This window comes from Zonotrichia leucophrys, chromosome 8 (assembly GCF_028769735.1).
Source record: "Zonotrichia leucophrys gambelii isolate GWCS_2022_RI chromosome 8, RI_Zleu_2.0, whole genome shotgun sequence".
NCBI lineage: Eukaryota > Metazoa > Chordata > Aves > Passeriformes > Passerellidae > Zonotrichia > Zonotrichia leucophrys.
Genome location: NC_088178.1, coordinates 14540707 through 14665983, shown reverse-complemented (window position 1 = coordinate 14665983; position 125277 = coordinate 14540707). Strand labels below are relative to the sequence as shown.

The 125277-nt window shown below is 40.6% G+C and overlaps 1 protein-coding gene across 2 annotated transcripts; it reads right to left on the bottom strand.

The window, feature by feature from the left end:
* Positions 1–8748: 8748 nt before the first annotated feature.
* On the bottom strand, positions 8749–122688 carry TGFBR3 (transforming growth factor beta receptor 3). Of its 2 annotated transcripts, XM_064719943.1 has the most exons (19): positions 122504–122688; positions 122225–122290; positions 119976–120077; positions 104001–104174; positions 73508–73692; positions 56743–56880; positions 45606–45789; positions 40196–40364; positions 37740–37887; positions 33019–33208; positions 31507–31823; positions 30706–30855; positions 28814–28945; positions 28397–28564; positions 25491–25790; positions 24905–25025; positions 20866–20901; positions 18770–18877; positions 8749–12623 (listed from the first exon to the last, which is right to left on the bottom strand). In XM_064719943.1, the coding sequence occupies exons 4-19, from the start codon at positions 104056–104058 to the stop codon at positions 12505–12507; spliced, it is 2523 nt and encodes an 840-aa protein (XP_064576013.1). In that variant the 5' UTR covers positions 104059–104174; positions 119976–120077; positions 122225–122290; positions 122504–122688; the 3' UTR covers positions 8749–12504. The 2 variants fall into 2 exon arrangements, with proteins under 2 accessions (XP_064576013.1, XP_064576012.1); XM_064719942.1 differs by lacking the exons at positions 119976–120077; positions 122225–122290; positions 122504–122688 and adding an exon at positions 117352–117542.
* Positions 122689–125277: the final 2589 nt, after the last annotated feature.

Sequence of the window (125277 nt, the reverse complement as noted above, 5' to 3'; positions counted from 1 at the left end):
CTTCACCACATGAACCCCTTCATGATGCTTCCCATTCCTGGGAGTGTTTAGTTCATGGCCTGGCATTTAACACTTGTGCAGATTCACCCCACAAATTCTGTGTGCTGTGACAAAGGCACTGTGCTGTAAATACACCAGATGAGAGCTGGGAGCAGGAAAGAGAAAGAACAGCCTCTTATATCCTATGTACTCTCCTTTAATGTAGCTTATGTGTTTACAAGTGAAAGGTTGCATTGGCAGATAGGATGGGGGAAGAAAACTACCAAGAGGAACAAGCAATAGTTTCTTCAAAAGTTTAGGGAAATTTTTTTGATGTAATGCTTTAAAAATACAGTGAAGGACTACCTTTTTTCTTTTTCTTCCTTTTTTTTTTTCACATGGCAGAATGTGCCTTTCAGCAAGAAAATTTCGAAAACACTTAGAGCAAAGAGTTTTAACCTTTCACCTTTTATTTCAGATTGCTGAAGTAGTGAAAGTAGAACAGAGACATCTCCCAGAACATCAGCTCTCAGACATGCATCATGCCCTGACATGGTTGTTGGCAGAGCTGGGTTCTCCACTGAGCTGTGCCCTCAGAGTGGTTTACACCACTCCACAGAAAGTACAAGTTACCTTTCTTGAATGGCATTTTGGCCAGGGAATGTCATTCTTCAGAACCAATGTCTAAATGAAACAGATAAGAGCTGCCCCCAAAGGGCTTAAAGTAGATTGTATAAATCTCAAGGAATACACCCCAAATCCCCTGGATTTAGACCTATCAGGATCTGCTCTGAGTTTTCTGTGTCTGGGTACCAGTACCTGACCCACTCAGGTGATAATCAGGAGTTGTGTCACAGAAACCAGCACTAATTCTCTGCTATAAAATGTGCATCAAACCTCCAGATGTCTCAGACAAGGTGGCCTAAATAGATATTTTGCTATGTCTAATTTACAGTGTGTGAGTGCTTTATTACAAAGGTAATTCCACTGTACTGCAATACCTGGAGTATGCAGAAAAACAGGAAATAGCTTGCTAAGACCTATTTGTCACTATCAGGGTTTAAAAAGAAAGGAAATTAGCACAAGCTGCTTCTATTGCAAAATGAACTCAAGCTGTGAGAAGAGGAAGATGCATACACAGAGAACAGCAGTAGAGAGCCCAATTTTCATTGGATCTGCAGGAGAGAGTTTTAGGGGGAAATTCCCATTATGCCTTCCACAGTTTATACGGAAAACTCCCTATGCCTTAATGGGCAAACAGGCCTGCAGTGTTAGGTACCAGTGATACTCCAGCAGCAGTCAGGTTTCAGCTCTCTGGCATTTGCCTGTTTGCACTGGCCCAACAGGAACATCAAAGGAAAACCACTGCCAGGGAGAAATGCTTTTCCTAATTAGTATCACCCGTGAAGAGCTCTTATTACTTATGGAGAGTAACACCTGACAGTTTTGCAAGATTTATATGATAGCTTTGATCAGCCAATCTTCCTCAAGAAAAAAGAAATGGGTAATCCTTCCATGAGAGTGTTTTGCACTATCCCAAAGACATGAAGTTATCAAATTATTTTAGAGGAATAAAACAAAGGTTTGAAATTTCCTCAGCTGGCTGCCTATTTGAATTCACAGCCAGAGGCATAGAGAGTCATGTGATGTAATTCAGTAAATCAGTTTAAAATAGGCCTAATTTTAGCACTAAATTCTTCAGGAAAATAAAGCAAAGTTTCAGGGGAAAATGCAAGCTTTCCCATCAAGTACTTGGTCAAGTCTCAGTTTGAATCACACATTAGAAGCTTTTAGTCAGGGGTCATGTAATGTGCATTTCAATGGCAGTCAGTCCTAGGGAAGGTGAGGAGTTCAGAGAACATCCCTGAAGTTTCTTAGTCCTTGGCAATGAATCACAGAGTATGTTGAAAGCACAGCCCATGACACACGAAGAGTGGTTTCCTTAAATTTGATGACTGATAAAAGAACAACTCTAATTCCTCAAAATATTTTAGCACTGTGCCACAGCTTCATGTGTCTGTGTTTGCAAAACTGAATGGTCATTTCTTTCCACAAACTTTAAATCTTTGCCAAAGTGTTCAATACAATGAGACTACTTATCCCATACAGTTATTTCCCCCCTCCTTATCTATTACTTGTCTAAGGGCACTCTGTGATTTTGCTATTTTAGGTGATATTCGAAGGCATTTGATGAGTCTTGAATGCAAGTTGCAGTCTATGTCATTTTTTGCAGACTGTTATGTGGAGACATTTCTTTACTACTCAGGAATTCAAATGCTACATGCTACTTTGTCTCAGTGACATCACCTAACCTACAAACTCACTCCCTGAAGACAAAGGCAAAAATGTTTAGAGATGTGCTTGCTTTGTCCAGAAAGCATACTTGGGAGTGTGAATGGACAGCACTCAATGCAGGAATGGCAATGAGCTCAAAGAAAAAAGAGGAAGAAACCTTCCTGAAAACTTGGATGAACAGTTTCCAAGCCTCCCTGACGAGCAGGCTTCATCACATGCAGTGCCAGCCAGCCCAGTCCCGGCCATTTCAGAGCAGCTGCCAGCTGAATCCATGTGGGAGCAGGCAGTGGGAATGGGGTGTGCAGGGGTGGGCTGGGTACAGCTGATGCATGTGTGACTAATGCTGGTGTTTTCCTTGGAGACCTGAGCAAGTGCTGCTGAGGAAGGGACACAGAGCAGCAGGGCCCATGCATGGCAGCCTGGCAGCCACTGACCTTCTCAAGTGCCAAAGTGACAGCACCTGGGAAACACAGCCCAGTGCTCCACACATTGCTCTCCCTCTATATGAGTCACATTGCCACAGAAAGACAATGTCAAATATAACAAGGGGCACTTTTCTGGGCAAGCCACAGCCCCAGTGTGAGTGAGGAGACCTCAAGTGCCACCCTGTGTGTGCTGTGATCAGGTGTGCAGAACACCTGCTTCAACTTCTCTTGGGGTTTTTATAGCAAAACCCACCCACGGCATGGAGGCTAGGATAGCTCTAATGCCTTGCTGCCTTGCACACCCTGCTCAAAAGACCTCTTTTTGTAAAATATGAGCATGGCATTTTGCAGTGGATGGTCTGAAATGTGATCCTGCTTGACTTAAATGCAAATAGGAGGACCAGCACTGCAATTGTCAGAACTGCAGTTGGAAATAAGAGATTTTAATGCTGATTAGAGTGGAGGAAAAGGACTTTACAGCTGTGGAGCAGAATTCAGATGTTTGGAGAAAATGGGTAGTGTGCTGAACTAACATTGCAATACGTATGACATGAAACACTAGGGAATAGGTCCTGTTTTTAATAAAAGTCTAAAGAAGGAGGGAAGAGCTGAAGTTCAAGGAATCATCTTTGGATCTGAAGTACACAGGCAGCTGTCAAAACTGTCTGCTTGCCAGATTATATTTCTGTTATTAGGTACTAAGGAACAGCTTACACACTTGAGAGATGCTTTGCTGGTGTAAATAGACAGAATTTGATGGAAGGTGATGAACCAGGTTTATACCGGGCAAGAATTTGGCCCTTAGTTTGCTTTAAAAATGAAATATGGACTCTGAATAACACAAACTATTTTTTCTTCAAATGTGGCATTGAACCTAGATCCTGGCAAATGCCTCCAGTTTTACACACATTGTTTTCTTTCCATGCTGTGAAAAATCTTAAAAGTTTGTAAGCAGGGGGCAAGACTGGAGTTACCCCTCCTAGAGAGAGAAGCTCCATGCTTGTATGGCAGTGACCCTGATCTCCTCCAGTCTCCTTCCATGTAACTGTTTCCTTTATGGATTTTGTCAAAATAAACCTGTACTGACATATTCCTACACTGGCAGCACCAGCACAGAAAAGGTCTGGGAATGATAAGTTCATTCAGATGGAAGCACAGGGGTTTTTAGGAGCTGCTTCCCAGCATGAGCAATGCCCTCTGGAGAAGATGCCCTTGCAGATTCACCCTGGCCCACTGCAGGGGCTCAGTCAGGAGAGGGATTTTTCTCACATCCCCATGGGCTGCTCCTCCAGCCACCATACAGGAGGCACAGGCTGATGGCTCCCCGAACTGCCTGAAGCAAGCCAACAAAATTCAGGCCTGTAAGATTTTGTAACACAGCACAACTGAGTCAAAACTTCCAGATGTAAATTGCTTGTTCACAAGAGCACTGGCTTGCATACTCTACATGCTTTTTGTACTACTCATGGCCACGTGCATTCTCCAATACATGTTGGAACTTTCCCTTCTTGGGTTCACCCAGTGCTAGATGGAATGATGTTTGTATACACATGTGCATTTATATTGAAAACATAACCGTGTGAGTACTTTGGTTTGGATATTATATAGTTTTGGTTTTGCTCAATAAAAGCACAAGAAATCTATACAATGTAGCTCTGGTCTATGTAACCATACTATTTGTTGTTAATCAAATAAATACTGCAATTAAGATTTCTTACAACAGCTAGATGAGAGAATAGCAAATTTGGTCTTGGCTCACAGTTGTTTAACCAAATATTGATTAAAAGGAATGCACTCTAAAAGTATGAGGTCTAAGTTTCAACATCTTATAAATTTTTGTCATGTAATGGAAGAGCAATGTAATAAATGAAAGTCCACCAGAACAAACAACAGAAAAATCACCTGGAATCAGCTTGGCATAACCCTACTCCTACCATTAAACCAGAAAACAAAACTAACCATTCACAATGCCTTGCCAAAGCTAGATTTGTGAAGTTCCCAATATAACTGTGGCCTCCTTGGTAGGTGATCCTCTGCTTCAGGTGATGGGCACAACCCAAGCAGAAGAAATAATTCTGTCCTCAGAGCAGATCATCCTGTGCTTTCCATAGCCCACAGGGACAGCAGCTGGCCCAGGCAAGGCATCTTGGTTTATGACAGACCCTTGTTGTCTAGCATGTAGTAAAATATGACTCACTTCAGGGACCCACACTTGAGAGAAGTCACAGAAAAGTTCACTAAGCACTGCCAGTAAAAACATGGGCGTACTCGCTGTGTCTTTGTAATGGCACAAAGCATGTCAGTGGGGTACGTGCTTTCCAGTGTAATCATCCCTCAGCCCTCTCTGGAGAAATACAGCACAGTCATGCTGCAACACTCATAATCACAGCATTCATCCTACTTGCTCTGTCAACCAACTTGACAATAACTTCATCACAGATTTCTTCCTTTTTCCGGTCTTAATTATCAACATTGCCTCCCCCCACATGATCAGACTGAGAGCACAACCAGCTTAGTAGATGTAAATCAAATTAACAGCCTCACCTTCTTCACGTAGTATTTGTCATCCCGCACCTGCTATTGCCTCTCAGCTGACCATCCTCCCCACCTGCCGCACCCTCATCACCTCGCACCCGTGTGTCTGCTCGCTCCCTGCCGCCCTGCTCGTCAGAGCTGCCTCTCAAGCACCTTCTGCGCTTCTAAGAGGGGTTTGAGACATTTCGTCAGAGGACTGGGATCCAAACCCCACCTTTGGGTTTCTTTCCACGGAAATAAGAGTGAGGGCGGCCTGTCCGTGCCCAGAGCCCCAGCCTGGGCCGGTGCCCCCTGCGGCAGGGATCCCTCACGGCTCCCACACGGTGTGTCACTAAGACGCAAGGTAACAATCGGGATAAAAACGTGAGCCACTCCCCAAAGCCCACAGGCATCTTTCAGCTGCAGTGATATTTAACTTGGTCCAAAAAGGGTCCCAATAGCTCTGCCGCTCCCCACAGCTCCCCTGGGCACACACGGGCGCTCACGGCTGCCCTCCTGTAAAGCCCACACCCCAGCAGGCACTGGCTCCTGCCCCTTGAGCAGCCCTTGCCCACCGCGGCCGTGCTGCCCTCAGCTGCCTCCCTCCCCGGCATCCCCTGCAAACCCGGGTGGGACCGTGCCGATCCCCTTGGGCTCTGCCACTTGGAGCTGCCTGAGGGGCCGCAGGGCGCAGCCAGACCCACGGCGGCGGCCGCTGCTCCATCCCGCTGCTCCTGTGTGACCTGCACAGGGCAAACACAGGAGCTGGTTCTTGCTCAGGATGAGGATTTTTATTTTGAACTCCTAGATCAGTTTTTAGCAGCAGAGGAGCTCCCAGAGACAGGACTGGTGCTGTACCTCTTCTCCTGCTTGCAAGAACACTCGCTCTGTGACCCTCACGAGTGCAGATCGTGACTTCCAGCTGAAGCCTTTCGTATTTCATGGCACTTCTCCCCAGTGCAAAAGCCAGACCGATCCCCTTAGCTTACACGCACACCTGGTTTGTCTGAAGCAGCCTGTTAACAAGGACAGTATCACAGGGACAGCCATATTCAGAGTTAACAGCACGAGTAAAGCCTGCCCGCAATAACCCTGCCCAGCTGGCGGGTGCCCAGCACCGTGAGCTGGAGTTCCAGTGACAGGCACTATCCCAGCCCCCATGGCCTTGGCACGCTGGGGGCATGGCAGCCCTGGAAGTCTGCCAGACCCAGCTCCTTTCGGGCTCAAGTGTGGCATGTGTCTCCAACCTCCCATTTCCAGACACTTCTTAACTGCTTCCTTCATGTTATTTTATTTCAGTGATTTAAATTTTCTGTGACATGTTTTGGCACTCGAAGAATTTTGTGAAAACCTAAATATTCCTGCTGCATATGCTCTGTGTGTATACTCTTAAATCTTCCTGTTTATTTTATTTTTCAATACTAATAGCCAATGTTACTAATCACCTTTAGAATCATGGACTAATAAAAATATTGCGTAGTGCAAAGGCTACATCCCAAGCTCTTACAGCCCCATGGGATATGCCTACTTGTATAAAGGACAGACTAAGAATTTTTTAATCCTTTCACCCTATTTGCAAAGCAAATCTGGACTTTAAATGCTTAGAGAATTGGGAAAACCATAGCCACGTTCATGCATTACACTGTGACTTTGCAGGCACACCATAAAAAAATTTACTGACAAAATAGAGCGCTCGGTGAGCCACTTACCACACTGTTAAATACCATCAGCTTTCTCTGCTTAATACTCAAGATTTTGCCCTTTAAAATACTGATTTACTTTTTTGTCTCTACAGTATGTTCTTTACTAGAGCCAGCAGTTTATAAGCAGCAGTAACAGAGGAAAAGAGCCTCCACCCAAATATTTTTAACCAATTCCTCAAAATATATGTGCCAAAACTGGATGGAAAAAATCTGTTATTTAAACAAGAGTGCAAGAGTAACACTTTTGTGCTGCTTATCCTTTTCATCTGTCCACAAACCAGCTCCTTTTTAGACTTTCCTAAACACAGTAAAGCTGCAGCTCAGTGCAGCAGGGTGAGCAGCAGAGCCGGCCAGGAGGCACCACGGGGCACTTCACCTTCTGGGCAGGCTGCAGTGGCACCCTGGGGGCTTCCAGAACACCACAGAGAAATCTGCAATTTGAGCTCTAAACTTCCTTGGGGAGGTGAAGGATGTAATCTGATCTTTCTTTTGCAAAGTGTAAATGCACAGAGGTTGGCAAGGCTAGGTTCAGGGCCTGAGATTTGGGAACACTCTACAAAAACACTTGCTGCAATCAGGCTTCCAGCCTCATAAATATCTGCTTTACAATTACAAAGTGACAGCTGTGAAAATCTATCAAAATATTGTCTCCTTTTCCTTTTATATTGTCTTGGAAGGAATGCTGTGATAAATTTAATTCTGTTTAAATTTGAAGAGCTCTGGACTGTGTTTTTCCCAAAACTGGCACCAGGTATTTTTTGACCGTCCAAAACATTTGCTTCACTCACAATGCTTGAGGGAACAAATATGCACAACATTGATACCTACTCTGAAGTATGGCAATACTCTTACCTCTTATTGGCTAAAAATACTAGTGCAAATATATCAGAATTCATTGGCTAATAAATGCATTTTAAAATTAATTCCACATATGAGACACTGATCATGCTTTCACACCATGTTTCAGTCAAAGTATAAATTTTACAGGAGAAAGGGAACAACAGCTACAGCAACTTTCAGGTGAGTTCACCCTATGGAGCTCATTTCCACAGGAAAACAGAAGTGTCTTGATGCAGTAACTGAAATATGGTTGTTATGAAGCAATAAATCCATTGCACCTCTGTGAATTATGTCATAGGCAACACATAAGCTTAGAACTGCTTCTAATTAATAGCCTTTTCTGTACTGAAGGAATCTTGGTTTTTAAAGTGATCACTTAACATTTTAGACTCCCTTACTAAGGAACTCCCTTTTGTGAGTCAATAACTACAATGTCTGAATAACCCAGAGAAAAACCACTAAGGCTGTTCCCCTCAAGTGCCCATAAAGAATATTCTGCACAAGAAATACAGGAAAAAAATTAGAAAGCAGGACTGTAAACACCCAAATTCTTGTCCTGCTGATACACAGCAAAACTACCTGCTCCTGCACAGGAAGATCATTCAGTGATGAAAACAATCTTGCTCACATGTCTCCAGTGTAGCTGCAGTCACAGGTACGACCCAGCAGCACTCTGCTGCTGCACAGCCATGGCGTCACTGTGCTCAAGCCAGGCTTTCTGCAGAATTCAAATGAGGCTGTGTCTTGACATGCAACAACTAAATGCCCACGGGATCAGAACTCTGGACTTGAACTTTGAGCAAAAACCAGCAGCATTTAACTAAACATATCTACTGTTTTCTGCAAGAAGCCATGACACTGAGTACTCAAACAAAGCCAATGGATTAAAAGAACTCCGAAGTGGATACACAAAATCAAATCCTGCACACAATTCCCACTGAAATTTATGGGACACGAGGACAGACATAAATGAATCATGACATCAATTATTAATAAATTGATATATACTTTATTATGCACAAGAGACTAAGATGACATGACACTGTGGTTATCAAAACTGTACAATTACGCATTTCCACAAGGCTCTGAAATACTGAATGCAATATGAAATACAAACTGGGTGTTCAGACTGGCCACAGGTTTTAGGGAGTAAATTTCTCCCATTCTTTGATTTGGCATTTGCATCTAAAAGAAATATACTTATTTATTCAAAGGTGAGAATATTGTGTTTGGAACTGTCAGGACAGGGCAGCGAAGATCTGGTAACGCTGTGAACATCCTGATGAATGACAAACAACAACAGGGTACAACAGGCACCTCACACGAAGGGCTGCCAGCACAACCAACAGTACAGTCTTCTTGTGAAGCATGAGGTAGATATACATAACAGACAGAACATACAGGAGAGGAATGGTTAGGAAAGAGCAGGGGGAAGGTTACAATCATCAGCATCTACAGACATTTTGCAAAATCCATTTTCATGTGGCAAATGCTACAAAAATAGCCCAACACAGAAAGATCTGATCTCTTGAATCACAAATGTAGAAATGTCCAAAACCAAATAAACTAAAAGGTTAGAGTTAGTGATTAGACAACACATGATAGAACAAGCAGTCTACTTGGGAGTTTAAGTATCCTAATAGCTTTAACACGCACAAGGTGTCCATTTGAAGCCCGGTCCTCCCAATCTTACATAAGAAGTTCCTTCGCAGTTGATTCCATCATGCTGAAATTAACACTGACTCCATCCATGCAAACCCCTGCTGGGACAGCAGAGTCTCCCTGGCCTCCAGGCCCCACAGGGCTCTGCCATGTTAGCCCAGCGTGGTGAAACCCTCAGGGCAGAGGTGGCAATCAGCACCTCACACTACACAAAGAGACGGGCAGTGCTGACTAATGGCTGCTGTAAAACCAGAGCTGTGCCAGGCTCTGAGCTGAGGGCAGCTTAGCAGCTGCTGCAAAGTACTGCACACTTCTGTTATAAAGTTATTCACTAGGAATGTTTGGGTTTGGTTCTCTCTCTTTATTGAAGCAGAAATGACTCTTCCATCTGCTAAGCAATCATGTGCCATTTTGGTAAACTCCAACAGACAATTAACTCAGTTCTATTAAAACCGCTGAATTAAATAGCTGAGTATACCACATTCAGTTAATTCAAACTGAATTTCACACACAAGTCAACAAATCAAATCTTTGACCTTTATATATTTTTGGTTTATCCAATGGTATATATAAATCTGTAAATTATTCTAAAATTAGATTAAAGTTTTGATAAAAAGACTGATAATGCAGCATGTTTCTCTCAAAAATATACAATTATCTATTTTACACAGAATTTTTCAACCTGTCCATCCCAACAACCAAATCTAATACTTCCTATGAGAAACTACTTAATAAAATATCTGGGGAAGGAAAGGGTTAAAATGGGGAAAGGAATTTACAAAATATGTAAATTTCACAGTAATTGAAATTAAACATTTCATATAGAGTAACTTACATTTATCTAAACATTTAAATATATCTTTATACAGAAATTTAATGTAGTAAAATATAGCTATGATTGAAGTTAAAGACTCTAGTCTTCTTTGAAGACATCTTTAAAGACTTTACACATAGAATATGCTTTAACAATACATTCTGCTGAAGGTTAGGCAAAGCGCTTTCTTTTCAACCACACAGGCAGCACATTCATCCTCCCCACGGCTCGGAGCAGAGCCACCCTGCACACCCTTCTGCAGGGGTAACCACACTTTCATGGCACCCTGTCCCCATCACCAGGCCTGCAGCATCAAATATCTTTGCATGTGTGATACCGAGACCAGCCCTGGTTCAGAGTCCAGCACGTGCTTCCAATAGTGAGGACAAGGTGGGCAGTTACCCACTTGCAGAGGGGTTTGCAGGATTGGTAACAGATTTGATTTAAAGTGAGTAACACTCTGCCTGATCCTGGCACTTAAATCTTTGCATATGTTGCACTTGGACTATCCTGGCATCAGCAAGGCACAAGTGTAGAATCAGTAAGAAATCTGCAGCTCAGACTTCAGAGCAGACTATCACTCGAGTGTAATGAAGTCCCTTCCTCTCTTGCAGAGCACAGGTAACCTTCACTACAACTAATGAAAGTTATTCATCTCATTCTTAGAGGAAACCCATGCCCTCTCTTCCTCAAAGAAGGATCAGTAGAACACATTACAAAGTGGCAAGAAACAGTCAAACAATTACATGTTAAAAGTGTCTTTTTCTGCTTTTCATTTTGCATCAATTTGAAGGTGAAGATAAGGCAATGACACTAAAAATAGTGACAATTAGTACCCTTCTTCCATTTCCATATTCTGATACTACTTTGGGACTATCCAATCATAGCATTCATACAACAGTTTGACACAACTGCACAACTATTTTCAGAGAATAGCAAACAACAGGCATTATTGTACATTCCTTGTGCCCTCAAATCCATGTCTTATTTCAAAGAGAATTTAGGCTAGCTAAAAGATTAGAACCAAATCAACTTTTTTAGCTCCTCTATCTACTGTTATAAACTGAAAAGACAGTTTTTATTTTTTTAATATATATCTATTTATGGATTATATGTTTATGTATAGAAGGAATGCTGTGCTAATTTCCAATTGGTAAAGTGGTTAGGCTGTGTATACCTTGATATAGATCTATTTGCATAAAGACATTGCCATTAAAGGTACACACCCATCTATGTTAGTGCATAAGACCATTCTTTGTTTTAATGTTTGTGTGTGCCTGTTTTTGGTATAGCAGATCAAAAAATCTCTTATACAAGAGCTTTGGCCCATAAAACGAGAGGGAATGTTAGAGTGTGCTCTTTTCCAATTACTAAATCAATGACTATAATAACAAAAATACCTGGAACAAACCTGAAGCTGCAAACACAACAGGAAAGCAAATGAGATGCTGTAGCTGTAAGCTGAAAAAACAAAGATTATTCAAAAGAGGCTAAATGTAGCTGAATAATAAAATGTTATTTACCAAGGAGATCTGACATTGATGCTTTCTTGCTCAGAAAAAGAGAAATCCTTTGACCTAAGTTCACCTTTGTTCTTATCTTATGTAGTGATAGGACAAGGAGTAATGGCTTTAAACTGAAATAGGGAGGTTTAGATTAAATGTTAGGAAAAAACTCTTTACTGTGAGGGTGGTGAGGACCTGAACAGGTTGCCCAGAGAAGTTGTGGATATCCCATCTCTAGAAGTATTCAAAGGCACATTGGATGGGGCTTGAGCAACCTGGTCTAGTGGAAAGTGTCCCTGCCCAGGGAGAGGGTTGGAACTAGATGATCTTTAAGGTCCCTTCCAACCCAAACCATTCTGTGATTCTATGACTGAATTCCCTTAATGAATACCTTGTGTCAATGATAAGGTTCAGGGAAAGGAAAAAATCATATAGACAAAGCAGCATTTTTCCAAACTGGCATAGATTTCACATTGAGGGCCCACAGACCCCTAGAACAGGTTGCAGTACTGTAAAATTAGTAGCTTTGTCACATGTAGCATAACATGCTAACAAGATCCAACAGGCTGTGTTCACTCATGCATTGTGTGCTCATTTACACACTCACACACACAGTGGCTTCCCCAAAAGAAAATCAGTCTTTTTTCCCCCATAGAAAAATCCCTCCTCATTTTTTCCAGAAGCAACCAAACGGATCCTTTCAACGTTCAGAAGCTGCTGTCCGATGTCCCCACAGTCCTGTGCTGCTCCCTGGCTGTGTCCCCGGGTTAGGTGGCACTGCTGCTGGAGCAGGGGGTGCTCTGTGTGCTGCCAATGCTGTGGGCTGCACTGCTGTTCTCGGAGGCTGGTGGCGATGTAGGGACCTGCTGTCTTCCCGCTGTCTCCCCTGAGGGACAGGCAAGAGAAAAAGTGGGGTCAGGAGAAGGGAAACTGAAAATGTTCTCATAGAAAACAACAACCCATTTCTTCCCAGTCCTCCTCTTCTGGTGGTTTGTTTTCCTATGCAATTAACATATTGGGTAACAGACCTTAATTGGAGTATCTCTGAAAATGTTACCAGACTTTGGCACCTCAGCATGGCTGTGCACATGGGGAAAATAACAGCGCTGTTTCCTTGAGCATTTTACAAGCAGTGATGGAAACTGCCAAGATCAACACTGTCTATCTCCTGTTGTCAGCTGTCACTCAAGATGGATCCTATTACACAACTCAGACACTTTACAGCTTTGCTGTTTCCAGGAAAAAGGCCAGGAAATGTAGGCTTTAGTTTTAATGCCAGTTTATAGAGCGGCATATTTACTAAAAGTGTAGCTTAAAACAATCTTCTTCCATCAGTGGATACCACATATCCTGAGACATAGCCAGTTTTCTTCATGTAGAAAAACAACAGGCTATCCTGAAAGCTTGACTTGATTTACTCCTAACACAACATGCAGGAAGTTTTCCTATAGTTACACAGTATGTGCAGCACTTAGAACCTGTAGTGAGAGCATGTCTCAACAACCCCTTCGCTATTTATATTGCCAAGTCAAGCACTTGGAGTCTCCTCACACCGTTCTGCACCTGTGGCTGGGATTGAAAGGAAAAATCCAGCTGTCAACTAAGCACGAAAGTAATAATTATGCCATGTAATGCCTCAAAGATCATAATAAGGCCACATAGGAAACCATAACTGTGGCATTTTTAAAGTTACAGTGCTCAAGTCTGTAACCTTAGCAATATTACAACACAGTCTCTTCAAAACAGATGGCAAGACTTAAGTTTATATAATGTGCACTGTAGCTGCCCCCTCCCTTGAGCTCATCTCCAGCAAGCGAACCTGTGATCTCAGTGCAGCAACAGTCACACTACTGCTGCCTGAGCTGCAGACCTGCTGTGGCAGCCAGAACCAGCACAGCTGCTTTCCCAGAAAAGCAGCAAGATGGAAATGATTTGTGGAATCATGGGCAGAGCAATTAGGAAAAGTCAGAGGCTAGCACATCTCCTGCCTCATGAGCTTATGGTGACACAGCTCTCCTGCTCCACATTATCCTATGTTATCCAGAACCTGATGCCATGGGTCAGGTCTGCACACTCCAATTTTTCTTCCATGTTCAGGATTTGGTAGAGATCCCACTTCCCAGTGACTGCTTCAGTGACAGGCTGAAGGCACCGCCTGCATCCAGAGGGTTACAGAGCAAGGACGAGCCAGCTTCCTCCCACAGGAGCTGCTCTGGCACATCCCCATGCCCTTGTGCTGCTGCCCAGCTGCCAGAGCCCAGCTTCTCGGAAGGGCTGCAGAGGAAATGCGCCTTTAACGCTTTGTGTCTCAGGCCACAAAATATCCTCCTGCAGGCTGCTCAGTACTCAGAGGTGCTGCAAACAAACAAGGGAGGCCTGAGGATTTCTCACAGCAGAGGTTGCAAGTGCTCTGTGCAATGGAGCCCAGCAGATGTGCTACTAGCTCAAGCCACAGCCACAGCTGAAGTGCACTTAAAGCCCCACAACACACAGCTCTTTCCTTACACCCCACTGGTTTAGGAATGGGGAGGAAAGAAGGGGCAGCACAGAAAAAACCCAACAAATTAAACTACTAAACCACACCGCTCAGCAGGCCAAATAAACTTTAAAAAAGATGTGAAGATCTTGTTTTTAAATTCAGCAATTCTGTCCAGCATTTTACTCTAGTGAGCAGATTTTGAATCTGTTTTTCCCAGTGTAAGAAATAACTATTGTAGCTCATACACGAGCCGCGGATTTCTGCTCACAGGCAGCAGGTCAGAATCTTACCCCAGTCATCTGCAAAAAAAACAAGTTTCAGCTTTAACTTGCTTTGGAAGTGGCTTTGCAACCCCCCAGAATAAACAGCATCAAATCAAAGTATGTGTCATCGTGCTGCACAGGCTTTCATAAGCCTTGTTTGGATGTTTCTTCCCCTCCCGACTTGCTCCCTTCTCCTCCCGTTGTTTGTGTACATGTTTTCCTTCCTTTTGTACTACAGGATATATTTATAAAGGCAGCGATAAGCAAACTCCCTTTCATTAAAACTAAACAAGAGACAAGCATCAGGAGGCAGCGAGGGGGCCGCAGAGCCGCAGCCCGGCCGCAGAGCCGCTCGGGAGGGCGGCAGAGGAGGGGCGGCCGCGGGGCTCCCCCGGCAGGGCCCCCGGCCCCCGCCTCCCCTGCAGCTCTGCTGTCACCCGTTCTACAACCACATGGTTACACAGCTTTGGGCAGCCCCAGCGCATCAACACAATCTGTATGCATTTAAACATAATTCATTTATAAGCCAAACACATGCTGGTTTTATGTTATGGTAAAGCGAAAGCGCAGTGCCACGGTCCCCAGCAAACCCAATGGCTCGCTCTCTTCTCCTGGCTCCTCTGGAAAGTGTCCTAGGAGGCACCCTCCCTTCTGTCTGGCTTGGAAGGCCCCTTCCTTCCACTGCAATGGCCTCTGCAGCACCTCATTTCTAGGGCACATCAGCAGCTCTGATGCACCATAACCATTTCTTGAACAATAACAAATTCTCTCTCAATGTTCTCAAGAAAAAAGAAAATCCAAATCAGAGTGATGTTATGAACACACAGCCTAGCAACTACATCTGGACTTGCTGATTTTTCCTGCATTTTATTTCCTCAACACCTAACTAAACTGTAGCAAAGCTTTTTTTAAAAGAGTATTCAAGAAAAGGACGTAAAGAAATGTAAACAATCATTGAAGAAGCATTCTCTATCTGTCTTTTTCGTGTAAACAGCTTCATGTATCTCATGTTACTGAACCAAAACTGCTCAGAATGGGCACATCTCATCTATTGACAGTAAACAAGCTTTTACCCATCTGAACACGACAACACGCACTTTATTATTCACTCTTAGGAAAGCTGCCAGTTGTACTCCCTGTCCAGGAAGTCTGAATGTTTGCTTTTCTATCTCCATTTGCCAAATATAATTGGTTGCTATGTCAGTTTACTTTAAATCAGATCTCATAAAAAAGGGAGAGAAGTGGGGGAGGAGGGACACTTTTAACTTCTCAGATTTTGGAACACTTTATCCTCTTAATTTGCAGCACAGCCCGAAGAAGGAAAGCGCACTTCCTCAGAGAAGGCAGGGTCGGATGTTTTCTGTAACACACTTTACAAGGTTTAATGGTCACATTAACTAATCAGGCTTGTGCCTGTCTCTCCTAAACACACTCAGTGAATCCACTAAGACATGTATTACACTGATACATATTTATATGGTTAAATTATGAAGAGTATCTGCATTCATGCACACTGCAAAACTTCTGCTTCTTTACAAGGCCCCTAAATAAATGAGGTCAATTGTGGCAAATGTCTGGTATTTCCCTTAGTTCTTCGGTGCTCTCCAGGCAGCACCAACACCTTTTGTGCCCTTTAACTGACTAGAGAAAGGATCAAAAATACTGAGTCTTTTTGCAGACAAGTCAGCTAAAACTCCTCCTCTGTTGTTCTGATATTAGCTTTCCCTCTCTCTTCTTTTACTACCTATGTATCATAGGACATCTCTACTCCATGTAAAATTGCTTCAGAAAATCTAGAATTTTCTAAAGCACAGCTGTGATGCTTTGGCAGAAATTTTTCATTATTGAAATTAGCAAAAGCCCTACATGACAACACAACAATCCTTGCTCAATATCTGGAAATGAAATTCTACCTATTTTGTGGTTCCTTTCTGCTATAACCTGCTTGAGGTTTTAATGCTAATGGCCTATCAAGACAAACAAAAGAGCTCATTCACATAGCACCTTCTTTGTTAGCAGCAGAGACACACTAATAAAATTGTATCAGCAAATCTTACTACTAGCAAAAAGGTGGCCTTTTGCTGCATTGCACATAGCACTACAGCAACAAAAATCACTTATTTCACACATCCAAGCTGCCATTCTCTACCAGCAGTAGCTTTTATCTGTGCTCTGAGTATCAGCAAAAGAGAGCTCTAGAATGAACTCATATTTTCCAACCTTTCGTCTAAACCATATATTGGAAACTCAGTACTGCTCACAACAAAAGATGCAATTTCAGAACACGATTCAGCAATGCATAAATTCTCTAATGGCAAAAGACAGCCACTTTGTAGATGAAATTTGGATTATCTTTTTTTCTTCCCCTCCTCAAGTCAATAAAAGCCTGCAGCGAGCTCTGAAATGTTTCCACTGCAGCTGGATTATCTTGTCTGCCACAGCAGTTGGCCTCTAAGAGGCTGTGCCTGCCAGAACCTCTGCTGCCTTTGCTGCAAGTTATGCTTTGTAAATACAAGACACTATGCACAGAAAAATTATGTGCACAGGAACATAGGTGCACTTTCACAATCCTTTGAAAACCTGAACCAGAAAACCTCCTAGATAATTTTTATCATTTCTGTGATTCTCTAATCTGGTGAGTGACAGTGTCCCCTTTCTTTCCTATATTCATTTACTACTTTTTGTGTGACCTTTTTCTCCACTTATTTTCATCTCTCAAGCACAATGCCAGAGCAGCTGCCCTCTCCACTACTTCTATGTGGTCACCATGACTGATGTCCTTCACTAATATAATTCTTTCAATGGGATTGCTCCAAGTTCTACTGTTGTTGAAGGATTTATCTTGTTGGCTTCCCACTGTTCCTTGACTACTGACACACAACGTGTCTATAGATGGTTCTGTGTGTGAATACAGATTGAACTGCAACAAATGCAGCAGCAAAAGGTATTAATTTAACAATTAGTTATTTTTTTTTTGTTAATAAAGGTTACTGATATGGGAATTACTTAACTTCCCACTTACTCACTGAAATAGCACTTACTTTTCTTCCACAATGTTTCAGTACTTATATGAGACAGAATTATACAATTTATACATATTATCACAAACTTTAAATTTTCCATGTTTGCTTAAGTTCCAAACAAGTTTCATACACAGCTGATGCACTGAGAAGTATTAAATTGCTTATACAAAAATTGTTGCACTGCCAACTGGAAAAAATGCCATAGTTTTTATTTCCAAATTAACATAAGCTTCTAGGTCATAATATTTACAGAAGCTGTGACCCAACAGGGCCAGAATTCTCACTCCTAAATAGCTTCCATGAGGTTTCAGATGCAAGAAAAAAAACCCCTGCAGTGGGCTACAGGCAAATTTCAGTGCTCTAAAGCTGCACAGGCTTGGAGTAATTGACCTCACATTTTTCCCACCTCCCAGATCTTGATAGGGTCTCAGGAGGTCAAAAGTGGAAGTAGCTGGGAGCCCAGAATACTCTAAGGATCATGAGATACCCCATAACCCACAAGCAGCCAAGGTCACATGCTGGAAAGCAAGGCTCCACCAGCTTCCAGTCCTTGCCTGGGTCATGCAACAGAAAGCTCCCCAAATGCCCTCTTCATTCAATACAGTATTACATTTTTGATAATTTAGTTTAGCATGGGAAAAAATTCTGAGACACTGGAAAATTATCTGTTATTAAAGGCTGCACTAATTCAGACACATTCCTAAGTATTTGGTTGCACACAATTAAGATTACATGTGACTTCTAGCAATTGAAAACAGTAGTTGAAGAATGGAGTAAATAATTGTGGCAAAATTCCAATCAAGGCCCAAGAAAAATTTTCAAGTCTAGTTATACTCAGAATATATCTGTTCAGATAAAGCATTCTCTTAACCATTTGGCCCATGTCTTGTACACATCAGCCTAATGTAATAACTGTAAAAAAATTAATTCCAAAGTAGTATGGGAACCAAAAGGGATCCATTAACTGAAATATTACATAAATTCGAAATACAGGGATGTTACTAATGATGACACACAAGCCAGGAATACTCAGTTTTACTCATGTCCCAGGTGAGTTTCCAAGACTTGTGTTTAAAATTATTTAAGGAAATTTTAAACTGTAACACGTAACATCTCCCTTTAGGGAAGGGCGGGTATCATTGGGCTGGTGTGCAATAGAGGCTGATGGGAGGAGCTGCTGGAAGCTCCTGAGTAAGGAGAGAGAGCAAGGCAGCGAAAGAGGCCGGGATGAGGCGCGGTGGCTCCCTCCCGTGCGGGGCCGCCGTACCTGTGCGCGAGTAGATGAACCAGAGCGCTCCGGTCAGCAGGGCTCCGATGACGAACGCGGCGAAGGCGATGCCCACCACGGTCAGCGTGTCCAGCCCGTACAGCACCGCTGCTCAGGGAAACACACACACAGGCACTGCTCATTTCACAGGCACAAATCCCACAGAAAGTCACCCCCACGCTTGCATGGAAGAGCTTCTTGAAATTTCATCGTTAACTAAGCACTGCTTTGAGAAACAGACTGGCAGATTTGCATCAAGGAAATTAAAGTGATGCTTTCAGAGTGGCTTCAGTCCAACCAACTTTTCCACATCACAAACTAAAACTCCAGCTCAGCACACCCAAGTATGGAAAATGTTGCAAAAATGAAGCATTTTTGGTTGGCTGTTAATAAATTGCTTTCAATTAAGTATTCATTTATCTTTAAAGTACGTTTTAAAAAGGCTGAAATGTTTGGCAAAAATGTTTTTCATTTAAATGGCTTAACATTCAGACAAACTTTCCCCTACATCTCCTCAAGTTCAGTCTGAAATCTAGGTGGAGAACGGAACTGCTGTTAAGAGGAAAGAGATGCCAGTAAAAAGTCAGCGAAAACATAAATAGAAACAATTGTTTTTCACATTTGGCAACGCTTTCAATAACTGAAATTAATTCCAGATCACAAAAATAGAAGCACACACACACGTAAATCACTTTCTAGGGGAGAGGCCCTTTTGTAGGACCATTTCAAGGGTAACAGCATTTGGTTCCTGGAGGTATTGTCCTCCAGTGTTAATCATCCAAACAGAAACATTTTTGGCCTCTGTTTTTTTATTTTTTATAATTAGAAATACTAAAAAAATTCAATAATAATTCTGCAATCTTCTTAAATTTCTTCTTAAAAAACTGATTTCTAGTTTTAGCATTTTTAATATTTCCCAGCGCAGAAAATTGCTTAGTCTAAGGAATAACATTTTACTGACTATGCTAGCCAGGAAATGAGCTGACTGGATCTTAGTAGGATCCTTCAGTGGAATTTTCAGTTCTCAGGACTCAACCAACACCCTCACTTTACACATCCTGCATCCAGCAGATGCCCCTAAGGACATCCCTGATCCTCTTTTGACAAAAGGCTTCTCCAGCAGCTCCTGTTGGCAAGGGCCTTCAGGACCCATTTCTGGGTACTTTTGACCTGGTTTGCATATACAGCACCTGACAGATAGTGTCTTAGAAGGTTTTCTTTATTTATTTTTATGAGACTGTTTCTGGTTCCTTTGGCTACTTCTAGTCATTGAAATGCAAACACAAAAGACTATACTCAACAGTTTTTTCCACCAGGCACCAGTCAGCGTCCTCTCCTCTTAGGAGGAAACAGAGTGGAGAGAAGAAAGTTGCATGGAGAAGTGGAAGAAGCATAATTGCTCACCATCTTTGCTATTTTGAACACGTTTAGTCTTGAAGACACAGGGACAGGAGCAGAAGAAAAACCTTCTTTACACTGCTCTTTAAATCTCCCTTTTCTCCATTCATTCTTGCTTTTAGCTACACATCATCTGCACCTTCCTGTTTATTTTCTTCTAGTGCTGCTTCTGTCCTCTTCTGGGTCACTAATGAACCCTGATTCATTCACTACACCAAGATAACATGGAAACCAAAGCAATGAATCCATATCAAGGCAGTGATCTCATCTAAGCATGGCCTGTACTTGCTGGTGCTGGAGCACGTGGGGCTGTGGTGCAGGACAGGAGTGAGGCCCAAACAGGACACAGGCAGGGCACAGAAGCTCTGAGGGATGGCACTGCTGCTCTAACTCTGCTCTTGGGAAGCAGGGGCCTCAGCAGAGGGGGCAGATAACACACACACCAACTCATCAACTTGCTAGGGCTGAGACTCTCAGTGGTGTTTCCCCAAACCTGATTTTCACATACGCAAAAGGTCACAGTCCTCCCCTGAACACGGATGGGAACCTCTCAATCAACAGTACAGCTAGAATTCTGTTCTGTCACTGAATTAAACATGCACACACAGAGAAAGATTGAAGAGAATTTTCTTAATTTATCTAATGGTTTATAGACAAAAGTTTAAAGATGAAAAGAGATTGTTTTAAGAGTTACTTACGTGGCTGTCTCACGTTTGGCTTTGGAAGGGACGGATCTAATTTAAAACAAAGAAAATGCACAAAACATCAATCAGAGCGTTCCACATGCAGCCTGCAAACTATGCAGGTTCTGATCTGACAGATCATGAACTGTAATTTTTACAAACCATGAATTTCAAGAAAAGCAGACCAAATTCAGTAATCTCACTCATCTCAGAAAAATTCTTTTCATAAATTAATTATTCCTCAAGGGACTCTATCTACAGTATAGTTCATGCACTGTATATTTTGCTGGCAAATACACTGCAACCTTTCCCAAATCAGATGTCATCAGGCATGACCCACAGTAACTCTGGTTACCCCTCTGTGGAACTCTTAAAATTCACAGATTGTGAAGGAACAAAGACTGTGTTAAGGTGATTACATTCATCTGACCACTCACTAATCATGACATACCAGCGCTGAATCACACACTCACACAAAAGCACACACTCATTGAAGAATAGTGAGTTTTATAGCACAGTACATACTGCTTTGTCCAAATTGCATGAATATGTGTTGATTCACCCATTTTCCTGAGTCCTACATAGTATTCAGTCTTGGAAGTTCTAAGTTGTGTGGGTTTGGTGGGTTTTTTTTTGTTTTGTTTTTGTTGTTGTTGTTGTTTGTTTGCTTTTCCTTTTTGTTGTTTTTTTTCGGGGGGGAAATTAAAAAATTTGTATATAAGAAATAGAAGTTCATAGGTATTGTTCAAAGATCAAAGATATTATTTTAGGCAAGAATATCAAATATCATCATCCTAGTGATAAAGATATCACCCCATAACAGAAAGAGACAAATGTTTAAAAAAATGAAGAATTTCCCCTCCTTTTTCTTAACTGCCCTCTCTTATCTTTCTCCAAGAATGCCACTTCAAGCAGAAGAGCTAGAGATTCTGGCTTCAGACCCAGGGACCTGTTTGGTTAGCTGCAGCTTGATTCTGGATTGCCCAGCAACTCAGGGATTTCATTTATATTCTGGCATATGTGAGTGTGATCAGTGTAACAGATGTAGAAGGATTTGATACGACTGTATTTCAGTACTTGGTTTTGTATCTTCAGCAACTGGAAAAAATAGTTTAATTCATTTCAATGCAAACATAACAGCCCAAGAATACTGCAAAAATATATATTCATTTATTTAAAGTGTTCTTAAATAAGACTATGCTTCTAACTTCTAAAACCCAGATGGCAGCACCAAACTTCCAGCAATATCCTTTAGACCATTAGGCCCTGAGAGACATGTGCCGACAAAACCCAAAAAGCATTTTATGCTTAAACTATGTTATTGTGCCTTGTTCTAACACATGAGTATCTCTTGCAGATCCCTTTTGGCAGATGGTCCAAAACAGGTGGAACAGTAGTAGGAAGCAGGTGAGGACATAGAGGGTGTGTGGGGTAGTATATGCAAAAATAATCTGGAAAGTTATCAAGTGCTCAAAACAGCAAAAATACAACTGAATGTAAGATCTGCAAGGAAGGCCGGACTGAAACTGTAAAGTACAAACATGGGTAAGGGCACTGTCAGATTGTCCAAACACTCCACTGGCATATCCCAAGTGCCAAGAAAATGCCTTCTGAAATGAGGGGAAAAATGAATTTTCCATGCTATTTCTATCACTGGCCTCTCCACAGAGAAAATGAAATCAGCTAATGATAAGCTGTGTAGCCCATTATCAATTCTCTTCAGACATCCAGTTCTTAAATGTACTTTATTGTGATTTGCTCAGAGCAACTCAGTGAGAATCACTGAGGTCTACAAAAACCATCTAATTTAAAAACAGGGGCTGACAGCCTTTAGAATTATCAACATTTTCTATACCTTTGTAGGATAGAGGCACTTGTTAATTATCCTTTTGACCTTCTTTCTATGACCTGTCTGGTTTTGTGTAGAAATAATAATCTAAAGTTTCCACACTTAGCAAAAATCTGAACAACACTGGTAGATTATTTCAACAGAACATGTATTTCCTACCATATAAATGGCCATCCATGTGCCTTTCATGGGAGTGGGACAGAGCATGGGGAAATGCAGGAATGCAAAGGGAATGTATGTGGCATGGAGTTAGGTTTTAATCACCTCCATTGAGATCAACTGCAAATTTTCATTCAGATATAGCATTGTGATTTCTAATACAGGCAATGGCAGTTATAAGCTTGTCTGAATAAAAAAATCACCTTTGCAATGACCAGTTTGTTCAGACTTTTGCAATGTCAAGCCCATGACTTCCACATGTGGCTTGATAAGGAGAACCAGGGACAGTACCTCACATAGAGTGGTTTGAAATAGTAAAAGCTGGTTCTGTTTACATCAAAGAAAACTTACCTCTGGGAGGTAAATTCTCCTGTTCAATAATGTGATATAATTTCTTCTCCAAATCTTATGTTCATGTACTGGCCAACAATGGCATTTGGCTTTAAGAAAGGGGTTTTGATTCACTGCAGAACTGCATACCAACAAAGCTACATTGTTCATGTGCCACTTGGTATTTTGTCTGAAAGCTGGGATATGCTGGGGAGATTTCCACCAAGAGTCCTACAATTATACCAAATCACCCACAATGCAACAAAATACTCTATCACACTGTTGTCCTGTAAGTAATCTTTATAAATTTAGCTTGTCTTTGCACACTGAGACCTTGTGCCTCTGACAAAGACAACATTCTGAGCGGAGCCTGAGATGGGAGCTGTGCACAATGCTCCACACATGATAAGGACAAGAGAGCTGAAGTACGAGTCTGTTTAGTGAAAGACGAATTTCACTTGCAGGATTTACTCATTCCCAATAGAAAATCTACTGAAATAATATGAGAGCTGAGCAAAATGGGAGTCCAGAATCAGGCCCAAAGTATAGTTTTAATGGTAACAGCAACAGATCAAATACTTGACTTTAAGTCATACTGGATTTGGTCTGTATTAACAATTTTGTTAAAAACCCTCCGAACTAAATATGAGCTGAATTGCAGAGTTAGACAGAAACAGTTGTTGTCTATGTCCCCTAGCAATGCTGTATTTGAACTTAAATTGTTCAAAGACTAACAGCATGCACTGTAAAACAGAGATTAAATGACTCCTGATCACCACCCTTTTGATGCTACCTGAAAAGCATTCCAGAGGTCAAACAGCCTTTGGACACCACTGGAAGATTTTGATGTGTATGGGAAGCCGCTGAAGCTTCTTATGAAACGTCAATGCAAATACAAAAAGAAAAGATAAATGAACATATTTCCTTCCAGGACTGCATCAAAACATGACTGATGCTCTTGTCAGAGTGATCTACTAAGAAAAACTTATTAATTAAATGAAACGGAGAACAGTTCTTACTTCTCATCACTCACAGGGCATATTCTTAAACTAGAATAAGGTCCCATCATGCTGTTTGGCATTATCTCATAGTGCCAAACTTCAGCCTCTCCAACTCCTTCAGTCAGTTACTAACCACACTTTTTTTTTTTTTGCCAAGACAGATTACATAATCAAACAAGTCCCACTAAAGTAGAGCCCCTTTGTGCATACTATCCTTTGCTCTTCATAGTTCAAGAATGTAGTGAGTCTCCAGGGGCCACCTCTTTGCCTTACAAACTTCTCAGGCTTTAAGATCCTCAATACTTTGTGATTCTATTGTTATTATTCATAAATTGATATTTACAAGCACAATAAATAAAGGACACAGCAGGGAGCACAAGACTGCCTTTGATCTCTGGGCAGCAAGAAATTGCTCCAAATGCTACTGCTACATTCACACTTCCAAAACCCATGTTATTCTGTACTACTTTGAGTATTCCTCTCTCAATGCTCAGCAAACCCACACGTCCAGAGAACAGTAACATGATTAAAAAATGGCTGTGACTTGGCCTGATGACTGCTGCCAGGGAAATGTCCTAACAAGTAACATCTTACAGACACAGCACCAGCACAAGGTTATACAGTGTCACATGCTCCCTCATTTCAAGTGACTCTATGTTACACAATATTCTATATATATATAGCATTATTAAACAGGTCAAGCTCATTTTTATACCTTCTTGTTTTCCTTCATGTGTTATTACAACAAGGGGCTTGGTGAAGGTTTTCTTGTTGTGCATCATGGCCAGGATCATATCCACGTTGAGAGAAGTGCAAGCTTCATCAGGAGGAATGCACTGGAGTGCAAAGAACAGAGGTCAGAGTCACCCATCTGCCAGTGGCACAGCTGCCTCATAACCAGCTTACCCTACACAATTTACCAAAAAATAAGAACCTCCAAACAACCTTATCTTTTGTAGCAATCAGATTACAGTATTATCTAATATGGTGCATGTCTTTGGAAATTAAAGCTTACATTGCGTGTGCTTTGGATATGCATTGAAAAGATAAACTTGAACCACTTGTGCAATAAAAAGCAATTTCTATTTGTAGCCACCTAAAGAAATTTAAGCAGCAACTGCAAATTATGTAGTCAAAATGCACAGTATAATAACTCTTATCTACTAAAACTCTGAGCCTAGAGATATCATGTTCATTAGACAATTCCATAGAAAGCTATTTATTATCTTCAGAGTTCAGATGAAGAAATACACTGTTTTTATCTAAATCAGGAGTTTTGATAAATTACATTAATTACTGACCTTTGGAAGTCCTTGAGTATCTTTGTCTTTATTTGTACACAAAGTCAGCTCGCAGTGAAGAAAGAGCAGTGAGATGTTGAACATTGGTTTGAACACAAAGCTAAATCTTTTTCTGTCCTTCTGTGCATGTGGTATTGGAAAATTCTTTTTCTCAATACTGTAGAATTTAACAGATTCATCTTTAGGACAAATGTTTTCTATAATGGTATAGTCAGACATTCTATCTGGATTTGAAAACGGGGAAACAAAGCACGTTTGAATAGCAAAGCCCAACGATCTGTCAGCTTTAGTCACAGACACCTGCATTAAAGAAAGAGACAGTAAGATCTCAGAAATGACATTTTTAGTTCACATTTCATTAATATTTTCAACAATTTTTTAAGCAGTTTTCCAGTGCCATTTCCAATCTGAAGTATTTTGAAGGCTAAATGTTAAGGATAAACTGTCAAACCGAGAGACAGAAAATCTGTGGTTTCAAAACCAGCAGCTGTTTAATAGCATAACCATGCATAAATACAGCAATCCCTTATCTTTCTGAAAGCAGATGAACCCCCCCCAGATAAGACACACAGTAATGTCTGTGTCTGCCACCTGAGATGGCACTGCCTCCCTTAGACACACAGGCTATAACAGACCTGTATGGAAATCAATCACTAATTCTATGGTTTTGTATCTGTTCAAAATTATAATAAAAATAGGGGAAAAAAAAAAAGGCAACAGACACAACAGAGAATCCACCCCCAGCCAAGAGAGGAATGCAAAGGCAGAGAGGAGGTCATGGTCTGATGTGTGGGTGGCATTCCTGGGCTGGAGGGGGTGAGGGAGCCTCCTAAAAAGCCGTCATTTCTTGTGAAAGGATCCTTTTAGCTTATTGTAAGTTTGAAATTCATATTCTTTTATGAAAAATAATTAAGACTGAAAGCCTCCAGTGCCCTGATGTTGCTCAGCTGGATTGGAATGCAGACAATAAATGCTACAGAATAATTCAAAGGAGAAAATAAATGGAATTTGTAACAAATGAGGCATGTTGCTCTTAATAAACAACAGAAGCATTTATCCAACCATTAACACTGCCCAATGAAACAGTTCCACAAGAAATCTTCTTAGAAGAAATGTGCCTTATATGCATATTTAATCCATATGTGCTGCATGTATCTTTAAGGAAGAGCCTGCCAAATTGTGTGGTCTGTGCAGTAATTTCTGGACGCTACGAGTTTTGCTGTGAATAAAAGCATTTCTCCTTTTTTCTCTCCCTTATGTGAGCAGCAATCAAATTAGAGATGAAGGAATGTGCTGAAGCATCTAAGCAAGAAAGATTATCTTCTAAAAAGAACAGAAATAAAGATGGATGAACAAAAGTCAGCCACAGATACTGACAGGAAACAAGCCGATGGTGTAAACTAATTAAGAAATAGATTATGGAAAGTAGGACAGGCATACTACAGTAATTTAAATAAAAAGATGAATGATATCTCAAGGAAAGAAAAGAAACACAGGAGGAAGATGGAAGATCAAAATATGGTAAGAAAACGACAGCAGAGAAGAAAGAATAAAATTCCAGAATCCAAAAGATTCAAACAAAAAACCCCTTACCAAACAAGGACAACGGAGATATAGAATTTTTACCAAATACGTATTTATCAAAACCCAAAAATATTTTTCTTAGTAACAAATGCAAAAGAGAAACAAAAAAGAGGGAAAAACCCCCAGAGTCATCTTAAAAAATGGAGTCACTGAAGTTCAAAACTGATATGTTTTCCACTGTGCAAGAAAGAAAAACAGAATAAAAAGGCTTTTGCCAGGAAAGGTGATGAAGAAATCAGAACATCTGTCTGAATAAACAGCTCCAGCAGGCTCAGAGTCAGGGGGATTCATCCCAGATCAGTGAAGGAAGTGGATGGTTTTAAGTGTTTGTTATAAAAATATTCTTAACTGAGTGTAACAGACTTTATTTTTGCTTTAGCTGTCTTAAGTACTTTGCACTGGGTAGAAAAAAAATAAATGAGAAAGGACACTGTAATGAAGAAAACTGCACCAAATGGATCACTGTGCTTATCATGTGCAACATGGGTTCCCAAAGAACTGACTTGGGCAAGAGAAACACAGCACAGCACTGCTGCTTTTTCCTGGTCTTACAACCCCATAGCTCACACCTTATGATTTACTTGCCTAGAAACTGGCAATACTTCTTCATTGCCAAAGCTACATTTATTAATGTCTACCACTATTTGAAAATCCAAAATTCTGTTCACATAGCTATCTTTAAAAATACTGACTGTAGTGGTGTGAAATTCCACACCAATTCCACAGATTTCATAAGCAACTCAGCAACACACGGAAATATTGTGCAAAATGTACCTGAAGTCAAAGCTGTTGATTTTGTTTCAGTGTTATTTATTGAAATCTGCTAGATCTCTTATGTGGCAGCATTCAAAAGCATTATAACTGATGTTTTTAAGCAGACTGGAGAGAGACCACAATTTGTATTGACTGTGTAACCTGAGAACACTAGCATATGAAAGACACACATTTGTAATAATTTTTTGCATGTCTACTACATCTTTCAGACAAGGTTCAGACACACACAATAAAATGAACCCATCAGGACATGCCAGTTCAGAGCACAAGCTCAGAAACCATCTTAAAGTTCAGTATGGAAAAGCAGATTTAGGAAGAATCATCAATCTACCTTGTAAGTTAAATTCATCCATTTTGCAAGATCCTTTGGATTTTTTACCCAAAGTATTGTCCTACTTCTTATCCCTCAGTTTCTGTTCTCTGCAGGCATCAGAGAGGCCTGAACCAGCTGCCCAACAAAACCTTTCAACTGACAAGAACAGATTTGGCTCAGCTGCACAGCCTTGCAAAACCCTTCTGCTAATTTGAAGACGTTTTCAGTTTGTTACCTCTACATATACTGGCCCATTCTTGGCAACAGAGAAGAGTCCTTGGGAGGGAGCAAGGAATAAATCTGTTTTGTACAGATCCATGTTGAAGGTCACATTTGTGATGTGAGGTTCAGGAGGCCAGAAAATGCCTCTGTCATCCTCTGGCTGGTGCAGTGTGCAATTAAACTAAAATGAGAAAAAAAACACAGTAACATCACGAGTCAGGGGTGGTAGGACACATTTCTTATGTACAATATAGGCCCACCCACGCTACACCTACTTAGTGCAAATCTTCAACAGGGTCATGAGAAACAGTAGTGAGAAGAAATGTGTTTTAAAGACAAATAAATTTCTAGACAATTAAAGTAATTCATGTGAAAGGCCTATTACAACAGGATTTGTTCATCATCAGGTGCAAAACCGAGGGTAACATACCGCTATTTCAGGCCAGCTTGAGAAAGGCACCTCTCCCTCATCAGCATCCCCTGGAAATCCATTATCACCTGATTCCATGTCCTCATCTTCTAAGCCACTGCCTTCAGCTGGTGCTGACAGCTGAATGACAATCTGCACAGAGAGGGATTGCAAACAAATTAGATTAGGTGATAACCCAGCACTCTCACGCTTGTTATTTTCTGCTCTCTTCAGAACAATGCAAAGGCCACAAGAAGAGCACCAGCTAAGAAAATGGTGAAAGCATGTCTTGAACAGCCTTGTGCTGAGCATGTAGGATATGCAGCTTATAATTAAAGAATGCCTGAGTTTTTTTCCAGATTTCAGAGCCAGTCAAGAAGGACACCATTCTGGGTGTTGGTGTCTGAATGAGCAGCCCAGCACTTCCATTCTATTTCTAGTATTTCTATAGCCAACACTGAAAAAAGAAATGGTTTTTTAAAGTGATATTTTGCTACTAGCAGTTCTTCTTAGTGTACTCATAAAAAAAATCACTAAAAATGTTAGGGTCGCTACAGGATTTTGTCTTCTGTCATCAGCAATTTTTTTTCAGACATGTACACCCAAAACCATAATATTACTTCCTCATTTTCTTCCAATTTTTTCACTGAATTATCTCCTTTTTTTTAATCATCCTTTTCATATGTCTTCATTTCTTCACCTGGAAATTTATAGTTTTGTTTTCCAGTGTTCTGCATTTTGCCTCTTTAAGCTTGCAGCTTCTCAGCTAGTTTCTTCCCTCTCAGGATTTCAACTTTGTTTCCTTAGACTTAGAGCAATTGCTAAAAAATGACATAAGCACACCCTTTTAAACTCCATTGCAGGGTGTCTGCATTTTAGGAGGAACGCTCCCAAATTCTGAACCATCCCACACCTCACTGGGAGTTCAAGTGTATAGCCAGGACCATTAAAAGACATGATGGAGAAAGGAGAGGAGGTAAATAACCACTTTACTTTGGGCCATAACAGAATACAGGGACCATGAGAGTACTTAACTCTAGACCCGTGCTCTTCTGTCGTTTGCTGAAAATTCTATCTTGGTTTGGGACTGTTTCTAAAGTTAGGTGCTACTGACTCCCCAGCATAGAACAGTTGTAACCAGGCAAGGTCAGATCAGATTGCCCGAGCTGTGTTTGGGTTGGACCACAGGCTTTCCATCATTTGCCAAAGTTATTTCTATGTACTGGAAAGCTCAGCGAGAGAAACGTGTCATTACTTTTGAACCCAGAATATCTGCACTCTACTCTGGCTCATAAGCTGAGCCAATCTGGAAGCAGTTGATTACAACCTAACTGGGCTCCTTTGCATCACCACTCATCTACAAGTACTCAAGAGTCCCTTCATTACGTACAGCAACTGCTAAAAAAAATATAAATTCAAATTGTAAGAGAAAAGCATGCAAAAATAATGTCGTTGCCTCACATTTTAAAATTTTACACACAATTTTAGAAGAAAGACTTCACTTAATTCAGGGTATGGATTTAAAGGTAGTGCTCTGTGCAATTACAAAACTTCACTCCTGTTTCTCTTTACAGCAATGTATTACTGTTTATGTATGAATGATGAAAGCTGCACAGGGAGCACCAGTGCAACTTCTCCCAGACTGGTACAGATGGTCCCCAAAGGGCAGCCGTGTTGTAAAATGTATTTAACTCCAACTCCTCTGTTTTCCTTTGGGATACTATCTGACCACTGGAGCATACTGAATGTGCAGCCTTCCTACCTTCTTGAATACAGGGACTGTGGCTGCAACTGAGCTAAGCAGGAGCGATCAGGATGCCTCCCTTTTGCCAAGACTAAAGCTAACTGCAGTGGCTTCCCTGTACTACTGCGATGTGCAGTACAGAAGGTGGATGCTCCTTGTGAGTACTCACAGAGTTAAAATAGACAATCTTGTTGAAGATGTATGCTGTCCGAGTGCCGCACTTGTTGAGCGAGGACTCCAGGATGAAGTGGGTGCCGTTCGTGCTGGCTTTGCAGGAGTGGTCCAGCAGCGAGAGCTCGGTGTGGGCGTGGCCGCCGGCCTGGAACAAAGGAGCTTTGTCAGGGTGAGCAGCGCTGGGCTCCTCTGAATGCGGCTCAGCACTGCCGGGCTGCTGCAAGGGAGGCTCATTGTGCTGACAGCCAGGCAAGGGCACTCCCAAAATGCTCGTACACATGGCACACAAGGAATAAATGTAACATGGAAAAAAGGGAAACAACAGGTTCATTATTAATCTGCTGATTAATAATGCTGACTCTGTTTGTACTGAAACGAGCTAAAATGCCGTTTCAGGCTCTTTTCCACAATACAAATGGACACAAGCAACCTATCATGGTAGATGGTAAAGTCAGATCTTTACATCTGTTTAGGTCTCACACTGCTACCAAAAGCAGCTTCTTTGGAAATTAAAAACTCAGACTAATGGTTGAGTACAGTAATTTTTGAAAACCAACCATGCACACCTTCAATCAGAAATCCCTCTAAAAACCACCAGATTGATGGGAAGAAAAAACACTATCCTGAGTTATGGCAAAGAAGAATCACAGTACAGTTTCCTCACCAAACTATTTTGGGGGGGGTTGTGTGGTGATAGCTATAGGACTTCGAATGCTTATTTTTTCAATCAAAATGCAAATAAAATGGGCTGTCCAAAAAAGCCTCCCCAGTTCTGAGAATAAGATATCACACCAACCTGTAAAGAATCTTTTTCTACAGCTACTGTCATAACTTTGTCATCACACTTTATTGACAGGGCCATATCAGCACTGCCCTGAACTTCTTCAGGTTCTTTATGTTTTGAGAGGGAATGCCCGAAGTCATGATTGATTAATGTATCTACTGAATGCCTGGATGGGAAGATTTCTTCTCCCACTGTGTCATGTCTTCCTCTGTTAATGTGAAATGGAAAAGTCAGGCCATCAGTATTCTTTGGAGCTGGCAGTGGGTTAGCACCCAGCAATTCTGTCAGCTCTGGAGGAAGGGAATGGTCTTCTTCATCATTCATCTCTTCTAAAAAAAAAAAAACCAAAACCAAATAAATCCACATTAGTTTGTTAGATATTTTTCCTAAAAAGTATCCTGAACTAATAGGTGTCATACAAGAAATATTATCCATAAAGGGAGCTCCTAAAACCATTTAAAGCAGCATCTTTGCACTTGTCAGGTAGGCAGTCACAACTCCTACAACTAAGAGTTTAGTTGTTACTGAGGCATCTAATCTTGGTGTACTTAGTCCCTGTCAGAAACCTCTCTCACCAAGAGCGGAAAATAAACTTTTGAAGAGTGGACCTATTATATGTAAAAGATCCAGCAAGATAATAGAAACATCACATTCATCAAATATACTGTTTTGGTACTGCTCAAAGAGCCTAAGTGCAAATCATTAGGTGAAATTCTTCTACTACCTGACCCATCAGAAATTCAGTCACTACTGTTGTGAAACTACTTATATAACCAGAATGAAGCTAAATAAGAGTTAACTTTAGAGTGAGTAAATGAGGAAACTGTATCTCAGCTTATACATGTGACTGCTGAGGACAGAGCCCATGAGAGTGCAATTGATAACATGAATGTGAACATAAGCTTTATCAAAATTGTAATCCAATATTTTTAGTGGTTGAAACTCAGAATTAGTGAAAAAACAGATGCTACTCTGCTAGCTTCAATGGACACACATCAGCAATTACTTTGGCCAAATACCCATTCCTTTTTCAATAGGTGTATTGATTCTGTTTGCTCAGACTTTTTTGGTAAGCCACTCATGTCTGTAAACAGTTTCAATGTTTATTTAATCATCTCAAGGAAACACTATGCTCATACTTTCGGAAAAAACACACTAAAAGAAAAATCAAAGCTGGATTTATCAACTAGCAAGATATCCAGTTGCTGACATCTATTTCAGTGAACACTGGGTACACCATCAGCTATGAAGTCTTGGGCATTGGATAAACTAGAAACATTTAATTCCACCAAATTTCAGGAAATATCACAACTTTGCCTGGACTTCTCTAATCAAAAAGCCACAGATTATTACTTGCAACCATCATTCATAGATATTACCAGCATTCCTGATGACAAGCAGTAAAAGAAGTGCAACAGCCAAAACCAAAGCTTCAAAACTGAGGAAACACCATTTAAGTAATTGTATTCCTAAAACCACAAGATATGCTTTTTCTATATGCTAAAAGTTCATCTTCAAACTTACCTATATCTTCAAGTTGCAGATGAAATCTGTTAGCAACAGGTGCTTTTGTGTAGGAAATAACTGGACTGTAATTATGCTCATAAGCCCACTTGATCAAACTCTCATGTGATGAGGGAAGGTCAGGTATTACTGATTTACTCATAGTCATGGATCGTTCTGTTTCTTTTCCAAAACCAATACTATTTGATGTCTGTAAATAAAGAAAAACTTGGTTTTTTATTTACCACTTAAGGATAATTACAGTGGAATAGTGACACAGATTGAACCTTGATCTTTTATTCTGTTTTAATCTACTAAGTAACAGCAAACTGAGGACACCTGGGAAATAAAGCAAACCCTGCCACCTTAAGCACATAACAGCTGCACAGATGGAAAAGAACTCCCTGCTTCCTCTCAGCCTCTGCCTGGAGTACAGTAAATCAAGGCAATCAGAAACTGTTCATCCCTAACCGAGACAGGGACATATTTACAGCCTTTTGTATAAGGCCATACTTGCTTCAAAACTGATCTGAAATTACTCCTGAACTCAAGATGACAAATGAATTTGCAAATGTCTCTTAATTTCTTGGATGAGAGCATTACTTAAGTTGGATAAAGGAAAACCTTTGTTCAAATGAGCATTACTGAAAAAGGCAAAAAGCATGCTCATGGAGCTGATAGCAGCTAATGCTGTAAGTCAGCTGGCACCAAGGACAGGCTGTGGCTGAAATGAGCTTCACCCTAGAAATGCTGTGTGCCTTCTCCAAAGTAGAGTTTGTTCAACACAATTGAATTAAACACTCAACAGAGCACTAAGTGAGAGCATGCACATTTATGCATGGCCAGACTACATAAAAAACAACGTTTACTTTCTGTAAATGAAGAGATTTTAAAATTAATTAACAATACAAATTTTACACAAATACATCAATACAGCAAACTCATAAATGCACATGCTGACCTTATGAATGACATGCTAAATTATTAAATAAATAAATGAGCCACACAACCACTCAATTTTCATTTTCCTGTAATGTTTTGTAAAATTTCAAATTTTTTTGTCCAAACAGGCAAGTCAAAGGAATACAACAAGTATCTCTCACTGTTAGAGAGGCAGGTTGAAAATATTCACTCGTATTACACAAACATGTATTCAGCAGCTTGGTATCTTTAACATGTATTCATTCACACCAAAGCTAAATACATATACATTTATTCTTACAGTCACAGCATTACTGTGATCACTGTAACAATCACATCAATGGCTGCAGAACAAGCTGAACATAGATGCAGCAGCAAAGGCACCATGACCCACTTTTCAGCCATTCCTGCAATGTGATTGAAATGCACTTTCTAATGCAGCTGATACCATGGAATGTTCCACAGACACTTTCATTCCCATGCTTAATTACCTTCTCCATCATATAGACTGCATCTTCTTTTCATCCCCACTGGTTTTTCCTCAATGAGAACAAATCTTAAATCTTTCACTCTGGAACACCAGAAGATTGACTAGAGAGATCTCTCTCAGTGCTCCTATGGACATGCTACACAGGTCAGAGGGCTCAGCTGTACTTCCCTACCTGACATCAAAGTGAATTATTGAACTAAGAAGTGAATAAAGCATGCAGAGAGCCCTGATAGAATGGCATAGTGTACCTTTAGCTCCCTCCCTCATTTTTTCCTAAGGACCCAGTTCTGCAGCCTTTAAACACTTGGGGCTTCACAACTGAAGTTAAAGATAACTGAGTACAGAGCACCTGGTTTGAGGATACTGTTACCAGAGCAGTTATCAATGCTCAGCAAAGGTCACTGAAGATAAGAAGAAAAATGGAGCGACAGGTATCCTAATTTTAGTGCCTCATGACTCTTTGGGATCAACTAATCTTTGATTTTCAACAAGGTGCAAAACTGGACACAACTGATCACATATTTTCATATTAACACACAGCTTTGACTGGTAGGAGTTATTATGCTAACCCAACTTTGCTGCATCTCTTTACTTTTCTGTCACAAGCAGACAGCTGAACAAATATTATCTCAGAACTTTACTGTCCTAGCTGGCACCTGAACATTTCCAGGGCTTGTTTCCACCCCTCCACTCCACAGTGAGCCTGTAAATGTTCAGTCTTGCATTGCCCCACTGAAACAAAAGCGAGGGCTGGCAGGAATAGACCTCCCTTCACTTGCTGCCCCGCCTCACACACAGTGACTGAAACCAGGCCATCTGAGCCCACAGCTGTCTGTCAGAACAGACACCATTTCAGAAGGTGCTGGGCAGCTGTTCTCAGGTAAGCAACCACCCCTCCAGGCTTCTGAAACCTTCAAGGATTTGTTCTGTGCATTGCACCTCTCTACTCCTTGCCCATAAACTTGTTTTCTTTCTGGAGCTTCACTGCACAGTTCCCAGCTTTGCAGAGGGACAGCAGCTGCAAAGGAAGCAATGTGAGCAGCAGTGTACAAGCACAGAACCACACAAGCCCTGCATGTAAGGACTGCACACAGGAGTTAAACACAGCCCAGAAGAAAGCACTGCACACACATCAAGTGCAATTGATTTACCTAAAGTCCTCCCATTTTCCTTGGGTTTGTGTCCATCCCCTTGCAGAGTTCCAAAAGACACAGCAAGCTGGGAGATGAGCTGTATGACTTACAACATCTTTCTCTTTTTTTGTCTGTGAACTTGGACCTCAGTAACTTACAGTACTGGGTTTGAGGCAGCTTAGCACTAACCTTCCCCTCTCAGCTTGCCAATCCCCTCAAGACAATTCTAATTCGTAGTGAGGGCAAGAAGTTAGGAAAATTGAAGTGCATGGAACTGCTTCAACTAATAAAAAGAACATTGTGAAACATTACCTAATTGCTTAGTAATGTTTTTATGCATTGTCTAAATTTGGGCTTGGAAAGGCATTCAGCTTAATAGAGATATGAAAAGATGCTAAATGCTGGATTTGCAGGCTTTTTAATGACATGGGGGAGTTTAGTTCACTCCCTTAGCCCTTCCAAATAAAGGAAAAAGAACATATATTCAGAAAATGAAGAATTTATATAAATCAAGTAGTAAACTAGTTACTCAAAATCCTAACATGAATCCAAAGTCTTTTAAATACTGACATTTCTGTATGTATTTAATGTATTACTTTCTCTTTTCGTTAATCTAAATAAAATATTACTTTCTGCCACTCATTACAGAAACTACTTTTAATTATACTTTTAACTTATATTACCAATAACTAATAAAGAAGAAGTCTAAAAATAAAGTTTTTTAAGCAGTCTGCTTTTCTATATTCAAATGCAGCATTTTAGAAATTTTAAAAACCTGTAGAAATTGTCTTGTGAAAATTGACCATCCACAAAGTGACAGCTTTATGGACATGAAATACCACGTGAGCTGTTTCCTAGCATGGTGTGAACTAAAGCCCAATTCTATCCGGTGAGAGTAGATCCATATATGCCCAAATATACAGTGGTGAATTTTATGCCATAACCTAGGATGAAACTTTGAAGTCAAGCCTTTTTTTCCATCATTCTGCTTACAAGAGTGGTAATCCTCAGCAACCAAACTTGACCTTTCTCTTTAAGGACTATTTCAGACCTACAGAATGACCAGAACATCCTCTCCTGTCTGTAAGATAAAATGTGTCAGGGGTCAAGAGGGAACTTCATCATCCACCCTAGATAATTTTTTCCATTAAATTTTCTGAGCAACACCAAAATTAGCTTTCCTTTAATTCTCTTCACTCTTCAAAGCTACTATGAAACCCTTACCAAACTATTTTCTTGGGAGATTTAGATCAATTAGCCTTTGCATTCTGCCAGAATTTCCTCTGCACAGATTACAAGCAGAAAGCAACTAAGCAAAGGAAAATTGCTCTAAATACCAAGAACTGGAGTTTGAAAATGTAACTGAATTGCTGCAAAATTGCTAATCATGAGGCTCATGGGTGGTCCTGAGCAAACATTCAGCTCAACTGTACAGTGTGCTCTTAACTGATCACTTAATATGGAAATAGGCCACAAATGTATAGGCTGCAAGAACAGTGCAATTATATTTATTTGAGAGCAAGGGAACACACATTTTCTTAGTAGAAAGTGTGTTAAGCCACAAAGCCTGTACCAAAAATCAACATGAATCAGCATCTCCAGGAACTGAAGAAGTTTAACTTTAGAGAGTCCGGTTTTAACTTTAAAAAACGATTATTTTTTGCTGTCTGAGGAGAGTTAGGTCAATTTAACCAAACACTTACTGGAGACAGAAATACTGGCAAGGAAAGGGGTAGACACTACTACAAGCACAAGCAGAAGTAATGGAGTTTCCACTTCCAAAGGGATGTGGGTGTGTGCTGCATATCTAGTATTATCTATTCTGCACTTGAAGGCATTGTTCCAACCTCTGACATGAACCTGTTGATCCATACACCAAAGTAACAGCAAAAAGAGAAATGAACATCCTACTCTGTGTTTAGGATGCTTCAGCAGATATCAAAAAGACACAGACTAAATCCTTGTTCTAACCACCTGGCTTCTGCAATGTGTTGGTCAGTTTCACAGCCCATATATTGAAAGTTAACGAGAACAAAAAAGTTTATGCATTTACTCCTTAAAATGCAGTAATTATTAAAAAGAAGCAGCTAAGAGAAAACATTCAGAAATCAACATGGTTTAGCACTATATCACATTTAAATGGATTCTATACTGTTGCATTACAATAGCTCACAAAAAATAAAGGTGCTTTAACTTACAATCACTTCCAGCTTTCCCTGGACATCATGAGACTTGATAACCCAATTGACAGACTTTCTGCACTTGAGGATAAGCACCACATCCCTGACAAGCCTGGCGCCTGGCTGAGATGGTTTAATGTCCACGATTATATCCACCTGGAGAGCACTGTATGGAAAATAGAAAGTTAGAACAGAATGCCAGAAATTTTAAGCTATCAACCTTCTTCCAATCCATCATGTTTCCACTGTCTGGCCAGCTGATTAAAATGCTGGATATTATCCCGGGCAACACAACATGTGCAAAACAGATTGTTATTCCATATACACTTAAGTGATTTTGCATAACAATAAAAACAAGTACTTTTTAGAAAAAAAATATTTCTGTCTCTTATTTACAGGAAGTGTGCTACTCAATTCACCTATTATTTAGTGCAGGTAAGTGATATGGCTAGCAGGTTGCTTTCTAAAGTAAACATAATTTTCTTATTTCACTGTGACAGTGCCTAAATATAACTGTTTTAGTTTCCTCTGGCTATAACTGTACTAAAACTTTAAAAAATACCTTAAAAAAATTAAAGAAGACAAAGAGGTTAACACACATGCATAAAACACCAAACCCAAACCACAAATACTGTACTGGGGGGTGTCTCTGCCTAAACAGTTAAATTGTGGAATGACTTTGCTTCAGATCTTGCGTGCTTTGAGGAATTAAGCAGTCTATTCAGTTTCCACTACTTCTGGGTATATAGTTACTTTAAAAAGAAAAAAACCCAGATGTCCAGCCTACTGCTTACTGGAAAATAGATGAAAACTGTCCAGATTTTCAAGATCACAGTAAAATAAGTACAGCAAATGGGTTCTTACCCATCAATAACATCTCAACATGTAAAAAACCAATTCAATAGAAAAACCTATACTTCCAGACCATCCTATGGGGCCATACATTATAAGAACGTGCTCATCGCCATGTAATAGGTTCTAACTAATAATACAATGAGACTTCATGTATCTTGGGACCTTTGGTCCATCTCCTGCCCCTTGACACATGCCCAGCTCAGCTTCTGTATGTTTCTTTGGGGATTTAAACTTCACAAGGATAGCTGTGGATAACACATAAAACTAAGAACAAAGTAATTTAGTATCTTTCTTTTTTTTTACTTTTAATAGCAAAACATTTAAACTTTTTGCAGTGTTATCATCTCAAAAGCAAATTCCTATTGTGCTATCATCCAAAGCCAAAAGCTTGGAACCAAGGCTGTCACTGTGTAGCACTACAAGGGACTTGGAAGGATGCTTAGCATCAGCTCTGTTCAGGATGGGGCTGCATCAGCATTTGGGGTTACCAACTCCACTTCCACTACACTACCACTCCATTCCACCTCAACACTTTCTTACTCTCCTCAGGTTCTTATGCAAGAAAATGATCAGGTTCTGGGTTCAACATCTTGCAATGAGAATTATCCTTTTCACAAAAACACCTCCTCCCACCTCCATCTCCCTGTGTGGATTTCTCATTAGGGATAGGATGCACTCACATGCAGCTGCATGAGGAGCAGAATCAGACAATGCCAGATATCCAGTGAATGTAGTAAGCAGACAGGATTTTAATTCTACCTTATCTCTGATGAAATTGTAACCATCTAAGTTTCATAGCAAATTTCTGTTCTAGCAATCATACTTGGCCCTTAGTCACACTTGGAAAACCTCTTCCTATCTGAAGCATATCCCACTTATGTTCTCCCACAAAGATCTAGGAAAGACCAGTAAAAGATGAGTATTCTATATGTCTTACCCTTCCCCTTTGATGAAAACTATAATTCAAAATTTAGAAAATCTTCATAATGTGTATAGAGTTACTTTTCCTAGCCAGCAGTTAAAAAAATTTTAGTCAGTGCACCACTATCAACCCTTAGCATTTCTCATAATTATCACATTATCCCTTAAACTCAACTGGAAACTTGACAGAACATACTGTTGTGAATCTTCAGAGCAGCTGTGGAACACTTATCACAGACCACAGATCACTTGCAGCCTCTGGACACTGTTTGGGAGCCAATGTCCTACACCTTGCTGCCAGTCATCCCTACCTGTGACAAGTCAGGATTACTTTCTACCTCTGTCTCACCTCCTCACCCAGTGGTCTAACCTTAAAACCTCTCTGTCAGATACTGCCCTTACTCATATTCCCTTATTCACCTTATCCTTGGAAAAATGTGACTGATTGAGCAAGAAGGGGAGCAGTACACAGTCCACAAAAGCTGTGCTTTGCAGTCTTGTCCGGAAAAATCCTGTGATTATGCAGCAGAATTAAAATCTTTACATACTGAAGAACCAATTTCTATTTAAAGTAAAGTATTAAAGCCCAAGCTTTTCTTTAAGGATGAAATGGCCGCTTTCAGTTGATTTTTTATAAGACAAGTGAAGTTTTTAGCTATTACTTCAAACAGTTTTAGTCTATTTAGATGCTACTTTACCTGTTAGGATTGGAATTTGGAGTACTTAGTTCAATGATATGAACTTCTCTTTCCTGGACTAAGTTAGACATGAGGCACCCCTCTGCTGGTTTTGGTTGCAGGTATCCCGCAAGGTAATTCAAAGAGAGAAAATTCTTCTTTATGTTGCATGAGGGAGGAAAAACTTGATCTGGAGGGGAAAAAAAGCAAGCATAGGGACCTTTAACCACAGATATCAGCTTAGATGTATGCACATACCATGTACACTTGAGTGTTCACTATATTTCTTAAAGGTGTCTCTACCATCTGTTACAAGCACATATGACGAATCATCATATTGAAAAGGAGATTACTGTTGCATCAATACATCAACTTTCTAATAGTCATTATTTATGGATTTAAACACATAATGAAAGAAAATCCCTGTAAAGAAAAGTGTGAAAACAATTCTGAAGAAAAATGTGAAAAACTTGTCAAAATTAATAATATACATTTAATTTGCTCCTTGCATCTTTACAAGAGATTTCTTTCTATTGCAATTTACTCAGAGATAACTTTTGGAATCAACTCCTTCTCCCTGTGGAAAATATTTTATTCTTGTTATTATAAACCTACTACGCTTTAAATACTACAGAAAGTACTTTCCATTTCCTTACTTAATAATTTACTATATATTGTGTAGTCAGAGTCAGTGTTGTCTAGAAAGCAACAAATATTGCATTTGTCTTGCACATGGAAAATTAAAAGCATGAAAAAATTATGGAATCAGCTGTTGATATTAAGAAACTGATCACAATACACATAGCTGAAATAACAAAATTCTAGCATAGCTATTCAATCTCTTTTGGTTTTAACCAAAAAGCTGAATATGAGCATTACAGAACCCCAGAATGTGCTGAGCTGCAAGAGATCCACAAGGGTCATTGAGTCCAACTCTTGGCCCTGCACAGGACCATCCCCAAGAGCCACACCCTGTGTCAGAGCATTGTCCAAAGGCTTCTTGAACTCTGCCAGGCTGCTGCTGTGACCACTGCCATGGGGAGCCTGTGCCAGTGCTCAACGACCCTCTGGGTGAAGAGCCACTTGTGTAAAATGCAAGCCATAAAAAAAGTCACTTCATATGAAATTCTCATGCACAGCCTCTATTACTGTAGCCCAAGAAACACTATTTCTACTGAAAATCAGGAGCACTTTGCCTTTCTGAGATAGCTTGACATATGAATTGTCATAATACACAGAAGGACCAAGTACCATGTTCAAGTACTTGAAGTCCGGTAAGAATACAATTCCACATGTCTGGGTCTTTGACCATTGCTGTACAAGAAGGACTTTTCCTATTAAGGTCAGTAGCAGGATACAAAAAAACCCAAAAAACCAAAATAAAATAAATCAACTAGCATGCATTGTAAACAAAAAACTGTGAAGAAACTCTTATGAGCTGTTCTGAGGCCATGCACTCTCTAAATGAGAACTGAAATGTCACCTCTGAAGGGCATTTGTGTGTGCTACCCAGCTCTGCAGGAAGACCAGAGACTCCTGTGACCCTGGTCTCTGCAGAAACAATCAGGGGAGTTTCTTCTCCTGATCTTACACAAAGCAGCCTTTGAATATTAACCCTGTTGTGTCCCCTACAGAAGTTACTAAAGCTGTGTAAGGCTGTGACTATTCATACTGCCCAGGCAAAGCACTTCTCTAACATCTGGTGTGTGCCCTGCCAGATTAGCTTTGAATGCAGCTGCAGTTCTGTCAGCTCCTCCCACAACAGCACAGAATGGAAAATGATCCCAAATGGTCTATGCTGAGCTTAAATTTTTAAATATATCTATATATATACACACACAGAGACAGTAGGTATTTTCTTCTTAACTGCTGTACAACATGATTCAGGCCATAAAATACCAGTTCTGGAGCAGTTTGTGGGTAATTACCACACGTGCTATCATTTGCCATTGCAAACAACTCAGTTCTTGCTCCTGGCACTTCCATGAGGCGTCTCTGGAGCTCTCCAGAAGTGCTGCTCTTGCTGCCAGAAGCACAGAGAGTCCCCAGCCTGGGCCCCCACTCGATAGCAAGCTTTTCCTCTGCAGCAGATTTCAACTCTATCATGGGCTACTTGACATGCACACCAGAATGAATTTACTCTCATCCACACCAGTTACCAAAACTGGGCTGGAGCAGAAAAGAAAAGGGGATCCATTCCAGCTTTCTTTGCTCACTACACATCTCCTCTTTGTTAGTTTCAGGGCTGTCTACGTACTTTGGAAAGGGACTGCAGGTGTCTGCAATCAATTAGAAACATACCAAAGCAGCCAACAAACAGTCAGTTTATGGATTCCGTGCCTCTCTAATCTCCCCAGACTCCCAACAGGGAATCAGACGTGGGGTTTGCAGAACACCCTCAGCAGAGGGTCTCTGGCAGCAGTGGGGGTGCCAGGGGGCCCTGCTGGCCAAAGGCAGCAGAGCTGTGAGCAGTGGCCAGCAGCCACCTTCCATCAGTGAGTGCCAGGCAGGCTGGATGGACACAGCACTGCACACCAGGATCTGTCTCTTCTGTGTGCAGCACTTGTTTTTACTGATGAGGACAGACACTGTCTGCTCTGCACAAATTAGGTGTCATCCACAGGTTCCTGGCTGAAGTTGAATATCCAAGCTTAACATCACCCTGAGGAGGTTTTTGTGCAAATGAGCACTGTTAATCAAGTGTCACTTCCCAAGACAGGCACCCTGGGCAGCAGCAGTTGGATTCAGCAATAAAAATCCCATCCATGCAGAGCTTGCCTTTCAAAATCTGATCTGGGCATAAGCAAGGTGTTTGGAATTTTCCTTGGGCACCCTGATGGTAGGGCTTATTTATGTGTATTTCACAGTTTGCTAGCCCTTAGCAAAACAGAGATCAGAACCTTGGCTGGCATTTACCAGCAGGATGGAAATGGGATCAGGGAAGGGCCTACAGGGGTCTCAGGAGGGAGGATGCAAACTCTAGACAGTGCTCATTCTGCAGCAGGACACACAGCTAAGCCAGACGATGGGACCATGTGCCAGCATTTAACCAAGCAAGCATGGCATGCAGGATATGCGCACTGGCTATAAATTCAGAGTCAGGAATGACGTTTCAGCTTCTGCCAGGACAGAAGCACAGTGTTACTATCTGTAAATAAACTGTACATTTTCCAATTTAGCTACTGTTAAAACTAATTTTTTTCTTATTTAGGTAAGAAATGTGTTGAAATTAGGGTCCCTCCAGGCTAGCACATTTGCCCTGGATTTACTGGTGATGCTGGATGCATTAGGTAACATTTAGCTAACTGATAGGACTTCCTGACTTGCTCAATCATGTCTTACTGAACCGTGAGGAATTAAACTGACTTCTGCTGTAAAACACGTACCAAGAGCACTGTCATCATGAGCAGTCCTGCCTTCTAGAATCTGACAGTGATTATCACAGCAGCCACTCTGCCCTCTCCTTCATTACACAAACCAAGGCAAGAACAAGAACCCCACTTCTTGTGCCCTCTTCCTCCACACCCCCATTCTGGTCCCTTAAAATTCTTGCTGTGATCACCATCCCTGCAGTATTTGATCAGCCACTCTTTAGAATCAACAGGATTCAGATGCACTTGGCCCTGATCCAGTTTGCTAGTGCTCTCAGCTGCCTTTCATTTGCAGTTTCAAAAGTGACTTAAGAGACCCATGGCATCAGAAGCAGCTTTATTCTATGAAAGATCAGCCTTCTTCAGATCTTTCTGTCCTTTGGCTTGCATTTTCTGTTTTCTGTGTTCAGCTACAGCCTACACTTTTAAAATGTTACATCTTCCAGTTTCAGATTTGTCTAACTTGAGTGAAGCTGAAATGTAGACAATTATATGAATACAGCCCTCAAATTCTGTATCAGTCACACAGCCAGGAACTGCTTTGTGTGACCAGCTATAGATTATGAGCAATTCCAGCAGTGATTCACAGCCTGTCTGCTGAAGGTACCTTACTAAATCTCATGAGTGTAAGTTTTCTATGAAAAGCCTAAACTGTACGTCACTGCGTGCTGTGGTTTGTGAAATCCAGTGATTCCATTGTTCACTCTGCAGAGAAGCAAACCAGGAGCACATCCCACGTGGTTTTCACAGAACTCCTCACACGACTCTGCAGTTCAAGAACTGACCCAGTCCCCACCCCTGAGCACATGCATAACCCCCCCACATACACACATGTTCCCTTCTGCCAAGAATTTAAATCAAAACCAAACAATTACAGCTGAGCTGGTTTGTAGGAGCCTTCTCAGAAACTGTCTGTTTTGGTTGCCTGCCAAGTTCCATTTTGTGTACTTGCTCCTAATTAAATTGTGTTTTAGTGCATTCTGAAGATGATGCAAAACTCTCCTCTTTAGCCTCCTGGTTTGACTGGAGACATGCAAATCAACAAACAAAATTTTATCTGTTTTTTTCAACATATCTCATTAAATATTTGTCTCCACAATGCAGAGACCACTACTTCCATGTATATGTTTCAAGAGCATTTTAATAAGGTAAGAAATATATTTCTGAATGATTTTCTGGCATTAGAATCCACAACTGGTGCCAAGTAGAGCCAAAAAAAAAAAGCCCCCACACAAGGGAATCCTCTACAAATTTGGCAGGATTTGGATAAAACTAACTCAGGCATATTCTGATTTTGGGGGGTAAACCTCCTATGTCAGGAAATCAAATTATCAGATCCATGTGGTTAGGAAAGAATGTTTTGTCCACTGAAGGCTTTTTGTTGTTTTTTTCTTGCCTGTAACCAACTAGTTCAGCTGTTTGGGAGTTTCTGTAGATATTCCTGCAGAGCATCACACAGTTATGTTGTGCCAACACTGCTCAGCTATGGAGCTACAGCCTGAGCCCCACCCCAGCACAGGCCTGTGTGCAGTCCCCAAGGAGCTGGGGTCCTCTCCCATCTGCACTAGGCCACCTGAACAATCTGGCATGTGGCTCAGAGGGACAGGAAATCTGTCTCCTTGGGAGGAAAATATGGCAGTACAGACTAAGGTAACTTAGTTTGGTGAGGAAGGCAATAATTCTGTGCCCAAAGAAGCCTGGATCCTTATACAAGCAAATAATGAAAAAATAATGTAACTCAGGTCTTTCTAGAAATTTCCCCCTACTTCAAGATGAATGCACCCAAACTATCACCATGAGTAGCTGATACTGTTTAAAAGGCAAAGTTTGACTCTTGTAAGATTCCAAGCAATTGCATCCACATTTATGAGCATAAAGTGATGGCACCACAATCCATTAAAAGTTTCCTAAACCCAAGGTCTGGTCTTAGACTTGAGGCTTGCCCTTATTTCTCTGCTCTCCCTTTCATATGTTTAAAAATTAAAATAAGTGAAATATAAGCAACATATTCTCAGTATCTGAAAGTGTCTATGAATTCAGTTGGTTTTGTTCTGGTTTACCTTCTCCTACTTTAATGTAGATGTTTCTTGATATTTTCAGTTCAGTGAAAGATGTTACTGCTCCATATTCCTTCTGGGCCCACTGTAGCAGATGTTCATTTTTCTCAGGAAAAAACTTTTCTTCTGTTTCTGCTGACAAGGAGAAGTTTCCCTTCTCAAACTGAACAACGGAACCTACAGACACCTGATGGGAATAAAAACACATTTTAATGTGGTACATTTATCCATGCAGACATGTAGCATGTTTAAGTGATGGGACCTCTCATACCCAAATGCAGTGACTGAAGGTGATTATGGCCTATTTCCACTTTGCATTTTCACCACCTAGAAGCACCTATGCCATGGGCTGATTTCATGGAGCATCTCTACAATGCTCCTAACATATCAAATTCTGTGTAAATTCCTAGTGTACAGTCTCAGAGGATGGCACTGACACAGCACATGCCAGATTGTGTACTTTTATATCAGAGACATGTGGGACATTTTCATAGAGCTTTGGCCTAACTAGAAAAATCTCCCATGCATAAAATTCACAGGATTTAAGGACTTAATCAGTGATTATTTTGCGGGAATATTGAATAGATGTTGGCATTCCACCCTCAGAGACAGTTTATCCAGTAAGAGTAGAAGTTGGTTTTCATTTACACATTGTTTCAATTTTTTTTTATGGTAAATATCAGGGTAAAGCAGCATCAGTGTGTCTTTTTAAACGTTTCAAGAGAATGTTTAAGCATGAGAAAAAATATTATTCCTTCTAAATAACAATCAAAGAAATTAATTACTTTACAATAATACATTTTTGCTGTATTTTTCATTTGAGATAGTTAAATGCATGCTAACACAACAGCTGTCTTCCTCAGAATACACTTGGTTTTTCATTTATTACCAATTAAAGCTTGAAAATCTTTTTCATCATCCTGCAGCATGACAAATGTCTTCCTGAGGGACAGATCCCATCGAAGTGGCCACGTGCTTCAAGGGAGGAACCGACAGACAGAAAGCAGAGCAACTAAAAGTCTGGCACAAGCATCCTCACTCAGTGATCATACAGTAAACATCTTGAAACAAACACGAAGCTTATCATATTTACTTTTTTCAATCACATACTAAAGTCTATTTGAAATCCTGGTTCCACTACCCAGGTTTTAGAAAGGACTGCAGAGTTCTGCTGTGCTTGCCAATGTTGGGATTTTTACTACACAGACCTAAGGCAAGGTTAAGTGAGCCAAGCACGTTATTTGTTCTGGAAAGAATTCAACAGACCCTTCCAAAAAAGGCAACCATCACTGTTTCAACACCTGCCTTGAACATTAACTACTTACTCTTCAGAACAAATCAAAAGCAAATCTAACATGCTTAGGATAATGCAAAGCATTAAAGCCTAATAATGTTTTAAATATTTGGGAACCAACCAATTTTTATCTGAGCACTAATTAGGCACTGATTGAGTGATTAAGAGACTGCTGCCACAGACACTCTTATCTCCTCCCTTCAACTCCTTTAGGGGTTACTTTCTGAGGTTGCAGAGGGGAAAAAGTGCCCCAGCTCTATTTCTTCCAGTTGTTGTGAGGGCATGAAAAGGAACTGCACTGGAAACATCCTCAGCTGTTGAGTAGACCTACATGTCCTGTCACTTTTCTGAGACTAAATGAAGAAGCTGGACATGGAAAATCTGTTTGCAAGACCATAAGACACTGGCCATAGCCACAAACCACAGCAAGCACCACAGTTCAGAGGGCTGTTCCTCAGAGGAAATGAGGATCAAGCACAGGATATTGAAAATATGCTACCAAAACCTGAGTATTCCATCAAAGAACAAAACATATTTAGGAACATATTTTGGTTGCATACACTACTACCCTGCTGACCATTGGGGAAAACAGGGCTTGAAATTTTCTCTGCACCATACCAAATCAAGGAAACATACACCCCCTCATACTGGGGCAACAAAACAAAAACAGCCTTCATACATCCCTTAAGAAAAGTTCCCAGTCTGAATAAAACTGCCCTTGCAAGGCTGCCATGGCAGTTCAAGACATCAGTTACCTGGCAGAAGTGCCAAATGTCATCAGTTACTATTCCCCAGAGGGAACAACTCTCAGAACCAAACCTGAGTCATCTCAAATACATACAGCGGTAAGTGCGACTACTGCACACACAAAATTGCATATTCTGTTTCTTGTTTTACCTATTTCCTTCTCTCCCTTTAAACATTTATTGCCTTATTTCTTTCTTTGAATCTGATCCAAGGGGATATTTACTTTGCCTTATAACATTTTAAGTATTTAACACAGTTATAATTCAGAACTCCCAAGTAGGAAGCAAGTTCATAATTCAGCCTTGAGAGAGAGCTGGGCACCTCTGGGCCATGACTCAGGATATAAAGGTGAGTGTGCACAGCCAGCCAGCATGAGCCAATCCCTTCTCTCACAACAGCTACACCACTACCCATCCAGGGCCTGCCAGCACAGGGACCACCTGATCACCCCTAAAGCCATGATGGAGGTAAATGTACCAGGAGGAAAAGAAGCAGCATCCTTCATATTTGTATCTGAGCTGTACAGCATCAGACCTGTGTAGAACATGTAGGAGAGGAGTATATCTGCTCAGAATAAAATGAGAATATTTGAACCAACTACTGGAGCAGCCTACATGGAGATCAGAGTCAGCTGGTGTTTATTGATATTGTACTTTGACGTAATTTCATCCTCTTACAGAGGAAAAATAAAGCCACAGATGGCAAAATATCAGGTATTCCAAAACTCAAAAATGTGTATTTTGTTGTTCATAAACCCATATACAACATACTTGAATCATTAAAAGAACAATTCTCTTCAAGTGAATAAGAAACATGCTGCTTTTGAAATTACATGCCACACTTGTGAATCATCTATCCAATCTGCATAGTCCTTACAGCCACAGAGGTGTGATGGTTTCAGGCAATGACAAAATGTTTCATTTTAGTGCTCTCAAGACCACATGCAGTCATCAAAAAATTCCACTTGAAGTTCTCACATTTTTGAAAACATACACATGAGGAGCACTATCTTAAATACATTTTAGATTTTAATTCAACTTCCTGGGAGATACTCAGTTTTGCAGCTACCAAAGATCCTTATATAATTAATGCTGTTCAATGTTTTCTCAGGATGAAAGCAGAACCTTACAAGATAAGAGAGCACTCCTGCACATCTTTGCATCTTTATATATGTAGGAAGAAGATCCTGAGATTTTCTACCAAAGCTGAATCTGTGTCAAATCACGTGGAAATTTCAAAATGCCTAAGGAACAGTTACTAGAATGATAAAGAAACAAACAAGAAAATCTGTGGAAAGGGGAAATCTGGTACCAAGGTTTAAGGCTCAGCAGGAGTTTATTAATTGCACACAGGTAACTGCCCACTTAATTAAACAACATCTTAATAGACTCAACATAACACTTGTTTGATATGAGCAAAATAAGACAGCAGAAGCTTTTCCAGGGATTCTGTTTCAATTTAGAGGCAATTCAGTGGAAGAAGTGAGAGGAGAATTAAAGCCTATCTATGCAACTGCAGCTATAGTTTCCACTGGAATCAGTGACTCAGTAACAACCTGTTGTGATTTATTATCTCCACATCACTAACACCAGTAGTCTGCCAAAATCCACTGCCTGCTTCTGTAAACTTCCACTGGCTAAACCCCCTGTTTACTGAAGCAAGCAAAGAAAGGAAGGAGCCATGACCATACAGAAGAAAAAAGACTCCCAGGTGCCTGTTCCAGGTCCTTCAGCCTCCTGCAAGATTGGTTTGGGAATACACCTCAACCACTAAATGCCCAAACAGTCTTTGTTTCCTCACTCTTGAAGGCTGGATTAACTTAAAGTCCACATCTTCCTGACTAGCAGCTGTCTTGGTCTGAAAGTGATGGCTCTGGGCTCCTAGAGGGACCAGGAGGAGGAGGAATGCTTAGGAGCAGTCAGAGGCAGCAATGAGAAAGATCAGTAGGAGATACAAGAAGCAGCATCATCAGATCTGGCCTATCCACACTCCTAACACGAGTTCTGGTTAGAGCAATGACCCACAGATACAGCCCACTCCCACTGAAACAAACGGCACACAATAAAGGTTGAGTTCTGAAAGTTGTCTTAAATCACATGGGATCTAGTATGAACTCTGTGACACTCTCAGCAAACCAAGCTCCCCAAATGAAGGCCTTTGAAGTCTCAAGAAAGAAGAATCTAAGGCACAAGGACCTGCCTGGTTTCCTGTGAAATTTACTGGCAACTTGGTTTTCTTGAAATATTTCTGCCCAAGCTGAAGTGATTACAGTGAAAGCAGAGGGTAGCTATAGATCACAAAATTTCCCTATTTTGGGACATCACACATACAGAATGTTTTTACTATACTCTGCATATTCATTTCATGTACTGCATCTTGCTTCCTAAGCCAGAAATAGCAACTCTCTTCTGCAATGTCTTCCTGAAGCAAGCTTTGAAAAAAAAACCAACCCTCAAACCCCTGGATATTTAAAGATGCCTTACCAGGGTTATTGTACTCTTAAACTCCTTTTACGTGCATTATTTTCAAGCATCTATTTACTACTCTGTCATTTTTCTGCCATTCCTACTGCTGACCAAATCCTTCTGCTCTTTTCACAAGAATCACCACCCCATGTAGCCTGAGGCCTCCCTAATATTTCTGAGAATCACCTGTTTATATAGACTTTAGAAAAGCAGTATTTTGCCGTTGAAACATGCCAGGAGACAAAGTTTACAGGGAAATTTACCATTGTGAAAAGCATACTAAGAGTTACTGTTTACTAAGCACTGCTTTTAATTTGACACAAAATGTTAATTTTCACATTTTTTCAAAAGGCAAGGAAACAGTGTGGGGATGAGAAGGGAGAATATGAACTTTTCCAAATGGAAAAGGGCAACTACAGGATTATTTCCAGCTCCTGAGTAGAAGAACGATGAAGACTTCTTAAAAAAAAAGCAAACTCAGGATTCTACAGTAATGTAAAGGTCTTTTAAAATTCCTCTTCACACTGTTACACAACACTGAAAATCTAGGCTTTTACTTTGAATAGTGAAAGGTCACTATTTATACCAAATTTATCACTAGTCATGCATTTCCTATCCGTCCTCACTCTTCTCCTAGCAGAGCACTCTGCTCACATCTGGGTCTGTTTAACCAGTGATTGGAAATTTAGCCTCCTGATTTCCCGTTAAATACTAGGCACAGGAAAACAAATAGCACTTGTTTTTCAGTGAGTTTTGTCAGTCATCCAAACCTAGTGCAAACCATAGAACAGCCTGTGGTTTGGTGGCAGTGACCCAAAATATGTGAACCATATTTTCATGAAGTGAGAGGAATAAACCAGCAATTGGCTAAAGTAATAAGAACATGGATTTTTTTTTCTTAGAAATACAAAAATTACTAATAATTAAACTCTTCATTCTATCACTTCATCTTCTTTAAAGCTTTTATCTTTTCAAATCTCAAACCAAGAGCAAGTGATCTGGTTTTGTATTTATCATTACTGCTCTGGCTTCCTCCATTTCACTACCTTAACACACACTCAGTCCTAGCTCTTGTAAGTAAGCTTATTTGTTTGCATAAGTGTTTTCTTATCCATAACTTTTACTCATTCAATTGCCTGAATAACTAACTCAGAGAAAAAGCTGAAGCATCACTTCTTAAATCACACATTATATAAAATCACATATGTAGATATTTAAGGGGGGTTTGGATCTTTTCTAACAGGAAATCACAAAGGATTGGGATCTTTTTTCATTGATTTAATTCTCGCTACTTTCACTTGCTGAGTAAAGACATTCCTAGGTTATAAATGCAATTGAAAAAGCTACCAAATATAAAGAAAAGAAATTATTTTCTGAGTAGCACCTATAAAACCTTCTTTCTGTGCAGTTTCATAAAACTTCTGGTTTTCTGCCAAGACATGTTCGCAATAAACTAGCTTTAGGGAAGGAGAGAAATGACGACTTGATGGGAAGGAAGGAAACTATTTTGCTGTATGAAAACCTAAAAGTAGGCTGGTGGAAGAGGTCTGGTAATGCTTTTCTGCAATACTGACTTGCAGCAAGATCACAGGTAAAAGCAGTTTCTACAGCAGTTGTCCAGCTTACATAAAACTGCGATGTCATAATCTAATCAGTCTAATCACCTGTGAACAGGTCCTTCAACTTCCTCTCCCCCTCCCCTTTATAATGCAATTTTGGCATTTATTCCCTGCAGAGGAAAAAAATAAAATGTAGCACAGATGAGAAGCATTCTCCTTGCTGAACTGAATAGAGCTTCCAACCCATGCAATGCCCTTGAGAGGGATGAGCCCAACAACACTTGAACAGAAAGGGCCCAATTCCCAAATTGTTGTATTTCTGAGCCATGTACAAATATACAATCAGACCAATATGACTACATGCAACAGTAACTGAAGTGATGATTTACAGTTACTTAGGCCAGGCAGTCCATGCACTAACCCATTTCAGGTATTTTTGGACTGAAATGCCATGATACTAAGGTACATTTATTTTTAACACAATGAAAATAAACTCCAGGCTTATTTTACTAAAATTACAATAATTTCACAGCATCACCTACTTCACCCATCAATATACAGCAATTCATGCAGAGTCTGAAAATAACCTGTCCATGCTAAATGTATTGTTAACACCACACTAGGCAGACACCATATATTCTTTTCTCTTTCTCATGCACACACAGGAAATTTTTGTCAGGTTGATATCAAGATGCCCAAATTTTCTCTTAAGACTACTCACTAGTGTTCTTTCTGATTTATAGATGGGGAAGCACCCTGAGAAGCAAAATGACAACACAGGCAACAGAATAGTGAAGCACAACTGCCCTTAGCAGCCATGCCCTGTCATGATGGCTTCCCTCAAAGTACTGTCACTCTGTGAGAATCACTGCGCTTCCACTCAGTGCCACTTTGGAAAAAACTCTTCATTAAAGAAATCATGATGCTAACCCAACACAAACTTTGGTTTATCTGGGGCATGCTACCTAATTTTAATGACAATTTATTCCACTGTGAGTTTAGCCACCAGTAGGCATTTTGTGAAAATGAAAACATAAGTTGTTTCCATGAAGATAAAGCACATAAATCACTGCACATGAAACTGCATTACATGATAAAAATAAATGCAAAACCACACATATATACCAAATCTACATGTCCATCCTGAAAAAATGTTTACCAAGAAGGTAATTTGTGCTTCCTCCATACTATAACCATGCACCCAAAGCCCGGATTTTCTCCCACATTCATTTTAAGCTTCTTAACTGATGGAGGACCAGGCTGAAGGCAAAAAATCTATGCTCAAACTATGTGATAAGAAGTTAAACTCCAGCCCAACTCAGTAGTACTGTATTTTCCCAGTCTTTTGGATATGTGCTGATACAAGCTTTAAATCTTTTCATCCTTCCCTGGGACAGTTTAGCTTTAATGGAAACTCAAACCATAAATTCACAGAATGAAGGAAACAGACCATTTTGCTGATGAGGCCACTGAGAACACACAGCCCTGACTCTACCCTCTTCTCCAGTACAATCACCATTCAAGCTCAGTGTGCCTTGGTTTCTCCACCTGTACAGTGCTAACAGCACTTGTGATCCAGTTCATCATCTGCTCATATCCTGGAGACACCTTTGTTAGAAATAACCTTGAAACTTATAATACAATTAATTTTTAATTTTTATTTAGTTACTTACTTACTCAAAGCACACATCCCTGTAACAGTTTGAGAACTTCATTATGATACTTTATAAGGAAAAAAAAAGCTAATATTAAAAACAAATAAAGAGTTAGGACTTGACTAATGGTTCCATGATCATTTCACTACAAACTTTGATCTGGCTCTAGCAGTGTGGTCTTTATCAGCAGCAAGTCCCAGAAGTTGTAATTTAAATTTCTTTACGCTACCTACCATTCTAACCAGGATTCAATCAATGAAAGTCATTGCAATTCATACTCTACATACAGTACATTAATAAAATGGTGAATGAACGTATTGTTTGGAAAGTCTGAAGGAAAAGCTGGAAAGTCAACTAGTATCTTGCCTGAGGCTTCCATAGAGACAGACACAATAGTTATGACACTCCTGTGGTATGCTACCATGGAATTCATGGGCACTAGAAAAGTTTCTTCTAATTCTAAATCTTTTATGATTCAACACACTCAATCTTCTGTTCTGGCTATACATTTAAGGAGACTGGACAAGTCAGAGCCACAGAGCTAAGTATTTTTAAACAAGGGCTAAGGAAGCATGCTCTGCACTCTGCAGCCCTTGGAGCTGCTATTTACAGTCCTAGGGTCAGTTGTCTGGAACTCACTGAAGGCTCTGGCACAGAGGCAGGGAACCTCTCAGCAACTAGGGCAGAAGCAGGATGTCCCTCTGCCCCACAACCTACCTGAAACAACAACAACTGATTCTGGAAAAGGACAACCTTTCCTAGCACAGAAACTCAGGGGTTGCAAATTAGCACAGCTCAACACAGGCAAACAGCTCTCTGCAGAACTAGAGCCCCTTGATCTCTGTTTGGCATACTGCACTTGCCTACAGGTGCTGCCAGTACTTCCTCCACATTTTTCATGTTTTCTGTGCCACCTGATTCTGTGCTGTTTTTTCAGAAAGCTTTTGGGAAAACAATGCATTTGTCCTTGTGAGCAGGGTGGAACTGTGGAAAAGCAACAGATGGTGACCACATTTAAAGTTGTTCAGCCCATAACCTCATGGCTTATCACCCTGAGATGCCCTGAGAAACAGGGCCATGAAAAGTGGGAAGGCTGATGAATCCATGGTAAGGGGCTGAAGTTAGCTTATGTTTACAGCAAAAACATCACCTTAGGGAAAAAACAAAGTGAACTTTAGGAGTGAGATGGATGACAGACACTAAAGTGGGAGAGGTAAAGGTGGATCAGTACCCTGGCATTATGCAATCTTGTTCTTTGAGCTCTTTGTAGGAAAGCAAAATAGAAATCTTAACATGGTGGAAGGAAAATTACAAAATTCTTACAGCACTTAAGGAGATCCAAAATTGTTATGGAGAGCTAGCTATTTATGGAGGGTTAACATTGAGAGCCAGTTCAGTCCCTTGCAACAAAAAGGCAAGGTCCCATGGGCAGCAGCATTATCCCAGCATCACAGGCTGGCAGGATGGCACCATGCATCACAGCATTCAGCCCTTACCATGACCACCAGAGATTAGGAGATGGAGTTGTGAGAGGAGGTATTTGATTTGAGTCCCCCCAACTCTGCAGCCAACCTGTAGTGCCTACCAGGTATTCCTGCCCCACCTGAGAAGCAGTACACCCCTCCCTACAGCATCAGTGGCCAAGTTCACCATGGCAGTTCTTGAGGTCAGGCAACGTCTTGCTTGGCAAGATCCATGACTGCTGCTGCTCACCTCTTCAAGCCTGAGCTTGTAACCAGAAGCACTTGAAACAGTTTTCTGCAGCAAACACTTATCTAATGGTACAGTTTTGGCAGTCAGGGCCTCAGGCACATCCCCATTGCTCCTATGCCTTAATGCAGGCTGCTGAAACCCCACTGAGACAAACCAAGCAAGCTCAGCACAATCAGCTGAGCAGAAATGCATGAGTGTCAGCAGGCCATCTCTCCATTCCCTGAGCAAGATAAGGGGAGAGGGAAAATCCTGGGTGCAGAGGAAGAACACAAACTAGCTGAACAAAAACTAGCTGATAGGAAATAGGAGTGACGATGTGTTGTAGGAGAAGATCAAAACTAAACTGGAAGTAAGCCCAAGGCTTTATTATCTGATGAAAGATCCTGCTTCTTTTGTCCACAAGAGGAATGAGGACTCGTTACACTGTTGTTGCACATGTTGTTCCTCGGTCATTTTCTCAGCAGACCAGAACTGTACTGGTTGCATTAAGGACACAGAACAGGAAGACAACAGTCATGAGTCTCCCAAACACCAATGAAAAACCTAAGATTGTAAATACCTTAGAATAAAAACAGAGCCATATTCTTTGCACCAACCAGTAATACACTGGAAACAGGACTGAGTCCTTTGAAGTTCAAAATATCAAGGCTACTCCTACTCTTATATGACAGCTTGATGACAGGAAACAGAAAAACAATTCCAGAAAGCTTGCAGTGTCCAGCAAGTGACAGAACTCTTGGTGCCCTCCACCATGTCACCAGCACACCAGGCCAACTGAGAGAGCAGTGTCCCTTCTCAGAGTTCTAATGCTGCACCACAGTGCATCCTCCTGTGCTGCTGATGCACAGTGACACAGCTGAGTTCCCCCTGGGTGCTGCAGAAACAATCTTGCCTATCACTGTCAGCCGTGCTGGAGGAGCAAAATTAAGCCCTATAAGGACACCGCTAAAAATAATCAAGTTTAGTTCTGCAATTAGAGTTGAATATAGTGAAAGCTGCAACTTTCATAAAGACAACTCATGATTAGACATGATGTCATGCATTAAAAATTTAATCCAAACAACTTGTCTGTTTCACTACAAATAGCAAACTTGAATGTCCTGGCAAACTGTAAGGACATGATTTACAAATACTAGGTAATATTTGGATCTTGCATTATAAGCAGTGCTCCAGTCTTTCTGAGAAATAAAAATGACTTCATTCTGGGCTTAGCTTGGTCATTTCAATAGACCAAAACTTCATCAGAGACATAAAGCATAGCTGGACATATCAAGCTCAATAGATACAAATTTTTGTTTTGGTCACAGACCACACTATTAGCATGCACTCTTAATAATTCCAATAGCTCTGAGGCTTTTTGCTTTATGGTACTGTTGGACTTCCAATCAGGACTGGCAATCTGCTATAACCTCACAGCTTTTTCAACTCTAATGGCTGTTAGTATTAATAGTTATATGACATGCAGATTCTGAAAAGCAGTTTTGCTTTCCTTTCCTAAATTCACATAACAAGTAATAGGCTACTTTTTCCAAACTGCTTTGCCCTACCATCTAACTGTTCCCCAGAGCCCTACAATGAAACTTGACCCTCTCTTAACTTTTTTTTTTAATTTAAGTTTGAAAATTTTCCAAATGAATACCATTAACTCCATGCTTATGTGACAAGCAGCTATGACAGAGAGCAGGCCAGAGGACTGTGTACACTTACAAAGAAAACTCTTCGGATTCCAGGTGCCAATCTTTCTGTTTTTAGCTTCCAGACCAAAGGCAAAGGAGAGTTGAGAAGAAACACCAGAGGCTTCTGATGAATATGCACTGATGAAATTGGATTCAAATGTAATGTGACCTACAGAAAAACACAGAAATATGTGAATACTTCCTGGAATTTGAAACAATGAATCAAAGATAATTTATATATATACATATTATGACTCTTAGCATTCAGACCTCTTGACTCAAGATTAAAGACAAATCTACTTCCACAAAAGTCAGTCAACGGAGCACAGAGAAAATAAAATATGAAATAGTTAACATTTGTGCTCTATGCTTTCAGAGCACTGCTAAAAAGAAAACCTTGGCAAATGCTGATGAAAAATATCTTATGCAAAAGGTCAAACCACTAAGCTGAGAGTTGGAGAACAAGGAGATAAAAAGAATCGCAAAGCAAACTCTGATTGCTGGTTTCTAGATGGTAGTCTACAAGGCTGGCTTAGAGTATAAAACCTCATCTGCTGATTCTGTTAAGGACATAAATCTAGCCTGCAAAACAAATAAAACTAAACAAACAAAAACCAGGAGGAACAAATCCAGAAACACAAGCAAGCACTACATTACTTTATGGAAGGAATTCCAAAAGAAATTTTAACGCACACTAGGGAAAGAAAATGCCTGTGCTCAGAGGTTAAAAAGATACACAGGGTAAATGATCTGAGGAAATTGGAGTGGACATCATGGAAGTGAGGCAACCTGTTAGAAGTGGCTTTGAAACAACCAGTTTGCAGTTGCTGGAAGTCCTTCCTGCCCAGCTCCTCGTACCCCAGCACTGCCCTTCTAGAAAGGGCTCAGTGTTGGACAAAACCATAACCAAACACAGCACAGCCTGGCCTTTTTTAGCATATACAGACTTGCAATTGATATTACAGTGGTTTTTGTGGTACCTAATAAGCTGTTTAAGCAGTCAGGATTTAGCTTGATACTTCAGCCCACATTATAGAAGAAACCTCTAGTGTGCAATGGAGAGATGATCTACCCCAGACTGAGCAGGGAAGCTGATGTCCCACCACACTGGTGACAGGCAGGTTCCATGAACAACCACCAGTTTGAATGGCGGCAAACAGAAATGAGCACAAAGATAATTCACAATTAATTCTGTATCCTGCTAGAGAAATTAAAAGGATATTTGAGATAGAGAAGAGGGACTATGTATAGTTAGTTCATTGCATGATTCTTATATAGTAGCAAACAACCATTAGTTTACCAGTAAAGTAAATGGAGATTCATCCAGTAAACTAGCTAAAAGAAAGCTAGAGACCAAATTGAAAACTAGGTACCTATTACTGTTGAAAATATTTTCCAAAATAGAGAGCCAGGGTGGTTTTAGTTTGGTGAGTTTGGGTTTTTTGCTTTGTTTGGGTTTTTTCCTTTGATTGGTTGGTTTTTTGCATTTTTTCCTTTTTTTTTTAAATTTATTTCACCTTGAAAAGTTCACCATTCACTATAAAGTCAAAGCCAGGCCCTGGTGTCAGGTCTGAGACACCCAGAGGACAGCAGAAAGACCTTTTATCACTAGTTAAGAACTTGCAAGAAAGCTAGCAAACAGCTGGCTGTGCTCTCACACTAACTGGTTGCACCAGATTCTGAAATGCCAGTGACCAAAGGTGTCTCCAGTCCCCACAGCGACAGACATCACACCCCACACACATCTCTGGGAGTACCAGGACATCCCTGTCCTCCTTTTTGTTAAGCTTGATTGAAGTTGTTGGAAAACCGAGTAGATCCATATTTGTACTAAAGCCAAGCTGCCCTAAAGAAGGAGCTCCTCTCGTGGCACAGCTGGGCAGTGACAGCCCTGCCTGCAGGAAGGTCAGGCAGTGCCGTCTCCTGCTCCTGCAGCCGCCTCTGGCACCACCTGGCCTCTCCAGCACAGAACACATCTCATAAAGAACACACCAAGTACAACAGACTACCAAGAACCACATTTCCCTCTATTTTCTGCCTCTAAAGTATTTTATTCTTTCTCATTTTAGCAAAGTGCAGGGTGGTAGTGCTCTCAATTCTAATGGTAGGACAGAGACCTGAAATGCCAAACAGCCACATTCTTAGCTACAGAAACTGCTTTGGTCTACCAGCTATAGAGCCAAAGTAGCTCTGTTAGCTGAAAATAAGAGAGAAATAATTCATTTTACAAGACTCCTGCTTTGTTGTTCTGTCTAGAAATGGAAAGGTGAAAGGAAAAAGGAAAAAAAGTGTTTAGAACTACTATTAAATTAATGACAATTAAACAGCTTTCATTAATTCTTGTGGCTTTTCAGCTATAATCACTGCTAATTAATAATAAGCTGTTAAAACTATTAAATGTAATTACCTTGTTCTAGGCTTATGTTTTCTCACAAAACAATAAAAACACTGTAATCTCAGTTTAGTAAAATAGTCCAGTTATATCTTTTGAAGTTCTGATCTCAGAAATATGAGCTCAAATTTCATGATGATTTTTTTAGCTTCAAATGGCATAAAGTGCATCCAACGTATTTCCATGCCAAATAATAACTGATTTCCTTTGATGCCAGATATTGATGAAATTACTCATAATATAGTTAATATGCTTAAATAACCAAGAATAAAAACTAGTAACAATGCTCTTGCACTGGCCAACAGGAGGACTCAGCTTTGCCTTGCATCCTGGCTGTGTTTTTGTCAAAATGGCAAGTCAATGTAAAAGATATGGCTCTTATTAGAAACTTCAAAAAATTTTTGCTATTTAAAACCTCCATTATTTATTAAAAGCAGAAATAATACAATACATGCAACACACTCTGAAAACTTCATCTCAGAAATAGCTAGGCCAAGTCCTTTGGGTAATAAGGACATGGAGAAGTACCTCTGTTTCAACTGATCTCAGACAAATTTGTTCAAAACCAACATCTATCAGACAAGACAGATGTTTTAGAATTCATGAAGATTTCTTCCTGTTGTTTTAGTCACATGAGAGCACACAGAGCAATCATACTGCCTTAGTGAGAAAATCAGAGACTTCGCAACTGGGTCTGCTATCAGACTTTGTAGTTGCTATTCCCTCAGCTTGTAAAATTAAAGATGTATATAATGCATCTTTTTCAACCAAGTTTTTCAAATTTTTCAAGCAAACTGCTGGAGAGTTACCAGCACCCAAGATCTTTACACCAAAACCCTGCTGCCAAGCATTGGGTTTTTTACACTGCATAACTACAGTCAGTGGGTATCACAGGGAAATTTCAGTCCAAGTACAGCAGGCACGGTCAGAACAGCTCACCAGAGAGGTGGTAATGTGAGGGAGGGTGGTTTGAACTGCAGAGTCCAGGTGAAAGCCTGGACTTTTAATATGCATCAGAGGCATTTAAATGCCTCTTCCCACTCCTGCTTCAGAGATTGAAAGGCTTAACAGGACTCTAAGGTGTTAAAAGTTATGACATCAACACAAGCACAAGTTCTTTAGCTGTGCCTTGCTGAGCTTTCTGCTATCACAGCTGTGCTCCCACTGACTTGTCCCTTTGCTAATTTCTGGCATGGCTGCCTCCATCCACAGCACTGCACAGGAAGATCCCCATCCCTACTCTCCCTACAGCAATCTGAACAAAACACCATTTCTGCTGCAGTGTCCCCACTGTGGCTCTAGTTATACCATGTATTAGCTAAGCCCCAAGTGATGCCCCTTCCCTGGACACCTTTCTGTCTCATCTTAGCTCAAGAGCTATTCAAGACACATCCTTTCTCATGGCTACAGTTCACAGTACTTTTAGAGCACAACACAAACTGACAGAAGGATACTCAATTGCTTTAAACCACCAGAAAAAAAAAAAAGTTTCTAATTAATAGCACAAGAGATAACTACAAATTTTCCCTTTCTTTTTGTATTTTCACTGGCAAAATTCATATTACTCAATATTTATGGAAGTCTTGCCCAGAAACTCCATCAGAAACCAATCCTATGTGTGTTCAGTGCTGCAAAAAGTGTTTTGAAGACACGGTGTGAAACTCTGAACTCAGTGAACTCTGTAGTCAAGTTCCTAACTTTTTTCTAAAACTCCCACATAAGCTTTAAAAAAAAAAAAAATAAAAAAAAAATCAGAGATCCAAAAAGGGACATCCTCCACCCATTCCTAGATTTTCAAACAAGCTTATAAGGTACACACATTGGTATTTCTCAACAACATACTACTTGATTCAAAGTCTTCTGCGGCTCAGACAGGTCTGTGACCATTTTGGTCAAACAACACCAAAAGAAAATGAACCAGAATCATTAAATGGACTTGGGCATTTTAGCTCTCCTAGTCCATTTAAAAAGCTGCTATTGCTTTGCCCATAATACTTTAAAAACATATTAAGAGACAGTATATTACCCAAGCAGACAGCACCACAACAGTACAGGAAAATAAGTCAATGTGGTCCAACACATTCCTCACTCGCAGTGAAGGGCTCATCTGATCACAAAGCTGCTGCACAGCCAAGACTTTCATTGTGCAATCGATAGCTAGGCCAGACCTTCTGGGCATGTGTGTCAGCAACGGCTCTCTCAGCAAGGTTCAACTTCAGCAGCTGTTTGTCAGAGGAAGCTCCTCTTCAGACTGGTGTCTGGCCCCCTTTGGCACACGCTCCTCCAAATAATTCATGACTAACTTGTGAGGAATACAAGGATTTGGTCATAGCTGAAAATGACAGACTTCAGCTATTCTGAAAATCTCAGAACAAAACGTACAGATTGCTCTTTAAAGCATCCAGGTCCAAGGGGGCTGTGAAGCCCCGAGCCTGTGTCCTGTTGGCTGGAATGCATTTGCCCTCCACGGGCACAGTGCCCACCAAAGCTGTGCGGGCACTGCTGAGCCAGACCCTGCAGGTCACCGCTGGCTGCCCGCTCTGCACAGCTCCTCCAGGGCTCCAGCAGCAGCAAGGCTAAGGCGGCTGCAGAGGCTCCTGTCCCCAGAGATCAGTTTCATGGAAGGCTGAGGATCACCACAGAAACCAACTACAAAAACAGTCCACGGGCTCCTGCCCCGCTGCTCTGCTAAAGCAATTTGTACTACGTGAAAGGCAAGGACACAAATGCTGAAAACTGATCAAAGTAAATGCTGCTGTTAAAGTACCATTTTGTTTTGCTGACTTCAAGGCATCAAATCACAGGCTCTCTGTTTTGCTCTAAAAAGATGAAAGCTAAGTGCCAAGGATTTGTAAGGTTGAATTAACTATTCCGGCATGAAGACCTTCAGATAAATCCATAGCACATTTTCCAAAACAACCATTACAAATCTGTGCTAAAAAGCCAGGACAAAATATGTGGTGTTGTATTGAATTACACTGTCTAGGCTTGGACAGCTGTTCTCTAAAAAAGAAGAAAAAAAGAATTTTAACTCTCAGATCACATAAGTACATTTTCTGACTTATAAGTGATGCAGTAAAGACAGACTTATGACATCTTAACTCATTACTCTGCTGCAAAGATTAAATTAACTCATTCAAAGCAGGCAAAATTTAGAGCTGAAATATGAAAATTTACACCTATCTCTGTCCTAAGTGCTTTCACTCCTTTTGTTAATACAATATTTATAGAACACAGTTTATTCTGATATTACAAGTCAAAGAAATTAATATGGAGAAACTTAGTTTTACAGTTCACTTGTGTCTATCAGTATAGGAGTTTGGAATTTCTACTGAAATTCACTAGAAAAAAATATAATGTTAGTACATTGGCCATAACAGTATTCAGTTAAGGATTAATCCATTAATCCAACTCAACTGGTGAGATCTGGTACTGCACCACTTTTCAGAAGTGTTTATCAAGTACTTTGGGAAGGATCCTTTTCTTCTCCAAATAAAAGTCTAGAAAAAGCACACTCTTTAGACAGTGATTGTGATTCAAAATGAAATACTGTTTTTTCCTCCCCCTCATAGTTTTGCTATGCTGCCTGAATATTGTGTTACAGATTTGATACCAAGCCAGCTATAGTAGATCACAATACCCAGCTTTTGAGAGCCAACAGTTTCTGAGAGAGAGTTTGCTGATTTTTCCAAGAAACTTAAAATATGTTCACATGGTGTTACTGCTTGAATGTAACTTTGCTCTCAGGGTTACATATTTGCATTCTTAAATCAAATTATTGTATAAACAGATTCTTAAAAGCGCACAAGATCCTACTGCTTCCCTTCTGGGAAGGTTCTCCAACACAGACTCTTTGTTCAGACAGGGCAAGCACCAATTTTTGAAAACTCACCTCAGCAATCAGAAGATCTGCAAAACAGTATCAAAGAAACCACTAACTGCAGGGAAACTGCAATGGCACTAAAAGCAAGCACTCATACCTACAGAGTTACTTTTTCTCCCACAGAACCCAACCATGTGCCACCTTCCCAGTCCGTGCCAGGGACACACCATGCTACCCTCTCTGTGCCAGAGCAGCACTCATGGATGCTGCTGGGGCAGGGACCTGTCCCTGTGGGAGAGAGCAGGGAGGGAGCTGTGATGCACGAGGCACAAGGGAAGGAAAGACCTGTTCTTAATTCCAGGATGAGGCACAACTCAGTCCTTAGGGAATGGATCTGAGTCCCAGGTACATGGGCACTGAAGTTCATTTCCAAGGCTCATGTAACACCCTATTTTAAAATCAACCCTTTGCTTATTTTACCCTAAGTACACAATTGCAAATAGATTGGCATTGCCTGGACCTTCTCGCCCACACAGTACTAGAGAACCAGATTGACTAAACAGCAGTTATAGCTCAGTTTTAAAAATCATGGGAAAGATTCACCTCTGGCATAATTCCACTGAAGCTACTGGCACTAAACCAGAGACAGATGAGGTCCCATACATTACTTCATGGAAGAGAGAATACTCTTGCACAATCTCTTGACTGTTACAATCTACCACCCAGACTGGAAAACTAGGCTCCATAAAAAAGAAGATAAGAAAACAGAAAAGTTGATAAGGACTGCCCAACTATGACCTGTGGCCCACTGCACTCTCTTCATTAAGTAGGTGTTTGAAAACTCCTTTTCCCTTCACCCTCGTTTGTCCTACAATAGGGGATAAAGGTCAGGGTGTGCTGTGCTAGACACAAAGAGCTTAAAAGTCAAGTCCTAAAGCACATGAACATGCCAACATCCACTAACAAATTATTCTGAATTATGCATGTTGTTCCCATTAATAACGATTCAGAGGAAAATCAGAGAATTACAGAACAGGCTGAGTTGGAAGGGACCCTCAGTGATTACTGAGTCCAACTCCTGGCCCTGCACAGCACCATCCCCAAGAGTCACACCCTGTGCCTGAGAATGTTGTCCAAACACTTCTTGAACTCTGTCAGACTTAAGGCTGCGATCACTTCCCTGGGAGTTCCAGTGCCCAGCCACTCACTGAGTGAAGAACCTTTTTCTAACATCCAACCTAAGCCTCCACTGACACAGTTTCAGGCCATTATCTTGGGTCCTGTCACTGGTCACCACAGATAAGAGATCAGTGCCTGGCCATCTCTTCCCCTCATGAGGAAGTTGTAGAATGTCATGCGGTCTCCCCTCAGTCTCCTCTTCCCTAGGCTGAATAGACCAACTGACCTCAGCCATTAAAGGACAGCCCCAAAACATGTGTTCAAGACATGAACTAAACAAAGTCCTTTCACCTTCAGTAGGGATGAAGCATCACCCTTGAGTTTGGCACCTATTCCCTGTAGAGCAGCACATTGTTTTTAATGAAGACCTAAGGCTTCAGAACCAGCTAGAAAACTGACCTGCCCATACACTGACTTCATACTTGTATCTAACAGCTGGGTGAGAGAGAGCCCTTTAGAACAAAAGCCTAAGGGCTTGCAGCACAGTCAAAAATTATCTGTAGTTCTGCCTCCAGTGTAAGCTCTGGTATGTTTCTTGCCCCAGTATTAAATGACCAAGCTGAGGGTCTGTGTAATAGGATGGAATTGCAGCACATTTAGATCTCCTCCTGTGGCTTGTAAATCAGCTGCTCCCCACAACAGACCAAAAAAATCAAATTACAAATAAAATTTAGTACTATAACATTATCAAAGACATCATGTGCCAGATGAGTATGCTGTATGACATTAAACATACTGCTCTGTTCCTGGCAGCAGAGTTGTCTGTGTCTGGTTCATAACTGGTAGTTTCCTGCACCAGTGATACTTGCTCCTCAAAAGTGGAAGAGCAGGCAACCACGCTGGTAAGGTTCTACTGGCAATGCAGTGCCTGTTCAGAAAGCACCACAGCTCACATAACTTTAAAAAATTCTGACACAAGGAGACATTACAAAACAGTTCTTCTAGCTTCATGAAAACATTGGGCTATTTCTGCCCAGAGCTTACTCACATCATTTATTTTCTGACAAAAACATAGCAAATTAATTTCTGATGTTCTTAAATTGTCATTCTAAGCTGAAGCAGCCAAATGCTAATAATTTATGCAAATACCCAGATAATAAAAGCTATTCCTGACACAAATAACCTGGCAAATATGCAGGACAGTTATTGAAGTCCTATTTGCAATAGAAAGGGGTATGACTTTCACAGTGCAAGAATAATAACCGTAAAAAAACTTGAAGGTTTAAGGTGGATATAAGGACAGAACACAAAGGGCAATAAATGTATTATCATAAGTCATACTGAGACAGCTCTGTAACTATCATCTTGAAAGTACAACCAAAGTGTGTACTGATAAATTTTATGTAGATATCATAACACATACCGCCTATGTTAGCTTTGTTACCTGAATTATACAAATGCCAGCTTCCCCTGTGCATACACATATCAATTCAATTTTCACTGAATGTGTTAAACATTACATTCTTTGAGAACCAGAATTCTCCTTCTTCCTGAAAAAGAAGATTTTTCAAAAACTTCTGTCTGCAGCAAAGAAAGCAGTCTCTGCACACACAATTCTGCTCAGCTTTGCCAACCAAATGTAACTCTCACACAACCCCCACTGTGGTGACCTGCAGAGCAAGGGCTGCCCACAGTGACCAGCCCCATGTTTTGGTCAATAGAAAACTGATGCCCATCAGTGCAAAGATGGGACCCTTTTGCCCATTCTGTCTGTGACCTGATCGAGATGCTCAGGCTCCCAAAGATTAAGTGAAACCATTTGTGCCATGTGCCCTTCTGCAGATCAGCCAGGCTTCCCAAAACACAGTGCTTTGCTCAGCTTTGCATAAATCAGTAGATGTCAATACCATTCACATGGCATATAATGAATCCTGAGGGGACAGTCTTGTTTTGTGGGAAAATTCCTTGTTGGCTTTAGATCTGTTAAAGCGCAGAGGATCTGTCCCTGTACACCACAAGTACAACTTCTCCCCTACTGTTGCTAGTGGCCTATTCAAAAATGGTACCATCACACTGAGTTTTACTTTAATAATTAAGGTAGAAAACTCATGCAGAAATGAAACAAATTTCCAGGTAATTTTCTAGTCCACATTTATTTGTACATATATTGCAGATCTAAGTCTTCCTTCAGTGCATCGCCTGAGCTGCAAATTTTAACTTGCTTTACCTTCTCCCACCCCTGCCCTAAACTATTACTAAATAGCTGTGTAACAGGTGTCCAGTGCCCTGAAGAGAAAAAATGGATATGGAGGCAGTTAACTATGTCAGAGGATATATAAGTATTACCTACTAAAAAGCAGCTCCTGTCCCAAAGAAAAAGCTTCTTAAACTGAGAGATAAAAGACATATGACAAGTATCTGCCAGGACTGTTTCCTTAAATCCATTTGGAGCTTTCTAAACTACTCTACACAGGCTATTTCAGGTAAACACAAGTTTCCACTGCCTGTATTTTCAACAAGTGAGATGCTAGACACCCAGCAGAAACTACAGAGCTGCACTAATGAATCACTAAAGTAGTTTAGTGTTTGCTACTGTATAAGTACACTGCTTATGTTTCACAGGGAAAATAAGAGACTCTTCTAGAGAAACACAACACTTGAGTGTTATCAAAAGCAAGATCAACATAAAAACACCCAACCAATTAAAACATTTGTTTTCTTCTATCTTGCCACAACATGGTTTTACTTTTTCAGCTGATTCAGGAGCATGGCTGTCAGGCAGGGCAAGCTCCACACAATTTATGTTGGAAATTTTCCCCTGCACTGGGAGGCTGAAGAAGAACGACTTCATTAATTCCAGCTTTTGGTTCAAACAGACACTCTAGAGAACAACATAAATATGAACCCTCCTGACAAATGTTGCTCCAATATCTCACACATACATGCATCAGCCCAAAGCTAGACTGGAACCTGACCATGGAGTTTGGGATATAGATGGACTCCTGGAAATGCCATCATTTCCTTAATTATCTTTTCTTGGAGAAAGTAATTACAGACAAAGCAGTAACTTATAAAGAAGACATTTCAGAGGCTTGGAGGAAACTGGAGACCATGAACACAAATCACAGTCTATGATCAAAAATCAACACACATCTGCCTGAAAGAACCGTGTGAGCCCACGTGCACAGTGTGCTCACACATCCAAGCCTCAGAGAGACAGGAAGAGCCCATCCAGTAAACAGCAGCAGCCTTCTTGCTCTCTACAGCCCTGCAAGAGCACAGCAGTACCTGCTGCATCTTGCCTCAGAGGAAAACAAGGGTCCAGTTTACAGCTTCCAACACAACATTTTAAGCAGCAGTCAGCAAAACCCAAAACTGTGAGCAGCCAGAAAACTCACACTGACGTTTTTCCTTCTGAAGCCGCTAGCGTTCTGTGGTAGGCCCTGGCAGGGCTTCAGCCACCGCTCCACACAGCTCCCTCAACTGAGAACAGGGCTCACTTCTGCACACAGCAAACAGCCCCATTTCTAAAAACAGAAAATAGTGAGGCTTTGCACAGTGCTTTCCAAGTCATGAGATGTCACTGCTGCCTCTTTAAGGCAGACACGCATCCAGCCACGCTCCTGCAGGACATAAGGCTCTGTACAAACAGACTCCTCTGGCCAACACAGGACTTCCTCTGGCAGTTCTGGTGGGCAGAACATGAAAGGACTGCCAAATCCAGTGACCAGCAAATCCTGAGCTGGCTAAAAACAACATGCAAAGACTGCAGTCCAGACAAACAAGATGAAAAAGCCACATTAAAAAAGGTGGAATTTTATGCAAGCACAGATGCCTCCAAGTGCTAACAGAGAGGAGAAAGAGCATTGTAAAGGCTTTCAAACAACAAGCAAACTCCACTTTCTTAAAAATATGGTAATGCTATGTTCATCCTGAAGGCAATTAAGACATTAAGTTAATTTAATGTATCAGCTGCATGGGAGATGCAGCTTTCAGCAGACATGGAGTTACCTGAGACACTGAATGATTATGATTTCTGTGGCACATGCTTCCACTACTTTGAAGGCTTTATAAGGTCTATAATGTACTTTATCTTCTGATTTAGTCCAGTACTCCAGCTGGGCTCTTGGGCATGGCTGTGCATAAAGGGAGTAAAACAGCAGCCTGTGAAACCATTCTGGTGAGCCAGTGGAGCTACCACAAACTTTGGAAATTACCCAGGATCAAAGATGCATGTGATGAGGAACTCCTGCTTTCCAAGGAACAAATACAGGGTGTTCCTGGAGTACATTTGCCACAGCATCACTCACAGCTTGACTCTGAGACCTCACTGCCACAGAGCACTGGTGGAAGCAGTAATTCATCTGGACTTCCCATTCTTAAGTGGCACCCTTCCCTCACAAAACACCATGCAAAATAATTACAATAAAAAGCAGTAGTCAACCTTAAATTTGACAGAGAGTCTTGCAGGTGGCCAAAGTCCCTTTCCATTGTTATTCTGTATACCCAGGATGACTGATTATGTTGCGTCTGCACAACTTCATGAGCCACAGTCATCAAGGAACACGAAGTAACGGGTGAAGTGCCCAAATTAACCTTGATGGGCTCAGTATAACAAGAGACCTGGCCAGCTGAACAGGCTGAAGGTTCAAAACCCCTGAACATGCATTGAAACATGCAGGTCTGCTGCTAGAGCTAGAGATCCACAACTGCTGCCAAGCTAAGGTGGTCAGAAAGTCAAGAGGCAAGAAAAGAAAAACACTGTTGCTAAGTTCAGAATTTGTCTGTACCTTGGCAGAGGCACAGTGCTTTGTTTTATCTCTCAAAGCTTCTTTTTCTAAAGCAGCAACTACTTTTCTTCAAAGCAAAGGCCTTTGACCTACCAGAAATACTAAATATACCCACGTGCAGCACTGTGTATCTATTCAAACAAATGAATAGGTAACAAAATCCTCACTAACTCCAGCTGTCAAGTAACAAACCTTGAATTCCCTTCCTGCCTGCGGTCAGCACATGACCTCCAGGCTCCCTCTGACCATGACTCTGGTGCTGCAGGTCAGCATGTTTTAAATATGCCCAGAAAGTGGCCCCTTTATCTGAGCTGAATCTCAAGGCTGTTCCTGGATCTCTGGATGCCTGAGCATGAAACAAAACATTTTTCCCTTACATAGCCTTGGGTATAGCTGTTGTAGTATTAAACTTCTGAAAACAGTTAAAACAAACACATTGAGAAATACAGTAAATATGCAGCATAATAGGCAACATGAACTGGGTTTTCACCACCTTCACCTAGATCTTCAAAACTGTAAAAACCAAAAACACTGTGACACAGAAAAATTATCCTGAATTCAGGATCAGCCTATTACAACTAGCCTATTCCAGGAGCTAACAGCCATTTTAATATCATGTTTACTCTCAAAGGAAATTTTAAAATTGTTATTGTTAACTTTTTGCCGAGTAGCACTGATTAAATATGGGGAAAAAGGTCCGTCAAATTATTACAGCCTCAGTAGCATTATTCAAAATTATAAATATAAAGACAAGTCCTTAGTTTTCCTGCCTTCGTTTCATAGAACACATGTTAAACATCTGTATCAGGCATAACATCTCAAAGTTTTTGAGGATGAGGATGTCCATGAAAACAATAGTGAATCCATTGCCAGGCACTCTGATTCCATGTATTCATATGTATTCAATCCTAAGTATTCACATGAGATTAACTTCATATGCCCCTCCTCCCTCCTGTTAACTATTTCAATTGTAACTGTGTGCCCAAAGAAGCTCAGGGAGATTCAACCAACAGGCATAAGAAAAGAATCCTCCATTTATTTAGGACTTGATAATATACTTGAAAAGTGACTTTGATTTAAAAATAATCTTATGCTCTTCTATACACATTTTTCTGGTGCAAATTTCTAGAGTTTCCAAGTTACTCTGCAAACAATAATTCTTCCTCAGAACAAACAGCTCCATGAGGAAGCAACTATCTCTTTTCCAAAAACTGAGAAACTGAAGCAGTGAAGATACCCAAAGCCAAAGAGAAAGTTATTGTAAGAGTTCAGTAGTTCCTGGCATTCAGCTGAGACTCAGATCAGTACAGAAATGCACACACGCACTCACTTCCCCAGGAATATTTGATCAAATAAAACAAACAAAAAAGGCTTGCATTTTTCTTGCCAAGTTCAATATAAACACTTGAGGCTATTACATGCACCCGTATTCTATTTCCTATGATAAAGCATGGCCAAATATGAATTGTGATAAAAGACATTTCTAAGAAATATTTGAAAGAGATTGGAACTGTGGAGGTTCTTACTTGAAGAAAGAAGACATTCCCAGTCTCAACATACAAGATTTCATCCCCATGGGATTAATGAATTAAAATACAAACAAATTCCTTAAAGATCATAAATGTGATAACAATATTTCATGATATGAGCTTATATTTACCAGATTTCTACCGTAACACAGAAGTGGTATACTACTGATTCAGTTTTGCAATGATTGTTCAGAATACACACTCCTATGCATTTCCAGTCTGTCTTTTGTCTTCTTTTCCCCAGTTTATAGGGAAGGACAAGCACTCAAATCTTACTAATCCTTACTGAAAAGCCTGCCTGCATCACCCCTGCCACACACCCTCCCCCTCATCAGCCACCCCTTAAATTTGCAAACGCTTGTTGTGTGTATATTCTACATGAGTGTCAAAGAGAGTTAAATTAATGCATACATATATGTTACATCTTTATGAGAACCATGATAACTGCTCAAGTATGTTTAATGCATGAACTCTCCAAGGGATTTGCTAGGGGAAGTTTACACTCCTCCCAGCAAGTAAGGAATGTGTAATTTAGCAGCATTCTAGCACAGTGCAGGTTAAAAACAAAACAACCCAACCTCCTCCCCCAAAGCAAGCCTTCACTTAAAGATTTTCAGAACTTGCGTTCCATATCATTAAAACTTCAGCCAACCTCTGAACAAATACATGATTTATTTAAACATGCTTTCAATGTTGCTAAATCTAAGTAATATGCTGTCAAACAAAACTACTGGTTTTATTCTGGAGTCTACTGGAAATACTACATGACAAACAGATCTCTACCTTTGCTATCAGCATTTGCAGGCAACAGGAAATACCTCAGCTGGTAAATCAAGCTCATGTAACTTAAGGTGATGGGTGCATTCTACTTTTAGACAAAGGGCCACTTGGAGTTGGTTTCTACAATAATGGAAAAGATAACATTTGCTCTGCTTTGTTCTCTGAGCCTGATCCTATAAGTAAAATCTGATCTTTCCAAGTTGTTTACACTCTTTTGCTCAACACTGTTGCCAGCAAACCTTGCTCCAGCTTCCTGTGCATTTTCAGAGCAGCCATCTCCAAGGGCCGTGACTGGAAATTGCTCAGGAAATGGGAGAAGGAGGCCACAGGTTTCAAATGCTGAGATGTATTCAGTGCCCTACACTTCAGTACACCCCAAAGCACACAGACAGGACAGCTTAGGGCAAACTGCTTTCTTAGCATAAGCACATCTGATGAGCCTCAAGCAGCCTCTTTCTGCTGGACAGCAAGTATTTTTACTCAAAGGCAGGTGTTGAATTGCAGCACTGTGTAACTCTGAGCAGGCAGCAGGGCACAGCCCTCACCCCCGTGCAGCGTGGCTGGCTCACGCTGTGTGCGCGCCAGGCCAGGCCGCACAAAGCTCCGCGTCACGGCCCAGAGGGAAATTTGGCCTTATGCAAATACACTTGAGTCATGCTGCTCTCTCGGGAGGTACAGGCTCCAGCTGCAGCCCATTCCATGCCTGCCCTGGGCACCCTTTAGTAACCAAGGAGTTACAAGTTCCCCCAGTACCACAGCCCCAGAGTGCAGGCACTCTTCTGCCCACTTTCAATAAAACTTGTGATTACCTTGTGAGATCTACTCACACCAAATTTGCCTTTGACTTAGCAATGGATTTAAAGTTTCCTGGGAGATGAGAGAAGCACTAAAAAATCTACAGCAGAATCACATAGAGCTATTTAGTTCTCATCAGAAACTATGCTCAAAAAATCCAAACAACCAACCCCAACCACCTCCCTAAGCAAACAACCCACAAAACCCAGAGAAAACCAAAAAGCCCAACAATTTGGGCTTCATGTCCAGAGAACTGATCATACCTACACGTTTTTCAATCTTTCACAGTGTACTTAACAGGCTGATCATCCAGTGCCTGGTATACTAATAAAGGTTATAAGAACATCAAAACAAAAAAAAATTCCCAAAACAAGTCCCCACACCACCACTACCCCCTCCAAATATAAAAATATCTGTTCCTCATTCACAGTCCCACCAAAAAAGCATAACTTTTGTATTCATCTCATTACAGTAGAAGATCTGACAATTTTGATTAATGGAAGCCAATAAGGTATCTATTGAAAAAACTGTAAGTAATTTTTCTCATCATAAACTAGACATTTAAGACCATAAATATACTGAAAATTAACACAACAGCTGAAGTTTCATGGATGCATACAATACACATTGAGCTGAAGTCACCACAAACCCAACAAGGCTGATACTGAAGTCAGTGGAAAGACTGATTCTAGCCAAGGGAATCTGCCTTCATTTTAATCACTAAGAAAGACTTCACTTGAAAGTTCTTTCAGCACAGATTTAGACCCTCTTTTCCAGAGTTTGTCCCTGTTAGATCATCATTTTTGTTCTCTCTTTACAAATTCTCTAATCGTGTACCCACACGGTGCTCCCACAGGACACAGTAGTAAGGATTTGTGTGTGTAATACTGTAAGAATATGAACTAAAAGGCTCAGCTGTCATGGCATGCAATGTTTTCTTTGCACTTTGGCACTCTGTTTTGATGTGTTTTGAGAGTAAACAACAGTATGGCACAACCTTACATCAAAAATTTTATTCTATTGTTGCTTTCAGAACAGCTGAAGTTTTTGCCAGTCCCTGCAAGTGCAGCACACATAAGTAATTAGACTACCACAGTCAGCAACACTTGCTTTCTGTATAGCAGTCCCCCCCCTCAGCGAAGCATTAAGGCTGTAAAAGAATCTAAACTTCAGTATTTGTTTATAGTGGTCATGGCAGGGTTCCAAAGGTATTCATGTTAATTTACAACACATTTAGGTAAACGATCTGCTTTTGAAGACAGCCAATTCTGCAAAGGCCTGTGGGAGATCTAAATCTGTTTCTTATTTCCTTTGCCCACCCCCTACCTTTTTTAAGTATACTTTGTGGTTGTGAAAGATAATGAAGAGGGTGGCTAGGTAGGGAAGCAGTTTATTCACATGACATGTAAAGTGTAGGTGGACAGTCTCCATGCAAATTGCACATGGCTCTTTGTGGTACTTTGGTGACAATTCAGAAATAACTTTATGCAGCAAATTAACATATAACAATCCCATTTGCAGACATACTTATCACCAGGGATCTGGAGAAAAACTAATTTCCCCTTTACCTCTCTTTCATGATGGCCAAGACCCTCCTTGGGGTTTCTGAGATTGAGGACGTGCACCTCTTGGGGCAGGCTCGTCGTGCCCCGGCTTGCACAGCCAGACAGGACTGTAAAGCTTTCCAACAAGGCATGGACTGGGTGCGAATTGTTAACAGGCGACAAGACACATTCCCTCTGAGGCACAGGACCTGCAGAGAAAGACACAGACACACATCACTGGGAGAAAAAAAAGCAATGCATTGTTTATACTTGTCAGATAATGATGATCCTTTTGTTCAGAAAATCCACAGGAACACAAGCAGAAGCTTTGTGCTCATTCTCCACAAAATTAAGACTTTTACTCCCATTGCATTTCTAAGTCGTCCTGAATATGCTAACTCATTGGTTCATTTCTCTCTGACAGTCTAAATTTTCAAGTATGAATTCCAAAACTTAAGGTTTTTTTTTTCTTTACCAGAGAGAAAAACAAAGAGAGGGGAATAAAGTCTAAAAAAACCCCATTTAACAAAACCAAAAATAAACAAAATAACAAAAAACAACCAACAATCCCAAAAAACCAAACAAAAAACCAAACAAAAAACCTCCCCCCACCACCCCTGACAGCGGTCAGGGGAATTGGTTTGTCTTAGATGTTTATGTCAAACACTTATCTGCAACTGTAAATGCCATCATGTGTATATAACAATGAAAACTTTCTATCAATCAGAAAGGTAATTATGTCAGGAAGGATTTGGGTGAGCTGGATTTGTTGCTTTTGAAGCAGTGCTGATTTATAGTGAACATCATTCAAATACACTGTACAAAACAGCCGGCATCTGTCACATGATAAAATGAAATGTTTGTTTACTGAGTCTATTTTGTGTCTGACAGCAATTATCTGCACTGATAACAGTTATCTAGTCCAAAACAGAGTGTACGCCCTTTCAAATAATCACCACAGCATGATGTAGTGCCATACTCTTATATAGTACGTGAGACCGTGTGATGTGATAGAGCAAGATAGCACAAAAGCAAAGCATACAGAGCAGTTTACATTTAAACTATATCCCAGGAAACTAAATCAAGACAAATATTTATGAAAAGCAGCCCTGCTTTTCCAAAATGGCTCAAGCCCACCCCTGACAGTAACAGATACATGTATGTTTTTGATTCAGAAGGTCGCAGGAGAACATAATTGATTTAACCCCTAATTTGCACCAAAGTCACTCAGATAAGAATTAGACTCACATGAACCAGTCAGTTCAGAAGCTGCCAGGCATAAAATAGAAATACAGGCAGAAGCATAGGTTTATTTCCAAATTGAGCACATCTGCAATTGAAGTAAAATGCTTCCTTTGAAGGAAGTTCAAAATAAAGAAAATCCTCAAATGATTAAATGGAACAGCTCTAGCTGGTTTTGTCAAGTCTAAAGCCAGCTATTGTCACACTAGAGATCATCTGACACTGGGGTACACTTGTGTTTAACTGTATTAGCACTGACCTACACTTCGCTGGTTAAAACCACGGTTCTTTCAAAATACAGCTTGCAGTTGGCCATTTACTTACAAGTCAGAGTCTGTCTTAAACCAGACTATCTAGAAAAAGCAAAGCCCTTGAGCACAGGGAGATTTCTGCAGTGCCTCAGGCCTCAAAGAGGCCGTTCCTGAAACCCACCAGTGCATAGCGCATATCCTATGAGCTCCCACAGAGCAGGAATATTTGTAAAGGAAATGCTCAAGGCATAAATTACGCATGCATGTGCTTGGGGTACAGAGGATAAACAAACTTTCTTCTCCTTAAATGAGGAGCTTAGCAGTAGCACTAACCAAGCAGCACTGACTTGAGGTTTTCTGGTTTTTATTTAGCTCCTTTTAAAGAATACACATACAAAATGTGACTGGTCCAAGCAGTGATATGATTCAGTTTAAGAAAAAAATTAATTAAAAAGTTGCCCTTTGTAGCAGCTGAAGAAATACTGAGGATTTGTAACAATAACAAAACCAGTAGAAAGGCTGCACTTTCCTGATGTACGAGAGCAGATCAGAGAGCCAGCTGCTAAATTAGCCGGGCCACTGATGTGTAAGTCCTACAGCACACCATGTTACACAACCTGCACAGAACGCTTCTCTAAGCTCCACAAGCATTTCTTGGGCCGGGAAGGAAAGAGCACCTGTTCATTGAATTGTTTCTTGTCACCCAGAATGGAATTCACGTTTAAGATGTTTCAGTCATAACACACACTCACCCACAAAGAACAAGGCACAGGACTGAACAAAACCAAAAATGGAGTTGCTGACAAAAATGTGCACTTAGCAAAGGTTGAGGAGAAAAAGCAAATACTTTCCTTGTGATTTTCTTGTGAACACCTATCCCCATGCAGGACATCTGCCAATCCTCCCCTCCAGCCTTTATCTGGTACTTACTCTGAACAAACTCAATACATTAGATAAAAGACATCTGGATTTTCCCCTCACATCCTACAAGGGGAAGATGATTGTGACTGTTTTGTTCAGGCTGTAACTGCCTCCTCTGCTGGCACCTCAAATGCACATTAAGAAATCCCTCTGTTCTGCTCAACATGCAAGATGGAAACAGTCCCGGAGGGAGCAGAAGTTCACATCCTGGATAACTGTGTGCAGCTGAGCTTATCTGCACAGGGACCGGCAGCATGAGGCATGCCTGCTCTGCCTGCACTCCACCCTGGCTGGACAGGGGCCAGATCTCCAGCAGAAATTCCCTCACCTCGCTGGCAGCGAGCCCACGTGCTGTGCCACTCCTGAGCAGGGCTTACTGGGGCAGGGCCACTCTGAGCAGCGCAGAGCATCTGCCTGCACACCCTGGCAGCCTGGGGACGTCCCCTCTGTCACATCTGTTTGGAGGGAAGGGGTGCACAAGGCTGCTCTAAGCCACTCAAGTCCAAGAAACCAATGTTTTGGGGGAATTACTGCATTTGATAGAACTGCTTTCAGATCAGACCAGCCTTGTAAGAGAAAGGGATATAGCCCTGGAATCTGAACCAATGACTGGACTACCGGAGGATGTTCCACTGCAATCAGACCACACATGCTGTGAGACTGCCCACATGCAAGGCATGCTGTGGGGGTAAATAACTGAGACGTTGCTCCAGCTGTCTAATTTTTGCCAAGTTTCACACAGGTGCCTCAGTAGGTGTGTCCTGGGCCCATACTGCTCTTCCCAGCAATTCAAGACTCTCACAATCACCGTTTCTCTTACAATGGCAATATCAAACCACAGTTCTCATGTACTGCTATTGGCATATCTGCCCAACCACTAACCTGGGTGTAGTGCCAGGCCCATATACATTGGCATGCCTGGAGCTAGCAGCAAGCGAAAGGAAAGTGAAAGGCAGCTCTTTCTGCCACCTTTTCTGCATTTATGATCTACTTTAGTCTTTTCTTATACTGCATGCACCACAGCAATGCTTGAGCTATTGGCTCAACATTCATAAACTGCATTTCTTTCCAGCCCTTCCTACTGCACCTGCAGATGTGCCCCACTCAAAGGTGGATGCTGCTACAAGGCACTGTCACTCCAGTGGGAGCAACAAGACCTCTCTTCTACCCAAATTAGCAACTTCTGACTCCCTCGCAGATCCTTCATCTTCCTTCCTATCACTTTTCTCTGACTAGAAAGCCAGCTACTTCTCTATGTAGTTTAAATCCTACAAAATGCATATTTACCACTCTGAAAAAAAAACCGAAACAAAGTTCTCCCTAGGATGCTACTAATCTGATTGTTTATCACCTCCACACCACCTACTTGAAAAGCCAACAGGAAACCACAGCCTCATCTACCTGGGCTTTACTGTCCCTCTGCCCTCCACAAACACCAGGATGAGGCTTTGCCAGTTTCCCACTCCAGCCTCACACCCTGTTCCTCACCTGCATCAGCAACACCAACATCCTGCCAAAATTCATTATCAATGTCCAATTAACACATCAAGATTGCCTTATCAGCTCTAAATATGTATAGATGTTCTCCCACATCTCCACTCCAATCAAAGCACCAAGGGTCAAAGATATCTTCCAGTTTATCCATCCTAGCACTGTCACAAGCCTTTGGTGCCTTCTCTGCTGAGAATTTAAGTGCGCACACACAGCCGTCCTTGGGTTTTGTTTAACTCTGGAGCATGTAACCACTTAATCTTGTTAGTGAATCCTGGCTCCTACCCCAATCAAATTTTAGTTGCTTAATGCCTTTAGAGGATGGAAAGCAGGTTAGGCAGTTTTATTTCTAAGAACCAATTATTAGGTATATGTTTTCCAATAAAATACTTATTTCAAATGTTTAGTGAATTCAGAATTCAAGAGAATTGTTGAGTATGGAATTATTTTTCACTTCCAATTAATATTTTAAAGGAAATCAGTGCAGACCCAACCTTGTTTGATAGTGTGTAGCTGTGTCCATCTGGAACATATTCAATCCAATTTCAACATTCTTGTTTCCCATATCTACATGCTACTAATGAGTAACATGTGTTCTGCTGTAAGAAGGTAGCAGAAATGAGAGTAAGACTAAGGGGGATAACACAACAACCCAAGACCAACTCATAACTGTGATTGATTTTACTCAAATAATAAAGGGTAACGTAGTTTCTGTTGCATTCCCATGGTGATTTCTGCAGCGCTGTCAGCTGAAAAGCATGAGCAGCTCTTGCAAATGACTTGAATCTGTGCTGGGGGCTCCACAGCACATTAGCATGGTTCCCATATGCCATAGCAGAGGGTACAAGCCACACCAAGGGGATAGAACACTCCTCAGAAAAAGGACAGCATTATTGTAATTGATTTTTGAATGAGAGAATGACAATAATCTAGTCATTATGTATAAACCCAGAATTCATCACTTTATGCTGAAAGGCACATTAATATGTGGAGGAGGCTAACTCAAGTAGAGATTTCAGTGTGCCCAAATGACAGACTTTCACAAAAGAGAAGGTTAATTTTAAGGGTATTCTCTTAAATCTCTCAGTGATAACGATGGCGAGAACAAACCTATGTTTGAATGACAACAGAGAGGGGAAATCATTTGAATCTTGAACTAAAAAGCTTCACAGAGCACTTGAGCAAGACTCAGCAATAACTTCTTCCCTTGATATTAACCACTCATTTCTCAAGTTAAAAGTGCATGGGCAAAGGACCACTGTTCTACATGGAGCAATTGTTACCACCTACACAACCTTCTTCTCATAAAGGGTTTCTCACTGAGGGAAGCATTTATACCAAAAAATATACACAAGAGTTGAGGCAAATAAGAATTTACAGAAGGAAGTGACAACTATCACTACCAGAGAAAATGTTAGTCACTACTACTTATTCAGTATGGGTGGCTGTCTAGCAGTAAATACTAAATTCCTTCCTGCACACCCCTTCACAGAAGACCACCTGGAAATCCAAATTCCAAGTAATTTCAATGTAGAGGATAATGGACAACCTCCACTATTAATATAAAAAACAGCTTTTATTAAAGATAACCGTGAAAAAACCAGTTTCACACTCACAAGCAAGCACTTGAACAAGACATGAACGCTCAGGAACAGTTCATTCTGGCAAGCAGCCTTGAGAGATGTAAAAGAGAAGATCGGGTGGTAGGAAATATTACACAGCTTTGTGTCGAGAGACAAGGACGTAGAGGAAACCTCAGTGATTCTGCTCACGAATAGGAGAGGCTCCTCCACAATGATCAGCAACCACAAGGAGCTGGGTTGTCCAAGACCACTCCTGGATTCCATCATTTTCCCCTCTGAGTCAGTGGGATTGCCATAAGGAAGATGCAGGGTACAGAATATCAGACCTTCATAGTGGCCAGGAGGAAGACTCAAGAAGATGACTGTCTAAAGCATTTTTTATTTGTATAAATCTACACATTTCCCTTCAGATCCTTAATTTTCAGGGAGTTCTTTTACTGTCACATCTAGTGCATATTTTTCACAGTGAAACTACTTTTGACTGAACTGCCATTGGAGCAAGGGTGAGAAGTTTAAAATTGCAGGGAGAAGATTCACAAACATGGACTAATTTTGGCTATTTTGAAAAAACAAACCAATCCAACCAACCAAAACACCCAAGATACCAGACTCCACAGGTATCTATTTGAATTCAATGATCTATAAAACTTCTACTGAGAAAAAATATATTCTAAATAAATATCCAGTACAGGTGGCAAGATTTGGTTGTAGGAGTTAAAAACATACAAGTTGTACTAACTAAAAACATGTGCTTTTGCAGAAATTCAGCAGAGGTTTCCTACTCCAGTGCATCGAGCTCACTAACCTCCAGCAACTCCACAACACTGTCCTTGAACCCTTCCCCTTTCTTCAAGAACAAAAAAAATTCTCTGGAACTATGCATTAACCTACATTCTTCACCTTGACACTGACATCTGGAGCTAATGCTACGTGCAATTAAACCCCTGCTCCATGTGTGTCTATCCCAACCATTATCCTCCAATTAATTCCTATTCCACTATTATCAACTCTGCCCAGACTTATTCCATGTATGGACCAAACTATTCAGACATTTCAACACATTAGATTACACTTAATCTCCCATGTCTTTTGATCCTGTATTTTCTGCAGTTTCTCTAGACATTTCTGTTATACATAGTAAAGTCTATCTAACATAATCTGCTGGCCCACTGGGAATCATTCAGATGACATGTCCCATACCTTTTTAGGTTGCTGTTTTGCTTGGTACAAACTCCTGATGCTGGCTTCTCCTTCTAAGCAAAATAATTTTTTATGCCTCTCTGGTGGATGTGCTGCAAAACATCCACTCCCATGGCTCCCAGCCACTGGTAGAAGCACAATGTTTATCTCTGTTTAGCAGAGATGATCTAATTTTGAGTGTTACCTGCATGGACCTCACAGCTTTTTTCCATGTAGAAAAACATTCAAATTACCTTTTTAAATCAGAAATTCCTTCTTTCACTTTTTGAAAAATAAGCTTATAGTGATCTTTTGTCCTCATAAGGACAAACAAATAACACTGATCCAAGTTTAATTGGAAAGGTTAACTCTCAAATAAAACTCAATCGCTGTAGTAATGTGCTGCTACTTAAAAAATATTAATTAAACCTAAACTATCCATTTAATGAAAAATTACAAATTATAAAGTCATACTCCTTTGTTATACAGCAAAACTCTATTTCAATACCTAAGCAAGCAAGGCCAAGATAGGCAACGTCCATCAGTTCAGCATCTTGTTTAACAAAAGAAACTCTAGGTGTCTTGTTTATACACATATTAAGCTAACTAAACAGAAAAGGCAATGAATGAAAAACCTGTTTGGTTTAACATCCGCTGAGCACAGTCTCAAGACATTGCTACCCATGAGGCATAATCTTAGAAAACAAACATCTGCACCTGGAAAACAAAGACGTCTTTCAAAAGCAGATGTACTCTACCACAGAGCTACATTTCATGTAACCTCTGCTGTACTTGGTTCTGACCAAAAGTACTGTCAGAGCCCTACCTTCTCTCGAGGTTTGCAGCAAAACACTGCTTACAGGAACTCTTCCTAGTATTTTTCCATGCCTGAATGTGCAAACTCATCCACATATGCTCTTACTCTCTCTTCCCATTCCTTCTCCCAAGCCAATATTTCGAAAACATTTCCACTAACATAAGAGCGTCTTTTTAATACTCATAAACAGAACAGCATGTATGCATTGACTCTCATTTAAACACATCCAGAAAGCACAATTTTTGGTTTCCATGCCAAAGAACTGAAAACAAAGTAGTTCACCAATGTTTCAAAAAGGATTGTTGAGTTTTTCCCTTTGTTATCCTCAAGTAGTAGAGAAAAAACCCAAGTTTCAAGCAATTAGTCAAAAAATCAAATGCAGATTATTCTCTTGCACTAATCTTCCATCCCATGAAGCACCCATACTTTTTTAAACTGGTCAATGTTAGACTGAGGGCTTCCCTGCATCCCAGGCATGGCTGTATTTCAGAAATGCCTGACTCAAATCACAAACTTTTAACAAGACTGTAAAAGATACAAAAATTATTCAGATAACAAGCAATACCTAAAAATGCAAAGAAACATTGTGCCTTAACAGAAGAAGCACATTTAGCATTCAATTTTCATCACTGTTAATGGATAAAGCTGTCTTCAGCAAAGTGATATTACAAAGAGGAAGAAATAAGCAGACACAAACTATTTCTAACATTCCCTGTTCATTATTCCCTAAAACATTTAAACTTCATGTTATAAAAGTCTATTTTCCCTAGAGATAGCCCATAAATCGTCTCAGATTTACCTCTCTTGACCACAGAAAGATAGGAAATTGCATGGAAACAATGAATGGAAGTGCACTTTTTATCAGAAAACAACAGGAAGCATTCTGCTTGGTTTACATGAGAGCTCTGTATTGAGGCCAAAAGGGGGGAAAACTGTATAAAAATTTAATGCCTGCTTAGAGCAAAAAACTCTAAACCAGGTTTCAAAACCATTTTATTTTTAATAAATCAGTACTGGAACTTGTCAAACCACCCTACCCACACTATTGGTTTTACTGTATTCCTAAAATTGGGTAAATTAAAGATGACAGAGAAGAAAATCACAGATTTCATAAAATCAGTTTCAGGAGGCAAAGAGAGAAAACCATACTTACTTTCATGACCAGCCATACAAGAATTCATCAAAGAGCAGGCACAAAAGCACACATGTAAACTTCAGCAATCTGTGCTTATCTAAGGAAACAAGTCTTCTGAGTCTCTCACAGCAAAATGTTACCTACTTAAATTGCAAATATATACTTCAGTTCTTTGCATACTCATGGGTGTGCTTCAAAGTGCTGATACTAGTACTAATGATTTTCAAACCAATACAACAAGTGTTGGATTCCCATCTCAGGCAGTATCAATAGTATAGATGAAGGTACCAAAATATACAGTAATAGTAGGACTATAAAATGCATACACTAGACTGGGGGGCAAGGGTAAGATTTCTGGCTAGATGGATTTTGTTGATTGTTTTGGTGTTTTTTTCAGCTTTTCTTAATCATATTGATTAAAAATATCCCAAGACAACTTTTCAGAATTGCAAGTAGCTGTCACATGCTTGATCCGTACTGACCTTCATTTGGAACTCCATATGCAGCCATCTTTTGCTCAAAAATATAGTGTCCAAGGGACATTGGTTATCCAAGGGGAACTACTATGCAATGAAGAGTTTATCTTATCTGGTGACTAATGAGAGCAACCTCAACAAGATCAGGAGAGATTTAGAGGTCTCTTGTGTTTACTGGTTCAGGGGCATCCCAACGACAGAGCTGTGAGCAACTCTTGCAGTTGTGAAAATTTTCCAATTGCTTTTACTGAATCTATTAAACACTTCACAAGCATTCCTAAACAATTACAGTATCACACAATTCTACAAACCATTAACAGATTTTCCTTTAATTCATAACATTAGTATTATTTTTGATAGGCTATCCAAGCTTCAAAGTAAAAGCATAGCCAAAGTTTTCCTTTTATTTAATTTCTTTCATCTGGCCCAAGCTTCTTCCTTTTCTTCACACAGACACACTGAACTTACAGGAGTTCTGGTTGTACCCCTTTTTCTACCACCTCTATGAGCTCCTTTCCTTCTCAGTAGTTGGTTTCTATCCAATTCAAGCCCCGTTATTCCATTTAACCATTCCTACCTAGTCCCCTAAGCTTCATCAACACTTGGCATTCACTACACCTGCATACAAAGGGCTCTTCTTTCAATAGGATGTCTTGCTTTTATCTGTCAATTCAATTACCAGCAAATCAGATTTTGGTCTTCAGAGAGAAAACAAATTCTGGATGCTGGTGCATATGGATGCATGCACATCTGGAGAGTTAAGAGAGAAGTGATTTCCTTTCAAAAATATCTTTTTGACAGCCACAGAAATGCAGAGTACCAGATGGTACAGCTGTCAGCACAACAGCAACTTCCTGCAATCATCTTCTGCTTTAACTTTGTCACTGGGCCCAGGGCTGCATGGGAGCCTTGCCATTTGTGACTAGCTCACCAGAAGAACAGGCTAGCAGTCACTGCCTCTAATCCTTGGCCACTGAAGCGCTTGGATTCTGCTTGCAACACCAGGCACTCAGTGAAAAGCAGCTGGAGAGAGCTTTTTCGTCTGGGGTTTGGTTTTCCCTCCCCTCAGTTCTGCCTGTCAGAAACTGACATATAGGTGCTTCACTCAAGCATGAAACTTTATAAGCCTTCCCTTTGCTAATCTCAGTTTGCACGTCAGAAGCATCAGTCCATACTAAAAAAGGGAACATCTGCTCAGTGCTGTGTGTCAGAGGATCTGATAAACACCGCTGCTGGACAGAGTGCTGGAACGAGAGCAGCAGCACTGGAACACGTGATCCGCACGCTGCCAGCCACACCAGGCCAGGCTGGGGCTGCTTTTCCAGCTCCTCAGCTGCAAAGGGATTGAAAATCCTCATCAGTGGACAGTACCTTTCATAAAATAAAGAAACCTGGCTTTGCTACTCAGGCTTTCAGCTGCAAGCAGTTGGCCACCACTTGCTTCAGTCCCATCAAATGCAGTGGGGATCTCAGAAGCAGCAAAAGCCAAAAGGAAGGAGAAAAACTTGGGAAAGATGGCTCCATAACTGAAAGTAAACCAGCTTTTTCCTAATCACAAATAACAAGATTACAAGTTCAATTGAAGGCTGAATTCCTGTAACTGACTCTTTAAGGATGAGTTCATTATCACTATATGTCTCACTGAACAAACCTTGAAAACTGATCCTGATCAAGTGCTCAAGCAAGACAAAACCTCCCTCCACAAAACACTTAAAAGCTTCAGTCTTGTCTTGAAAAACACAAAAAGAGATGCTTTAAAAAAACCAATAAAGAAAAAGGCAAAAACTACTGTACTGTTCCACAGTCCCCACTCAGTTAGCCAAATGCTTCTTGCCCTTGGCTGCAGAATTGGTAAGGAAATCAATCCTGGAATATGCCCTGCTACAGGTTCTCTTTTCAGACTTCTGAATATTTATTATCTAGTTTGGTTTTAAGTAGGAAAGACTCAGTGCTCAACATTTGTCAAGGTTCTAAAGAAGACTAGGAAACACCATGTTGGCCCCATGCTGTTGAGGAATGCCTCAAGCCAAGGCAGGTGTGGGCACTGTGACTTCATGCCTGGATATTGTTTGAAGCTTGCTCAGGAGCACCAGCCCAGCTGCAGGACAGGCCCCAGGCCCTGGTGGCTGCTTGGCAGGTGACAAATGCTGTGCCTGGCACCCAGGGCACAGCTCTCAGCTTCACACAGACCGGGGGCCACATCATCTGGGTGGAGATGGACCCAAGTGAACATGTCTGTGGGATGGCAGGTTTGACAGAGCTATACATACACAGTTATTGCTACAGGTAATGAAAAACCAGTAAAACCTAGCACTGCAGGTTTATAAGACAGGATGAATCATCCAGCATCTAACCACAGCCAAACCCAGGGCGCCTCAGTCTCTCCACTTTTCTTCTTCCCACCAACACTTTCCAGCTATCTTATGCCTCTTTTGATGCTGATCAAACCTGCCTTCCACAGGAGCTGATTCAACTCACTAACATGACAGGAAAGTAACTCAGCAATAAAGAGACTAAGCAGGTTTCTGTTGGCTTTGGTGGCTTTGAGAGCAGCAAGAAAGGTCTGGGGAGTACCTAGGCTGGCTGTCACCACAGCCAGTGGAAAAACCTGCACCCCTGTCCCTACTGTGGGCAGCAGGGAGCCTTCAGACTTGATTGTGCTTGTGAAACCTCACTGACTGAACGTGAAAAGACCTTCCTAGAAAGAGATAATACTGTTGATTTTGGAAAATGTGCTGACTATAAGCACAATAGTGACACAAACTACCACTTTCAAAAGCTCCTCATGCATTTTCACTTTGAATAAATATTTCCATGGTGGAGAACACAAATAGTCACAGCTTAACAACTGCTCTGATTATCAAGAAGACTTCATGCAATACCTCACTACACTCTATGGATGTACATATTTTTTGTGTAAGTATTTATGTATACTCATACATGTTCTCCATAGCTACCTCATCTAAATGCTGACAAAATACTCAGAGGAAGTGAGATCAATCAAACTTTAGTCATATAAAGGTATTTGTTTCACTTTTGAAGAGCGTGTAAGAGACTGGCTTTTTTTAACTTAAAAGCCTTTCCTGAAGGAATTCCATTTAATTTCCTCAGCACTACTAATCTCACCATTTACAATGACAGGACATAGCAGTCCTGACACATGGTCTCTTAAAATTGCTTCCCTAATCAGTGTTCATGTAAGCCCACTCTTAACACCTCATATGAAATGCAAAACTGGAACTACTCCCTTTGTAAGGGGTAACCACATTGCACTTCTGCACTCCCCTTGCTTTCTCATCTCTACTTCCTGTGTTCAACTCCTGGAAACTGCATTTACAGCTGCACTGCAAAGATCACCTCAGATGTGGCAGTATTAGACCTGATGTGGGAGAAGTCTGAACTGGTTTAATAATTTATTAAGTGCCTACAATGTTACTTCAATTCATTTCCATATTTAGGACCTCCAATCATAAACAGATAAATCTATGGGGTTTAACCATAAAAAGGCTTAATAAATAAATTAAAATAAACATTTTCTCATCAGTTTTGTCCACAGGTTTGTTTGCTGGGCAACATATCTGTCCATATCAAGTGCATGTTTTTGCTCATCTTTTGCTGCTAATTCTATAAAACTGTCAATATTCAGACAAGCAAATAAAGAGATCTTCTCTTCAAGTCAGCCACTTTTGGCTTATAGCTGTGAAAAGCAGAAACCATCTTTGTTTTTTCATCCCCAAACTGGAAGAAATTGATCTTTGCTCTCTCAATAAGGCTGACTCATCAGGATGAGTGGAATACAAGCACAGAGATGAAGTGGCCTCAGAAATCCCTATTTTGAACATCTACACAAAAAGATTGAAAAAACAATACCTGAATTTTAACAAGCTCAGTGCTTACACCACATTCTAAACAAAACCTGTTTTCAAAGTGTGATGTTACATCTTAAACTCAGGTGTTACTGTAATACTGACATGTGAAAAACAACCAACCCACCTTCCACTGGACCACAGGCCATTACACCACAGCTCAGGGTTGCCATCATCACAGCAAAGTTATCCCAAAGTAAGATTACTTAAACCAGAAATTCCAGGTGCATAAACCTAGACAAATATTTTTCAAGGTATTTTCAAGAAGTTAAGGATCTGAGACTTTTGAAATGCTTGGCCCCAGTTTCCTAAAAACAAAACCATAATTTAAAGTGCAACTTAGCACTTAAGACAAATGGTTTGCACTAACATGGCTCCATTGCTACATTTTCCCCTTTTATAACCTGTTAACATTATTACCACTAATTTATAGGGCAAAAGAAATTCAGCAGCTGAAAAAATGAGCTTGTCCTTTGGCAAATAATTTGGTGGCTTTTAAATGAGACTTCAAATTAACCCTTTTTAGCTAACACAGCAGGTTCTCTTTGAATGTTTTACATGAAAAGCACCACTTAAAGTTTGTTCACATCTTCCTTGAAAAAAAATAAATAAAGGCATATTGCAAAACACACTTAATGGAGGAGAAACTGATGGTGGGAGTATGTAATCAAACAGCATGTGGCCAGAATGCCACAGTACAGCATATGCTCCATGCCCTGCCTGATCTTCCACCCCTCTGAACCCAGCAGTCCAGCCCTGAAACACAGAGTAACACCCATACATGGGAAACAACAGTGTCACAGACTTAAATGGAATTTAGATCTCAGAATTATATAAGGAAAATTGGGACTGGAAAGATTATTTTGTATCAATTGACAGGAAAATGGATGCAAGCTCCCTCCTCCTGGAATCACAGCTCGATAGAATGGTTTAGGGTAGAAAGGACCTTAAAGGTCATCTAGTTCCAACACCCCTGCCATGGGTAGACACATCTCCCACTACTCCAGATTGCTCAAAGCCCCATCCAACCAGGCCTTGAAACCTGCCAGGGAGAGGGCATCCACAACTTCCCTGGGCAACCTGTTCCAGTATGTCACCACCCTCACACTAAACAATGTCCTCCATATATCTGACCTAAACTTCTTCTCTTTCAGTTTGAACCCCTTACACCTTGTTCTGTCACTATACTTCCTGAATGAAGAGTCCCTCTCTGCCTTTCTTGTAGACCCCCTTCAGATACTCTCAGGCCTCCATGCAACCTTCCCTTCTCCAGGCTGAACAACCCCAGTTTTTCTCAGCTTTTCTTCCAGACGGAAGGTGTTCCGGTCCCCTTATCAACTATGTGCCCTCCTCTGGACCCGCTGACATCTCCAGCCAGTCAGTGCCCCTCTGGGTGGCATTGATTCCCTCCAGCGTGCCAGCTCAGTGCCATCAGGGAAGTGGCTGAGGGTGCTCTTTCCAGGCACTGCATCCTACCAGTCCTTCCCCAGCTGAAGGCAGCCAAAGGCACTTACAGGTAAGGAGGAAGTCCTTATGCCTCCTCCTTCCTGCCATCCCCCACGTACCTGTGATAACCATGAACACATACAACACAGACTGGATATCAGAAATTACATTATTTCCTTCCTTCTCTTCACAGCCTTTGCTTTCTACTCTTGCTTTTCACAGTTTCCCATTTCTTTTCTCAGTCAAACCTCATCTTCCTTCCTTCAGTCTCTACAGGAAAAGTGACCACAAACTTACTGGTTCACAGCACTATCTTGAATATGCATCACGGTGTACAAGAGCACTTTTACTAGTCTTTGTTTCCTGTCTTTTTTCATTAGAACCTCTCTGGGGTTGCATCACTTGGGCCTTTGCAATCTGTTCTGCTTGACTCACCAAGCATCCAAGCTTGACTATTCCTATCTGTATAAACACTGTGTGTTACCAGGTCATCACAGCAGAAGTCCATGTTGCAGGAAGATAAAACACAACATGCTTGTTAAACACACAGGTGTTATAAGTTTGATCAGATACTATTCAGTGTGCAACCACAGTGACACCCAGCCCTGTGAACCTTGTATGGAGACAACTATAGGTGCATGAAAAAGAGAAGTATATGCACCAAAAAAGTTTATAAACACAGGAGTGTTGGTCTCAAAAGCATGAAAGAGCATTACCACCAGAAAACTACGCAGATTTTTTAAGTGACAGTTTGCTGTTTTGGGTTTGTTTTTTTTTTTTTTTTCATCTTGCTTTAATTAAATACTACCTGTGTTTGTGGTGAGCTTTTCAATAAAAAGTTACTTTCCTGGTAGGCATCCTGTAGCCTTCAAATCAAGAAACTTTTGTCTTTTAGGGGTTATTCTTTCAACCTAAAATTGAATATCAGGCCCCTTGTGCAACAGCATTCCAAAAGAAACCTATAAGCAGTAATGCAACATTAAAGAACGGTTTTTTTTTTTTTTTTATGTTAGACATTATTTACAAGTTAAAATGCATTTTATACTTACCCAGTTTTTAATTAAAAGATAATTTGGGGGTTATGTGAGCATTTCAATATTTCTTACCCACTTCTAAACTGGTAGGTTCTGTGGGAATTCTTTTTAAACCTTGGGTTTAGGTAGTCTGCTCTATTAAAATAAAGAAAGTCTAAAGAGCATTACCCATACAAAGAGCTGAAGGTCACTATCCAACTGTGCTCATTATCTCATTATGTGGTCTAATTCAGTAATGTGTTTTCTTCCTGGATGTGATAATTAGCTTTGTGTTTCTTTGTTTCTAACAAAAACGCGGAGATACTGGAATCTTTTAAGGAAACAGTGAATCATTTTGGAAGGCTGTGTGCAATAAGAGTCAAAGTTACAACCTTTCCTAGTTCTTACAATTTCATGGCCTCCACTTCCCAAAGCAATCTGCTCTTGGACCCCTGCTTTTAGGAAAACAGCTCCTAAAAAAGTACAAGTACCAATAAACTGAAATTTTCTGGTGAGAAACATCTCAATATACACATTCAGAAAATGAAAATTCATTCTAAATAAGCTACAAAATCCACAGAGAGACTAGGTGTTTCCCTTCCCATAGAGGATTGAAATCATAGTAATATACTCACAGCTTAATCAAGTTAGGGCCAGTATGTACACTGTAACACAGCCAAGTCCTGAAATCATTACCTTAAACCCAGCACACATGCTGAAGACTTTAGCAGCACACACTGCCTTCAACTCCCATTGAAATCTGTAGATTCTTGCAGGGATGTTGGGGTTTTATTATCTCACAGGGTCAAGCTCTTAGTCCTTAATCAGGCAAGAATCCAGATGAGGTCCATGGGAGATTTGCCAGAGAAAGGACTAAATGGAGAGTGAGAAAGGATGACTCTAAACAAGTTGGGAGCAGATCTTTATACAGAGCAGAGCTTGCATATTGTGTGCCTGATTCATAGGCAGTAATTTAGCTCACGCAGATGGCAGCCACATGTGAAAAGATTTGGCTGTATATATCCTCTACTTGCACCTCATCCTCACCAAAAAGAAAAGGGCCCATCAGCAGACAGGCATTATTTCCATTATTTAAAATGTAAATTTTGACAGAGTAAGTCCAGTAAACAAGATTTTCAAAACTGTTGAAGTAACATAAATGGATATATATTTAATTGTAAAATAAAACACTAACTAGTATCCCTGAGGTATCCCTTTTCTGCCCACCAGAAATAAAACAAACCCCACACCAAACCAAAATCATTCTCATGAAAAAGTAAAACTGCTCACTTAGGAAAGGTCTCTCAAAAGGCCATCTGCAACATCAGAGCTCTGAAATGAATCACTCACTAATGCATCTCTTTCCGTTCCCCCTGAGGTAAAGTTCTGTTTAAGGAGTTTCTTACTAAATGCCACCACTCACTCATCTCCTGGCTATCTGGGCAACAACTGATACTTCCCTCACTACAGCCTTTCCTCCCTGCCAGAACACCAAACAATTTTCTTCTCCTTGATTTGCTTTTGCTCATTTCTTCCCTTATTAATAAGCACATGCCCATTGTGTTATCCTACAGGATTTCTCCCCATATAGTTCTACAAGGGCAACTGAAGAAACACAGGGATGTAGTTCTACAAGAGTTAACCAATTTCACATTTCCTTAATGCACTGCCCAGCTGCTTGTTAGCTGTAACCAGAAGGAGCACGCACATTGGCAGTTAACTGCTAAATGCATTTTCAAAACTAATAAGAAGCTGAAAACAATTCAAGCTCTGGACATGAGTACAGCGTATTCTCCCAGGCGAGCAGCAGATATAAAAGGAAAACTGAGATGGCCTCCATATGAAAACACAATGGCTCTTCTCCTCAAATAATCTTTTACTGACTTTTTTTTTTTAAGGGAAGCTGGGGAAAGGATTTTTAACAGGAAATAAGTCATTTGTGCCCAATGCTAACACAGCCTTTATAAGGCATGCATCGTAGTATCATTGCTGCAGAGGAAAAAGTCTCAGAGAGCCTCAAAGCCGATTCAGGTTTCACAAAAATATAAAATGTTCACACGCACATCTGAAGTACTTCCCTTTCAGAGACCCCACAGGTGTAGAAATCCATCTCTCTGTATGGCAAAGGTTCAACTCCCATTTAAGGGCTTACACATGAGCATGAGCCTCCTTGACACCACAGGGAACACATGGGGGGCCCGAGAGCTGGCAATGGAGCACAAGTCCTTGTCTTCTCCAGGACAGCAAAATGCCTGCTGCTCCTTCTTCAACAAGCAAACAAACAAGGCTTCAGGGAAAAAAATGCAGGTACATTCTGTAAAAACTAACCAGAAAACACTAACTAAATGTAAAAGTGCAAGACCGCAGAAGCTTTCTTAGCCCCTAACATAACTGTAAGCAGAGACCTCAATGAGTAGGATGGTTTTTTGCTTCCTACAAAAAGAACAACCAACACCCCAGCCCTACATATGGGGTAAGCAGTGAGAAACCTTTCAGTGAGCCTTTCAAAGTGACTCAGCAACACTTAGCACTATTTGTTTTCAAGTACAATCAGTAAAGGATAGTGTTACTCAGAAAACAGTCACAATATACTGGAATTTACTAGATGCAAAATAACTTTGCAGTGCAGTCAGCAGTCTAAGGGGCCTCATGCAGGATTTGCAAGCTTTCAAACAGTCCCTCAGAAAGGTGGGGGAATGAGTAATCTCTCTTCCTGCTAAACATTCAAAGTACACATAAAAGATATCATTGAGTCAGCACTCGGTGGTGGCAATTCATCTGGTTTGCTGCAATTTTTGACAGCCTGGAAGTAGCCATTGCTGTGCATCTTACATGCCTTTTTTTTTTAATTACTACTATTATTTTTTTTAGAAGAAAATACCATGTAAGCAACCCATTTCAGCATATTTTAACTAGGAGGTAATATCAGGTTTTGATTTTGGGGAAAAAAAAGAGCTAGGGACTGAAAAAACTTAGATGTCCAACAAAATACAAACAAAAAACGGAGCAGACAAACTAATGCAGGGCCCAGTTAAACTATATGGTTGGGTACATTTTAACAAGGTCAAATGGTTCAGGCTTTCACTTGCTTACATTGTAGCATAACACACTGACTGTGAAGAGTTCCAGCTCAAGAGTCTACGGGAGGACGGTTGCCTCTCATTTACTGAACAGTCTTCATAGGAGAAGCATAGAAGTTTCAACATTGCATAGTGCAGCAGCACATTTCCTTTTTGTAAGGTATTGCATATCACTGTGGGAAACTAGCTGGCAAACGCTTGTTATGGGTAGAGTTACATAAGTTACATGAACAAAAAAAGTGCTTCTGTCAGCTTTTTCATGTACTTTTGGGTAAGGATGTACAGCTGTGCCAGTAAACCAAATGGTTTTGTTGCTGTATATTCCAATTCTGACAGGTTGTTTCACATTGTGGTTGTGTCCAACTGTGCCACCAGGTGAGGCACAGATCAAGTTAGTTAAAATACTTGAACACTACTTCAATGCTCTCCTTCTATAAGAGGAAACTCATTTTTGACCTAATACAAACAATCTGCTGCAAAAAAGGGAGGCTCCACTACCCCGCCACACACTTCCAAGGGTCCCTTATTTGCTCTAGCAATCATGATGGTTCAGAGAAAACCAGCCACTTCTAGGACTTCAAAAGCTCTCATGTAAGCACACAGGAGCCCAGTTGAAACTTGTTCTTCCCATCAGTGGACCAGTAGTTTAAATTCATTGAATGGAATGGAAGTTAACAGCCATGCTTTCACTAATACCTCATGAGATGTGTGGTAATTTAGTGGCCATCCAACACAGAAGCAGGCTTAACCTCACACTGCAAGGCAAGTCACTTGGCGAGTGTATCCTGCTTTAGAAAAGCTACCACCCCCTACTGAGCACCTGAAGCACGGTATCAGCCTTTTCTAATTGCACACAGACAGCTGGCTAACCAACAGCCCCACTCCCTCCCCGAGCACAGCACAGGCCTGACTCAGGACCAGAGAGAGCCCGGGCAGAGCAGTTCCACAGTCCCACCACTCACAGCCCTACCAGCAGTGCCACAAGTCTGCCTGGAAAAGAACCAAGTTCTTGCTGAGGACAAACAACCTTTTCTCTGGATAACAAGGCTACAATAACAACTTGAATATATTCAGAAATATAGCACAGAAGTGTACTCTCATCTACTGTTTTTTACTTGTGCTTACTATTAACCATTAACAGTTGAGTTAACCCCTTTGGACAGTTCACTGCAGCTTTCATTCACTGTAAATGCAGAGAGACCCCCTATGTCACCCACTGCACACTGTTCAGCCATTGTATGAAAAAATATGTTTATCTTTAAAGCTTCCAATGCAACTCCACTGTTGTATTTGAATGTTCTTTGAGATCATCCAGGATATTACAAAGATCCTTGTTTAAAAAGTCTCTTCCAGCTGTTCTATGTGCATATTAGGAACATTGCAAATGCATCAAATACTCATTAGGGATGAGATCATCCTAGCAAAAAAAACCATACTAATGCACATCTTGGATACAAACAATTACAGTGAGATATTGAGCACGGGAGGAAGAACATAGCTCCAAGTAAAGAGGGGAGCAGAGAGCATCACACCCATTGCAGGGTCCCACCAAAAAGGAGCAATAGCATGATTTCCCTTTGCTGGCACAACAGCCCTTGCACAGCAGGTTCTCAGTAAATCTCCAACTCCACCAGAAAGGACTTAGTTAACAAACTAGCACAGAGGACCTAACAAGAAGCTGCTTTGAAGAAAAAGCAAACAAACCCATGTGTCGCCAATGGAGAAGGCAGGCCAAAAGTCTTCAGACCAGAACACGAGTTTTGTTATCACTTCAGGACATGACCCTCAGGATTAAACCCATTAAGAAAGAGGACATGTGCTACACCATCTTCAAATTTCTGCCATTAAGTCCTCCTAGAAACATAATGCTATACAGCTGTATCAGGATCAGACACCTACTGACTGGTTTAGAATGGGATTAAAGGGAAGAAGACACAGCAATTCTGCAGAAAGTGATGGTCTCAACATGAACCTGTTATGTCTGCAGCACTTGCAGCCCTCCAAGCAGCAAACTGAATCCTCAAAAAAGCATTCCAGCAAGAGATGGCACCAGGGAGCACAGGGACACCAGTATACTGCTGCCTCCTCCCAAAAAATTTAAGGAAAGCAACTGGAACAAGATGACAACACAGGTATCAAAAGTGAATCAACTTCATTAGTTCAGTCAACTAGTACCAAAAATGTTGATTGCTCCAATTAAATTACTTCAGTCCACTAAGCCAAAAAAGCACTGATTCATTGCTCAAAAATCCTCCTGGGTAAATCCTGATTTCACTCCACTTTTCCTTTGAGCAATCTTGTCAAATCATAGTCAGTTACATGAATGCTTGACCTATAAAACCATCTCAAGTGCATTATTATTTCTCTGGAGAAAGAGGGAAGATACATTTTAGGACTCTTCAAGGCAGGAAAAAAACCCAAGGAGTTCTTTGTTAGCAACTTTTACTTGAAATGTTTTTGACAATATTTTTGGTTAATCCTTTAACATAGTGCTTGTGCAATTTTGAAACAAACAGAACAATAAGCTGGTTTGGTTTTCTCCATATACAAGAAGATTTTAACAACACTATTAAGCATTTCAATACTCAGAACTGTTTCATTAGAATTCTTTTCTCCTGAATCACATCAATAAAGTTGAAGCTCCTTCTAGTATTTATAAGAGCTGACTTATAGGCTTCTTGCTGCAAACATACTTTTGAGATCCAGTAAATGTATCAGAGACCTAGAATTGAAGAACTTTATATTTTTTAAACTGCTTTATTCAAAATCAACCATCACACAGTCTTAAACATTATTTTATCTTGGGCATGAAATTGCTGAAAATACCTCTAGCTTTGCTAATTTCAAAGAAGAAAAAAGATTTCAAGAGACACAAGTAATAAAACCAGATCTTTTTTAGGGTTGCTTTTATTTTTCTGTTACTGGCATAAAGCATTCCTTATTCTGACATTTCAGTTACTTTTTTTTTTCTTTTTCACAGGAGGCACTACAGAAGCATTTGTCAAATATTACAATTAAGACAATTGCAATCTTCAGAAAAACCTCAGAGACCTTCCTTACTTGAGCTCTCTTACTTCCATCTGTGATGGTAAATGTCATCACAGAGATCAAGCATCAGCACTGGAGAATGAAAATGAAGCCAGTGAACAATATGGCCATGAGCACTATTTTAGCAAGAAAAATAACTACTACTGGCCTACTTCCAAAAAGCAATTGAGAGAAGTAATTTCCAAAGTAATCTCTCAACAGTTTTCTTGCCAATTTATTCAAATACCTATTACTTTTTCAGCTTGAAGGTGAAAATACTCCACAGAAAAATTAATTACTGCTTTGAACTCATTAGTGCCATAAAAGAGAATTTTGCCAGACTGACACAACATTTCAAAGCAGAAGATACAGAAATCTGGCCACTTTTACAAATTATATAGTTATTATATAGTCCAAAGGAAAAATCTACCCTAATGCAAGAAACTGGAGCCACACATTAACTTGTATCATGTTGCTCAAACCCTGCATGGGATTTATTGTAGTTTTACCTGCTGTTTCAAGTTGTCTCCCAATTATGCAAGAAGAGAGTCGTATTTCACCTGAAAATCATTTTTGGTACAGTCTCAGATTTCCCACTTCCTTGATTTGGTATGAGTGACTCTACTTCCTGCAAATATAGTGATTTTTAATTTTTTTTTCTTTTTTAATAAGAATAGTGGGTAGAATAAAATAAGTAACTCCATGAGTTAAGACACTTCTCAGAACATGATACTTTATCTATGGCTTGCCAAAACATAAACCACCTTGATCCTTATCAGAGATCACAACAAACCTCTGCAGTTCAGCATCCATGAGTCTAAAAACAAGCAAAATTGGCAAATAGTCTGGCAGTATCTTTAGTAAAACTTTTGCTATTTTCATACCTCCAAAAAGGGCACAGGGAGGTTTTGAACAATTACGGAGATCCCAGCAGTTTGCAACAATGTCAACCGTGTGAATTTAAAGTGAATTTAAAGTGATTACATTGGCTCTTCAAACAGGCCTGCAGGGAAGATGCCAGGGTTGAACACATCCGTTTTACATATCAAGTGACCAAGACTGAGAGATGAAATAACAAGTGGGGAGATCACAGAGACAGTCACAAATCCAGATGCAAGCTTTTCACATTTCAGCCAAAAGCAGAGGCTCACAGATGAGCCCCGTGCACCTAACAGAGCTATGGCCATCGGGCACGGGGGCTGCGCAAGGAGCACAGCCCCAGCTGCTGCTCCAGCCTCCCCGTGCTCTCCTTCAGGAGCCCCTGCAGGAAGGAACTGCTCTGCCAGCCCAGAACCCGCCCCACCCTCTCCCAGGGGTCCTTCAGACCCAGACATTTACACTCGGTCACCACAGAGGACGGACACACACACATCACTCACAGGGGCGGCTGGGCCTGGCTGTACCGAGAGCGCACATCACTCCATGGGCAGGGCAACGCTGCACCCCGTGCTCACACACAGCAGCACCTGTCCGCCCACGCTCTTTATGCTGCCCGTCCAGCTTTCATGCTACAGAGCAGATGCTTCCCTGGAGTAACCAAAATGCCCATTTAGACTAAACACACACACACACCCCCAATGTATAAAATGTGTGACCCCTGCTTTTAAAATTCTTCATCTTCTACATATTTCCTTAAAGCAACCCCAAATTTGCAAACTGAACTGTGCTAAACTACTTCAGTAATAGCTACAAATAACCTTTTCACCTTTATCCACTTTCATACAATTCCTGAAGCCTAGAAGTCTAAAGAATCACCAAGGCATTATGATGCTAAGTGTCCCTCCTTGATTTTTTACATATTCAAGAAAGGCACACATTCTTGTGATGGAAAAAATTCATTTTGACATAGTAGCTAGAATCAAAATAACTAGGAGCATCTCTAGTAGGACATACTTATTACTGCTCTATTTAAATTAAAAGTATAAATAAAAAAAAAATTTAGTTATTCCAAAATAGATTGCATCCATCATCCTTTCCAGACTCAAGGCAGATCTGGTGATCAAGGAAATGAAGAAAAACTAAAGAGGAAAATGAGCAAAAATAACTATAAAAATAAATTCTTCACCCACTCTTGGCTTCAAGTGTTAAGGAAAAGATAACAGAAAAACCCAGCACCAAAACACCAAACCTGCTTCAGATGAATGCAAACTTTTTGCTGAAGAGATAAAACAGCAACAAACCTTACGTACATTTCCATTGCCCACCCCCAAACTCCTTTATTTGTTACATCTTCACTGCACTACTTCAATAATCAGAGTAATGACATTTTCAGTTTAGTTATTTCTATCCCTGACAGGTAAAATCCCTTTTTTATTAAATGCCTATTAGTAAGTCTCACAGTGTGGAAGCTGCCAAAAAAAGGAACAATAGCTCCATCCAAGAAGAAAAGCACACTGTGCTTAAAGCAGCTGCACTTCATGGCATTAGTAAAAACCTTTGCTTTTGTCACCTGGGGTCAAAACTTATCCTTGGTGAAATTCCATTGACTTAAAATAAGTTCACACCAAAGAGGAATCCAACTCAGTGCCTTCAGGTAATGAAACATGGTACAGTCTTTGTGCTAAATATATTTTTTTTCACTCCAAATTCATCTCTCCTGTGACTTACAGCCTAAGGGACTTCAGTTCTTTTTAGCATTAGCTACAGAGGATTAAATTATTTCTTTTTCTTGAAAAGGCATATATCTGGTCCCTATATTTTCTCTACACTATAACATCACCAGCAGTAAAATAATGGCATTGAATCATACAAGCATGCTTCAGTGGAAGGAGCTTATAAAAGAAACAGATTTGCAGAAATTCAATACAATTTTAATGTGAAAATAGCAATTGTTTTTCTAATAGCAGATGCTTCATTTCTTGGTGACACACCCCAGGACCACATTGGGAATGCTGGGTGTGGGGTTCTACAGCATGTGAAGTCTAATCTTTAGTTAAATAAATGTCTTTTTCACTTTTTTATTAATTAAAGGGATCTTGTTATTTATAAGACAAATGACAGAGGGAAAAGCTAAGAAAGAGTTAACAAGGGCCTGCAATACAGAAAGGATATTAAAAGATCTACAAGCAAAACCTCAAATCCCAATTCCCTTCAGAAAACAAAAGAATTATTTTTAGCAAAGTATTTATAAAATAATTATGTGGAGCTTAGAACTTGTTAAAGACAAGTTTCTCTTAAAAAAAAAAGGAAAACTTGAATAAATTCCTTTACAAAGATACGGATTAATGCCATCCCCATTCTGTGCCATAAAATTTTCCTCAAAACTACTTTTGATCAGTGGAGTACCTCCCTCCAGAGAGCCTCAGTAACACCATTTGCCTGCACCTACACAGTTCCAGCACTGCATTATGGGCTGCAGATTTCTTAGGGCTCCTTTGGCATCACCAGAGCCAGTTTTAATCAAAGACGCAGATATTCATGTTTAGTGATAAATGCTCTGGTTCAGCAAACTCTTGGATATACACTCAGCTGTTCTGCTGAATCAGGACCCACAATCCCACATCCTACTGCTCCACATGGGTGCAGAATTGTGCAGAATTCTGCCGAAATTCTTAGCTTGAGAGCCTTGCTGATACAGGAAAAATGAAGTCTGCTCAGTTCAAGCCATTCCAAGTCTGTGATACAATTACCTCTTTGAAAATACATAACCCTTCTCTGTATCCTGACTCTTTAAATTCTTCACAATTTTTGTGTGGGTTTGGAAGATAAAAAAACACTATTTATGCATAAAGCACATAGAAATGGCACAGGATTTGATTCAATTCAGTTGCTGAAAGACAGACGGATGAACTGATTAAAGAAGTAATTTACAAAGGAATAGATCATCATGCAGCACAAGAATGCTGAAGAAACTTAAATCAGGGGACACACAGATTTAGTCTAATCAGTCTTTGTATTTAAAGTGCTCACTTAAAACAGTTTATTGCTTGAAAGGTATTAGGTTTGTGTGAAATGAAAATTAACTCTTTTTTATGTATATTTTGGCATCACAAAGTTATGTCACAGAGCTCATGGACATGAATTTAGGAATTCATCGTTTGATTCCCTATCAGATAAACACGTGGTATTCATATGTTTCAAATCACCATCAGGGTGATGAAGGAATAAAAAAACCAGAACAATTTCCACTTTTAATAGCCAGTCCTGGTTTCTCAATAGTATTTCTCAGAACTGAGAGCACATAAGCCTCCCCTGAAGAGGGTGGGCATTCCCTTGCAGCCCCCGCCCCTGCTAGCAGCCTTTCTGCCATGGCACAGCACATGAACCAGCCTTTGCTCCTCTAATTCTCTGACACTGCAAATCTTCAAATGTTCTGAGTGCTGGTTCATTTCATCCTCAAAAGTCTGAACACCCAGACCATCAACAGATAGGAACAGGTGATTTTACAAGGGAGGTAGAAGTCAGCTGATTATGAGAAAGATGTGAAGGCAAAGGGAAGTAGAGAGTGAAATCTTCATCCATTCAAAAGCTGAATGCTGCAACCAGCCTGTGCTTTACTTCAGTCCTAAGAATTCAAGATCCAACCTCTTTCCCTTGGTTCTCATCCTCTAAAAACAATTTAAACAAACAAAAACCTCCACACCTCTGGCAACAAATACTTTAGGCAAAAACAATTACAGTCTAATTACATCTGGAAATACCCAGCAAACACTGTTTAAAATAGAAGGAAATTTGTGTGAGTAACTCCCAGTATTAATTTCTACTTTTTTTAGATCATGTCCTTCACCTTCTAATAGAAGGTTTTTCTACCATGCTTTGAAGAATCATATATTGCTTTTGGAAACACAATGTTCAAGGTCAGGGGAAGTTCATCGTTAAAAAAAATAAAAACTAGGTGTCATGGCAAGGCCTGTTTCTTCCTGTTGTTCCACTTATTAATGTGGCACCCATCACCATCATATCTGGGGGGCACAGATCCAGAGATACATGAGCTTGCAAGTGAACAGTGAAAATGAAGCACACATGCTCTGAACAATGTAAGATTACTTACAAAAACAAGTATGTAAAAAGAAAGAAAAAGCAGCTAGGATTACAATAGAGTGGAGAACCAGGGAGTAAAGAGCTGTTGGAAGAAAACCATAAAGACAGACCTAACATGAGCAGATAAACCAGTGACCTCAGCATTACAGAAAATAAGTAAATTCTTCAATATATGCAATTATTACAGGGTCTTCATCTGCCAGACCACAACCATGAAATGCAGTCATAAGTCACAATTCAAGCACAGACAATGCTAAATATCAAGGGTGTTGAAGGAAAGTGAACATGGCTGCATGGGCAAATTCCAGTTGGTATCGGTGCCACAGCTGTGCTGCTTTCTCAGCAGCAGCAATGATTTGCACCAACAGAGGATCTACCCCAGAGGCTGCAATGAGAACCTTTGGCCACTGTAAATCCATAGCCTGTATCACCCTTCTGTCTTCTTTCCAGCTGAATAGTAACACAGGATAGAAACAAAAAAACCAAACCAAAAAATTGAAGTCAAAAAACATTCCCATTCCTTCACAGAAGGACCTGTTCTGTTGAAGGTTTGGCCCTCAAGGTCTAGAGCAGATATGTATTTCAGCTGTCCTCTAAGACATTTTATTAAGACATGCATCATGCACCCAACTGCACTAATTTGCCAGCAAGTAAAATAAATATGTTCCAGCCTTTGATTTAAGCCACATTAGGACAGAATATTTTTGTTCCAAGATTAAAAAGCCAGACTAATTTAAGAGGTCATCCAAGGCCTGGATAACTGTGTGTAGTTCTAAGTGTTTGTGTGCAGCTCCTATTGCAGGTTGCCAGACCTTAATTTAATCCCACTTCAAAAACTTCATTCCTTCAGTCGGGTAGAGAGCTTGCCAGAAGTTTTTCTCCCCATCCTGCCTTGGACTTTCCATGAAGTAGAAAAATCTCAGAGTAATCAAGGTATACTGTGCAGTCTTTTTCTGCCCAATAAAGCTTTATAAACAAAAGCTTACAAGATATCAGTGTACAAGACAAAAGCAAATCAAACTCAGATAAGCACTTAGCTACATACATCCAAGCAGTATAAGGAGGTAGAAAAACAGGCAAATATTCTTTGAATATTTATACAGACTATTTTCAATGAAGTTAGTGAGGTGTAATATTTAAACTATTAGCTTGAAAAACATTCAGATCTGTGATTCATCTTTGACCATCCATTTTTGTACATCATGTAGTGTAACTCGAGGGTTTTGGGGGCTTTTTGATATATTTAACACACTAGTACCTTCAAGAGCAAGAGTGGAAAAACAGAAACCAAACACAAATTCTGTCTAGAACCTCACTTACACCTGAAAATACAAGAACACTGAAGCTACTATAATGTCAGCAAAACACCCTCCATAACCAGTAGCAGCAGTTTCAGTGTAGGATTGGCAAACAAAACAAAGGTGTGCTCTGCTGCAGCAGCTTCACTTCTTCAGAAACAAAGAGCAAGCTGGAAAAAGGCTCAAATGTAAAAAAATCAATACCCTAGGGAGGTGGCATGCTGCCCCCTGCCTCCCCCAGGCTCCACCACAAGCAAGGGACTTTATTTATACTACTTAACTTTATTTAGACTTCTAGTTTTATTTATACCAGTACATTTGTGGTTCAAGACTGGAAAAGCACAGGTTCTGTATGCTGGCAATTAGGAGCCACACCTGCAGTGCCCTGGCCACCAGAGTGACCAGAGCCAGGGGCCTCTGCCAGCTTTTCACAGCGCTGCAACTCGCTGTGCGCTCCCACCTGCTCTGCACCTAGAGCCACAAACTCCCTGCATTCAAAGCACAACTGTTTGCATTAAAAGGACTCAAAGTATCAAGTTGCAAAAGCTCTATCTAAATAACCTTCAGAGAGCTGTCCTTCCTCAGTTTTAATTGCATCTGCCTGACATCTCTTCCCTCTTCATCATAGTCCATTGGTTCTTGCTCTTATCTCACTGTACTCATTATACTCTGTAAGGACATTATCTAGTTGTTCTCATTAAGAATTTATTGAAAAAATTAAAAAGCATGGAAGAAAACCAAAACATTCAGGCAGATATAGCCAGAAACCACAAAGACAGTGCTTCCTCACCTTCCCCTAACAGACTGTGACCCCTCCTACTCTCCTCAGCTGATTTCTTCCCATGCAGATAGAAGAAAAATCAGAGAAAGAAAGAATTTGAAACAAGCCTTCCTCCAAGCAGGGTGCTAGAGTAGACTTCCAGAGGTCCCTTCCAGCCAAAATAATTCTGTCACTCTACTTAAGCATCTGATTGAATCCAAAGCTTTTTAAGAGTTTGTTTCAAGAATAACTGCCAGAGGAAAACACAGAGATGGGAAGTAAAATCAAAAAAACCACAACGAATTTCAAGACAGACACATTATGTTTTCTCAACACTGAATAACTTACTAACAGTGGTACTGTTTGACAGCACTTTTAAATCAGTGGGTTTTAATTAAAGATAGCATTAAGAGGTAAGCTGACTCAATAAGCAAGCATTCTCCTCAGCAGCAAAACAGAATTATGGTTGTGATCAGTTAAAAAAGCTTTTCTTTTCTGCAGTGGCCCTTCCTTTTAAAGCAGATTTTTACACATCTAGAATGATCCAGATTTGCTCCGAGTAATGGCTCTTGTAAGCCAAGAGCAGCATTGATGTGCTCAGCTCGAGCTGCAGACACACTCAGACACACCCTGCATTGCTGGAAGTCTGTCTGCAGTGAAGCTATTGCAAAATGTCAGCATCACGTACTGTTAAACAATCAAAGTTACTCATGCTGGATGGATGCCCTCAAGGAGGTCAAACCCAGAGAAAGTCCCACAAGGCTTGAGGGCTTGAAATAACATAATTTTCCATGCTGAAGATGAAATGAAGCCAAATTGTAACACATTTAATTGTTCAGCCCTGTCTCTTCCAAAGCTGGTCATCTTTTCCACAGTGAGGACATCTCAGATTTAAGCAAGCCATCTGTCCACTGTCTACTTTTCCCACTGTCTCACTTTGACTGACTGCACATCCACTTGGCCTCTTCTCCAAAGACCCACACTGTACACAAGCTGGACACATAAGAGGCTTCCCCTTGCAACCACAGAAAGAACTTGGACAAACAAACATTCTGAGTAGAATCACTTCAGTGCTTGAAGAAACTACAGAATAAACTAGATACTTGAACTCCACAGATCTTTCCTTTCTCTGTCACAAGTTATTGCAACATACTGTTTTAAAAATCCCCAGCTAGGCCAAAATGTGGGACAGGAACAATCCCCTTAAATGGCAATGCATGTTCCCAACTTAAAAGGACTCCATTAACACAGACAACTGTTATTAAAAGGCCTTTGCCATCATCACTAATGACTGACTGTAAGTCAGGTTAGACAACTGTCAGAAAAGACCAAGGTGAGGTTTATCCCAATAAGGCAGGACAGACTCAGTGACCTATTATGAACCTTTCTGGGATTTTGTCTGACATATTTTTTATAAAGTCAAATAATTGGGGCTTAATTCCAGATTACAGGCCTTGGAGGCAGCACGGAGCTGAGCAGGTAGACCCTTTCAGCCCAGCTCTGCAGAGAGACTCTAGCAGCCTCAGCTTCACCAGCCCAACCCTGCATCTGGGAAAATAAATTCAGCCTCTTGGCAGAGCCAATAGTTCACCATGCTGGCAGAGCTACACTGCCTCCACTCCCAAAGACTTCCATATCAACCCTCCCCTTTAAGTGCACCATGCATTTTTTAAAAGTAAATAGGTAAATAACCTAAATAACTTAGATTACTACTGCAGTTCTTGTATTATCTTAAGGGTGAACATAGATGCAAGAAAACATTCTTATAGGAACAGCATCGTTTCTCACATCATATATGATGCAATTATGATCACAATAGTTTTACAGAAAACCTAGACATAAACTTTAGCTGACCTACTTTCTTCAGCATGAAAAAGTATTTCTGATCAACAATTCTAAATATGCACATCAAGTTAATCCACTGAATGCATGATTTGCATAATACCACCTACCTGCAGCTGCAAAGCACAAAACCATCAAAGCAAACACTGAAGACACACAACTTGACATTTTTGTAAATGCTGTATTCTTCTCAAATCAACTTGCTTTGTGGCTCCTCATGTAGATTTACTTTCTTGGAAATTTGTGGTGAGCTTTGAAATCAGATTTTCTGGAGTTTTAATTGCCTACAGAAAGAAGTAAAAATAAACATTAATACAAATACAACTTACAGAAATATTGTTAGATATTTAAAATTCTCTCTCTTGTAAGAAGAGAAACAGAACTCTCTCTTAAAGGTCTAGTAGGGGAGTGCATTTTATATTGTCAGATACCCTAGGTACCAGTAACCTAGTACTCCTCCCCTGTATTTCAGTACTTTGCAGATGTTGCTTCCTTCAATGATACATTGTGCAAGTTGGGATCTGTTTGGAAGCGAGGCCCCAGAGTCCTTTCTGTCAGCTAATACCACAGTCCCACTGAAGCCTGCCAGTGGTACTCACACCCTCAGACACGTTTATTTTAAGTAATCAGACTTTCCCTGGTGCATATAAACATTTGTTTGCTCAGTTATCTGCTGCTACCTTTATTACAGCATGGAAAAATGTTTCACATGTGCTGGTTGGTGGGTAACTCAAGTTTAACTCATCATTTCTCAGTATGACAAACTCTGAAAACTTTTCAATGCTACTCGACACTAAATATAAACATAAAACTTATCAGAATCTTTATTTTAAAATACTTTGAGACATGATATACCAGGTCAGTTAAACAACTCCAGCGTGCCATGCTAATAAATGACAATAGAGCTGATGCCTGCAAGCCTTACAAACATGGAAAATTCTGACCCCAGAATGCATGCTGCAGATTTTGGAGGGGAAACACTTAAGCAGATCCACAATATCCTCTTAAACTTTTTTTTTTTTTATTCTATTCTCAGTTATCTAGATGTCTAGAATAAGATTACAAACCAGGAAGATAAAGAACAGGAATGTTGGTATTGAGCCTTTGGGAGCAGATGACAGATGGCACCTTGGCAACCACTAACACCCATCATAAAGTACTGCAAGAAATGACAAACCCCCATCATGGGACTAAGTGATAGCACAATGCTGAGTCAGGATCATGTGGCAACACGAATATCACTTAAAAGGCTCTTGCTGACATGAAAATGGAATGAAGCACAAGGACAAAAGGCCAGATTCTGTCACACAGTGTGTGCCATGCTGTGCACCAGCAGAAGCCTGCTCAACCAAAACCTGCACCCAGACCAGCACTTCAAGACCAGCACCCCTGGGGCTCTGAGGAAACTGAAGAAACTGCTCAGCAGCATTTCTGCACGGGTTATTTGGTGGGGATGGCAGTGCCCTGTGTGCACAGAGCTGCATCTACACCCCTGAGAGGGCTGCTGGGGCCCAAGGGCAGAACTCCAGCCTCCTGCAGATCCTTCACTCGGCATCCAGCTCCTGGAACCTCCAAGTGCTCTTGGCAGTGCCCCAGACCCCACTGGGAGGTTGGGGAACAGGAGCAGCTCTGCAGGCTGCTGGGAACACCAGACACACTCCGGCAGGACAGCAGTGTATGGGGAGAGCCAGGAGCTGACTGTCTGTCACAACATGGGGGTTCATGCAGCTCCTTTTCTAGTGTCCCACCTAAAATGCACTTTTGGAAAAATGGCAAGACATTACAAATATTGAGCATTATTTGGGAAGTCAAATATAAACTGGAATAATTTGCTGCTATTTCTCTAGATGAAAAGAAACCTAACTCTACCTGGTGGTACTATTTGGTTGCTAGTTCAATTTTTAAATGCTGCCACAAAGAAAAATTCAAATAGAGGAAATAATGAGGTTTCTAGTCAGTGTTATCTATAGAAGACCATCATAATGTTCTGCAAGATGTTCTATGTGCAAAGAGGCAATGAAGAAGCATTCTGAAACCCAAGTTACTGATGTACAGCCATTTGACCACCACCAACAAACAGAAGAGAAACCAGAAAAAGAGCAACTACAGCACATATGCTAATAAAGAAAATCCAAGATGCTCACTGTCCCATCTGCATAAGTCTCTCATTCCTCAGTGACAATTTTATAAGGCACCAAGTTGTGTAGAAAGAGGGAGCACAGGGAAAGAACTGGAGAGAAAGAAATTATGTTTAGAATCCCATTCTGACCTGAGCATCTAAATGTGTTAAATTGACAAGCTGCAATTCAACTTGGATGAAAGTCCTTTTGAAAAAGGTGATTTCAATGCAGAGAGAACACATACACATTTCCATCTGTAGGAGTGATTTGATCCCTACCACAATCTACTGACCAATAACATTTGCAAGGTATAACTCAGAGCTGCCAGTATATGATTGAAAAGCCCTAAACTTCTACCCTGATTCTGCCAGTTCATGAAGGGTGAATAATGAAGACTTAAATGAAAATTTGGAAGAGCTTTCTGAAGAGCGAGCTCACTTGCTTGAAGACATACACTCACAAACCTAAAATGTAGGGCAAATATCAAACATGAAAAGGTGACAAACTAACAGTGAGTTTCATGAATTTAGGATGAATGATACCCCAACTGTCAGCTCCACAGCTGCAATTTAAAAGACAGATAAAACTGCTACTAATAACTCATTTAAGACTAAACCTACTAAGCAGGTAATTTGTCAATATTTTCCAAAATATGATCATGTGTGGCAGGAATCAGCTACCAAGCTGCTCTTAAGTGACCATCTGACAGTACCAAACAAACCAACCAACCATAACAGCAACAACAAAAAAGTGAGAAAGGTAAGTTGTGGTGCAAAATCTGCCAGATTTTGCTTCAGTGCGAGACCTGCTGTCACTAGAAAAAATGTGAAACCTGCCAACTAGGAAAAGCCAGTCCACAAAATAGGAAGCTATTTCCCTTGAAACAAGAGAAGAAATTATCATTTGTGGTCTATCCCTGTGCAAAGAGATAAGGAACCTAAACTATTTACCCAAGAAGTAAACACAACTGCTAGCCAACTTGACATTCAGAAGAAATTTCCAAGAGAATCATCTTTTCCTTTGGGGTATATCTGGGTGGCTATTTTTGTAAATGAGATCATGAAAGGGCATATTAAAAGTATAACCAAAAAAATCCTGATGTGGAAGAGAAAGAGAAGAAGACATGAGTTTTGGGTTTATTAACTATGTTTTCATGCCAATGCTTTTTACTACAACAAGCTGCAAGGAAGGCTGGCAAAAGAAGGCATCTGAATCAAAACCATTGAAGACTATGGGGTCATTTTCGGTCATTTTCACTGAAATCTGCTGCTGTAAAGGCCACTAGTCCTGGTAAAAGTGAGGGTCTAAAAAGCACAAAGACCCTATTTTGTTGAGAAATATATATCTGCAGATCAAATCAGGAATACATGCTGCTGGGAACATCAGGAATAACCTGACTACTACCAGCTTTTATTAGGTATGAAAGAAGACTGGGGAAATGGAAGGGGAGGAAACACATTTTGAAGTACATAAGGACAAGCAGAGGAGAAAGCATGAGATTTTAATTTGGTTTCAGCTAGGAGCCTCTGGTGCCCATGAGAATTTTGATGCATAAAGCTTAGCTAGAACCCAGTGAAAAGCATGGTGCTTTTGAAAGATACCAAAGCACTGCCTGGAAGGAGAGATCTCATTGCTATGCTAAGCTAGAGGACAACAAATGTTGTCCTTAATTTAGTGGTACTTAAAGCAATCTACATTTGTTAGAGCCAGCAGCAGAGGAAACAAATCACTTGAGTACACTACTGTTTTCTCTCTGCCTTTCACCTACATAAATAGTTTTCTTTGTAAAATTCTGCTACTCATCTTCCTCAGAATTTCAGTCTTTGGATTTTTTAAAGCTAGCCTTTGGACTAAAAAGTCGCCTTTAATACTACAACAACATGGAAGAATTCACAGGCTAGAAGCATGACACTTACACCTAAAAAAACCCTAAACACCTTTCCCTATGGATTTTCCAGTTCTTACTGACAGGCACTCCCAGACCATAAGGCTCTGTGGTCTATGGCTTGTCACTAAGAAATGACATTCAGCACTGTTCTGCCACTAGCAGAAATGCCCCCACCCCCACATGGGCCTAATGCTCTCTAGAAAGGGGACAGGACTCTGCTCTAAAGAGCTTGAAGAACTATAAATGAAAATGAACCACCCTGGGTCAGGTTCAGGCTTCAGGACATTTGATCACCTTTCTACTCAGCCCAATTCTGTACTTTTAGCCAAGTGACTATTATGCAGCAGTCACCTTCAAATCAGAAGTCTGCTTAGCTTCAACTTGTACACACTTTTCTCCTCTAGGTAAATTTATTTTTGCTTACTTCTTCAAAGCTTCTCTGCCCAGTGCAACCTGCAGGCAGCCAGAGCCACAGATTCTAGGGCGTTTCTGTTTCCTATTAAATGCTTCTCCAGCACAGGAATTTGCCACATTTCTTGCTGAATTGGGATCTTATTGTTTTATTTACCCTCCCTGGAGCCCTTTCCCCAACAGCTACCATCTGCTTCATTAATCAGCACCTACCTTTCCCATACAAGCTCTTCCCCTGCCTTAACTCTACCCTTCTTGTTGTCTAAACTTTTCCTTTACTCCCTGAAGAATAACTTCCACTTCCTCTCTGCCTTATCAGCATGGACTCTGGTAATTCCCTCCTCTTTCCACATGTGGTGCCAGAGGTTGCACAGCTCTCTACAACACTGCTAACAAACACTCCTCTACCAAAGCAAGCCAAAATTCCTCCTCCTCTCAAGTCACATCACAAGTCCCAACAAAGTGAATGGGGATACTTGAGTGAAGCCAGCAGGATCTGTCCCTTTGTGTTGTTTTGCCATAGCAACGTGAACCCAAGTTTCTAGGCCATCCAAGGCCGCCTTCACAGCCAAAGCTTTTTCACTTTTTGTTTGCTTGTTTTACACATGGCAACCATTTCACTCATTTAACTGGTTTTTCTTCCATTTGTCCAAGCTGCTTCCCTGGGAGAATGCAGTGAATACATGCATGCCCAGTGTAAGTAAATAGGGCAAACATTTGTAATCAAGTACACCCCATCTCAAGTAAAACAACCCCACAAATAGTTAACTATATGAGCAGTTCTATAAACTTAGGAACAGCAAAAGGGCTTATTTATAACCCTACTCCTATTAAAAATGCTTTTTTGAAGACTTATTAGCTGACATTTATCACGTCAATTCTGCATGATTTGCACATATACAGGCAGGAAAGATGATTAATAGGATTAGCAAATGTTCATGTGGAACTGAAAATTTGTCCATATTTTTAAATGTCTATGTCCAAGGCATATACACAAAGTCCCACAAGTTCATTCAGAACTTAAAATAGTAACTTATTCATAAACTATAAAGGGAGAGATTCTGGTTTAGAAACAACAAAGTGGTTTCATTTTCAGGGAATATATGAATAGTAATAAAACTAAAAACCCTGATATATCATAAAGTCCAGGGAAAAAGTAACTCTGATGTCCTGCAGTTCACATGCTGCTGTGCTTGTAATGGGACATTTCAACAAGTCACAGTTAAAGGCTATGGGAACTGGATGAGTGCCAAATGAAGATGTTTTATGCCATTTAGTAATGTGCCCCTCTATTCCATTTGATTTTTGTTTTAGTATTTTATTTATTTTCTTATTAATGTATTACAATGTAGCCTGCCAAATTACAAGAACAAAAATATAAACAAGTAAATAAAATAAAAATGTGAAACCATTCCAACTATTTAGTAATAGTGTACTGGAGGGGGATTTTGTTACCTGGTAGATATTTTGCCCACAACTGGAATGAAAGTGTGGATGGGGGTGTCTATTCTCAGCATCATTTCATAACCAACTTCCCCTTCAGCTTGACAACTTTCCCTTTTTTTAATCAGCTGTTTTTATTGCTGTCAATTTAGATGACACCAGACATTGCAAGTTTTGGGTGAAGAATCGCTGCATAATATAGCACAAAAGTAAGAGACAGTTTACAGAAACAGGACCAAAAAATCATTCTGTTATATATTCCCAGGACTTCCCTTCCCCCAAACACAGGGAGGTATGCAGTTAAATCTTCCTAGGCTGAGGAAGGTTTTGCTTACCAAGTGTAAACAAGAGAACAGTCTCTTAAAGGATCAGGATGCAGGAGGGTTTACAATGTATGGAAGGGAAGGAAGTGCATTCGGGCATCTTGGAGTGGAAGGAGTACACAAGGCTTCCACAAGGAGCAGACTGGAACAGATTGCTTTTTGACAGCAGCAGAAATTCCTAGAGGTTACTGAACCTCTACAGGAGGAGGCACAGATGGCACCGCAGACAGAGTTAACCAACACCCCACACGTAATCCAAGTACCAAATCAGAATTTTTTTCCTTGATCATAGAGCCTTCAGGCACTTCCTACATCAGGACATCTCTAAAGGGAGTGGAGAAAACAAGAGGCAGGCGTGCTGTACCGCTCTTGTACTGTATTGGCTCAAGCAATCTGCAATCTCATACCAGCTCCAGCTGTGTATTTTCTGTGCAACTCACAGCTACTCCATTCTTTCACAGGCAAAAAGTCGTAACAGCACCTCACCTTGGCCACAGCAGCACCTCCTTAACACCTGCCTGGAAAGACAACACTACTTTGGGCATTCTGCTTCTACCTTCTAGTTAGAAGATGGACAAGAAACCTGACTGATCTTACCAGGGAATACCAGAAGCACAATTATACCCCATCTTTCTGATACACATTAAGGAAGCACAATGAAGCAAAAAAGCAGACATAACCAGAAACATGCATCCATAAAAACATGGCAACTCAAGAAATCTCAAATGTACATTTAAATAAAACTCAAATTCCCAATTAACCAGTAATATCTCACCACAACTAACAGGAACTAAGCTCACGTTTCTTAAATAGGACTTGCCGCTTCTAAGAAGTTTACCCTAAAACAAAAACAATAAAAATAGGAATCTTCACTCTAAGCAAGATCATCCTAACTTGCATGAAAAAAACACCTCTACAACCTTTGTTTCTCACAGTTAAATTTCTTTGGACTAATTACCAACTTTTTTATTGTTTCTAATTGGAAACAGAATAGGTTTCCTGGCACTGGACTATCTTACTCTTCACAAACACAGTAGCAGCCAACAACTTCACACAAATTTAATTTATCTTAAGTTTTACTTGGCTGGGTTTCTAATTGCACACCTCAACTAAACAGATAACAGCTCTAATGTACCTATCAAGACAGATATAACCCTAGGGAGGGCATCTCTGTGGAACTGAAGCCACAGCAGGATGGAAAGTTACCAACAATTCAGCAAGGCTTCTTCCACACAGGGTAACAAGATTTCAGCAAATTACTGTTAATGAATGCTCGGCACTGTTATTTTTTTCAAGACTGAACTGCAAAACCATAGGATTGCATCTAGAAATATTTTACCTAGAACCTTCCTACCACGAAAAAACAACTAAATCCATCAGAGGTGGATTTAAAATCTTGAAGTGACTTGTAGACATTTAGAAAAGTAGTTTTGAAACCATGACCTATAAATACCAGCAACTGTCTGGGTTAATTGTGAGAAAGCCACAAAGATTATGATGAAAAGCAAGACTACAGCATTAAACAAGTTCACTGTATAAGGATGCAATCCTCTTTGGGAAGGGTAAAACAAACAAACAAACAAGACAGTTAGTAAATAAATGAACAAGATTGAAAAATCAGTGCTTCTCATTACAGGGGAATTAGATGAAGTGATACAAACCAGCCCTCCTCACTGCCATGGGCCATTACATACTACAAGAAGTGAATTAACAGACTGAAATATTAACTACTAGGGATTTTAAAGTTAACTGCATGCATTATCAGACCCACATTTGGGAAAAAAAGCCAAACAGAACAACAAAAGAAGTGTCTCTTTTGGTCTCTAGAATAAGGCAAACTCTAATAGGCCGGCAGATGAGTAGATTATTTGTTCCGGTTGCTAAACAAGAATGCAAGATAAACACACCAAAAGTTATCGGTTAGCCACTAAACTTTCAGCTGCACATCTCACAGATAGGAAACTTCTCCCACACAAATAGGGAAGTCCTTAAAGGGACACACAGTTAAAAGAAGGAGTCAAAAGGAGTTTCCCTTTGTGTAGGGATATCTACCCTCTCACTTGCTATCAAATAAAGGATGTCATTCCATTTGTTGAGCAGAAAAATCTATTCAGGTTGGAGCAAAATTTTTTTCATAAAAACTTTTATTTAGAAGCACTTCACTTCATTTGCTTCAGTCAAGGTATGAATCACTAGCATGTTCCACTCAGAATGAGTGAAGAACACACCCATAAAATCATTACCATTCAGAATTTCCTTTAATTATTTTACATTAAATGTACAAATGACAACTGTAAAAAATTTTTGGGCACAGGTATGGAGAGAAGGAAGACCACAACAAATTCCAGTAGTCATATAAATAATTTGTCAGAAGGAAATTACCATGTATATGATCATCACTGGAGTGAACCAAAGCACCAGATCTACAGGTATTTAGAAACAGTGGTGATTTTAACTGCTGGAGGGAGGAACTAATCTATCACAGAACACAAGCTGTACACACTGGAGCAGTGACTTGGTTCATTAATGCAATAGCTTCATTAAAGAAAAGGCTCTTTTCAAACACCACAACAGCTGCTTTGGAAAGCAGAACAGAATTTTGTTTCACTCAAATCATTGTAAAAAACAATGCATCACACGTGTGATAAAATACTGCCATAGTTCTTAATCACACAGGGTCAAATGCAGCTACAGTCTAACAACTCACTTGTCAAATGTAAGGCAAAAGAGGACAGACCAGTCTTCAGTCCACCTCCAGCTTCTTGGCAAAGAAACACATGAATTCAGCAAATTTCTGCTACACAGTAAACTCACTGGATAACTTTGGGATTTTTTTATTATCCCTGACTCACACAATGTAGCTCACCCATTTCCAACAGAAAATGCCTATGCTTACAAAGGAGAATGAGAGAATAAATGAATTGCCACTATCCTTCAGAATCACTAACACCACCTTATGTATCACAGCCCCTACTGCCTTCTGGGCAGAAAAACAACATCTACACAGCAGCTCTATAATGAAATTGTTTCAGACCAAAGACCTCCAGATAAGCTGCTCTCCTGCAATCTAAGCAGGTCTCTTGCAAGGTCACAACAGAAATTATCTAAAAGAGAGGCCCTTTCCAGCTGACTCTCAAAATGTTATAACCTCTTACAGCAGGACAGAAGAAAAAAAATCTGAATTTGGCCAACTAGTGTACTGAAATTAGACCGATTATTACATAGAAGTGCTAAATATAATGCAATTAAATTTGTTAATAATAAGCAGGTGTCACTCATTTTGAAGTACTGTTCACAGGATGAAGATTAATTTTTTTTCACATTTTCCTCAAAAACACCATTCATTTCGTTATAGAAACATCAGAAACTAGCATACTTTCCAAGACATAATTATTTGTAAGTACAAATAAACAGTTATTAACTTAAAATGCAATATATGAAATGTTCTCTGCTGAACTCAACAAATATGACTACTTAGATAATCAAGGTCAAAAGGAAGTTCTTCTTTAAAGACACTTATTTTGTGATACTTGAAATTTAAAAATATGGAATATAAATAAAGTGGCAGCTTTAAAGTCCCTCTTTCCATGATTTCCAGAGATAACTGAAATCTAGTAAACCTCTCTCATTTTGGCCACCACAGAGTTAATTGTTGCTGTAAGCACAAGAAATGCTGCTCTGTTGGATGAATGCCAGCACATAAAAATGCGAATCCACACTGATGGATCAAGCAATTCCAACTGTACTACTTTTTGCTAGTACATTTTTATGGCAAAACATGCTTGTATTCATGAAGTGGCTAGAAACTGGCATACCACTGTTAATCACCACAAATATTACTGCTATAGAAGTAATGCCTATTTATAATATACAAATATTTTTATGGAACTAGATCAAAAGCAATGTGATTGCAAAGATATTTGCAATCTATATCCCATATAGTATTTTCTGAGACTCACATAAATGGCCCAAGACTTGATAGTTCATGTCTTTAATTTTAACACAATATTACTGGCAGTATCGAAAAAAAGAATTGTAAGACAAATTAGGCAAAGATTTACCACTATTTTCAAATCACATTAAAACAGAAATTTCAATTTGACTTTACAAAATACACACTTCAGCATCTCAGAGAACCATCTGGAGAGAAAGTTTTGGGATTCCATGAAAACAACAGGAGATGAAGATTGCCAATGGAATTTAACATACACCTTTTTGTACTTTTAGGGGCAGGCAACATCAAGTAATGCTCTCAGAGAACAATGCATGGCCATTGAAATATGCATACACTTTATATACATGTATATCTATTCTACACCTCACTGTGCAATTAGTGCCATTCCAGAACCAGAGCTTACATATCCTTAAACCTGACCTGGGACTGTTAATTTCAGTTGAACTCCACTGTGTATTTGCTCTAGCACCTTATGCTGGTGGAATACACGATTGTTATCACTCACAAGCAGCAAATGGTTACTCTGTAGCAAATGCTCCTCGGCATGTTCTTACCCCACCATCAGTGAAAGGTGGCTTAACCCCAAGTAGAAGCAGCAAGATTCTTGAATTTACTGCGGATGTGAGGCTGTTCCCCAGCTCTTACCGAGGAGTACCTGACACCCTGCAAATTCCCATTCAGCCATCTGTTTGTGCATCCACCTCTTCAGTATTTGCCATTTGGCTGCACCAGACTTCACAGACCAGAAAGCAATATGGATTGGTGCAAGCCATCCACATAACCTTCTTTGGCAACAGCCTTTACATTCTGTATTCCTGGTGCAAAAGACTTAATCATTACGCCAATATGAATGAAAAAAGAAAACTGTTATTGCTCTGTGCTGGGACCATCAGTTGACCTCTACATAATAAGCTAGTAATGACTTCTTAAAACCTAAGAGAATATCTAAAAATATTTTCTCTTATGGAAAGCCTAAATACTAGAAATAGTTTCTTGTGAGAATACAACTGCTTTGTAAGTCAACTTGAGCTCTCGAGATGCCTACGTACAATCATATGTGATCTAGTAAGAGCTCCACTCTGAAAATATTTTGTCTAGTTCATCATCTGAAACTTTGCAGGATTACTCAAAATATCGTTTCTTGGGATTAATTCACTTCAAACATCTTCAAAGAGAAATTTCACTCACATAAACCCGTAGAATTTTTGCAAGTCAGTCATGGCAAATATGACAAAAATTGCATTCAGAAGAATGGGAGATCTGCCTGCTAGAGGAAATGTATAAACAAGTATTTGATAATCATGTGTTTATTTCAATGTATGTGGGTGTTCCAAGTAAATTAACATTCACTTTCTAAAGAAATACTATCAAAAGTATAGGCCCAAAGTTTTAATAAATTCCAACTGTGGTAGGAGGAGAGACTTTATAGACAGCAAGTTTTGTGTTCCCCCTGCTGGTTTAGCAATTGACTTCCAAACACTGTTCCTGTGGTAGGCATCAAGATACTGGAGTATGAAAATATGTTTTGCATGCCAGGAACAACAACTAAAAGTTACTTTTTAAAAGAACTCACACCCTTGGTGGATATCACTTAACACGTTTTGACTAGATGAGGCTCTGGACGCACAAAACATGGATCAAAATCAACAATGAAACAAGATCTCCCCAGGGACAGAAAGCATGTCAAGAGAAAAATCTGAAGTGTCACTTTAAACTTGAAAAGGTTGAACTGCAGCAAACAATTGGGGGAAGCAAGTTTCAGAGTAAAGGACTCTTCACTGAAGGAAGCCAATGACCTGCCCCCCCTCCAACACGCGTCCCTCCCTTCCTCCCCCAGCCCAGCATTCGAGGAGCAGCTCCTCCTCAGCTGGAACTCAAGCCCTGTAAGCTTTCAGGGGTTAAACTGGAGCTCTTCAAACGAATAAGCATCTGCCATTAACATTTACTAACACTGTTGTTGGGAATACTTTGACAGGATACCTGTGCAGGGCTAATTAAAAACCCAGCTACCAACTCATACTGTGGCAGGCATTCATGGAAAAAAGCATGGACTGTAAGGAAAATAAAGTAATCTTCATAAGTAGCAATAAACAAATAGATTTTGTCTTGAGTAGACATTTCATTTACACATGTAAAGTCTTCCATATATGAGACTACAATAATATCAGTCCTGTGGGTCACCATGAGACAAACCTAATTGATGCCACAGTTAGTGAGCAGGCAGCTCTCTCACTTTGGGTTTTCTCTCCATTGGGGGTCTGATATCACCCTGCTTAACCTCGCCAAACAAAAAATACATAAACTTAGATCAGTATAAATACAGACCCAGCCAGAAAACCTTTTTGTTAGAACAAAATCATGGCACTTGTATGTCCAAGTGTCTCTTTAACAACTTACAAACACTACCAGAAATACTCTGTAAAAAATGAACTGTGCAATGATCATACATTTGAGAAGAAAATAATAAATGACAGCAAATCAATTTTAACACCTATAGCTTAATAGAACTGAGATAAGTAGATTTAGATCTGGTTACATCCACAGCAAGTGGAAAAGGCATAATGACACATGCACACTACACCTGAAGAAGTCCTTTCTTGTGAAAGGGAGAAATAGCACATCCTGTGCTGTTTGACACCCGTAACTTTGGAACTGCAAGTGCACTTGAAACTGAGGAAAGCTCGTGTTTTAAAACTTACTTATTTTACATCTAACATTGAAGCCACATTCTTGTTATTACTAGGACAGCCGTACTCAGAAGGCTGCAGTGACCTGACTCCAGTGCATCCCCTGCAAAATCTGCAGCAGTAACTCCCGCATGTCAACGCCTCACTGAAATAACACTGAAGGGACATTATACTGGCCCTTGTATTATTGTCACTTACACTGAACTCACACTCTGCTCGTGCACTGCCGAGTTCTCACCTGGGCTCAGGAAGGGTACGAGGACACACTCGCGCACAGCAGAGCGAGCCTCTCTAAAGCATTTCGCTCTCTGCCCGCAGCTCGCCCAGCACGTACCGGGCACAGCGACCGTCGCTGGGACACCTGTAGCTGCCCCTCGCCAGGTGCCCGCCTCCCGCTCTCCCCTCGGTTCCTACAGGGAGCCCGCAGCTCGCACGGTCCCGAGGGGCGAGCCGCTCCTCCCGGCACGCGTGCGGACACTGACCGCCCCTGGCAGCTCCCGCACCCCGCGCCCGGCGGAGGCCCCCCGACCCTCCCGCTCAGCCCTGGCACGGTGACAGCCCGAGGGGCGCACACCCCGCGCCCGCCCCAGCGGACGGCCCGAATCGGGGCGGGGGTCGCGGCCGCCGCACCTACCGGGCGGCAGGTCTGTCCACGCCGCGTCCCGCGGGGCAGGCGCGCAGCGCCGCAGCTACGCCATGGGCACCGCCGGCCGGGACGGGAACGCAGTCCTCGCCAAGGCCGCCCAGCGCCGGCCACCGCTGCCCGGCCCGCGGTGCGCGGAGGAGGCGGCGAGGAGGCGGAGGCGGAGGAGGCGCGTGTGCGCCCGCCCGGCCTCCGGCCCGGCAGTAACCCCGCGGCCCGCGGGGCGGGGCGGGCGGACGCGGGCGGTGCCGCCATTGGGCGCGGGGCGGAGACGGCGCCGTGACGGCCGCGCCCACCGCCCCTCGCGCCCGCGTGCCGCCAGCGCGCGCCGCGGCCCCGCCCGCCCCGTCCCACACCTGAGCCCCGCCCGCACCCCGGGAGCCGTGAGGGGGTCCTGGGGTCGCGCACGGCCCGGCTGTGCTGGCGGCCAGCGGCTCGAAACCCCCCGCGCAGCCGGGGCTAGGGGCACAGTCCCTGCTCACGACAGCCGGACCCGCAACGGCCTTTAAGTTACCGGCCTCGAAACCGCGTGAGGCCGCCGGGCACCGCGTCCGTAACGGAGCCTGGGCTGCGCTCGGTACGGGCCCAGTGTGAGCGGCGGTGTGACGGTGCCCTGGCCTGTGCACCGAGGTACGTCCCTGCAGCCCCCCGAGCGGGCCCAGCTCCCAGCGGCGGCTGGCGCAGAGCGAGGCCCCGGCTGCCCCCTCAGTGCTGCCTCCCCAGCCAAGGGCAGCCCAGAGCCCACATCTGAACCAGTTTTGGCCAACACCGCAGAGCTGACATCGTTTACAGCAGAGCAAACTATTCCAGTTCCCTCGAGGTTCATTATACTAGGAAATAACAGAAAGTGCTGTTCAGTGCAGAAGGCACGCTTAAGGTTGTCAAATCCCCCAACTTCAAGACTATCGAGTTGTGGAGCAAACTGGCGTTAAGGGAGCTACACCACAGATGAGGCCTTTCCATACACAACTTCATCCTTCAGCAGGATGAACAGAGTTAGTTTCTGACAGAGTCCTGCAACATCAGGTGTGTGCTGCTCTCAAACCTCTATGTCCTCTAAAGGTCATGGTAATGAGAGCAGTACTAGAACTTGGCAAACATCATTCTAGCAAAACTCCAATCACAAAATTGAGCCCTACTCCTATTATTATCCAAGTGAGCAATTGTTCTTCTGTAGGCATGGAGATAATGTGGAGATAGAGAGAAGTGGAGAGGAGTAGAACTACTCCACTCCTGTATATCTCTACATTGTCTCAGCAAAATTTTACTAGTTTAATTGGCTTTCTTACTGAGGGGATTAGAGGTGACTTGATTCTTTCATAATTCTCTTTGACTTCAGGCCCCTTTCCCTGAGTCACAAATGCCAAGTTCTTACATCTACCCAAGAGGAGTGTTACAAGAGTTCAGACACAATTTAGCCACTCTTGAAATGTCAGTTCACAACCTAGAATAATCCACTGCCATTTACCTTTGACCTCTTTGTGTTTGGACAAGCCTTACTCACAGTTCTGCTGCATGCACCACACATCAGTCAATGGCTGGGTCCCCCAAAGACCTGTCCTCAAAACAACATTACCTGTATATGAGAGGTCTAGCAAGGAAATCAAAGTAAATCAAATAACAAGCATTTAGTCTACATTAAATATTTTAGCAAACAGGCTTACAAAACCTGGAGAAAAACCTGCAGAAACAAGTAAAATACAAGTTCAGACTGCTTGTTGGCAGCCTAAGCTCACTTACAGAACTTTTTATTTATTTTTAGCGTTTGAAAAGTTGTGCATGTTGGAGCATGACATACCTCCTCTCTTATCACTCTCATATGTAGGACACAAAATTTTTGCAAGAGGGATGTGGAGGTGGGGGAAGTCCCTTCAACAAAAAAGAACACTAATATTCTACAGCAATATATGTATTTCAAGGCATATTGTGTGTCTGCTATATTTCTGCTAGCTAAAATTCCAGACTGCTGATTAAAAATGGGATTGAAACTTAAGCAAACACATTATTTTCATTTTAATTACTCATTGAGGTCCCAATCCTGCAAAGATTAAATAAACCAGATTAGGTTCACTCAAATAAGTAGCCATCAGAGCTGTTCAAGTATGTGACATCAAATGTGTATGCACAAGCCTTTGTAAAATCAAATTGTTTCTATATAGGTCTAACCTTAGCCAAATTATTTTCACCATTTTCACTGATGTTGGTAAGAAATGGTTTTTGTCCATGGAACCAATTCTGTTAGGCAGTCAGCATCCTTGAGCAAAGCAAACACCACTTGTCCTGGTGTTTGAAAAAGTTCAAGACTAAGACACAAAACCACAGATTTTTAGTTATGAACTAATATGTAACTCAGTTGATGTACATGATATTCAAAGACTGAAGCCATGACAAATTGCCACATAAAGTACAATTAGGCACGTGGGTTGGGTCACCCAGGAACATAATGATATACAGTTGGCTTTGGCTTTTTTTTTATTTTTACATTTTGTGGCAGAATAAACAGAAACCACATAATTTCCTCTTAAAACCATGGAAAATTCCTGCAATCTTAACTACAGTGTTCAATCTTTGCAGCTGAGGAACACAATTATATACATAATTTACAATTTACTTACTTTTTAAGTATTTGCTGATCTAGTGATTATCTTCAGTCCTGGGCAGGATTATTTCACTTAGCAGGCATTGCTCCAATCCAGCAATGTAATGTATTGTCCTCCCTAAGATGCATGAAGGCTGTGACAGTTCACTTTTGCAGGATGTTTAGAGGTTTTCATGGTGTGGTGCTACAGAATTAGGCCTAAGTAAATGTAAAATCTTTTAAAATATGCACTGTTAAAACTATTAATATCACAGTTTTCATTTTTTCCTCCTTTCCCAGAAAATACAGTAGGGATACTCCTGTGGATAGCAACTACCCATTTACTACTCCCCAAAAGTTGTAGACTAGTTTCAGTTACTCATTTCATGTTATGGCCATAAAACCCTAACCTGCCCTGAGAAGCCAGGAGCAGCATCAATCTGTTAATGTGGCATCCAAGCTGAACTAACTAATCCTTCCCAGGCTATTCATTTGGGTATCATTCTATATTCATAGAATCACAGAACAGTTTGGTTGGAAAGGAGAATTAGGATTCACTTGCTCTCAAAACTTTAGCACTAAACCTGTCATTGCCTGGGAAATTTCCACAGTTTTAATAAGCACAGAATCTTCTCTGCCTTCTGGGCTGACGTTAGACTGGGGCCTTGGGACTCAACGTGGAGCTGGGACTGTGTGCTGTCACTGATGGGGCAGTGAATACACTGCCTGCTAATTAACAGCTTCTTGTGATGGACCCACTGCCACGAGCCCAAGGGCACTTTCAATAGTTGCTGCTGGATTAGGCATCTGATGATCGTTTCCCTCTTTATAGCACTATTTAAACCTGCTTCACCCACCAAAAGAAATGAAGGGCACAACAGCTCTACAAAACGTTTATTTCCAAACTGACTTGGAGATTCTAATTGAAAACAGAGACTTCTATAAACAAGCATCTTGGTATGAAAATGTTTTCTTGTCATAAAGTATTTTAAGATCTCAGAAATTATTTCTGGACATTAGTAAGGACTAATTATCACAAAACTCTCTTACTTCATACAGTATCTAGAATCTTTTCAAGGCTAAAAGGTTGTTCCAACCAATAAAGCATTAGAAAAGAAAAAGACAGCTAGGAAGGACCATACTGTCCTAAGAGCTGTTCCTGTTTGCTTTTAAGTTAATGGATCATATTCTACATTAAGCCAATAACAATGGATCCAGAAAACAAGCCAGCAGCCATGTTTTGAACCACTAAGAACCACTACAGAACCTCTGGTAGTTTTGAAAGTCCAGAAAATAGTAAGCATGCTAATTCACTAAATTCCAAAACCCAAATGGATGAATAGGCATCCTGAAGGGATATCTTGTACATAAGATAGGTTTAGAACTGGGATCAAGCACAGGGAGTATGTTCAGATCAGTACAGCCATTGACCAGCACATCCATTCTGTCCCTCTCTGAGGTAAAATGTTGTTATTTAAAATTAGCTTTGTGTTTTAAGCTGATTTATTGTGCCACTGAAAGCAAGGAAAAGAAAGGTCTAGAAGCAATAACCATAGGTTGCTGACTAGGTATGGGTTCTTATGCTGCATTACATTAACTCCATTGTTTTAGTCATATGACTCTACCCAACCACTTTTAATATGAAGGGTCAGTTAATGTAATTAAGCCATTAAAAGCTTCTTAGGAAATAAGTCATTAATACAAACTAATGAGGTAAAATTCTACATTCCTTACTAAATGATCCTGCATTCCTTGAACACCTAAAACTTTTGCTAAAGGTAAGTAAATGTTAGTGTTGAACTGCTAGGCTTGTCTACACTTGAAAGTTACTTTGGATTAAGGCAGGGAGTGAATTTCAAGTGCAGCAGCAAATCTGGAATAATTCCAAACATGGACAAGTCATGTATAGTACAAACCTGGAAGGTACCATGGGTTTTAAACTCAAACCTGAGGCTACATATCCAATTCAAATAACACATTCTTATAAATTTTAGATTTTAAAAAGAAAGGAAAAAGACCAAAACCCTCCAGCAAGACTATCCTTCTCTTTTGTGCCTCCTCTTCTCCCCTGCCTGCCTTACACAGGCTCCTCTATACCCAGCACTCTTCTTGACTCTGATATGCCCCTTACCCTCCTTCCAACATTTTTCTGATAAGATGTTTATAGGCCCTCAACCTACCAAATGCAAACACAAAAGAGCAGAAGAGGGAGGAAAGAAAGAGATTATATGAGAGAAGGAAAAAATCAACAAAAGATCAAACAGAGCAAATGTGAAACTAACATACCTTCACTGTTCAATCACTTTCTTCTGGCTGGATCCCATTCCTCATATTGCAGTTGTCTGTTTAGAGCTCAAAGCAAAATATAATAGACAAAAGTCAGTAGATTACTTTAAACTGTTCAGTTTCAGACAATGCTCTTCAACAATATTTGATCATACACACCCACAACTTAGACACATACCAATTATTTAATAAGATATACTATCAGATGCAACATATTAAATAACTGATATTCACCCTCTAATATCTAAAATATGGAACTATACATATGGCTAAAACTACCTGTGGTTTGCAGAACTGGGTTCCAAACTGCTGTATTCTGTTTTGAAGTTCATGTGGCATGCTTGTGGTGTCAAAACCAAATTATGGGTGAAATTCTTTGTAGCCAAGATGAAAGTATCACAGGTTCTTCATGTCTGCAATTTCCTAATTAATTCATTGTTTTTATCTGCATAATTCCACAGGGTGCCAAATGTTTTACTGAAAAACATCAAAACAAGGCTGCTGCATAGAGTGCTAACAACTTCAATAAGCAAAGGTAAGTGACTGAAATGGACGTGAGAAGGTGTAACTGTGCATTGAAGTTTGACACACTGGTATAATTATTTGTCTTGGACATTTTCTTCTAGCCCTTTTGATCTTTAGCTGATCTGGTTTTCTCTTTTTCTTCCCAATCTGATTTAATTGCAAGGACATGATAAAATGGGTCATGATAAAGAAATGGAAGGAGATTTATATACAGTCTGCCTCACAGATGAAGCAGAGCCAAAAATCAAGCTGCTAGATAGTCATTATATTTCATGAAGTAAATTTTAACCAGCAGAGTAAAAATGCATGAAATAAGACTGTTTCAGCTGTATTTCTGTCACATAATGAATAGGTTGGCTAGATGTTCAGAATCTAGCTACACTTACCAATGAAATTTCATATCAAGTAAACAATCAAACCTAAAAAGCCGCATAAAAAACCCCACCAAACAAAAAAAACAGAAGTTGCAAGTCCTTACTTTATTGAATAAATCTTCTGTTTTATTATCAGTCTCTAAAGTGATACTTCTCTAAAGTTTGAGGAGGAGGTCATGAGATGTTTATAAGGTGATACTGTGTGGTATTTTTGAAGCCCAATATAGGTAGTCACATTTTAAAGCAAAGCCGTAAAGTGAGCCCCTCTTCAGGATACAGTGTGTTTCCAAACATGCTCCCTGCAAGAAAAAGTCACCTATTTAAACCTGTTAGCTATATGAACTTAAGTACCAACCTGTGGCAAAATTTTGGGATTTGAGAATTACCAAGTAATGCATTGCTCATGACCCAAATTATTTCTTGTTTAAACTCCAAAGATTTGAAGAAGGAATTCTGCACTGCTGCTCTGTGCTTAGGTTTAGCACTGCTCCTGGAGAAAACACCTTTTCTTTTTCTTTTGCAATGGAAATTACAAATACTATTGCAAAACAAATTTGTAAAAGGGCTTATTTTTATACTTTCCTGTGGGACTTACAGTTTAGATCCAGCTGGAATTGGGAATCAACATAAAAGTTTTTCCTTCACATATACAGTGCAGCATTAACTCTTTCAGAGAACATATTCTTTTGTCTTTGTGTATATGAGAATTAGTCTTTATGCAAGTATTAGCTCTGATTTTTATCCCTCCAAGTGATCTGCAATACATGACAATCTTTATTTTACTTTAGACTGCTACTGACTAATGCCTTATGTTGGATAGTTGTTTGTTTTTCCCACATGTTATTTCATCGTCCTTGGAATTACAATGACACGTGCCAGGGAATGTAACCTATCAGACCTAACTGTCCTTCACTGAGTCTGGATGGGGATGTAAGGCAAGTGCATACATATAATAGATGTGTATGTATGTAATATATATACATCTATTATATGTATGTAATATACATATAATACATATATTATACGTAATATACATATATATGTGTATATATTATATATATTTATTACACTTTATTCTGATACATAATTTGCTTCTGGAAGGCTTTCATGTCATACATTGATTCATGAAGTATCAATTATTTAGTGCGTGAATTGCTATAAAAATCCAATCTTTGTTGCCATTTACACATTAAAAAAGCCAAATGCAAGTTTCTTTTCTCTTTAAATATGTATAAGAGATCAGGAGAGATCTTGAGTAATGAGACAGAGGAGGAAAAAACAACCCAACCTTCCATCTGCTCCTTTACCAAATCTTGAGGGAAAAGATAGGTCTTTTGACCCCTTGGATCTCTTGATTGCACTAGTGAGAAAAAGACTTGTGGAGAAAGACAATTTTTCAACATAAAAATCAACACAAATAACTCAAAAGCAGCTGACCAACACCCCTAATCATAGCACATATCTGAAGACAAAAAATGAGAAATACCAGATCATAAGCAGTCCAGGTATATTCAGCTAGCTGTATTTTCATTAATAATTCTCTCTTTGAGCCCAAACACAAGCCCTAGTAATTTCCACAGCTGCTTCTTGTAAGCCACCACCATTCCCTCCCTTGCACAACTTCAAAAGAATTTTACGTATTTCTGGATTATTACTTGCACAGAACTGGCAATGTCAAATATGAGGTGATAATGAGCTGAAGGACATCAGCAAACTCAGTAGGTCAGAGCCAGTGCCCCCAGTGTTATCAGGAGGAAATTGCTTAAAAGCAGGGACAGTCCAGGCCTTGCTGTATCACAAGGCCAAGAACCTTTTGCACAAAGCAGGTTGCTTACACTTGCCACCTGTAACCTGCTCATCTGTCAAACCACCTGTGTTTAGCAGACAGGCAACACAACTGCATACTCAGTGCTGTTGAAAACCACAGACAAAAGGAAACAATCAAAGGCAAGTTATGCCTTTAACAGAGATTATAAATATATGCATCCAGTAAATTTACTATTTAGGTCTTTCAAATTTTGCTGTTGCCTGAAGGATTAATTTTCTCTTAAGGACTGGGAGTTTCATTTGCACTTGATTTTTTTTTTTTTTAAGATCTTCACAGGCTGGCATGGTAGGTGGCCACCATAGCAATATAGATCTGGAGGTTTCCAA

What these genes read in the sequence shown, in the direction of transcription:
- TGFBR3 (XM_064719943.1), bottom strand. Translation starts at nt 104,058, where the DNA reads ATGTCAAGTTGTGTGTCTTCAGTGTTTGCTTTGATGGTTTTGTGCTTT. An exon ending in CTACATTAAAGTAGGAGAAG is followed by an intron (nt 40,365 to 45,605) that starts GTAAACCAGAAC and finishes TTTCCCCTCCAG; the next exon opens with ATCAAGTTTTTCCTCCCTCA. An exon ending in CAAGCTGGCCTGAAATAGCG is followed by an intron (nt 28,565 to 28,813) that starts GTATGTTACCCT and finishes TTCTCATTTTAG; the next exon opens with TTTAATTGCACACTGCACCA.